We start from the raw sequence: 121896 nt of genomic DNA on the forward strand, positions 1-121896 counted from the left end.
GAGACCAGTAATTCCTATATTAAATAGGTTTCCCTGTGGTTATGTTTTCTTCACAGATTGTCTCTTATATAACAATTTGTATCAATCTTGTTGCAAACTGTATCATTCTGTTACATTAGTAACAGTCAAGGTGCATACACACAACGATTTTGTAACCAACGAGTATCTGTCAGATTCTTCCCTTGAAAAAGTGAACGATTTTTTGAGGTGTAATGAACGATTTGTACAACGATGAACGAAAAATGTTCCTTCCCTTAATGAAAATCGTTATGTTGGACGGTCTGAAATGGACGACAAACTACAAACGGGAGCGCACTTGAACGATTATAGTTCATCGTTATAACTCAGAAACTGAACGATTTTTTTTAACGATAACGACATCGTTAATGACATAGTTAAAAAAATCGTTACGTGTGTATGCACCTTTATCCTTTGTTTCTGTGGGATATCCACAAATGGTTACATTGATCAGCGAGTCCAATTGCTCCGTCTGAACGAATACTCCTGGAGGTGAATACTAGACTACCTCCGTGACCACACAGTTCTATTTTAACACAGTATTATCTCACCTAAGTAGGGGAGATAATACTGTGTTGCTATAATACTGTGTTGAAATATAACTGTGTGGTCACGGATTCATGGTCACGGATGGTGAGGTCCAGGAGGTTGATACTAATCTCTTGTGTTTCTGGTATTGAATGTATTTGCTTCATAATATTGTTGGTATATGAGATTGTTTCTTGTATATCGGGGTTTGTATGGAATATTTATTTATTTTCTGGGTTTTTTGAACGTGTGCTTTCCTTTGGGTATTTTGGTTTCTTAATTCGTTTTATACCAAATTTATCTCTTAATATTTTTGACTTTTTTGTATCAATCACCTCTTTTTCAATTCTGTCTAGTCGTGTTTTAGTAATTTTCTCTAGATTGAATTAGAACTGTATAAACAAGATCAAGAGTATGTCAGAGTCTAATTGTGTGATACATTTCCCTATTTTGTCCAATTCTGAATTTATTTCTGACAGTAACAGTTGCATAAGTTGTGTGGAACATTCAAATAAAATCCTATCCCACTTTTCAATGAATGTTATATTATCTGTATTATAGGTTGGTTTTTTGTGTAATTTAAGGCCCTTGGGTATGATGTTTTCTTTTACATACCACTCAAGGGTGTGCACTACCCACCAAAGTTTAGTCTCTTTGGCTAAAAGTTTATCAAAATCAGTGAATAACTTGCAGAAATTTGTATTGGTGGGTTTCAGAGGTATCTCACTATTGATTTCTTTAAATAATTTGATGGCCCTATCTGTTCTAGACGTTCTGGAGTCTAATAACCCCATGAAATTATTACTAATCTCCTGGTGCTGCTCACCTTGGAACAAAATGGATACAATACAACGAGTGGACGGTGGCGCTCTCAGGATAATGCTCTCACTAGCTACACCACTAGCAGCTTACTCTGAGGTGTTCCAACCTCCTAGGGTTAATAGTAACAATGGTGGGGGAAGGGTAAGCGCTCTGTGATGTAAACTGATGTACTGTTTGTCCCTTATTGTGTACAATACTGATATGGATGCCTGATAATAAATATTATGTTTGTTTGTGGAATTTTATGTGATGGCTGTATCCTAACCTATGAGTTAGTCCCAAAATCTCGATCCAACCGGTCAGCAATAGCTGTGGGCAGAATCTTCAATCAAAAATTATAGTCTGTGCAAAGTCAATGGTGACAAAAAATTGTTCAAAAGTCAGTTAAGAATTATCGGTATGTCTGCTTGGCAAAAGCTGTAGGCAGTGTTTTCAATATAATAGACTTGAAGTAGGATCCTAATCCTGTATGTCGCTCTCGTTACTCCTTATTTGTTGAGTGTATAGTGAGCACCTTCTCTCTCTTCTACTTCACCTCGGGTACCTCAAAACAATGAGTGCAGTATCAGGATATTGTGGACACTGGTGGTGCAGATATAGGTAAGTAGGATGGTACTTACCCTAGCAGCTTCTGCTGGTCCTCCTGGTAACCGGCTCCTTTCCCAGTAGGTGTGAGTGAGGTGGCATATGGTGCTATACACTAATAATGATGCTACTGATGGGAGTATGGATTAAAATCTGGATTTATTTAACAGATGGTCACATAGCCATCGATATAATCACGTATACAATAAAGTGTTAAAAGTCAATATTGGGTGATGGGTGCTGGTCCCAATGCGTTTCGTCCACAGTTTGGACTTTATCAAGGGCAAATGAGGTCGTCTGCATGTTCATCTGCTTTATACTCACTCAATTGTTCATTCGCGGTATTTCCCTGCCGCACTTCCAGGTTCGTCACTTCGTCCGCTCACGTGACTTTACCCGCTCACGTGACTTGTCACATGAGTTCCTCGTTGAATGTCTCTGTTACGCATGCGTCATGCTCGTATTGCGGCCACCTTTTGCAATAGTTTTGCAGGGCGGCAATGCCCTCTAGTGACTGAATAATCCTTGGGATACCATGAATGTAATTTCCCTATTACTTGGTCTTTGGTCTCTGATCCTGGAGGCGGCCATCTTGTGGAAGCTTTGGAACATATATTCCTGTTGCCATTTTGAGACCTCCTATATGCGGATGTTTTGTTCTCTGAATGTTTAATAATCTATAATCAACATATGCTAGATACAGCCAAAACACTTGGCTATACTTGTTTTGCATAAATATCAGTGTAAAAATGAACTCAAATCATGATGTGATCAATTATTAAAGGATAATGTACTATTATATAGGATATATTGTTGTTGTTAATGCTCATATACGGTGGTGAGTGTGGGTATAACTCTAATTGATGCACCTATCTATAGATCCCCAAAGTAGTGTGTACATCGAACCCAGTATATTATATTATAAAAGATGATACTTAATATAGGATGCGTCACATATAATATATCAGAAATTCTAATCAACCGTCATCTGATTCGGTAATATATTTATGCTCGGGCATCTTTGACAAAATCGACAAATCGATTAAATAAGTTTAATACATACCTAGATTTAAAGAGCTTCACAAGAAAATTAAGTCTTAAAAAGTATTTTTTGGATAAAAACACCAGTGCCATAAAAAATGCAGGAACATCTACAGATCTGCCCAGCTATTTTGTTGCTCATGGCGTGGCGTGAGTCGCGCCATGGACTTGCGGCGTGCAGGCCTCTGAGTCGCGCCATGGACTTGTGGAATACCGTGGTATTCTTCAATGAAGGATATGCTACGGCATGTAATACAGTGCTTAACCGCTGGGTGGCAAGTGCTCCACTTTTGTATTTGCATGTAATATAGTGCTTAACCGCTGGGTGGCGAGTGCTCCACTGTACTGAATGTCTTGTACAGAATGCCATACTGTTAAACTTACAGTAAATTGGGTGGATATCATATTCACAGCATTTTCATGTACGCACAACCCATACTGTATTTTTAATGTCGCATAATATACATATACAGTATATAGTACTGTACGTACTGTAACCTCTTATAACAGGATGCAAATCACTGCACATACTGTATTGTACATATGGTATGGTGCAGTAACTGAATAGTAGAGAAGTTGCCGGAGTTGTTGTCATGGTATAACCGATACTGTAGATTAATGAGATGTACGCACAGCTTTCACTGATATGGGATGCATTACAGTATGACAATTTTTAAAAAAATTTTTTATTAAAAAACAGCAGCGGGAGGAGTGCACAAGGATGAGGCCACTCTCTGTGGTTCACTGTAGCTGTCGTGTGGGCTAGTGGTTAGGTGATCACTTTGGTAGAATTATGGTCCGGGGTTCGATCCCTGGAAAAGAATATACCGTACCGTATACTGTATTTTTTTTTTGTCACTGTCTGCTCTGGACACTATAGTGAAACTTGTTTAAAAGGCTATAGTGTTGTTGTTTAAAAGGCTGCTTAAAAGTAAGACATTACAAACAGATTGATGAAAGTTTTGCACTATTGAAACACACAATGTCTGCGCTTTCGTCAATCGGATTTCATGCGCATGCCCAGTGGAGGGTTTACAATGGGATCTGTAGTGCCCAGAGAGGGCTCTGTATTTCACTGAATAGTGATTTCATACTGTGGCTGACAGGGCTCTGCTAGTGAATCTACTGTCTAGAATGTGAGACAGGGCTCTGCATCACAAACTGTGCACCCAAAAACAGCAAAACGCAAACATGCGACAACGCATATGCGGTCTCAGCCTTGTGCACTGTTGTTACGTCCCTTCGACTGTGTCTGAGAGTGGTTTCCGTCTGTGAGAGAGCGCTCTGTGTTCAAAGCTGACTGTGCGTTTGAAGCGCAAAATAGCGTTGCATCGCAAACTGATGATATTGGTGATGCTGCTTCAACCTTGCACACGAAGTATGGTAGTAGTGGGATCTGTATGAGAGAGAGCTCTCTGTATTACACGGTTGGCGCTATGGTGGCTGTCAGCCATCTGCGATGGATTAGAAATGGAGAGGGGTACAATGGGATCTGTGGTGCCAAGCCATATGCCATGTAGCGCTATGCTATCACTGAGCATGCGCAGTTGGCTGTATTACTACAGTCGGTACAGTATTGTACTCTATGCTGTTGCATTTCCATCTCTGGCGGGTGCATGCCCAGTAGGAGGGTTGCGATGGGATTTCTGGCGCATGACCAGTGGGCCGAGAGTCATACACGGTGCATCAGGTCCCTTCCCCCAAAGCAAGCAAAGAGCCTCACATTCCCATAATAAAGGAAGCTTTGTTAATCCATTTACTGTAAGCAGTCAGCTCTGCCCTAGTGTCCTGAAAAATGCTACGAATTGTCACCATTGCCAAGGACACCATCCCCCGTCTGCTAGGACAACTAGTGTGCCGCTATGAATGTGCCTGTACTGAATATTCAAAACTGATGGTTCCGTACAATTTAGCACCACAGAATAGTGATTTCATAACTGCAGAAACTGCTAGTGAATCTACTGTCTAGAATGTGAGACAGGGCTCTGCATCACACACTGTGCGCCCAAAAACCGCAAAACGCAAACATGCGACAACGCATATGCGGTCTCAGCCTTGTGCACTGTGGCTACATCCCTTCGACTGTGTCTGAGAGTGGTTTCCGTCTGTGAGAGAGCGCTCTGTGTTCAAAGCTGACTCTGCGTTTCAAGCGCAAAATAGCGTTGCATCGCAAACTGATGACATTGGTGATGCTGCTCCAACCTTGCACACTAAGTACGGTAGTAGTGGGATCTGTATGAGAGAGAGCTCTCTGTATTACACGGCGCTATGGTGGCTGTCAGCCATCTGCGATGGATTAGAAATGGAGGGGGGTACAATGGGATCTGTGGCGCCAAGCCATACGCCATGTAGCACTATGCTATCACAGTGCCGACAGTATTTACATTTGCGCAAACACAGTATGATTTCAACCGCACAGTCAGTGGATAATACAGAGCTTAATGATTTTCAAACTGGATTACACATTCTTCTACCGCTTTATTATACCATACATTCCTGATTCCATGTGGAAAACGCTGTAATACTGTATAGTGTACCGAATCACCGCTTCTGTCAAACAATCATCGGCCGGTGATACAGAACATTCCGTACGGTACATTGGAAATCACACGCATGCGCTATTTACTGTAGTTTAGGAAAAGTGACACCTGGTGGGCAAAATGTTGTATTACATGTAATGAAATCACACGCATGCGCTATGTAGTTTAGGAAAAGTGACATCTGGTGGGCAAAATGTTGTATTACACGTAATTACTTTTTTCACTACTAAACTTTGTGGCGTGACTCATGGCGTGGTGTGTGGCGCGCCATGCGTGGCGTGAGAGATAGCGCTGTGATGCCACGTTATAGCTGGGCACATCAGTATATATAAAAATATGGATCTAAAACCGAAATCAACCTTCAATCCAAGCTATATGAAAGGTAGTTTTGTAAATACATTTGAACAAGCGGTGTTGAAAGACATGAGGAAATTAGATCACAAAATAGGAATGACCCAACCCAAACTTACAAAAATAGAACAGTCCACTTTGAAAGAGCTACAGGATAAGAGTTTGGTCATTAAACCGGCTGACAAGGGTGGAGGAATAGTCATACAGGACAGAATAGACTATATTAAAGAATCATATAGAATACTTAATGATAAAGACACATACACTATGTTAAAAGGAGACCCCACAAAGGATTTTCAGAAAGAACTGAGAATCCTTATTGATAAGGGCATCACACAAGAAATACTAAATAAACAAGAGCGGACATTTCTGGACCCACCTTTTCCTGTAATCCCTGTCTTTTACCACCTACCCAAGGTACATAAAAGTATCAGAAACCCACCTGGAAGATCCATAACATCGGGCATTAATTCAATAACCTCACCACTATCAGAATACATAGCCCATTTCCTACAGAATGTCAAAAAACCAAAATCGTACTTGAAAGATACAACCCAGGTACTTAACATCTTAAAAGACATAAAATGGGAGGACAACTACTGGTTAGTAACAAGTGATGTTACATCACTGTATACCATGATTGATCACAGTCAAGGGCTGGAAAGTATCAACCACTTTCTACAAAAAGATCCAGAACTCAAAGAAGAACAGATGAACTTTATCCTGGATGGGAAAAAGTTCATCTTGACACATAATTACATGTGGTTTGAGGGGGAATTCTATCTGCAGTGGAGGGGTACCGCCATGGGAACCAAATTCGCTCCGAGCTATGTGAATCTCTTCATGAATCACTGGGAAGACAATAAAATCTGGTCGAATCCCGAGCTCGGAGTGAGTTTGGTTCTCTGGCAGAGATACATAGACAATGTGTTATTTATCTGGAGAGGGGAGGAAACATCATTACAAAACTTTTACAATACATCAACAATAACAATAAGAACTTGCAGTTCACTTCCAACTAGAGCAAAAAAGAGGTACAGTTCTTAGATTTAGATATTTTTATTGACAATTCCATGATCCTGACAAAAAAACATCATAAGACAGTTGATGTAAATAGCTACATTTTAGCTAGTAGTAATCATCACCCACAATGGGTTAAGGGTATACCAAAGGGTCAATTTACCAGACTTAGACGCAATTGCACGAATATGGAAGACTACGTCACACAAGGAGAAAACCTTAATCAATTTGAACAAAAAAGAAATATAATATGGGAGAGGTAGAGACAGCTTACAGTACATTGAAAGATACATCAAGAGATTCACTGTTAAAAGCCTCGACTAAACTATGCACCAAAAATAGGGAAAAAGTATATTTTATCACAGAGTACAGTGGAGCAGGCCCTAAGATCAAGACTATTCTACAAAAACACTGGCACATTCTCCAGATGGACGATAAACTAAACCAAATACTACCCAATAAACCAGATCTCGTGTTCAGGAAAGCTCCAGACCTGAGAAAAAAATTAACTCATAATCACTTGAAAGAAGCACAATAGAGGGACATCAGGTGTCGAAGGGATTCTTCCATTGTGGAAGATGTTCCAATTGCAGAAATTTAGGATTCAGAAGTACAAAACCCATCAATCATATTATATCCAAGACCACATTAAGGAAACATAACATAAAAGACACCATCACGTGTGATAGTGACCATGTGATCTACATGTTGGAGTTCCCTTGTGGGCTCCAATATGTGGGTCGCACCACAAGACCCTTAAAAACAAGAGTGACTGAACATCTCAGAAACATCAACAAAGGGTACCAAAACCATAGTGTATCAGAACACTTTAGGTTAGTCCATCAGAGTGACCCAAAAGGACTAAAATTCACAGGCATTGAAAAGATGCATTATAATTGGAGGGGGGAAAACAGGATAGAGAAGATAGATCATGCAGAAAACAGATGGATTTTTGAATTGCATACCCTACAACCAGAAGGTCTAAATATTGACCCATGACCATGGTAAATGATAAATATGCAAAGATGCCTGTGCGTAAGTATATTACCGAATCAGATGATGGTTGATTAGAATTTCTGATAATATAGGATGCGTCACATATAATATAAGTATCATCTTTTATAATATAATATACTGGATTCGATGTACACACTACTTTGGGGATCCAAAGATAGGTGCATCAATTAGTTATACCCACACTCACCACCGTATATGAGCATTAATAACAATATATTATATATAATAGTACATTATCCTTCAATAATTGATCACATCATGATTTGATTTCATTTTTACACTGATAATTATGCAAAACAAGTATAGCCAAGTGTTTTGGCTGTATCTAGCATATGTTGATTATAGATTATTAAACATTCGGAGAACAAAACATCCGCATATAGAGGGCTCAAAACGGCAACAGGAATATATATTCTAAAGCTTCCACAAGATGGCCGCCTCCAGGATCAGAGACCAAAGACCAAGTAATAGGGAAATTACATTCATGGTATCCCAAGGATTATTCAGTCACTAGAGGGAGTTGCCGCCCTGCAAAACTATTGCAAAAGGTGGCCGCAATACGAGCATGACGCATGCGCAACAGAGACATTCAACGAGGAACTCATGTGACAAGTCACGTAAGCCGGTAAAGTCACGTGAGCGGACGAAGTGACGAACCTGGAAGTGCGGCAGGGAAATACCACGAATGAACAATTGAGTGAGTATAAAACAGATGAACATGCAGACGACCTCATTTGCCCTTGATAAAGTCCAAACTGTGGACGAAACGCGTTGGGACCAGCACCCATCACCCAATATTGACTTTTAACACTTTATTGTATATGTGATTATATCGATGGCTATGTGACCATCTGTTAAATAAATCCAGATTTTAATCCATACTCCCATCAGTAGCATCATTATTAGTGTATAGCACCATATGCCACCTCACTCACACCTACTGGGAAAGGAGCCGGTTACCAGGAGGACCAGCAGAAGCTGCTAGGGTAAGTACCATCCTACTTACCTATATCTGCACCACCAGTGTCCACAATATCCTGATACTGCACTCATTGTTTTGAGGTACCCGAGGTGAAGTAGAAGAGAGAGAAGGTGCTCACTATACACTCAACAAATAAGGAGTAACGAGAGCGACATAGAGGATTAGGATCCTACTTCAAGTCTATTATATTGAAAACACTGCCTACAGCTTTTGCCAAGCAGACATACCGATAATTCTTAACTGACTTTTGAACAATTTTTTGTCACCATTGACTTTGCACATAGACTATAATTTTTGATTGAAGATTCTGCCCACCGCTATTGCTGACCGGTTGGATCGAGATTTTGGGACTAACTCATAGGTTAGGATACAGCCATCACATAAAATTCCACAAACAAACATAATATTTATTATCAGGCATCCATATCAGTATTGTACACAATAAGGGAGAAACAGTACATCAGTTTACATCACAGAGCGCTTACCCTTCCCCCACCATTGTTACTATTAACCCTAGGAGGTTGGAACACCTCATAGAGTAAGCTGCTAGTGAGAGCACTATCCTGAGAGCGCCCACCGTCCACTCATTATATAATATGAACAACCCTGCAAAACACGTACCTCGGTGTACTTCACAAACATGTAGACGCACAATGCTAACTAGCGTCTTTTCTTAATGTCCTTATACTTACACATTGCACACTTACATATAAAGGTTCCACAGCATTAAGGTTAATATTCAAGGTTTTATTCATTATTAATTATGTAATAAAGCGACTGTATTTAAGATCTCAAGTTTAGTACATGACAAGCAGACAGTGTTTGGTGCCCCCTCAGCCCAGTGCAAAGCCAGGGGGGGGCATGATCAGTGTGATCACTCCCCCGCACAGGCATAGGAGACTGCTGTGGCTGCTGCTCGGCAGCCACGAGCAGTCTCCAACTGCAGCTCAGTACATGCTGTGTGCTGGGCTGCTGTGAGGGGGGGGAAAGTGGCACCGGATCCGGGCCCCCACCGGGCCCCTCAGGAAGCCCGGGTAATCTGTACCCGCTTCCCCCCCCTCTCGGCGCCCCTGTGGATGACCACAGACCTCTTGATTGATGACTGTAGACTGGTGACCAGTGCGCGTGCGTATGAATCGGCCTGTACCTTGTATTATACTTGCTTTTGGCGCTCATTGTGTTAGATTAAAGCGTATAACTTTCTTTTTATTGCAATAAGAACTTTTGTGCTTTGGAACCACAATATAAGTCTGGAAAGCAATTATTTCTTATGCGATTTGTAGCGCTAAACAGCGACATTTTGGGTATATAGATTTAGTGGTATCGATAGATGGGGGCTCGCAGTTAATGGATATCACATCACCGGAAGTCGCACGATAGCGTACGGATCTCGATTCCGCAACAAAGAGTGGAAAGGCGCCATATGCAGGTAAGAACGCACTGTACTCAAAAACCCTGCTACCATTCAGTGTTGTGGAATCGATGTCCTTTATTGTGTGATTTTAAGGGGCACTTATTAGGAACCTGGGGACAAGAGAGAAAGGTTTGTTTCTTTTATTGTCTGTTCGCGCTTTGTATGTTAGTCACATTACTGTGTATGCGACTAGTCACACAATAGAGTAATTTTTTTTTTTTGTTAATTTCTTTATTGAAACACCCTAAAAACACATCATACACAATTGTCAGTTGTCATATAATAGCTGATCAGTAAATGGGATAAACAGTTACATCAATATTCATATTGTGTCTGTGAGTAATTGTATAACTGATAAATATAAACACAAATATTACAGTAAAACATATTAGTCTCTGTAATGTCCAGAGTCATCTGACTATAAAGTAATAATACTTATTGCACTTATATTGAGTGGTTTTTTTATTGGATCTCTATGTCGTTCCATGAACCCAAATTATAGAGGAGTACAGCCACGGGACTCGGGGGGGGGGGGGGGGGGGGGAGAGAGGAGGTTGAAGATGAAAAATATAGTCAGAGGAGGTGGAGGTCCTAGAGAATGAAGCCATGTGCTCTACTAATTCAATCGAATTGGAGGATCCCATGAGGTCACTCGGAGGCAATACCATGGGGTAAATTTCAATGAATCCTAGATTTTCTGTCTCTGCACTAAGGTCAGAGTATCACTATAGCTCTCCCAGGTTTGGAAAAAAAATTCAGCTTGCTTCTTCTCCAAAATGGTCTCAGTCCATATTGAATACATGGAAAAGCTTTTCTTTAAAAAGTCGCAATGTTGGTGGAGAAGTGTCAATCCATGTCTGAAGTACAGCCTTACGGGCCACCGCACTAATAATGAGAAGCCGTCTACAACCCCTCGCCACTCGCTGACCCTCCAGAAGTATACCAAATATAGACCACACATCAGTAAATGGTACATAATTCACCAGGTGTTCAAGGGCATATTTTCTCACTTTCAACCAAAAGGTTCTCAGAAGGGGACAAGACCAGAAGTAGTGGTATAAATTAGCAGTATCAGACCGACAGCGAGGGCAAGAGGCCGAGGAAGACATACCCGCCAAATATTGCCTATGTGGAGAGAAATATGCTTTGTGAAAAATATTTAAAAACATTTCCTGATATTGGATAGCCGGGAGTAAATTACGTGATAAGAGAAGAGTTTTTATAAGAATCTCGCATGACAAAGAGGGAATCACCTGCACCCACTTACTCATCCCAGTGTGTACCACCTCATGTTGCATTGGTTGACGTAGAAAAGAATAGTGAATTGATAATGCCTTTTTGGTTGCCGGTTCCGGGAGGAGCATGGTATTATTAAAAACGTCCCAATCTAAATCTGAAAAACATCTAATGACCGAAGTCACATAGTGTTTAGCCTGCACAAAACTGAGGGGATGATTATGAAATGAGTGAAAATTTTTTAATGCCTCCCGATAATTAAGTGTGCATTTTAATGGCATGTTGAGAAAGGATCCTATATTTTTTAACCCCTCTTTATGTAATTTGGTAAAGGGAAATGATGCTCTGCCCCCCTGAAATTCTGGGTTTCCTATAGAAATATTGGCTTATAAGAGTTCATCTGACCACGGTGTCGAAGGATATGCCACACTTTACGGGTGGACCATAGGAGAGGGTTATCCCATATATGATTTGGGATTTCTGCATCGTGCATATGTAAGAAACTTATCAAGTTACAGTCTTCGAAAAATTGGCCTTCTATTGAAGTATTTGCATAAAGATCTTGGTCATAAATCCAATCTCGAAGATACCTTAAAATCGCTGCATGGTTATAGTTTAAGATATGAGGAAAGTTGATCCCCCCTTTGGTTTGCTGTAGCTTGATTAACCCAATCCTTGGGCGTTTGGATTTCCATATAAATTTTCTAAAGAGAGAATTCAGCAGACGAAAGTCCTTTGGGTCAAAAGAAGGGGAATAGTCTGGAACATATATAACAGCCTTGGGAATGTTGCCATCTTAATAAGATTGGCTCTACCCATATAAGATAAGCAAAGATGTTTTCAACCCTCTAATTCCCTTGTTATCTGCACGATGGCTTTCGAGAAATTGAGTTTATACAGTTCAGCTTGAAATTTGGGGAGTTGAATCCCTAAGTAATCAATACTATTCCTAGCCCATCTCAATGGCAGATGAGAACCCCAATGAGGAACTAGTATATTTGGATGGATATAAAGGCCCACCGACTTTGACAAATTCACCTCATATCCCGATATCTTTCCAAAGTCTGAAAGTTGAGACAATATTTTCCGCAAGGAAAGCTCAAGCCTATCAATAAATAGTAGCAGATCGTCCGCGAAGGCAGATAATTTAATTTCTGCCGACCCCCACCTTTATCCCTCGGAATCCTGACCATGTCTGCAGGATACGAAACAAAGGGTCAATACACAGGTTGAACAGCAACGGGGAAAGGGGGCAACCCTGGCGGGTTCCTCTATGCATTCTAATTGGATCCCCCCGAAACCCATTAACCAACAGAGTGGTAGTGGGATGAGAGTAAAAATTCCGTATTAATTCTGTAAATAAAGAATCAAAGCCTCTTCTTTCCAGAACAGCAAATAGATGCGGCCAGGCAACTGAATCGAAAGCTTTGTGTGTCAAGGCTTAGCAACATGCTGCATGGCCTTTCTTGACCTGTAGCCGCCAAAACCGCCACCAAGGCCAAACGGATGGCTCTGACAGAATGTCTGACTTGAACAAATCCTGTTTGATGTGGGGTTAATAGATTGGGCAGTATGGTTTGCAACCTGTTAGGCATTATCTTGGCTAGCAGTTTATAATCCGAGTTCAAAAGTGAAATCGGACGATATGATTCCACTAATAATGGTTCTTTGCCTGGTTTTGGAATTAATGTCGTGTAAGCTTCTGTAAATGAAGGGAAGGCCGGCTTGTCATGCAAGATCCTATTAAATAATTCTACCAGAGTGAGTACTAAGTTATCTTTCAAAAGTTTATAATAAGAGCCTGAAAAGCCATCGGGTCTAGGTGATTTGTGTGGGAGGTCTGTTATAACGCTTCGCAATTCCTCCTCTGAGATATCCATTGACAACATCTCTCGTTCGTCCTGAGACAATACCGGGAGTTGGGCCGCAGATAAGTGTTGTTCCTGTATTTCCCCCTCTATGTCTATCGGTTGGTAAAGGTTTGTATAATAAGCGTGAAAATGAGTTAAAATCTCTTTGGTAGACAGATGTGTATTATTAGATAAAGGACCTCCTTGCCCTCGGTTTGGACATGAGAGCTAGGAGTTTGCCGGGTTTATTACCCCATTTGTAGTACATTTGCTTAGTGTAGTCTAAACGGTTCCTAGCCTGTACAGACAAAAATGACTCCAACAGTTTTTTATTTTGGAGATACTCCTCTAGGCTACTGGCAGACTGCTGCGTTTGGTATTGTCAGAATGTTGAAGCCACTGCAGCATGTAAATCCTGGTATTGTTTCCTCGATTCTCTCCTGAGTTTAGATACATACTGGATAACATGGCCTCGCATAACAGCCTCAGAGGCACTCCAGAACAGAACTATGTCCTGCCAATGTTCCACATTATCGTCCAGATAATTGGACCAGGATGTATTTAGAAACCTTCTAAACTCCTCTGATTTAGCCAAATGATCTGGAAATCGCCATAAACAATCCACAGAAGTTAAAGAATCATGCCACAAGTCTAAAGACACTGGGGCATGGTCCGAAATTAATATCTCATGTATCTCCGACCTCCGTACTCTTGACATCAGAGAGTTTGAAATAAAAAAAAATCTATCCAAGATAATGATTGATGAGCACGGGAAAGGTGAGTGTATGTACTTTCTGTACCATGCATCAGTCTCCATGGGTCAGAAAGCTGATGCATCATCTTAAGAGACTTTATATAGTACCATGAGGGCGTGTTAGGTCTATTTACTAATGGAGATTTATCTACATTGGGATTATCTACCGAGTTAAAATCGCCCGCTAAAATGAGTTTGCGCACCATCCTGTAGAAGCCATTTTGGAATAAGAATCCATTTTGTATGCCATGCATGCATGAAGGGTAGGTGCACAGGACAGGATGGAGTTAATTCATTAAAAAGACCCTGTTATAAGTGCACAGAAAAGCATATGCACATATATGGTAAGGTATGCGATTCAAATGTTTAAACAGAGCCATAGTCTCACTGCAGATAATGAATTCCATGTGTTAGACGGAATCTATAAATGTGGGCTGTTCTGTTGAATAAAGACAGAGATGGAGATGCTTGTGGTTACATATACACGTCCGTGTCTCTTTCTTTCACATGATCATATGTAGCCTTTAGCAAACAAGACTCTGAGGGTGACCAATAAAGAACTAATTCGCTGGCCATAGCTAGTGAGGAGAATTGACAACATGGAGGTCCCACCGAGATGCCCAGCAGTGTTGACTACCACAGGATGTAGCATGTGAGATCGTGCTCAGGGGACAGAGTTGCCAGGACACTTTCCCGGGTGAATAAACACAAATGTGCTGGTCTCCTGGTAGCTGTGTCTCCATTGCAGTTGAAGTTCTGTCCTGCTGGAATCAATCCAGGGTAATTATTGGTCACCCTAAAGGTGTTGTTATTTAAACATGTTATAATCTGTTATATGTTCAGTGAATGATAGGTGAATGTTTAAAGTCTTGTTTGTCTGTTTGTTATGTACCAAACCTGTCCTAATTGTGTTTTTAGAGTAACTTTGATTTAGCCACTGATTTAACTTTAGAAGAGAGCCCTGCACAGTAATTTGTTTATGAAATAGAAGAGTGCCATGAAATTCCATTAGATGTAGAAAGGTACATCAGAGAAGGATTGGATACATTTACAGAAATGTGTTTTCATGTATTAGTGTATGAAAGAACAGAAAGGGAGAGAGACCCTGTCAGGCAGTGTGTTCAGAAATAGGAGGAACGTTACATCCAGTCAATAGTGTTAATAACTGAGGCAGGAAAAGTCAGTGTGTGGATGTGCCTATAGATAAACATTTGATGATATTATTCTTGTGCACGAGAATAGTAACCTCTAATAAGAGGGGGGACCATTAGGTCTGATTTTAGTCATAAGGGACTTTGACTAAGCTAGACAAGGGAATGTTCTAGCAAAGCTTTATGGGAATCATAAAGCAGGATATTTGATGAATGTTTAAAAAAGCTGACATCCATAGACTGACTGGTTTAAACCTCACAAAATGAGATATGAGAAGCAGAAGCAGAGGTTAATAAATATAACCTAGATGACACACTGAAAGGTCTGATTGAGAAATGTAATAAACGTGAATAAGAATATAGAAATGACCCCCAGATGCCCACTTAATTATCACTGAAGAGGAATGTTGCATTTTATATAACTAGTGTTTTTTGTTTTTCTTTTCTTCTCAAAATGTATATTTAATTTGTATTGTGAAGGCATGCTGTGATAGAGGTGCTTTGCTGATGACAATGGAATGCAGGATGTCACAGAAAATGGCTGCCGTGCTGTAACTGAATGTCTGCTTGTGAATGAAATGGGCCCATGTGTATGTGATAAAAGAGAGTCGAGTGAACTTGAGAAAGTAGAGTTGGTTGGAACAATTGTGTTGATCAGATGTGACGTGTGTGAATGATTGTGCGTAGTGAAGGTGTACTAAGGAATTGTGGAGAAGTTGTGCAGGAATTGAAAGGGTTAATGTGTTAGTGCGAGTGAATTGCCATTTTTTCATGGGGACGCCCATAAATAAAAAATGTGCATTGCAAGATTGGAAAAAGGATTGATGTTGAATGCATTAGTAACAAAATGCTTTATTTGTTATTTTCTAGGAAAATGGATATTGTTTCTGTAACTTGTGAGATCAAGAGAATGCAGAGACATATTGTAATTCTAAAATAAACAGTAATTATTTTTGTTTGCTGCAGAAGGGATTAATAATAGTAAAAGTGATGTAAAATTTCCCTAACAAAATGTTTTATCAGTTCATGATTTCTTTTAAACTGTTGAATGATGTATGATTACAAATTAAAATGTTAATGGTTTTAGACAACCAACAAGAACATAATTTTACAAATCTAAGAATATAGGTAGAATAGGGGCTGTTGTTTAGATATGACTGGACTTAATTAATCAGAGCAGCCATAGGAATGCATATTGCCAATACAGTTGCGCAGGTCAAGTAAGCTTTAAATGTAAAGAAAAAAAAAAAAAATCCAATAATCCACTCCAGATGTTCCAAGTTCTGGAGTGTAAGGGAATGTGGTAATATACCCGTTATAGAAGAGAACTTATCCTCAGTTGTATAATATCATGAGAAACTGTTAAAATAGACACAGATTAAGGGATTGATAGGTACTTTCACCCTTGGAAATGTCAGGATGTTGAAACTAATTTTGTTTACAGGCATGTAACTAGAATTACACTGACACTACTTAAAACATGCCAGGACGTTTTTTGTATGCTTCTAACTGATTTGGTTAAGATACTCAGATCAATATTAAAGATTAGGATTAAGTAAGATAAACAGATACAATTTTTTTGGTTCAAAGCTCCAACCCAACCTAACCAAAAGGGTATGTCTGAACCCCAAGGTCGGGGAAGGGAAAAAGTCGTACAAAAAGTGCCTGTACTAAAGATATTTAAACAATTGAGAGGATTTTTAGGTCTTATTGTATTATACTTAAAAGGTGATAGACAGCAGGAATTTAAAAGTACTGTAACTAAGTTCTTGTGTTAACTCTGCTACATTACAGCAGTTAGTTAAGATTGAATCCAGATGTCACTTTGTTTCTCATGTATTCAAGAGGAGGGAGGAAATGTACTGTGGGGGATGATGCTGGCATATGAGAGAAGATCCAGCAGCACAGCATATGCAAATTGGAAGGGTCCGAGTCTGCACATCCCTAATGCAAATACTATATGTAATTCAGCTAGCAACCACAGGGGACTAGTGAGACACAGGAAGATGAAAAATATGATTACTTTTTTTTATTTTTCATCTTTCTTTAATGATGATTGTTTTGAATTAATGAAATCTTTTTCGATAAGTTATGTTATTGTAAATTATAGATAGATTATACATAGTTTGTATTAGATTTTTTGTTTGCTGCTTTTCAAATGCCGACAAATTTAGTTTTAAGTAAGGTCAAAAGCACATATCAGAGAACATACCCCAGAAGAGGAACTGCTCCAGCAAACCAAGTTGGCCAAACAGGCTACAGTAATATACCTACCTGATATTTTGATATTGGCGACCAGAAACAGCAGAAACATTGAACCTGATTTTGTTAAAAGTTGCAGTTACAGGTTCCTCAGAAGTATGACTTGGAAAGACTTGCACGACTTCGGGTGATGGATGGATGGTTGAGCACCACCTCTGTCTGCCACGTGCACTATTCTCAGTCTGAGCCCAAATACTTCATGGAAGCTCTCATAAGAGATGCTATGGTAAAACTAGCCAAGAAGCACTGGATAGCCCCAGACTTCAGTTGGGCTGCATAAGCCTATCCCTAATCGTAGCACAGCCCAGGAAAAGTGATCACAGTACTAGAAGAAGAATGAAAGGAGTACCTCACCGATGTTATTCCTTCCAGAAACGAAAGATTGATTTTATATAGTTGGTTAAGTGTTGGGTATGTTCTGTGCTCAGACCTGTTGTCAAATTGACTATGGTCTTGCAGGGTAGCAAACACAATAGAAACAATAGGAAAAAGGAAAATAAATGACAGAAGTAATTCGTACATGTGAGGTAATAGAGAGTGACAAAGGTACACATTTTTTTAAAGACATTTTTAGAATGTATCTTGGAGAATCTGAGAATAAATAGGACCCAAAGCAATGAGAGTGTAAAGACTGAATTATACAGTCAAATTGAACTATGAAAAGTTTGTTAGAATGTTTATTTTTTAATATGATTGTTAGTCAAGAACAGTCCCAGTGTGAAATGTAGGATGAGAGCTTATGGAAAACTATTTAGTACAGCTGTTAGAACAAGATGTGATTTCCTACAAGTGTATGAGCATAGTAACTTGATTCAATATGTGATGCATATATAATAGAAACTAACCAAAGTCCACCACCAGGTGTTCTCTTATGTTCTAGATCCCAATTCAATTGCAGCACCTACAAACTGCAACCAGGTGATTGGGTCATGATAAAGAAGCATCTAAGGAAAAGTCCTAGGACCCAGTGATAAGGTCCTTATCAAGTTCTCCTAACTACTCCAATGGCAGTAAAGGCGGCAGAAAAGAAAATTTGGATTCACCTCACACTGCAATATCATTACATAAGGGGAGTTGGAGTAATTTGAAGTTATGAATTGATATATGTTTCTAGGCTTTAAGCCAAACAAAGGCTTGTGAGGATGTACTGTATACTATGATTTGTTCTTATTATAGTTTTGTTTCTAGTTTTATCAATATCCAGACCTAGTGTAAAGAATGGTGACAATATAGAAGCTTTAGCCAGACTATGTAATACTGTTATAGATGAAATATTTGATGTGTTTGAAATAATTACTAATGAATTGAAATTCCAGGTGAAGGTTTTGGGACAGTTTAGGCTGATCCTTGAGTATCTCACAGCTACACAGGGAAGTATGTGTAAAATAGTGAGACCTGTTTGCTGTAATTATATAGCTGATAATTTATCTGACCCAATATATGTACACTTAGAGAAATTTAAGAAATTGAATGACCAGTTTAGGAAGATACATAATGATCCAGAGTATGGTATTGATAGTAATGGATAGTTTACACGGTTGAATATGTTAAGTTGGTTCAAGGGAACAGACGAATATTTTTCAAGTATTTTCATGTTAATAGCTAAAGGATTGAAATTAGTCATTTAGCTGATTGTCAGGATAGATATATGACTAATAAGGAAAATATTTACACTTGATTACTGTTCTAGGTTTAAAGCATCTAAAGAAATGTCAAAGACAACTATGATCCTGCTACATGGACATACCCAGAACTTTTGTGCAATTTGAAAGACAAGAGAACAATTGCTTTGCAGAGACTTATGTGAACAATGTATGGAAATAATTGAAGGCTTTTACAAGAATACGGATGAAAAGAAGATACAGGACTATAGGAACTGAGGGACTCATCACCTATGTGGTCTTGAATGGGCACTGCCCCATGCAGCTACCTCATTAGGAGGGATAACTTGTTGTGTGAAGTAGGGACCAGCTACGTAGGGGGTGGGCCATGGCTAGGTAAGCTAGAAAGACAATAGTATGTAAAATTTGAATTGAAAGGAGGGAATATGTAGAAGCCATTTTGGAATAAGAATCCATTTTGTATGACATGCATGCATGAAGGGTGGGTGCACAGGACAGGATGGAGTTAATTCATTGAAAAGACCCTGTTATAAGTGCACAGAAAAGCATATGTACATATATGGTAAGGTATGCGATTCCAATGTTTAAACAGAGCCATAGTCTCACTGCAGATAATGAATACCATGTGTTAGACGGAATCTATAAATGTGGGCTGTTCTGTTGAATAAAGACAGAGATGGAGATGCTTGTGGTTACATATACACGTTCGTGTCCGTGTCTCTCTCTTTCACATGATCATATGTAGCCTTTAGCAAACAAGACTCTGAGGGTGACCAATAAAGAACTAATTCGCTGGCCATAGCTAGTGAGGAGAATTGACAGTCCTATGTGTCCGTATCTGAGACAATTTAGCCAAAAACTGGTGTGGTGATATTTTGGGAGCATAGAGGTTGACTATCATGTAATTACGTCCTTCTATAGATAAGTTCACCAACAGATAGCGACCCTCTGGGTCTGTTATTTTATCTATGAGAGTGTACTTTAGATTTCTATTAAATATTATTGCCACACCTCTCGATTTAGATGTATATGATGCAGTAATGCATTCTCCTATCCACTTAGCCCGAAGTGTACCCTCCTCCTCCTGTTTCCAATGCGTTTCTTGTAATAATACAATATCTGGGTGTAGGCGGCGCAGGTGAGCCACAACCTTTTTACGTTTGACAGGTGTATTGAGGCCATCCACATTCCAAGATACCAAGTTAAAGTGTGGAGGGACAGTAGGTCCCACATCTCTATTTAGCTGATCAAACATGGATTGACATTGAAAAGATACGCATCCGCCGAGGACTGTTTATTTCCAAAACACAAAGACTGAGCATCAAAGGAAAGGGAAAAATGGCAACCCCCCCTGCCTCACATCCCGCCGCCTCACCCCCCCACCCAACGTGATGCACTCCTGCAAATCAGAAAATTTCTTGAAAAGCGGCTGTAGCCACAATGAAAAATAGAAATAAATAACATAAAATAGAAATATTGTTGCAATTACATTTAACAAGTAGACAAATAACTCTAAATCATGGTGTTCATTTTTTTCTTTTTTTGAAATACAATATGGTGGGGCAATACCACCAACTTCTTCTGAGGATCCCATCCTAAAGCAAGAGGGATGCTCCCTACAAACAGAAAACAGTTTCGCAAACAAGAAAAGGGCTCAGAGCCATATCAAAGTAAATACACGAAAGTAGAAAAAAATGACATAGCACAGGTCTAAGTGTCAAAAACACCCTATCAAGGTGTAAAGGTGATATCTAATTTATAAGCAGACAGTTTCAGTCATCTGGTCGTAGTGGAGAATCGGGAGGATCTCTAGACAAATGACTCTTAGCCAATTTAGGATCAGTAAAGTATAGGGGTCGCCCATTTTCCATGATCCTCAACTTAGCTGGGTACATCAATGCAAATATCCTGTTTCGGTCCACCAACATTTTACATACATCAGAAAATTCTAGTCTTTTTTGAGATACCATCATTGAAAAACTTGAATTTTTATGTTATCAACCATGAGGGATTGTGTGGTACGATAAGCCATGAGAAACTTTTCCTTCACCCTGAAATCTAGAAATTTGGCAATAACAGGCCGGGGTCTGGGATTACGCCCTGAATATTCTGGGCCTATTCTATGTGCCCTTTCGATTTGTGGAAGAGCTGCCTCATCTGCAATCCCCAACGCCTGAGGAATACGACTGCAGAGAAAATCCATCAACTGAGGGTTTTTAACAGTTTCTGGGATCCCTATGAACCTTAAGTTATTTCTTCTATCCCTATTTTCTACATCATCTAATTTAGCAGTTAGTGACTGTATAGTTTGTGATTGGCGGTCTATGGTTGCCTGTAATGCATGTACCGCATCTTCACAATCACTAGTACGTTGTTCTACTGTCACAATCCTAGCTGTGTTTGCATCTATCTTAGTTAGGGATGCGTCCAGTCGAGTATTGACATCCTCAAACCTCTTATCTAACAGAGGCATTAGCATGTTAATTGTAACCCTAGTATTGTCCTCTGATGAGGGAATTGAGATGGGTTGTAAGGTGCCTGCCACTTGATTCTCTGAGGGGCCATCTGCAGAGAATAATGGGGGAGATGGGGGAGACACAGGTGCATTAGATTTCTGACGGGTTCTACCCATGGTCGTCTCTGAAGATGAATTGGAATTATGTAGCGTTGATAACTTCTCTATGTATCTGTCCATGCCCTAAACTGGGCAAGCCTAGTGATATAGCTTTACTAAACCGTCTACTATTTATTACGAGTTGAGCAGTGAAATATTTTAAAATAACCTGCGTATGTCTAAATCGGCTCTATCACCCTTTAAATATCTGCAAACTACATTTTATAGATTTTGTGAATCCATACAGCTATTTCCTGGGGTATAGCCCCGGAATCCAATCAGCAAAATTAGCTTCCTATGTAGCAATACAGCTATGCTCAGAAGGTATATGCCCCAAAACCAATTGGCACAATATATCGTATAGAAGCCGTATGCCGTTATGTATTGTAATACAGAACACTCAGAGATTGTACAACTTGGGTTATTACTGAAAAGCAGATGTAATTGAAAAAGAGCCCCACTAGGTGGAGACAAAACCCAAGGTATGCAACCCACAACAGATTTTAAAAGAGCTTTACGTATCCACAGTATTTTACACTATCAGTGCTGGGAGAAAAATACTATAAAATAATCAAAGACTCCACTATCCCTCTGATGGAGAAAAATAAAGCAGTGTCCTTATGTAATGAGTTCTCAGCAGAACTGTTGCTTTATTAAATATTAGAACTGGACACGTAATTCAATCAGCCAACAAGGTATCTTCAGACAATCACTTGGGAAGGGATAAGCAAGGTATGAAACATGGGGAAGATTGGTTTCGGTATGGGCAGGAAGGGAAAGGAAGGGAGCACACACAAGGAGGGAAGGGAGAAAGTGTAGGATAAAAAGAAAATCGAAGGGTGTTAGTTAAAGTATAGGGACTACACAACGTTAGTACCTGGGGAGAAGCTGGAACACTCTGTATCACACCCACGGGAGACAAAGAAGACACTGGCCAGTATAGGAATCACAGTCACAGCCGACAAGTGTCCCTAGGAGTAGAAGACAAGTAGGCAGAAAGAGCAGTGTGAGTCTCCCCACTGTTCCGGACCACTCCCGCTTGACCACAACAGTTGTGGATACCGCACTTCCAGATAATGGGGGGAAGGTCAGCGTTCAGCAGACTTCACAGTAGGTGGTAAAGACCAGACTCCGGTATCAGCCGCACCTCCGACAGCCCGGCAGGATCTCCACCAATAATACAGTGCCAGCACACTTTGTCTCCAGGACCGCAGCACACCTCCCGGTAAGATCAGCACTTGCCGGACATCACTTCAATGGAGATGCGCCAAACTAAACAGCAGCCGCTCTCCTGAAAACCAGGTAAGTCTTTAGCCCCCTCGGCGCCGAAATCACACAGATGGCACCCGTGTTTCAAGGGCATCCGTGGGCCTTGGATACGATTAGTGTCCAGAGGATAGCACGCTGGAGGGGAAGATCAGGACACACTGGCAGCAACACTCCGGGTAGCCAGGCAGGACTCCAATCCCTCCACCGCCAACAACTCGTTTATGGCCCTTCGTGTTCCAAAGGCTGTACACCCTCCGACCACTCGCCGACCGGAATAGGAAATTTGGGGTCGCGGTAGACAGGAAAACTTTGTAGGGCTGGTAGCAAGTTTACCCTCCGTAGCCAGGGAAGGGGTATTCAATGCTAAGGTGTAGGGAGTGCTACTTCACCAGAACAGAGTCCCGATAGCAATGCCAAACCCCGCACACTCAGTTTCGCGCCCTAAAAAGAAAGCGGTCATGAAGGCCGTTTGAACTCTCGGCCTGATTCCGATGGTGAAAGATCCCACAGAGGAGATATTGGTATCAATCAACTCCTTTCTATCTGGGCAAAGGAATGTGCTAAATTAAATAGCCACCCCAGTCCCAAATTTCGATGATTGAGCCAGATTTCCTATACTCTGCTGGGAGAAGAACTAAAAGGAGGCCATGCTGGATGCCACGCCCACCGGAAGTCCCTAGCGTAATTTTTTTATTTTTTCATTTTGCTCTTTTGTGTATCAGTTGCATTATTGTGTATGCGACTGGTCGCACAATAGCGTACACGTGTATCCGGTAATACTGCCGTGGGTTTAAACAGTCATTTTAGATAAATAGCTTTGTTATATGCATAGCGTGGTTAACTGGTTAACCCCTTTAAATTGCAACTGCCAAATTTAAGTAAAAGCTTTTCTGCGCAGAAAACAAAAGGTACATGAAAGAGAATGTATGCTCGTGATGAATAGCTCACTGGCAGGACCTGGTGTAACTTGGTAGGTGTCTGACGAGGCAGGAAAACTACTGGGCCAGTGTATAGAGCAGATACATTGTGGTATTCAGGAGCTAACCGTAAGTTTTCCGTGCGTCGGGAATACGGAGGTTAGCTGTTGATCGGCTCCTCAGAGTAATCGCAACGTCCATTGATCAGTTAGGTTCTCTGGGCATTGCGATTGGATCGCATTGTTGGGTAGACCGTGATAGTGACGGGGTAGTGGAGAAAAATCACTGGAAAGGGTAAGCGTTATTGGAACAATTACATGCTACCAGGAGAGAGTAACTCAAAAAGGGGAGGAGTGCGTACACGTAGCTCACTGAAATTGTGTACAAGCAAGCGGTCGAAGCTTGAATAAATTTGCTGCAAACAGGGTAGATTGCAATAGGCAGGTATTTTGCTCTTCGTTGTGCAAGCTGAACGAAATGACTAGCGGGTCGGCAGGCATAACAGGAAGGAGTGCATATATGTAGCTCGTGAAATCGTGTACCAGTCAACATTTTCTTAGCGTAGTTGCCAATCGTTTTCCCAGATGGGTGCTAAGCAATCGCTAGTCATGGTCAACGATAAGCTGCTCATGAACGGACTGACAGGATCGGCAAGGCATATAATGTATACAAAGTATGGTGCGGTTGCAACTGCGTACTGTGATGTATGGGTTAAGATGACTGAGGTATGTGTGAAGCCTCTCCCTAAAATTGGCAGTTTCGATTTTGAGGTGCTAAATAATTTTTTTTGTATTCGTTTATTGAATATAAATGATAGCACAATAATTTGTACAAATGACGTATTGGACAATATTATTCAATAGCATATCAACAACAGTCAGGTAACGACATTTGTCACAGAATGTATGGATATTTAACAATCAAAAACCATTTATAATGTAAGTATGGTGGATTAGAAAAGGGACTAACAGAGAGTAGGATTAGAAAGGATTTATGTGAGAGGGAGGGGACAAACAAAAAAAAGGGGAGAGAAGTGTAAGAGAGTGAGCCACAAGTATACAGTGTATTTATATATAGTTATATGAGGAACGTCAGGCCGAAACTAACCAAGGCCTGGGAGAGGTGAGTTTTGAAAGGTATACCAGGGATTCCACATGGTATGAAATTTCCAAACAGCATTGTTTTGTAGACTGGTGATATATTCCATATTTGCTATAAACCAAATTCTGTTCAGTAGCTCCTGGCGGCTGGGAGTGTGTTGTACTTTTTGTACTCCAATTACGAGCGATTTGAAATTTGGCTGCACAGGAGATATGAAGGATCAGTTTATTTGTAGTGTTGGGGATGGAGTCGATCGGAGCACAAAGTAGAAGAGTAGCTGGGGTAGAAGAGATCGGAATGGTAACAATTTGGGAGAGTAGGGTACGGACCATGTTCCAGAATGGGACAATCAAGGGGCATGACCACCACATATGAAAATAAGTTCCGAGTTGACCGCACCCTCTCCAGCAGAGATTAGAGGTTCTGGGGTAGATCTGATAAAGATGTTGTGGCACTAAGTACCATCTGGTGTACACCTTGTATGAGCTCTCGCGGATGGCCACATTGAATGAGCATTTAGAAATGGTCAAGCGTATAGTGTCCCATGCTTCCTCCCCAAGAGAGAGGCCAAGATCCGATTACCAAGCCTGTTCATGTGTTTCAAGCGGAGGAGGCTTCAACGCCAGTATGAAGTGATAAAGGTGCGAGATAGCTCCTTTGTCATTAGGTCTATACATGCATAATCTCTCTATATGTGTGGGGTTAGGAGGGGAGCGAGTGGAGGGATTTGAGCTGGCAAAGTGGCGGATTTGTAAATATTGATAGTGGAGTTTATTGGGAATTTTATGTTTGTCTTGAATGTCTGAGAAAGATCTAGGTGAGGATATTTCAACTACATGGTGAAGCCTAGTGTTGCCTGCTGATATCCAGGGGCAAGCCACTGTTTGAGATAGACCAGGGGGGAATGCAGGGTTGTTCCAAATGGGGGTTAGAGGGGAAGGGTGTGGAGAGAGATCCAGTTTTTTATTAAGGGAGTCCCAGTTATTAAGTGTCAGTGCTATAGTGGGGAATAGAAGAGCAGATCTAGGTCTATGTTTACGGGGCATCCAGGGTAGATAAGAGACTGAGTGTACATCCACTAAGTTGCTCTCCAGATCAACCCATCTCTTAACATGGAAGGTTGAATGCCAGGCGGCCAACTGACTCAATCGGGTTGCATTATAGTAGCGGTGAAGTGAGAGTAACCCCAAGCCTCCATCCCAAGAACGCTTAGTGAGTATGTCTTGACGAAATCGGGGTTTTCGGTAGTTCCAGATGAATTTACAGAGTACGGTTTGAAGTGTGTTGAGGGTGTGGGAGGGAATAGGTATAATAGTTTGGGGAGAATGTTCATTTTCACGGCATTGATGCGGCCTAGCCATGAGAGAAAATGTGTTTGCCACTGTTGTAGGTCTCTCTGGATTGAGCTGATGAGGGGAGGGGAGTTGGCTTTATATAGAGATTCATAGGATTTAGTAATGAATACTCCTAGATATTTGAGGGAATCTTTTTTCCATATGAAATTAAAATTTGATTGCAATAACGACTTCATATTGCCGGGTAGATGTATAGGAAGAGCTTCGGATTTGGTATGATTAACTTTGTAACCAGACAGGGAGCCATACATAGAGAGTTCTCAAAACAGATTGGGGAGAGAGGTGAGTGGTTTTGTTAGCGTAAAAAGTATATCGTCTGCAAATAGAGACGGTATATTGAGAATGTTTAACCTTGACTCCAGTAATGTTGGGATTGGCCTGTACACGAGAAGGAAGTGGTTCAATACTAAGGGCAAATATGAGTGGCGATAGAGGGCATCCCTGTCTGGTTCCATTTGTTATTGAGAAGGAGTCAGAGAGCAGGCCTCCTGCTGAGACCGTAGCAGAGGGATTGGTGTAGAGGGCTTGGATGGCTTGTAAAAACTGTCCTCGGAATCCGAATTGGAGCAATGTTTGGAAAAGAAAAGGCCAGGAGACCCTGCCTTCTCCACGTCCAGATCAAGCACCAGAGAGGGGAGTTTGTGAGTATTGATATAGTGAACTAGATCGATTGTGCATCTAGTATTGTCCACTGCTTGTCTGGACAGGACAAAGCCCACCCGGTCTGGATGGATTAATGAGGGAAGGAGGGGGTTGAGCCTATTTGCAATTACCTTAGCAAAGAGCTTTAGGTCAGTATTGAGTAGTGAGATGGGACGGTAATTAGTCACTAAAAGGGGGTCCTTATTAGGTTTCGGGATGGCGGTTATGGTAGCTCTAGTCGTGTGTGGGTGGAATGAGGAGCCTTCTAAAATACACTTGAAAGCCACAGTAAGGTGAGGTATCAAGGAAGTTTGAAAAGTTTTATAATAGGACATTGGAAGTCCGTCGGGACCGGGTGCCTTTGAAGATTTTTGTGTTTTGAGAGCTGAAACAATTTCTTCTGCAGAGATAGGGTCATTTAGCGCGGAAGAGGTGGCAGTATCGATTCGGGGGAGATTACAGGAGGCCAAATAGTCCGCGGTTGAGGTGTCAGCGTTGATGTCATTTGTTGGGGGGAGATTGTAAAGGCGTTCGTAATAATTTTTAAATAAAGAATTGACGGTGGATGGACTATAGTGGCTGGTGCCGCGGTCGTCATTTAATGCTGGGATAGCGGTCCTGGCTTTCCGAGCTTTCAATCTATTGGCTAGTAGGGAATCAGCTTTGTTGCTCTTTTCGTAGAATTTTTGGTTGAGCCAGCGTAGGGCCTGCTCAGTCTTTTCAGCGTTGAGGGCATTAAGGGCCGTCCCGGAGGAAGTCAGTTGGGCGTATAGTGAATGGGAGGGAGTACATTTATGAGCGGTTTCAAGACATTGAACCTCTGTGGTCAGGGATATTTGGGACCTACGTTCTTTATTTCTAAAGGAAGCATAATTAATGATGTGCCCACGGATAACAGCTTTATGCGCTTCCCATACCAAAGGGGTGCAAGTAGGACCATTGGTTAAAGAAAAATAGTCCTCAAGGGCGGACTTCACCTTTTCCTGAAATTTTAGAATGGTAAGCAGAGTTTTATTTAAACGCCACGGGGGTCGTGAGGGTGGAACATCAAAAAAATCGAAGGACGCTTTGACGATAGAGTGGTCTGACCAAGCATTAGACAAAATAGAGGAGTCAACAAGGTGTTCGCTGGCTGATGTGCTACATAAAATAAGATCTATTCTCGAGTAGGACTGGTGGGGTATCGAGAAGAAAGTCAAATCCTTGGATGAGGGGTTGAGGGCCCGCCATGTATCAAATAGACCCGATTCACGGAGGTGATTGTTTAGGGAGCGAGTTTCTGGGCAGGGTCGTGTTTTGGTAGGGGTAGGACCTTTATCAAGCTCATGGCTAAGGACTGCATTGAAGTCTCCTCCGACAATGAGGCTGCCTATCCTATATTTGTTTATTTTAGAGAAAACGGAATTGAAGAATGATGATTGATCTGAGTTGGGAGCATATATATTAGCAATTGTGCATTCTAAACTGCCTAATTTGCCTGTCAAAATAATATACCTCCCGTCTGAGTCTGTATGTACTGTGTGTAAGGAGAAGGGGATTTTGCTATTAATCAGTATCGCTACTCCATTGTGTTTAGACCGACTAGAAGAGTAGTATGCGGTGGGGAAACTCTTAGTATGTAGTGAGGGATGTGACTGCGCTTTAAAGTGGGTTTCCTGGATCAGGATAATCCCAGCCTTGAGATCTCGGATAGTTTGGAAGAGCGATGAGCGCTTCTGAGGGGTGTTTAAGCCCTTGGAGTTAAGGGAGGCAAATTTAGCGACATTTGGATGGAATGCAATACTCAATGTATATAATAATGTAAGCGGGAAATTCCTGACTCGCTAAGAGGCAGAGGGAAAAAGAAAATAAAGACAGTGGGGGAATAGCAAAAGAAAAATAAAGAAAGGAGAAATGGAAAGGGGTGAAAAGTGCGGAAGACAAGGGGGAGACAACCGAGTGGGAATTCCCCGTGTCCAGCAGGGGAAAACACACTCGGAGAGTGGGACTAAGCAGTCCAGGGAGGTAGCAGGGAGGGGAATCCAAACTACCTTTAGGTAATTAATTAAGATAGATTAGAAAACAAATAATTGTATATACCGAAGAGTACTGAGTATGTATAGAGGAAAGAAGTGAGAGTGTCAGAGAGCCTTGGCCCTCCATTTGTGGTTGTGTAGTAGAGGTAAATGAAGACCTAGTAATGATTGAAGAGATGTCAATGTGAGTTGTCAAAGGGGGGGGGAGAAAGCATACAGTAGAAAAGCCCAGATAAGGGTATACTTATACTTATCAACTACAAATTACAAAGTCAATTATAACTGAATATATAACATACATAAACATTTCAAATATTTTCATCAGATATTCCTAGAAACACAAAAAGAATAGGATATTACTCGCGTGAAACCCACGTGCGATGTCCTGATGGGCAGAGCATTCCGGTAGCTCCGATGGAGTAATAAACTACTAAAGATACAGCTACATGAAATAAAGTAGACATATAGCCAAAACATACTACTATGAATCAGTAGAATAGGTGAAACAACTACAAATATCTTAACACATAGTAATATGGCTGAGAAAAAGGATATGAAATGGCCATCTTTGTAGAGACTCAGGGCCAGGATTAGGTTCCCATGGCGGAGGAGGGTAGTCTCTGCCATATAGTAGTATGTTTCTCAGAAGAGTGTCCAGTTATCGTGGGTAAACCCAAATGGGAAGAAGAAGCAGCATGTAACCTTAATCATATTATATGTCCTCTGAAGCGGTTGGAGGGGGGCCAGAGTCTTCCAGATGGGAAAGAAAGGTTTTGCCTTCTTTAGGGTCTCTGATGATAATTGTTTTACCGTTGAAGTCAACCATTAGTTTGAAGGGGAAACCCCATCAATAATGGATCCCCCGTGCTCTTAGTGCCATCGTTAGATCTTGAAGTTCTCTGCGTTTCAAAATTGTAATGGGGGCTAGATCTTGGAAGAATTGTAATTTGATGTTATCATAGAGAATATGGGGTTTTCCACGTGTCGGGGCCAAGACTTTTTCTTTGTCCTTAAAGCTTAGGAAGCTTATGACTACATCTCTTGGGGGTTCACCATCTCTTGGTTTAGGTCTGAGGGCTCGATGGGCTCTTTCAAGGGGCAGCTGATGAGGGCTTAAGTCAGGGAGAATGAAGGAGAACACGTTGTGGAGATAAGTCTCTAAGTTATCCGGAGACACCATTTCTGGGATGTTTCGTATACGGAGATTGTTTCGTCTTTCTCGATTCTCCAGATCCTCATTCTTGGTACGGAGATCAGCGAGATCCTGGACAATGTGATCAATGTCCCTATGAGTCTCATTTTGGAAGTTTTGAAGGGTGTCTTGGCGTGATTCTAATTTAGAGGTTCTTGTAGAAAGTGAGGATAGGTCTGATTTGATCGAGGAAACTGCTTTATCCAACTTGGACTCTAGAGATTCTTTAAAATCTGTAATAAGGGATCGCAGTGCCATAATGTCTTCTTTTGTGGATAGAGCTGAAGAAGGTGTATACTCTCCCTCTATATGGGGTGGACTGGGGGAAGGAGGGTCGGCAGCCGCCGAGGACTTGTCACCTTTAGGGAAATGTTGGGAGATATCACCACCCACACATTTTCTGGTATTAATATTTGACCTGTTCATAGTGGTGGTAAGGGGGTCAGTTGTCAGGGGTAAGTATGGTGACTGAAAGGACTCTGTGGGCCTAGTTGAGCAGTGACAGAGGACCCGAGATAGTGGACGTCTGCAAATATGCACAGAATGTAGTTGTGCAGCCTTTGTCTAGAAAAGAACCACAAGAGGGCACTGCCCCAACACTATCAGGGGGTCATTGCTTCAAATTGTATACACATTTATTTCAGTATCACAGAGCGGTTTATAGGCGGCAGTGAGGCTCTGCTGGAGTCGGATGTGCGAGCTCGCTTCAAAGCTACTTTTCAGCCCAGCCAGCGGTATCGGAGAATGAAAAAGTTTAGGGACCTCTATCAGGTGTGGTCTTCATAAGAAGGGGTACAGTCTGTGTGATGTAGAGTGTGGACAAATCAGAATCTGCACTTATCCACGTCTGCTTAGCTTACCTGCCAAGCCACGTCCCCTGTAAAATCACTTTTTATATAATCAGATGTTCAGTTTATTGTGAATGCACTCACCCTTCTGGTTAGTAGCAGGTAACCAAATGATGTAACCGGGGTGAGGGCGACCCTTGATGTTAGATCGCTGTGCAAGTTGATGTAGTTGGTAGACCGCAGACTGCAGAAGGGACTTCCAGTGTTATAAGGATTGTCAATCCAAAGTGGCTAGCACACAAGGGGAGAGAATTACAGTGGAGGAGAGGTCCAGCAGAGAAGGTGAGTCACCTGGGGGCCCACACACTGCAGAGCAGGGCAGAGGAGCTGATCCGGCAGGAGGGAGATAGCACAGCAGGGAGAAGGTGACCAGGAGATGCTGTGAGCAGACTAGCATGGTCTGAAATGCAGGTCAGTCTCCAGGGCCGTTTTCAAGATGGCGGCCACCTGCAATTCGCGGCTCTGGCCGCGGTTGCTTATAAGGGACCACCGGGCTATAAAACACCCCTCCCCATATCCCCACACCGCTAGGGGTGTCCAGGGAGAGGACTGGGAGGTAGCGCCGGCAATCAGAGCTGGCCGCGGCGCTGCCGACCTGCGGGGCTCCAAAATTGAGCCCCCGGCTTCTGGAGGAGGAGTAGGCCGCGATGCTGCTGGAGCCGGAAATCACTCCCAGAGCTCAGGTAGGAGTACAGCGGGGTGGCAGGAGGTCAGGAGGGATGAAGGGATCCGCTGGGACAGCCGGGGCAACAATAATGGGGTAGTTTGAAGTGGTTTTCTGGGGAGCTCCAGAAAAACACAGCCTCTCCACTTGCTAGTCAGGCCATGCCCCCCGGTGCTAAATAATTTAAGAGATAGAATATGTGTAGTCAAATCCCTGAAGACACGTGTAAAGTACAATGACTGTTTAAAATTGTGGCAGCACAAGAGAAACATGCGATGCAAAACAGCGTTGCGCACGCTACGCAAAAGAGTGTGTACGCGACACAAAAAAACATTGTGTGCGTGCCTCATGGGAATGCGCACACACAGCAAGGTAGCGCTTCCAATAGCAAAGGGAATAGTGCATGCGCACCACCACCGCCCTATGCGGTGGAAGGTGGAGGTACAGCTGATAATAAAATTTATAAAAATGTAACAAGTAATTTGTACCCTGTCCTGAGTAATTATAAGGAAGATGTGTGTATAGATGATGAACCTGTTGTAGTGTCAGCCATTTCACATGCAGTAAATCTGTTAGAAACAGCACTGAACTCAGAAAGGGAAGTGATCCAACCAGCTTTATCAGCAGAAGGGATCCCATCAGTTCTACCAGTAGAAATTGATGAAAGTAGTACAGTGCGTTGTAGTAACAGATTGAACCCCCAGAGTACTACGGTAAAAGTTCCCGTAGGTAATCCTAAAAACAGCAAAGTGGTAGGCGTCCATCCTGTCTGGACAATAACTATTCCCAATGGGAATCCGAACGGAGATGGTGTAGTTCCCACGAGGGAAGTAACTATGCATTGTCCATGGACGAGGGCAGAGTTACGTTCCATAATGTCAGATTTTCCCTGATCCTAGAAAAGAGTTAGCTAAGTGTCAGAAATGTGTAAAGGATTTGGGTAATGCCCACGAGCCAACTTACAAAGATTGGCGAGTGGTATTATGGGCATGTCTTCCATCCAATACCGATGTGAAAAAGTTTATCACGTCTTGTGTATTGGATGGAGATGTACCTTTAACTGACGAGGATAATCAGCAGAACATTACACGTATAGTCACACAATTAGCTGTATATTTTCCAGTGGTAGTGAACTGGAGTATAATTTTCACTATTAGACCGAAGGATAGTGAGTCTGCAGCAGAATATTTCACCCGAGCACTGCAGACAATTACTCAGTACACTGGGATTGAGGATATAAAAGATAACAACACCACAGGGAAGTAGCTATCACGGTACTTATGGATGGTCTCAAGGACAGCCTGAAGACCAGGGTTCAAACCTCTCAGCCTAACTGGAGAGGAATTACTGTAGACGCTCTCAGGGAATCAGCTATAGAACACGATAAAAACATCCTCTGGAAGAGAGAAACACAAAATGAAAAGCTAATGGCAGTGAGCATTCAATCTTTAGAGGGAATGTACACCCAGCAACAGGACACATATCAACATACCTTACCACAAAATCCATACCATACACAGCCACAAACTCTTCATGCACCCCAATCCACACAACAACCTTTTAACCTATCCGAATCACAAAGGTGTTTTAAATGTGGTCAATTAGGACACATAAGTAGGTCCTGTAATATAAAGAAGTGGGTACCGCCTAATCAGGGAACACCTAGATACCCACTGAGAGGACACCCCCATAATTCAGGAAACTTCCAGCAATCACCTGCTCACATAGTGGTAGTGAATGCTCTGTTAGAGAGTGACAGTCAGCGCTAGGGGGTAGGTCATACCTGTAGTCTACAGCCAGTCAGGTTAACTGAGAGTACTAGGGAAGAACCTACAATGACAGTTAATATGGCTAGTACTAAACATACTTTTCTTGTAGACACAGGGGCGACCAGATCCATGTTAAATTCTCCAACTAATTTACAGGTGACTAAAAAGACAGTACCAGCAATGGGTGTAATGGGTAAAGTGCAGCATTATCCTTTAACCAAATCTTCAGAAGTTACTATCGGGCCATTGCATACCAGGCATTCTTTTTTCCTGGCAGCTGTGGCTCCTACTAACCTGCTGGGAAGGGATTTGTCATGTAAAATGGGATGTGTCATTTATTGTACCCCTGATGGTATATTCCTAGATATCCCAGAGAGAGTTGTGAATGAGGTAAGGGATATATTGGACACTCCGCAAAGGTTAATGCTTCACTCTATCATTTTAGAGCAAAGTCCATCTCAGGTAAAAGAGATGTTATATCAAATACCGGGTTCCCTCTGGACCAAAGATGGACATGACACTGGATTGATGGCAAATGTATCTCCTGTAATGGTAAATTTAAAAAGTAATAGGCAAGCTCCAAAAATCCCTCAAAACCCGTTAAAACCAGGGGATTTTAGTCCATACAGCAAGTGTAGCCAACAGTCCCATCTTTCCAGTGAAGAAGGCTGGGGGGAGGGGTTATAGGTTAGTACAGGACCTTAGGGGTGTAAACAAAGTAGTTGAGAGTCAATTCCCCGTAGTGCCCAATCCAGCGGTCATCCTTATGCAAATTCCAACATCTGCAACCCATTTTACTGTCATTGACCTATGTTCTGCATTCTTTTCTGTCAGTACTTATTCGCATTCGCCTACAGAGGGGTACAATACACATGGACACGATTTCCCCAGGGCTTCATAGACAGCCCCAGTATTTTCTCGCCGGCCTTACATGACTGTTAGAAATCCTTTCAACCAGGCAGTGGAACTGTTCTAATCCAATATGTAGACAATTTATTGTTGTGCTCTGATTCATTTATGTCATGTTTAAATGATACTAAACTACTGTTGCTTCATCTCTCACAGACAGGACACAAGGTTGCTAAGGACAAATTACAGCCATGCCAGACTAAGCTTAATACTTGGGACACTGTCTAACCCAGGGCCTACGGCATTTGACAACTGACAGAATACAGGCCATACAGACCATGACACTGCCGCAGAACCAACAGCAAATCTGTACCTTCTTGGGCATGTGTGGATACTGCAGGACGTGGATCCCAGGTTTTTCTATTTTAGCCTTACCTTTGCAGGAATTGGTGTCATCCTCAAAACCCGACTGTGTCACACACACTGAGGAAACAGAGCAGGCTTTCCTTAACCTTAAGAACATTCTGATAAGAGCACCTGTATTGGGAATACCAGATTACGAAAAACCTTTTGATTTATATTGTACGGAGGCTGATGGCTGTGCAGCAGGTGTCCTGACACAAAAACATGGTGATGCTAGTAGACCTGTAGCATACTACAGTGCACAATTGGACACTGTGGCAAGATCACTCCCAACGTGTTTAAGAAGTGTAGTAGCAACCACTCTTTTGGTCAGTAAGAGTGAGGATGTAGTATTAGTCCATGATATGATTGTTTATACACCACATGCTGTATCTGCTTTGCTGAATTCTGCCCAAACCAGACATGTTTCCTCAGCTAGGTTCACGAAATGGGAACTAGCTCTAATGGCACCTTTAAATATTACCATTAAATGTTGCAGTACGTTAAACCCAGCAACATATTTACCATATGTGCCTCAGGATGCACAAAGGGTGGAGAGAGGTGAGTCACTGGTTGAAGATGAGTTTTGCAGATATACTGATACACATGATGTATGGAATATTTGAATCAGACCTTTACTGCAAGACCTGACATACGTGATACACCATTAGAAAATGTAGATGTGACGTTTTACATGGATGGGAGTTGTCATAGACAAACTGACACAGGAGAATTATGCACAGGTTATGCTGTTGTAGATGACGAGGATGTTGTAGAAGTTGAACCACTTGGTCCACCTCATTCAGCACAGGTAGCTGAACTGGTGGCATTAAGGAGAGCGTGTGAACTGGCAGAAGGTAAGTCAGCTAATATCTACACTGACTTTAGGTACACCTTTGGGATAGTTCACGATTTCGGGGCTCTTTGGCATCTTCTAAATTTTATGACGGCAGCAGGCACACCAGTTGCACACTCACACCACATAAAAGGACTCTTGTCAGTAATTCAGCTACCTAAAGAAGTAGCCGTCATCAAATAAAAAAGCCCACACATGTGAAGAAGACCCTGTGCCACTGGGCAATAGCAGGGCAGACTAAGCTGCCAAATGGGCAGCAGGGTTAAGAATTAATATGCCAGTTAATCAAATGATGGTTTTTCAGACAACTGATATGCAGAAATTAATTGAGATGCAAAATTTGTGTTCCATTCAGGAAAAGGCAGTCTGGAGATCAAAGGGATGTGGACAGGAGTCCTCCAGACTCTGGAGAGATGGACAAGGTAAGCCGGTGTCACCCAAGGCATACTACAAGCTTGGCTGAGGCAGCGCATGGTCTGACTCACCTGGGAAAGCAATGTATGCGCAAGTTGGTCAGGGCATATTGGTGTGCATCGGGCTTCTCTTCTCAAGCTAAAAAATGGGCAATGTCCTGCTTGACTTGCTTGAGGAAAAACAATACCAACCGAGCCATCCCACATACCTCCGACAGATGGACCTTTTCAGGTAATACAAATTGATTTCATTAAAAATTACCACCCTGCAGGAACCTTAAGTATGTATTAGTTTGTACCAAGGTATTTTCCAATTGGGTAGAGGCATATCCAGCTGCCACTAATACTGCTGTGTTTACTGCTAAAAAGATTGTTCAGGAATTTGTATGCAGATACGGTATCCCTAGAATTATTGAAAGTGATAGGGGTACTCATTTCACTGGTGATGTCTTCCAGAACATGTGTAAGTTAATGGGTATTAATAGTAGGCTTCACACCCCTTACCGACCGCAAGTCAGCGCCAAAGTGGAGAGGATGAACGGTACTATTAAAAACAAATTGAGTAAGATCATGGCAGAAACTGGACTAGGATGGCCAGAAGCCTTACTGCTAGTCCTTCATAGCATCAGGAAAACTCCTAGACCCCCTCTTAATTTGTCCCCTTTTGACATACTGTTTGGGAGACAACCTCATCTGATTGTAAGTCCACAGGAAGATTTGAAGAGTAACAACGAGGTTACTGTGAAGTATCTTATAACAATGAGTAAACAGTTGAAACAGCAGCAGTACAAAATTGAAATTGTTGTCACCTGATATGCCAGAAACAAACTGTCATGATGTTGAACCTGGAGAATTTGTTATGATCAGAAATTTCTTACATTCAGGTTGTCTGACAGATCGGTGGGAAGGTCTGTATCAAGTGTTGCTGACAAGTACGATATCCTTGAAACTGGCAGAGAGAGATACCTGGGTCCATTCCACTCACTGCAGAAAGGACAGCCAACCAGTGGAGATACAAGGCGGAGTTGAGGCAGATAACGCAGACCTGTCAATTGCAAGCTTGTTCCAGGAGAGTTAAAGACTGCAGTGAGATACCTGAGCTAGGGAAATTTGCAGCTCACTATTCCAGCAATGGAGTGGCGGGCTGGGGTTGCGTTCCTATTTTCTTCCAGAGTTCTCATTATCCTTGTTTGGTTCGGGGTGTCTTGTTTCTGTAACGGTGGACAGATGATGGAGGGTGAGGTCAATGGTGATACCGATGGAGTGGAGTCGAGAGAAGGAGCAGTACATTCACCAGGGCGGTATCTGACCAAACTCAGTACAGTGATTGGGAGATCTGTCATCATGGAAACTCGGAGTCAGTGTGGAGGTCTATTGTCTGAGGAATACTGTATGTGTGCAAACTGTGGATCCCTGGTTGATGAGAAGTGCATCCGGCGATGCCAGGCCAGGAGTAACCTGTATTTGGGCGAGCATCCTTTGGAGGATTACCATTCCTTAGTGGGTAAGGTCTTAGACCAGACTGAGTGTTGGGTTTGCACTCATGTGCCTCAGGGACAACATAATGTAGGTTTAGTACCACTCCCGTTAAATGTCTCTGAGGTTCTTGGATTACATAAGGAGAAAACGCTGGATGGGAAATTCGTTAAGTCCAAACCTCCAAATTTTAAACTCCACCCATACCAAGTAGATAGAACTTTCTTATTTTTAAACTTCACCAATTCCATTAAACCAATAAGTTGGCAAGTGACCGGGAACAATCAGACAATGACCTTCTCACACAGAGCTGATAATGGACCACTAGATGCTGAACTTGTACATGACATTACTAACAGTGGGAGATATTTCCGGTATAGGTATACTCGTAGTCCCATCAAGGAGATAGTTGGCAGAGTACCAGTAGGGTACTGTGCAGATATTATCCAACCAGAGACATGTATTAGCCAAATGGGAGAACCTGAGATAGGATCCTTTGTCAGAGATATGTGTTTATTGATAATGATGCATTCTATCCCTTATGTACTCCCAGACAATGTGTATTTTATATGTGGAAGGAAAGCGTACAAGTGGCTCACTCCGAGTTCTGAAGGTTTATGTTATCTGGGAAGGGTACTCCCAGAGGTAATGACCCTTACACATGGTGAAATGCTTGGTATTCATAAAAACACACCATCACCATATCTTCATACACAGTATGAACACAGAGACAAAAGAAACATGATACCTGGTGATGTACATACAGCTACACAGTTGATTAGCGAAACAACTGCCTTCCAAATTTTGATAGCATTAGATCCCACCAGGATCACTCGGGATACTTTAAATTTTAGATACATCCAAGACATTGCTAAATTAATAGATAATATCACCGAGTTGTATGATGACACGTTCAGGTACACTGGTAAGGAGCTACAGGCCTATAACAAAGAACTTGTGCAACATAGCCCAGCACCGCACACCCTGCACCCATAATAATACTTACCTCTCTGGAGTCCCACGTCGGCACGGGCGTCCGGCGCTATAAAACGACTGGAAAATGGCCGCGGCGGCCATTTTCACGTTGTTTGCGCATGCAAAGTACTGGGAAAATGGCCGCCGTGGCCATTTTCCCAGTTACCTGTGCATACACTATAGACTCTGGGAACACTCTAGTGACCATAACTCCGGCGCTGGCCGCGCACAGCTCAGTGCGCGGCCCCTCCTCTCTAGAAACGCCCCTGCCACTGTTCTGTCCCCTTTCCTGTCCTGTCACCTCTGTCCTGGTCCTGTCACCCCTGCACTCCCCTGTCACCTATCTGTGCTGGAATTAATGATGATCTGAAAGGGGAAAATTAATGATTATCTGTGGGGGGGGGCTTATTCTGTAATATGGGAATATGATCTGTGTGTGGGAGAAGGGGGCTATTATGTGCTAGGGCAGGAGGATGGTGCTGGGGAGATGCAGGGAGACAGGATGAAGGTGCTATGGAGACACAGAATGATGTACTGGGGAAACGCAGGATGATGGCATTGGGGACACCCAAGGCGATGGTGCTGGAGACAAACATAGAGGACGGGACTTCCGGTGGGCGGGGCATCTGAGATGGCCGCGTTTTAGCTCAGCTCCCTATCTGGCTTTTCTATTTAGGTGTATTGTGCCTCTCCAAGTGAAAATTTACTGACCATAAGTATCCCCCTGGACAGGGGAGAATACGGAGTCTAACTTGGTGACACTCGGTGGCCAGTTCGGAGCATACATTTGACCCCGGAGTCCAGCCACGAAATTTGACCTTCCTGGCGCGAAAGCACTCGGCGCCATCTTAATTTGGCATACAGCTCAGAACCAACTGTGGAGCTGTCCCGACGATCCCCACACCTGTCGGTGTTTACTGGTGGGAGACCACAATGCCGGGTTACGATTCTACATCGGCAAGAGATCAAACAGCCACGAGGACAGCCTCCCTAATCATCACTACCCTGAGAGCCGTTGGCACTTACCCATAGCCGTGGACCGGTGACCTCCCTGCTGGAAGTGATGTCCGTGATCTCCTGAAGAGGCGACATCGGCGGGGACATTCCTCCACTGACCACGGCGGAGGAGTCTAGAGGCAGCGCGACTTGTGTATGATACACCGCGACCTGATGCCCATCTTTGCCGGTGGCCTGAGAATCCCCACGTGGGTGGTGCACTAGACAACGTAGAGCTGTTCACAGCTCTCCGAGGCGTCCACCGATACCACTCTCTGCCTCACACCCTTGCCTTGGCTGGTACCCTGCTATCTGAGGCTCACTGCGGGTCCACCAGAACGTATGCCCTGGATGACTGAGAGGACAAAAATCCTCCGGCATTGAAGTGCGGAGCTACCATCCTGGACCTTGCCTTGGCAACCTGCCGGCTCTTCACTCTGCCTTGCTACCGCAATCGACAGGCCTGCCCCCCTGGCCTGGGCGTCCTAGGGTCCCTTGCTGTAATTGTGGAGCCAACGCAGCTGGGTGCTCCGGTGGACAGACTACCGACCCCGGTAGGTTATCTTGTTATACCCTGAGCTTGGAGTCACATTTGCGGGGTACACCTGGTGCCTCTCCCTGCCCCTACGAGGCTGTCCCCTTTTGACTACGACTGAGCCCTATTCCACTAGAGACCTCCGCAGCTCATCTCTGCAGCAACCGGGCGCTTTTGTTTAATTCCCTCTGCCCTTCTGACGCCAATTGAACCCCATCCCGCTAATTTTCGTCATTGTGGGTCATCCTTCCCTACGATTGCAGGATACCGCTGTTTGGCCCCCTTTAACCCTCTTAAAACGTTTGTGTCCTCTACGCGGATTTCTGTTGAGGTGGACCGCTTGTCTTTGAGTCTGCTGAGTGTTGTTGCCTGGTTCCCTCTGCTATCATTAAGGAGTGCAGGGACTGTAAACCTGTCGGATACCATTATCGGAAGTCCTGTGGATTAAGAAAGTTGCTGACAATCATTATCTCCCGAAGAAATTCTGGACAGTTGATTGTTTATTTAATACCACATTCTGTTATATGGGTGATCTAAATATTCTGCCCCTTTAAACTACAGTGATTTCGTGAGTATACTCACTAAATATCTGCATTTACTGTTATATTCTGCTGTCGCAGGGCTTATTGTATATTTTGTCACTACTATTCACAATTAACTCAATGTGTTAGGGAGGAATATTTTCTCTGATATATCTGCTGCCACCTACTGGCCACACTACAATTGACATACATTTTGAGTGTGGGTGGAATATATTGACTTGTATTACTGTGTTTGGTATATGGAGAAATATTTCTCTAAATCTGTGCCTCCATTACCGCAGAGAACCTCATCTCGCACAATGGTCAAGCCAAATAAAACTCCAGCGAAAGTAGGCACGTCTCCTTCCTCCCCCACACAGAACCCCCTGCTGATAATCCTGACACGAGGAAAGCCGACTCTGTAATCCTACACCCAGATTTAGCGATGGCCTTACTAAGTGCTATCATGCCTAAAATAGATGAAAAATTTGATACACTTAAACCTCTAATGGATGAGAAATTTCTTGATTTTCTTCCAAAAGTGGAGGAAAAGCTTGATCAAATTTCCCCTAAACTTGATAAAAGGCTAGACAAAATTCAAAACTCCTTAGATACAGTTTTGTCTAAGATATCGGAACATTCTAACAGATTAGACACTGTTGAGCAGAGGACAAGCGATGTGGAAGATCAATTGCATTCCATACAATAATCACACGATTCTTATGTTACTTCCCATAAATTGTTGTTAGAAAAGGTCGATGACCTAGAGAATCGGCATAGATGTAACAATTTGAGATTCATAGGCATACCAGAACAGGTCAAAGGATCTTCATTGATTGAATACCTGGGTAAAACTTTAATTACAAGTCTTGACCTCCAGGATGATATAGGAGTTCCTCAAATAGAGAGAGCACACAGATTGGGTCCAGAGAGAGAGACGGTCCGGGAAGGAGACCGAGGCCTGTGATTGTGAAGTTTCTAGACTATAGAGTTAAGGAAAAAAATTTATCAGTTTTTAAAAAACAGAGAGATTTAGTAATTGAGGACCAACGTATACTTATTTTTCAAGACTTCTCGGTTGTGGTTGCGCAAAAGCGCAAGGAGTTTTCCTCAGTTTGTAAGTTCCTAGTGGAACACAATAAGAGATTCGCATTACTATACCCAGCAAAACTGAAAGTCACTGACATTGGCCAAACGTTATTTTTTGATAACCCTGAGAGAGCGCGTACACATTTTTTTTCAAATCTCTCTTCCAGAAGCTCCCCTGGTCATTCCCAATCAGATTTTACTAATAACACTTAAGGATTGTTTGCTGCTTTGATGATTCCTCAATAAATACATTTTTTATGTATACTGTAAAAAGGTGGGATTTTACAGCTCATGGTAATGGGAATGAAACATCTCATTTCATGGGTTTGTTCATGCTATGCTATTGTTTGTTGTTTTTGTCTGGATTGTTTTTTGTTGATATTTGCTCACCGATGTCTGAGAAATACAATCAGACTAGGTACAGTCAGATATTAGTTAGGAAAAAATATGAAAAAGTATTGAAACACATTTTATGTTTGTATTATTATAAATACACAGTTGGGTTGAATGATCTAGGCCCGGGCTTTGATACCGTGATATATTCACAATTAATCCTCCCTGCTGGCTGGGACAGGGGGGATTCAGTTATTTTTACTTCATACTCTTTAAGCTTACACTTTGGTTTAGACGTTGGATGACTGCTCCCATAACTAACTTGACATCCTCTGACACTCAATCTGCTCAAAAAATCAAGATCACATCTTGGAATATAGGGGGTCTTAACACACCACTTAAGTGTAAAAAAATAGTTATGTCATTAAAGAAACTGAAGCCTGACATAACTTTCCTCCAGGAGACCCACTGGAAACAGGGCGACGAATCTATCTTGAAAGATAGATGGATTAGTAAATGTATATCGGTCTCATATCGCACAAAATCCAGAGGTGTAGCTATTTTACTTGCTAGACACCTACCATATACCATACTATTCTCTACCTCAGATCCAGAGGGATGATACATATTGTTGGACATTCAAATTTATGACACTAAATACACTTTGTTAAACCTCTATGCACCTAATAATGACCAACAAGCTTTCTTCCAATCCATAACACAACTTTTGCATAGTAGAACCAACTTCATTTTAATAATTGGAGGAGATATGAATACTGTAGCTAACCCAATGATAGATTAACTACCTACTCCAACAAATTCTTCTGCCACCCACTGGACACATATCCCACAACTCATGTATGACCATACTGTAGTGGATGTTTGGAGACTACACAATTGTACAGATAGATCATATACTTTTCACTCGGCGGTCCATGGATCCTTCTCACGCATAGACTACATTTTAATATCCACATCTCTTCTTCCAGACATAATATCTACCTCAATAGGGGACATCGCAGTATCTGATCACGCACCAGTATCAATAACTTGGCTGCAAAATCAAATAACTTTCGTCCCTTTCTCTGGCATTTCCCGTCGTATTTATACAATTCCGAACAATTCCGTAGATTCTTGGTGGCGAAATGGACAGATTTTATGGATACCAATATAGACCATTGGGACACTCCCATTTTATTCTGGGAAACATCAAAGGCGGTAATGCGTTGACACATCCTCTCTTACATTGCGAAGAGAAATAAAGATAACAAGGCACAATATATGACATTACAGGGAAACCTACAAACAGCACTGACAGCTTACATCTCCCAAACTACACCAGAAACACAATCGGCGTACCTAGAAGCGAAACAACTACTTGACAGTTTCGTATTAGCGCAGACACAAATAAAACTAGATCATACGAAACAAAAATACTTTAAGTGGGGCAACAAGACCGGCACATTACTGGCGAACATGACCAAAAATTTTAAAAAAAGACATCACATAACTGCCATTAGAGACATTCATTCACAGACATTATTTACTAAAAATACAGACATAACTAAAAAATTTCAGGAATATTTCAAAAATCTATATACTGCGAATTCTTATGATCCTGCTCTATTAACAAAAATATTGGATGAAGCAGCATTGCCATGCCTAACACCTTTACAACGTGAGGAACTAGAAAGTGATATTACCGAAACTGAAATCTCTGCTACAATATCCTCCATGCACCTTAATAAATCGCCAGGACCTGATGGTTATTCGATAGAATATTACAAAATATTACAACATGAAATGGTCCCAATGTTATGTGCTCTCTTTAAAACAATTAGAATTGATACCCCTTATTATCCAAACTTTAATCAAGCTTACACTTCTCTTTAATCCCAAAACCCAATAAGGACTTAACATTAATGTCATCATACCGCCCAATTACTTTATTGAATATTGATTTTAAAATATTATCTAAAATAATGGCAGATCGTCTTCAAACATTTTTCACAACTTTACTTACACCACATCAACTTGGCTTTACCAAAGGCAGACATTCAGTGAAAGGTATACGTACTGCAATAGCAGCGGTAATGGCAGCTAACTTACAACCCGAGACACCGTCCATGCTCCTGAGCCTTGATGCCACTAAGGCCTTTGATTTGGTATCTTGGCCCTATCTCTATGCAATCCTTGATAGACGAGGCTTTGGCCCGGTATTCCAATCTCTAATTAAATTTTTTTATACACAACCAACTACATCATTGCTTATCAATGGAATTATAGGGGAAGGAATAACGATGACCAGGGGCACTAGGCAGGGCTGCCCATTATCCCCTATACTCTTTAATTTGGCTCTAGATCCTATGTTAAGAATACTGCAAAATTGGTCACAAAATTGGTTTCTGAACCCCGGAGAATACTTAGCTCATTAATACGGCGAATTTCGGATATTGGATCAATATCTGATTTCGAGGTAAATTTTGAAAAGTCAAAGGCACTTTATTTAAAAAAGGGTTGTGCACGACCATCCTGGTTTCGAGAAACTCCAATTGAATGGACAACTAAATCTATTTCTTATTTGGGAATCCAATTGCCCAAATACCTCCAAAACTTATATGCAATTAATATGAAACATATCTTATATTCTATCAAACACGATGTTGAGAGATGGAAACATCTCAACATCTCTTATTTGGGTGGTGCCAACTTAATAAAGATGATCCTATTTCCTAGACTTCTCTACCCACTCCAATCTCTCCCTATCCTATTGACAAGAGGGACACGTTAGAGATAGAAAAGCTAATGAGAACATTCATATGGTAGGGCGGTAGAGCCAGAATTGGTATGGTGCGACTCCAACAACATAAATCAAATGGAGGCATAAACTTGCCAAACGTTACTTTGTATTGTCATGCTGCACTTCTCCGTTATTTAAGGGACTGGATCCATAACAAAAACCAATATGCCAACACTTCACTGGAAGCAGCCTTTTTGGGCAACATAAATATTATTTCTTTTATACATTTACATGATGAGGAAATATCATAGTCCATTCAGATTAATCTGCTTTTGATGACTACCAGAAAGTTATAGCATATTTTACGTCACAGATACACATTAAATCCATACTTTTTCCTACACCTTCCATTGGTACATAACCCAAATTTCCAACACGGTAATGCTGGACATCCCTTTACCTTATGGCATAGAGGAGGAATTACTTCTATACGGCATTTCACATATATTAATTTAAGAAAACCCTTAACGTTAACTCAAATTAGAGACAAATACCCAATAATTAGTTCCTCACCCTTATCATACTTTCAAGCACAACACTACATAGCCCAACTTTCTAGAAAGCTAGCCCCAAATGACTACGATAATGACCTTGGTACTCTACTCACTACAGAGAACTCTCAAAATAAAGCCATATCACAACACTACTCATTCTTACATAAACCTTTGGATTATAATACTCAACACACAGGGTTGGCACAATGGAAAAAATACTTTCCGTCTATCCATTGATCATATACTACGTTCATTTGAACAATCAATTAAGCTGGTGCCAGCAACTTCTTACACTGAACTCTTCCTGAACATATTACACAGGACCTATCTTACTCCCCATCGCAGATATGTAATGGGATTACTGGAGGATTCTGGGTGTCTTCGCTGTGGAGCACAAGATGCGGAGTTGATGCACTGTCTCTGGAGCTGCCCGATTATACGAGGATTTTGGGTTTTGATGGGAAACTATATCAATAGATATTTAGTAAATTGCCTTCCATTAACTCCTGAATGGGCAATGTTCGGTATTACACCTAAGGAAACTAAAATACCAAGAGGGGTTAAAAAATTATTAATTATTATCTCGGTAGTAGCAAAGAAATGCATTTTGCAGGTATGGTTACAGCCCACAGCACCTACATTAACAATGTTTCAAGGGAAACTTTTCCATATCTTTCGAATGGAATGGCTTGAAGCCACGATGCAGAAAGAGAAATTCCCGGAAATATTTTTTTCCACTTGGGAAAGTTACATCGAGACATTGTCCCAATCTTTGAAAGAACAATTAGAGAAATGTTTTAGGAACACACTTTGGTATGAAACGCGTACTTGTGCAAATGACCCTCCGATACTGTTTTAAAACATGTAATTGTCCCACTGGGAGTTATGAAGAGATGTCGGGAGCCCGGGCTCATACAACACGAAACTGTTGGTGTCATTTATATCTATATTTATATGGATTTACGAACTGTATTACAGAGATGTATTGATGAAGTTATGTACTGATTGAATACTACTTTGGTTATTAGATATTGATTTCTCTATGCATATCTTATAAATATACCATTGTTACCGATTCCAATCCTATCTGTGTAATTCTCTTGTGTATTGTTGTATGCAACTACTGTGTTTCAATAAAGAAATATTAAAAAAAAAAAAAAACAGAGGACGGTAAGACTGGGGGACAGTAATCTTCAGTAAGACAACAATTCTAATGAAACCATATTACTGATGCAAATGGAACCAAATGAGCAAATATATTTTATTAATATAAAATTGTTTGATATGGGAAACTGACATTTGTCCTGCCCCAAAACTTCTGTTGCTATCTGGTTCAACCTATGTTGCATGATGATGACATTAGCTTTATTACAACACAAACAGGCGGCTTCCAGGCGATGTGATCTCCTGCATGAATAGTAAATACCGACTCAAGACACTGTCTGTCCAGGGAGGACCAATTTCTTCAGAGGTTATAGGTAAGAAAATGCTCATTCACATGCTTATTCACTAGAGAGACAGACTGTGGGCATGGCTATCAGCTCCTGGAGCTGTGGGCATGCCCCCAGTATGACAAAAATTGGAGGAGTGGCTTGCAGGCATGGTATTTCACATTAGGCCACACACCCTGCCACAAGGCCGCACCCACTTTTCAGACACGCGCCTCTAGCGCGCACAAAGGGCCACTTTCAGAGTTTTTTCCAGGGCCACTTTAAATTCCCAATCCGCCCCTGGCTTGCCATATACATTATATGCCAGTATACAGTGTATCGGCCGTTTATGGCACAGAGACTACCATTTACAGTATATGCCACATTACCAAACCATACTATGGCCGGGATGTACTAAGGTTGCGGTGACCATTCCGCCAGTCACCACAACCTTACTAATCGCATATGTACGAACATATGCAATTAGTTTCGCTAAGGTCAGCACTTGCGATAAGAGCTGCCATATGTGAAGCAGCCAACGCCAGATGACGGGGTCCCCGTGGGACCCTGCCCCCTCCGAGCCCCGGGTGCTTCCTGCTGGTCACCTGTGAAGGAAGTCCCGGGTTCCTCCTCCTCCTCCCTGCACCCGGAAGATTAGAAGGAGGAGGCGGAGGACCCAGGAGGAATGCGGGCGGCGACCATGGAGAGCAGTTGAGTGGGAGCCAGCGCTGGGCGGCGAGGAGGCGGCGAAGCGTCGGGTGCAGTAAGAAGCCCATAGGCTTCTATAGGGTAACACCACGTTTTTGTGGTGTTACCCTCTGCACCGATAAAAGTGCATCCGGGGCTTAGTACATACGGAAATGCAGTAAAATCCCCATTTTCGGGGTTTTTACAGCATTTTTCCTTTAGTACATCCCGGCCTGTGATTTCATTGTGACATGGAATCTACCACTTCTTAGTATAACACAAGCTGCCATGCTAACTCACAAAAAACATGTAATAGCACACAACACAGGACATTGTCATTAATAAATGAAGAAAGAAAAAAAAAGGTTTTATTTTATAATAAGTGATGAAAAGGGGTTTTGTGATTGTTTGTGTGATTGATTTTTATTTGGTATATCAAAGGAGGGTCGTACTCCTGATTGAGTTGTTTGTTATGAAAAATAAGGTGATGTATCGGAAAAAAAATCAAGACCAGTGGGGTTTAACAGGGTCACATGATCAACTGGTTGAATGCCCAGCCATTTACCTTTTCACCACATCTGCAACATGCCATAGGAGTCTTTATGTCCTTGGTTCAGAAATAATCCCTCTTGCCCTTGAATTTGCAGGGTGAGATGATAATTGAAGAGGAGCAGAAATATGTGCCTGCTGAAAGTAGGCGTTGGGCAAAGTAAGGGCATTTCTTTCAAAGTACAGAATGCTAGTGTATTATCCTATGAGAAACAGAATCCAAAAGTATGGATGCATACTATGATGAGAGATATATGTGCGTTCTAGAGGGGAATTAAGATATTCTAGACCAGGGTTCCACAACCTTTTCTAATCTGAGGACCACATTGGGAGATCTCATTCATTGATGGGGCCACAATAAAACTTAACTTGCTTAAATATGTAAAATGCATACAAATTACTGGTAGAAAAAATAGCCTTGCAGCATTGTTAAAAGGTCCCTATGGAGAAAAAAGTATGTGCAATGGCACAAAGTAGGATGCACCACCACCTGGACAACCTTTGTAACAACACATTCCCCTTTCACAGTGTAGCAACACAGTCTGTCGGAGTAGAACTGGAGCTGTTAGCAAGAAAGTGATTAGTGGCAATCTCGTGATATAATGATTGCATTATTGCGACTCAGAGCTCTGCTGCCACTTCTCAGTTGCATGGCAACTAATTTAAGGCAGTTGCATGGCAACTAATTTGATTGTCTGCCAGGCTGCCTGTCAAAGGGATGTCTCTGTTGAATCCCACCATAATGAGTAATTTCCAACCCTCTCCCCAGTGTCAGGTGCAGAAAAAAAACTGATAAAGGAAACTTTTTTTGAGGAAGAGAAAAAAATAAGACCACCAGGGAGGAGGCCCTATTTGCGGATCCTACCAGAGTGTTGCATATAATGAGGACAAACTCCATTTGGTCCTCAGGTCGTCAGTTGTGCATGGCTGTTCTATACAAAATATTATCGCTTTAAGTCCTGTGGCAAAAATCACTGTTGGCAACATAATGTCCCAGTTAAGTGAGGTTTTATCTTGTGTCAAGTACATTATGTGGACCTAAATAGGAGTTTCAGAGAGAAGAGGAGAGGTATTTTAGGAAGAGCTTGCCACAGGCCACCATCTACCAATTATATTTTCTGCACCACAAAGCTGTGGGTGCAATGGTGCTGTGAAAGACAGAGGACCTGATTCAAAGGAGGATACAGGGGTCTATTTACTAAGCAGTGTTAGAAGTGAAAAGTGATAAGGTGCCAGCCAATCAGCTCCTAACTGCCATTTCACAGGCTGTGTTTGAAAAATGACAGTTGGGAGCTGATTGGCTGGTACCTTATCACTTTTCACTTCTCCTAACACTGCTTAGTAAATACCCCACAGAGTCTTCAGCCTGTGCATGTGTCAGAGTCCCACTGTGCATGTACCGTGATGGTCTAATAGAGTGGATTAGGTCGCAGAGCGATTGACAGACACTGACTACCTGGAGTAACGGGGGAGTGGCGACTAAAACGCAGGCATGTCACAACCATTTTGTGGGCGTGCTGTGGCCAGCGACTGCAAATTCGTATGCAGTGGTTAAGACTCCAGAACTTTACATGCAACACACATTCTGAGCAACCAGAGGGTACCTAAGAAGCCCGTTGGTACGACTGATGGTGTGCACCAACGGCAGACTTGGGACAGCGCTAGTAGGCGCCTCAATACAAATCCCTGTGGCATATTATTTTCACACAACCTCTGCATGCGGAATTACAGTCGCAACAGGATTTGCATCCCCCTTTGAATTAGGCCCAGTGTTCCAATGGATTGTGTAGTTAGAGACTGTACATAACTACTATTTATTCACAGACCATATGTTTATTACAGTATTTTCACCAGTGTGCTAGTGCACGATTTCACCTGCCTCATCTAGCTACATTTATTCATCTATAGCTAAATACAACTGTGGAAACTTTTGTCTACGCACATTAGTCAGTATGATAAGACTGAACTACAGAAAGCTGGTCGGCATGGACGTAACTAGCTATGGGCGACTGGTGCCCTCGCACAAAGGCTCTGTGGGCAGCACTGCTCAGCCAGGATTTCTGTGGATGCAACTTATTTAATCCCTCAGGTGAAAATGACTTTGCACAGGTGGAGTGGTGGATGAGTTTTGTGTTAAAAAAAAATATATATATATATATATATTAAAACGCAAAACTTATTCGCCACTTCACCTGTGCAAAGTAATTTTCACCTGAGGGGCTAAATGAGTACGAATACACACACACACATATATATATATATATATATATATATATATACATACATATATACACAGTCACACACACACACACACACAGTATCAGGGATGTAACTAGAACTTTTTGGGGCCCATAGCAACATTTTTTATTGGCCACCCTAACTTAGGTCTCACACAATGCCCACAGTAGTAGTTCCCCTAAAACACTAAATGCCCACTTGTAATGGTGCCCCTTATGCAATGCCCACTGTAATGATGCCCCTTACACAGTGCTCCCAGCAGTAATAATTCCGCTAACAGTAGTGCCCCCAGGTGTAATGCCCCCTGCAGTGCCCCCAGTAGTAAAGGCCCCTGTAGTGCCCCTAATAGTAAGGCCCCTGTAGTGCTCCCATATGATGCTCCCAGTAGTGCGGCCCCTGTAGTGCCCCCAATAGTAAGGCCCTGTAGTGCGGCCCCTGTAATGCCCCTGGTAGTGCCCCCAGTAGTGCGCCTCCAGTAATGCGGCCCCTGTAGTGCCCCCAGTAATGCGGCCCCTGTAATGCCCCCTGTAGTGACCCAGTAGTGCGGTCCCTGTAGTGCCCCCAATAGTGCAGCCCCTGTAATGCCCCCTTTAGTGTGGCCCCTGTACTGCCCCCTGTAGTGCTGCCCCTGTAGTGCCCCCAATAGTGCAGCCCCTGTAGTGCCCCCAGTACTGCGGCCCCTGTAGTGCACCCAGTAGTGCAGCCCCTGTAACGCCCATGTAGTGCTCCCAATAGTTCGACCCCTGTAGTGCCCCAGTAATGCAGCCCCTGCAATGCCTCCTGTAGTGCCCCCAGAAGTGCGGCCCCTGTAATGCCACCTGTAGTGCGGCCCATGTAGTGCGCACTTCACACACACATACATACATACATACATACAAACAAACACACATAAGAAAAACCAACACTTACCTTAAACCCCGCCCCAGTGCCTGCTGCCGTCCGTCCCCGGCGCCCGCTCCTCGGTACTATGGGTGTGACGTCTTGACATCACTCCCATAGTGCACTGCAGGACCCGGAAGACAGAGCTCAGGAGTGAGCTCCATCCTCCGGCTGGCGCCGGGGGGGGGAGTTGGCAAGGAACCTGGTGCCGCCGGGGGGGGAGGTAGAGAAGGACCCGGGTGCCTGCCGGTAACATAATCTCAGTGGGCACACGACATATGGGGGGGTGGAGGTGATCGGAGGGCCGGGCGCCCTCTAGTGGCTGGCGCCCTTAGGAAGCTGCCTAAGCTTGCCTAGTGGAAGCGCCGGCCTTGAGTATATGCAGCTGATCGGTTGCCTGAGGATGCCTGGTTAGCACTACAATTACCAGAGCAGCTGGTCATGCTCTCTTCTGCACGACGTAATGATGTCAAGTGCGCGACGTCATGCCGTTGCGTGCTCAGTGGGCGGGGCCATCAGAGGGCACAACTGTACCGTTATGGCTTTGCTGGTCGACCTAAGTATATCACCATATAAGTGTCTTGGAGGACTACACTTCCATGCAAATAGAGGTTATACAAGTTTTACAGAGCAAGGCAGAAACAAAATTTCGTTTATGAGCAAGATAAGAGAAATTAAATAAGGAACTCTAGAGGACTGACACAGACTGGCAAACGACTGCACGATTACAATTTAGTAATCGTGCAGACATTTGCCTGTCTTCTAGTGGATGTGTGCCTTTACTGTTCAACAATAGGAACATAACAACTGGGTAGCAGACTGTGATGGGCATCAAAGGCTGTACCATCGATGGCTGATAGGAAACCATCAATGGTTTTTTAATCGATGGTTGAGACCTGCGCATGCTCAGACCTCTGCCATCTTACCACCGTTGTCAATGTTTTGTCAAATTCGGGCGTCGGCATAGATGGTGCGGCATCAGAGCTGTACCATCCATGGCAAAAACACTTGCCATTGGCCATAGACCATTAATAGCAAAAATACTTGCCATCAGCCATAGAACATCGATGGTTGCAAACCTTCAATGGTCGATTGCCATCCTTAGTGGTAAGATAGCAGTTGCTTTTCGGGTTTGGCCCCATTAGTTTAAACCAGTGCTTCCCAAACTCATTCCTCATGGAGCATTAACAGTGCATGTTTTCCAGGTCTCCTCACAGAATCTGAACTGAAATAATTAGCTCCACCTGTGAATCTTTTGTGTCAGCCAGTAATGAAAACACCTGTTCACCAACTAGGAAAAATGGAAACCAAACCATGCACCGTTATACCGCTTTTATACCTAAATTCCGGGTCTGACCCGGAGGTTGGAACAGGGTTCCAAACTGGATCAGACCCGGAATTTAACCGATGCCGACCCAGGATATTCCCGAGCCGGCGCCGTTCACACCGGAGCCGGGTCTGCAGTGACCTGGCTCTTCCGGCGCGGAAATGGATGCTTGAAGATGACGTCATCTCCAAGCGCCACTGAATCCGGGCAATCGGCTGGCATGAGGAGCGCTCCAGGGCATCATGACCCGGATCGCGCCGTTTACACTGCAGGGTTTCATGGGTCATTCCCGTGTTAAACCCTGCACGTTACCTGTGTTGAATTGCCGGGTCACTCGACCCGGGAATCCAACCCTGTCCCCTTTTGCACCAAGGAGCTACCCGGGTTAACCCTGCAATAACCCAGGTTTTAGCTCTGGTGTAAAAGGGGTATTAGTGCTCCTGGGGAATGAGTTTGGGAAACACTGGTTTACACCATCTTCAGATTGCAACCCACTAGCATTATGTAGCCTTTGTAATATCCCTCAAACAAGCTGAAAGTCATTACATGGTAATCAGGACACACCAAGTGATTGGAGGTGAATAAAAGACCAGATGCAGCTGGTGCTAAATCCAATGCTTCTGGGAGAGTAAGGAAGTGATTGAAACATTTGAATAACGGCAAAGCTAGGAGCTTCATTTTTGGTATGTAATTAGTATTTGTCAAGTGATAAATTGGATTAAATGTAAGTTATTTGACAGTTATCTTTTAATATGAGATTGCAATATAGAATTGAATTTGGTTTCACATAGGTGCACTTGTATGATTCACAAGCCTGAAATATGTGAAATACATAACCTAACTTGAAACCATAAACTGTCTTTTGTTACCTGGGAGTCAGTGGATCAATACTCCTATACTCCATAGATGCTATCAGGCCATGGACACTGGTTGCTATGCCTTATATCTGCAGTAAGTGCAATGAGTAAAGTGGGTAGGAAGTGAGGTGCAAGGGAAGTAAAAATTGTCCGGTGAAAGTTTAATTTTAAAACTCGCAAAACTGACCAGGTTATATTTATAGAGATGTTTGTAAGGTGAGGGGTTTTTTGTTTGTTTTTTGTTTTGTGTAAGCTTTATAATAAGTATACTGTGTTTTGAATAAGCTAACACTAGATGGGCCAAATGGTTCTTATCTGCTGTCAAATCCTATGGGGTATATTTATCGAAGTGCTGATTTTCAGAAGTAAAGTTGTTGCCCAGAGCAACCAATCAGATTCTACTTATTTATCTAGCACCTTCTGGAAGATAATAGCTAGAATCTGGTTGCTATGAGCAATATTTCCACATACCCTGCACCCATAATATTACTTACCTCTCCAGAGTCCCATGTCGGCGTGGGGGTCCGGCGCTGTGAAACGCCTGGAAAATGACTGCAGTGGCCATTATCCCGTCGTATGCGCAGTACAGGGAAAATGGCCACCGTGGCTGTTTTCCCGGTGACCTGTGCATACACAATACTCTGGGCCCACTCTAGTGCCCAGAGTCTATCACCGGTGCTGGCCGTTCACAGAACAGTGCGCCGCTGGGCGGAGAGGAGGGGGGCCTATGTCAGACTGCGCACGGGCCCCCTCCTCTCTAGAAACTGCCCTGATTGCAGCATAGCATATGTGTGGGTGGTAGTGTAGTGCAGGCTGTTGCTTAATGTGGGGTTCATGTTCTGCATTGTGCACTGCAGCACTACACATGTGGATGTTATTGTGGGGTGTAAAATCTTATAGTACGGGGTGTAGTTTGTGCCATATCAGTAGTGTTTCAGTATAATGTAGAACATTTGTATCGTTGTGGCATAGTTCCTACTGACTTTGAAGTAGTGGTTATTCCTTGTACATGATTGCTTTGAACAAGAAGTTCTCAATTTATACCATATAATGTTAGTGACTTCATTCTGTGCTTTTCAGCTGTATATATGAGAAGTATACTTGGGTTGACTATTTTTGCTGCCAATAGAGAAGAGCCCAAACTCCCCTCTGAATATATCTAAACTGCAGAGAGTTGCAAAAGTACAGCAGGATGGCTGAGATACTTCAGTGCATTTCATAGAGATGTACATCAATGCATTGAGTTGCAATAGGGAATGTGCAAACCAATTTACGATATGAGCCTTTTGACAGCTGATTCTGTATATTTTAGGTAACTGTGGTGTGTATTTCCCTACAGCTTGTGAGCAGGGTCCTGTCTATTATCCAGTCTTCTTTTGTTCCCAATTGTAAAATAGACTATGCCTGCACTATATTGTGTATGCGGATGTAGTTATTAGACCACTGGACGAGATGCCGCTGGTCTAAATGCCGACTATTGAAGCCCGACACAGGACTTAAGATTAGGGGTGAGCGGGTTCGGATTTCTGAAATCCGAGCCCCCCTAATCCGAGTCCGATCCGAGTCAGGCTCGACTTTTCCCGCCTGACTCGGATCTGAAATCGAGGCAAAACGTCATCATCCCGCCTTCCGAGTCTCGCGGGTTTTGGATCCTATATAAGGTACCCGCGTCGGCGCCATTTTCTCACTCGGCTGTGGACAGTGAAGAGGGAGGGTGGGAGTTGGGGTAGGGTAGTGTAGTGTAGTGCTGCTGTTGTCCACTACTTCAAAGTCCATAGGGGCTGGCTGTGCTGCTGTTGTTAATAGGGGCTGTGTCCACTACTTCAAAGTCCATAGGGGCTGGCTGGACTGTTGTGCAGTCAGTTCTCCATAGGGGCTGTGTCCACTCCAAAGTCCTGTGCAGTGTCCCAGTCCTAAAGGGATGCTGTAGTGTTGTCCAGGGGGTGCTCTGTCCATCAGGGGTGCTCTCCCCAAGTGCTAAAAAAAATAATATATTTTCTGTGTTTGTGAATTGTGTGCGCAGTAGCCGCACGTGCATCAACAAAGGAGCAGCGCCAAGCGTGCGCCTGTGTCCCATAAGTAAAGAGCCGGCTGGCTCATTTCTTAAAGGCTGGTGTAACCCACAAAGTGCACTACTCTCCAGCAAAAATAAAAAAATATTTTCTGTGTTTAGCCGCACGTATATATCAAATCGATATAACATAAATGGAGGACCAAACTTTCTCCGATAAAAATAAAATAGAGAAAGATCAAGAACCACTTCCTCCTAGTGCTGAAGCTGCTGCCACTAGTCATGACATAGACGATAACATGCCATCAACGTCGTCTGCCAAGGCTGATGCCCAATGTCATAGTAGAGGGCACATACAATCCCAAATGACAAAGTTCAGGAAAATGACCTTGAAAAAAACATTTAAATCATCTGAAGAGAAACGTAAACTTGCCAATATGCCATTTACGACACGGAGTGGCAAGGAACGGCTAAGGTCGATCCCTAGTATGTTCATGACTAGTGGTTCAGCTTCACATGACGATGGAAGCCCTCCTCCCACTAAAAAAATCAAAAAAAGAGTTAAGCTGGCAAAAACACAGCGAAGAACTGTGCTTTCTAAGAAGATATCACAAATCCCCAAGGTGAGTCCAAGTGTGGTGGTGGTTGCGATGCCTGACCTTCCCAGCACTGGACGGGAAGAGGTGGCTCTTTCCACCATTTGCACGCCCCCTCCAAGTGCTGAAAGGAGCACCCACAGTCCACTTGCTGATATGCAAATTGAAGAGGTCACTGTTGAAGTACAACAGGATGAGGATACTGGTGTAGCTGGCGCTGAGGAGGAAGTTGGCGAGGAGGATTCTGATGGTGATGTGGTTTGTTTAAATCAGGCTCCGGGGGAGACAGTTGTTGTCCGTGGGATGAAAAAGCCCATCACTGTCATGCCTGGGCAGAAGACCAAACATTCCACCTCTTTGGTCTGACAATATTTTTATCCAAATCCGGACAACAACTGTCTTGCCATATGTACCATATGTAAAGGTGGAATAAGTAGGGGTAGGGACGTCAACCACCTAGGAACATCCTCCCTTATACGGCACCTGCAGCGCGTTCATAAAAAGTTACTGTCAAGTTCAGAAACTTTGGCTAAGACCGTAAGCAGTCCAGGGACACCTAAATCCCGTTGTCCTGTTGTATCCAAGCGCCTGCAAACCACACCGTCAACTCCCTCCTCATCAATTTCCTCCTTAGTCAGGATCGGAAGTAGTCCTGCAGGCCATGTCACTGGCATGACTGACTCTCCTATCCGGGATTCCTCAGGAGGATCCTGCATTGCTACGCCTACTGCTGCTGCCGCTGCTGCTGTTGCTGCTGCTGGGAGTCGTTCATCATCCCAGAGAGGAAGTAGGAACACCACTACTGTTACTAAACAATTGACCCTCCAACAGTCCTTAGCGAAGAGGATGAAGTACGACAGCAGTCATCCTGAAGCAAAACGTATAACTGAGGCCTTGACTGCTATGTTGGTGTTAGACGTGCGTCCGGTATCCGCCATTAGTGCAGTGGGATTTAGACAATTGCTGGAGGTAGTGTGTCCCCGGTTCCAAATCCCGTCTAGATTCCACTTCACTAGGCAGGCGATACCGAGACTGTACAGAAACGTCAGAAAAAGTGTCCTGAAAAATGCCGTTGTACACAATGTCCGCTTAACCACGGACAAGTGGAACAGGGCAGACTAAGGACTATATGACTGTGACAGCCCACTGGGTAGATGTATCACCTTACGCAGCAACAGCAGCAGCGTCACCAGTAGCAGCATCTCAGAAACGCCAGCTTGTTACAAGGCAGGCTACGCTGTGTATCACCGGTTTCAGTAAGAGGCACACCGCCGACAACCTCTTAGAGAAACTGAGGGAAATCATCGCCCAGTGGCTTACCCCACTTAGACTCTCCTGGGGATTTGTGATATCTGACAACGCCACCAATATTGTGCGGGCATTACATCTGGGCAAATTCCAGCACGTACCATGTTTTGCTCACACAATAAACTTGGTGGTGCAGAATTTTCTGAAAAGCGACAGGGGCGTGCAGTAGACGCTTTGGGTGGCCCGAAAAATTTCTGGCCACTTTCGCCATTCAGCGACTGCGTGCTGAAGACTGGAGCGCCAGCAAACACTCTTGAACCTGCCCCGCCATCACCTGAAGCAAGAGGTTGTGACGCGGTGGAACTCAACCCTCTATATGCTTCAGAGGATGGAGGAGCAGCAAAAGGCCATACAAGCCTATACATCCACCTATGACATAGGCAAAGGAGGGGGTATGCACCTGACTCAAGCGCAGTGGAGAATGATTTCCGTGTTGTGCAAGGTTCTCCAGCCCTTTGAACTTGCCACACGTGAAGTCAGTTCAGACACTGCCAGCTTGAGTCAGGTCATTCCCCTCATCAGGCTTTTGCAGAAGCAGCTGGAGAAAGTGAAGGAGGAGTTAAGACGGAGCGATTCCGCTCTGCATGTGGGACTTGTGGATGAAGCCCTTCATTCGCTTTGCCAGGATTCCAGGGTGCTCAATCTGTTGAAATCAGACCACTACATTTTGGCCATCGTGCTCGATCCTAGGTTTAAAGTCTATGTGGTGTCTCTTTCCGGCCGACACAAGCCTGCAGAGGTGCAAAGACCTGCTGGTGAACACAGTCAGCTGAAGCGGAACGTGACACGTCAACGGCTCCTTCTTCATTTTCTCCCGCAACTGGGGCTGCCAGGAAAAAACTTGGGGATCCTAAGCAACCCGCTGGCGGTGATGCAGGGCAGGCAGGACCAAGTTTGGACATCTGGTCCGGACTGAAGGACCTGGCAACAATTTCTGACATGTCTACTGTCACTGCATATGATACTGTCACCATTGACAGAATGGTGGAGGATTACATCGGTGACAGCATCCAAGTAGGCATGTCAGACAGTCCATACCTGTACTGGCAGGAAAAAGAGGCAATTTGGAGGCCCCTGTACAAACTGGCTCTATTTTACCTGAGTTGCCCCCCCTCCAGTGTGTACTCCGAAAGAGTGTTTAGTGCAGCCGGGAACCTTGTCAGCGAAAGGCGTAGGAGGTTGCTTCCACAGAATGTGGAGAAAATGATGTTCATCAAAATGAATTATCAGCTCTTCCAGGGAGACCAGCCTCCAGAAGGTACAGAGGGACCTGTGGTGGTGGATTCAAGTGGGGACGAGTTAATACTTTGTGAGGATGTACACACTGAAGAGGGTGAGGAATCGGTGGATGAGGATGACATCTTGCCTCCGTAGAGCCAGTTTGTGCAGGGACACATTAATTGCCAGCTTGTTTTGTGGGGGCCCAAACGAACCAATCATTTCAGCCACAGTTGTGTGGCAGACCCTGGCGCTGAAATGATTGGTTTGTTAAAGTGTGCATGTCCTGTTTATACAACATAAGGGTGGGTGGGAGGGCCCAAGGACAATTCCATCTTGCACCTCTTTTTTTTTTCTTTGCATTATGTACAGTTTGGGGCCTAGTTTTTCAAACTGCCATCCTGTCTGCCACTGCAGTTTCACGCCTAGATGGGTCACGTGTTTGTGCCGCCAACTCGTGTCGCTTAGCATAGTCATCCAGCTACCTCGGTGCAACCTTTTGGACATAAAAACACTATTGTGAGGTGTTCAGAATAGACTTGAAATGAGTGGAAATTAAGGTTATTGAGGTTAATAATAGCATAGGAGCAGAAAAACCTACAAATTCTGTGATTTTAGCTGTTTTTATGCTTTTTTTTTTTCAAAAAAATACAGATCCAAAACACAAAACCCAGAACCCAAAACACGGAAGGGTGGTTTTGGCAAAACCAATCCAGATCCAAAACACGAAGAAAGATCCAGATCCAAAACCGAAACACGAAAAGTGGCCGGTGCACACCCCTACTTAAGATAGACGTTGAAATCCAGATCCCTATCTCTTAATCCTGACGCCAGAATCCTGACACACCATCCTGAATGAGGCAAGTCCGGCAGTAGCGCACGTGGGGTTCTGAGTACCCAGAACCCCCCCCCGGACAGACTGGAGTGCAGGCAATCTGTTCTTAAGCCCCACCCCCTCACCACAATATTGCCACGATTCGCGGGTCAATATGGAGCAGGCGGAGAGAGAAATAGATTTTAGGAACCTCTGGGGAGACTTGGGGTTAAGCACCACCAAGGGAGGGTTAGGGGGGAGAGGGGAGGGTTAGGTTACTTACCAGCCTGGCTTTTCGCTGGGCTGAGGGGCTCACAGCACCCATCCTCCCCAGCGCCAAAAAAAGATGATTTATTTTTTATTATCCTAAGGGGGTGTGGCCACTACTCCACACAATTAGGCCATGCTGCCCTTCTTCCCCAGGCCAGCACTGCTCTCTATACTCCTGAATATATATGTTGGTAACCAGATAAATGTGATGCAGTCATTGTAGCACTGTGTAATTTCTCCATGTTAAAGCAATGTAAACCAGAATATCTTTGATTAAATATAACTTTATTAAGTCTTTAATTTCACTACCCAGTGCAGTTCTTTCTTTCTTTCATTAATTGGTAGTGGATTGTGGAACTGTTCACGAGAACAGTGTACCTGGACAAACCATATTTTAATGCAAGGGATGCAAATATATTTATTTTTACATGCAGAGTAAGTACTGAATGCTTTTCCATGTACCCCACAAATGCTGCTGCTATTAAATTAGAGTTTGAACACTGTCCTCTCAAATATAAATCTTTCTGCACACTTTAAATATGCTCCACCTGCAGTGCAACATGGTATTTCCTAGACTTTCCTACTCTCCCGCAAAGGCTGGGAGGTTCCCAAATCTCAGGTGGTGATTCCAGCCACCTGTAAGAGTTGTGAAGTTTCCTAGAGCTGCCTGCATCTGCCCGGTGCTGCCCACTTCCAGTGTGAAGTGGGCAGTCTGGACAGTGGCTGATGCAATTCATTGTGAATTGTCATTGTAGCACTGCTTTACAATGCCAGTAATCTCTGCAGTGTATAGAGAGGACGCTGTTGTGCTCCCAGCACTGTCCACCTATTCTGCACCACCCAATATGCTGTGCTGACCTAATTGTCCCCTCCTGGAGGCGGCAGCCAGATAGTTGGCAAATATGGTTTTGCAAAGATGCAAAGTTTACTACTTTTTGCTTCACTCCCTCTCACTCCCCTGCAGTTCTTGAGTGCAGAAAGTGTCTTAAGGTGGGTACACACTACATGATATGCTCCCTGAGTGATATCGTGTAGTGTTGTCCCCGGCAGGCTGTGCTCAATGTTGTTCATGTCATTGAGCACAGCCGCTGAACGATATCATTAACGATATCGTTCAGCGCCGGGCTCTCTTCCCCCATTCCCTGACATGCAGCAACCTGACGAGATCATCAGATTGGCCTGCATGTCAGCCCGATTAACGATGATGAACGACTCGCGGGAACGCGCGTCGTTGTCGTCCATCTTTTTGGGGTTAAAAATGGACGGTAAAGTGGACGACATAACGATATCGTTATCGTTCAGTCGTCCACTTTACCGCCCAGTGTGTACGCACCTTTAGTCTTTTCAGGCAATCTGGCACCCCAACTCAAGGTCAAGTAATGTTGGTTTTTCCACATCTTCTGCGCATGTTCATCCAGGAGAATGGACTCTGCACAAGGAAGATTTATCAATTTGGACTACCTTCAATGTATTCGATCAAGGGTGGGCAAAATCTCTCCCTTAGGCCATGTGCTGCCCATCAGCCAATTGCCATTGCCTATTAGACCGGCTCAGACTAAACAGACTGTTGTTTTCTTATAGGGACTGACTATCCCTTTATCACCAGCTGCTTTGTGACAGCGCGTCCATCCCCCCCTCTTTCATTGGACATATGTGCTCTTTGACCGTGTCTATTGCAGCACAACTTCGCCCTCTATCTATGCACTGCGTGGATTACCGGAAAGGAACTAGGTATCTTTAATTGGTTGAGGAGGCATCTATATTAGCCAATCAGAATGTGGCTGCAGTTGCAGCTCCACCTCACACCAGTACAGGAAACTGCGGAGCTGTAGGAAGTCACTGTGCACTAAAGGAAGAGGGGACTCCTGAGAGTTATAGCAACATGGTAGTTGAGCAGGGGACTGCATTGTGTAATTGCCTTGCAATACACTGTTGTCTCAGGACCTGATTCAGACCCGCTCACGAGCACTTAGCTGGGCAGTGCGCACGCACTGCGCGAGCCCCAGAGCGAGAAATCACTCACTTCGGCACTCTCATCCAAAAGGGGAGGCTGATTATGTTGATCGACAGCTCGCCCCATTTGGAAGGTGGGTCAGGGGGGGGGTGGCTAACAGACTGAGGCGTTCCCAAAGGAACGCCTGCCGTTTGTGGGAGGCACCACTGACATCACAGGTGATGTCAGTGGTGAGCTTCCGGCTCTATTTAGAGTCGGAAGCTCACTGGGGCTTGCGGGAACGAGACCCTACCACAAGGGTCTCGTCGCAAGCCCCAATGGTCGTGATGATCGCGACAATCACCTGGCAGCTCGCAAAAGCTGTGGGTGGTCACCCACCGCTTTGAGAGCGGCCAGGAGGCCGAAACTTAAAAAAAAAATGCCCTGATTCAGAGCGAGCGCTCCGGCTCTGAATCGGGGCCTCAGTTTGTACTGAATACAGCCTAAACCAAATTGCAGGAAGATCACTAAATTAAGTTAGGAAGCCTGAACCGAACCCCACCCCTTCCCTATCTTGTGCAACTCCTTATTGAGCCATCAATATGAGGTATCTTATAGATGTTAGGATTCCTAATTGTATAAAATAATGGGGAAAAAAATCTTTTTTTTTTTTTTTTTTTAATTTCAATATTGATGAAAATGGTTATTTCACATAATACATTCAACCCAAAACTTTTACACTAAAATACACAAACAATTGTTAAAATAAATATTACAATTGTATTGATGGGTTATTCTAACCACACAATTTTTTTGTGCCCCAAGGGGATTAAATAATTGCGCACCACTACATTAGATGGTACCAACTCTAATATCTGTTCTACCATCACCCATATTCCAGGGAGAAAAACCACTGCTCTTGCATTGTCATGGAACTTCAACCTGGAGTATGTATTCAGTCTTTCCTGCTCACTAAACGTGCCCTATGGAATATTGTGAAAACAGATGAGGTTAAGGCAGTCCTTCTATTTTTGGCATTGTAATTCGTGGCTTGCAGTAGCTCTGTAAGGGCTCTATTTACTACAATCCGCATATTGAATGCAGATTGTAGTGTGATATTACCGAGTGAATTCGCATTGCGAATTCAGGCAATATCACAGGGATTTACTATAAATCCCTTGCAGGGACAGAGCTTGCGATAAAGCTCTGTCCCTGCGGATCCCACCCGCACTCTAGTCGCGGTATTTTCAGAAAAAATACCGCGACTAAGAGCCCGCGCATGCGCCGACCCACCGTCGCTGCTTCCCACCGACTCTAAGCCCCCCCCCCCCCCCCCTCCCTTCATTACACTTACCTGCATCCTCCTGGCCTCTGGTGATCTTCTCCGGGCTTCCCAATCAGGTGATCTCCCATACTGCACTGGGGCCCGATCACCTGATGACCGGGCAGCAGTGCACTGTGGGAGACCAGCTGACTGGAGAGGCGCCATCACCGGTCCCTGGATTCAGGTAAGTAAAAAAAAAAAATGTTTAATTTTTTTCTTTTTTTTTTTTTTTACAGCAATCAGCTTGCGGTCTATTTAGACCACACAGCTGATTGCTGGTACCGGCTCCCGCCTCTGCTCTCCCCGTTAGAGCAGAGTGGGAGCCCGGTAACCGGGGGAGACCCTGGATAGCGCCACCTCCAGGTGGCGTTATTATCACAGGGCTTCCCCCGGTATTTTTTTACAATTTATTTTTAGTAACTATGGTCGGAAAACACATTTCCCATTACAATTATTTGAAATGCGATCTGCTTTACTAAAAATAAGTGATAATTAGGGGTTGGAGTAGAATTTCACTAATTCTACTCCAATTGCCCTATAGTAACTACAGGTGAAACTAAAATGTGAAAAGGGTGTGAAAACACCCTTTCACTTTATTTTAGTAAAAATAATGTTAATAAATAGAGCCCTAAATGTTCTTGGAACTGCCAGTGTGGTCAGATATTATTTACGAAGGACTGTTTCTTCATATAAATATGGACACCCTCAATCATGGCGTGGTGATTGAGCGGTCATTGCTTAAATTCAGGGTAACTGATGTGCTTCTTCAATCCAAGAAACTCAGAATATTTTGGATAGGGGCAGGGGCGTAACTAGATATGTGGACCACATAGCATCTGTTTTGTGAGGTTCCATATGTGCTGCCAAATTATAAAATCTATATAACAAGTGTCTCACATTTAAAATGTTTCTGGTAGCAATCATGTCAGCAGATGAATAGAAGGAATTACCTGAACTATGGTGTACGTAGCGCTTTTTTTTTTTTTTTTTTTTTTTGTAATGAATAACTATATAGACAAAATGGAGTCAAGAACTAATTCTACTTTCCTACCTGAGGCAGTTTCCACTATTTCTATCAAGAGATCATAATCTGTCTTTACCCACAGCCAAATAACAAGGAAAAATGGATGCATGCCCCAGCTCTTTCAGGACTACTTCTATTTACCTCCCAAAAAGGCTGTGCTTCATCCAAACATACTCATGAGATTGATCAAGGATGTCATTGCACAGATTTATAAATAGAACACTAATGTCGGGTACACACCAGACGATAGGCCGTCCAAATCGGATGACCTATCTGGTACATTGTCTAGTGTGTACCCTCAGCGTCACTGACTATGCGCACCCGTCGGACCTGCGTGCAGGTTTGACAGGCGACTTAGTTAGCGAGGGCAATGCTGACAAATGCAGCATGGCCCCCGCTGCCAGAATCTGCAAGTGTGTATGCACTTGCCAATGCTGGGTCCCGTCGCTTACGAGGTTGGTACATGCTAACCATAGTCTAGTATGTATCCTCAAGAGTCTTGGTTCACAAGGGCATGTTCTACACATTTGAGGAGTGCTCTGGCACTGCCTCCATCCTTGCTGCAGACATTTAACTTATCCGGTGGTCTCTAGAACCAGCAAGAGGTTCGACCTCTCATGTTCTACTTCGCATGCATAGCATCTCCGTGTCTTTCCTGGCATTCCTCATGGACAGACACAACCATGAGGCTCCATCTGTTTGTATAGAGCAGGGGTGGCCAAACTCTGTCCTCGAGAGCTACCAACAGTTCACGTTTTCCAGGTCACCCAGCAAGTGCCCAAGTGTAGTCATTACTCACTGACACATTTTGAAAGATCCACAGGTGGAACTAATTATTTCACTTGTGATTCTGTGAGGAGACCTGGAAAATGTGAACTGTTGGTAGCTCTCGAGGACAGAGTTTGGCCACCCCTGGTGTAGAGAGCCTGTAAAGCTGCTGCAAGTGCACTACTCCAGGGGCGCCGAGAGTGGGGGGGAGCGGGTACTAATTGTCCAGGATTGCTAGAGGGGCCTTGTGCCGCCCCACCCCCTCCCTCATATCACAGCAGCCCAGCATACACTATGTGCTGAGCTGCAGTGGGAGACTGCTCGTGGCTGCTGAGCATCAGCCGCAGCAGTGTCCTATGCATGTGGTGGGAGGTGATCACACAGCTCAAAATGCCCCCCCTCCCCGAGGCACAAACTATATAATTTTTTATTATTTTTTTACATTTGTTTAGCCTAAGGGGATGTGGCCATGCCTTCCATCATTAGGCCACACACCCTTGTGGCTCTTGTCGCCCCTGACTACACCACCACTGGCATAGTGGGAATACATAGTTTTAACTTCGTTTGGTGTTTTTACCACCCAGATGTCCGGTGCATTACAATGCCCAGCAATACCCATAAGCAGGGCCGCCATCAGGGGCGGACTGCCGGGCCTCGAGTCCCGGGCCCGGAGAGACCAGAGACAGAGGGGGGCCCGGCTGGCTGCGGTGCTGCACCGGCAGCCATAGAGTCAGGAGCGGAACTAACGCCGCTGCCCGCCAACCTGGTCCCGGCTCCCCATTACTTAAATGGTTTGAGCCAGAGTGGGCCCGCTTTGGCCGCTCCGGCTCCTACAAGACAGACACCCAGCCCGGCCCCTTGTTATGACACAGCGCACGTGACGTCATCACGTCACGTGTGCTGTCATAACAAGGGGCTGGGCTGCTGGAAGGGATCGAGAGGAGCCGAAGAGGAAGTTGCAAATAAGGTAAGTAATGGAGCATACACACGGTCAGATTTGTCAGATGAACGACTGAACGATTTTTGACTGCATTAAAATGAATGGAATCGTCCAAGTCTGACTGCAAACCCATCAGATGTCAGATATCGTTATCTGACAAACGGGAACGCGTATCGTTGATCGTCCATCGTTCAGGCATGTCAGATATGAACGATTTTCCTTCAGATATGAACGACTGAACGATTTTTAAATCGTTATCGTTCATATCTGAAGGAAAAATCTGACCGTGTGTATGCACCATAAGTTGTGGTTTGGGGGAGAGAAAGAGGCTGCCACACATGCAGGGGGTTATAGGGGCTGGCACACATGCTGGGGGGGGGAGAGGCTGACACGCTGAGGCTGGGACATGCTGGGGATGGAGGGAAAGTGACAGAGACGCTGGGGGTGGGACACACGCTGGGGCTGGGGGGGGAAGAGGCAGAGACATGCTGGAGATGGAATGGGAATGAGGCTGATGGGCTACCCTGTCCTCCCCTCTCTGCACTGAGCCTCCCCAGCTAGTTCAGCCAGCCTTCCCTGTCCCTCTCTTAGTCTAGACAGCATTCCCTGCCATGCCCCACTCCCCAGTGCAAACAGCCCCCCTGGCCCTGTGCGTCTCCCCCTAGTCCTGCCAGCCGTCATTGTCCTGCCCCCCCTCTCAGCCCTGAGCCTATCACCCCCCCACCACCCCAGTCCAGTCAGACTTTCCTGTTTTAGTTTTTTTTTTATGTGGGTCTAGCTTTTTCAACATTTTATATGGTTACGGCTTAGTTATATATATAAATCCATCCCCTCCCTCTCCCCGGGGGGGGGGGGGCGGGCCAGGCCGGACCTGTGTACTTTGTCAGTACCGGGCCCCACAATTTCTGATGGCAGCCCTGCCCATAAGCTCCTGGCTGCTTCTACAATGGTGTTATATCCTTAGGTTTATTGAATTGTAGCATAAAATACAAAGAACTGCTTAAGCTGTACCACATGTGGATGAACTGCCACCAGTACCAACTGCACAAATACATCTAACATCACATATACTGTACTCTGGCCAAGTGTATTTCAACCGTGTTGATTATCTGTCTGGATAATAAATCTCTAGTATCATTCCGTTGCACTCCACATTGCTAGACTACTCTGCCAACAGGTTATGGGACCAGGAAGCAGTCCTGCAGCCTTAGGTTATTATAGTTCCCATACACAGCCTCTGCTAACACTTCAAAGGCAGTGGCAACCTCCTGAGCATGTAATGTTCAGGCCTCAATGGACTATGGGCCTGATTCAGTAAGGATTGTGTACGCAGCTGTGAATTCGCATGGAACACAGCAGTGAAAGTATGCTAATGCCTGAGGATGCTCTGGGCATTGCTAATCGCCTGCGTCTGATGTGGCATACTTACCGACTTCTGGGGAGGAGATGCAGGTGGGAGGTGTTGGGGGCAAGGCCTGACTATCAGTGGCATTAAGCCCTGCCCCCTTGCGGTAAAGTGCCGCAAATCCTGCACATTTGAATAGGGGGCAGGGATAAATTACATGATTATCATAGAATCGCATCATTAAGTCCCGCCCCCATGCATGGACCTACCGATCTGCAAATTAATTCTGCCCACTTCACAAGGAAGTGGGTAGAATGCAGGAGAAGTGCCCACCTTCCTGGGGGTGCAGGGATTACACACAAAAATTGCGAGCCTCCTGTAGGTCTTGGGAGGGTAGGCAAGTATGCGGTGCAGGCCACACCCCTCCATATGAAGTCAGAACTGCTCCTGCATATACATCCGTACCAGACTCTCATCAGCCCGTCATGCTAAATTTACACCAGGGCCGGGATGCACTAAACGGAAAATGCGGTAAAACCCCGGTTTAACGCATTTTCCGTATGCATCAATCAGCTGGCCGCCGGGCTCCGATGTGGAGGGTACCGCCAGCTTCTACCACATTGCGCTGATATGAGGGATCCAATCAGATCCCTCCCCAGCATGCCCCGCGTCACTCTGCGCATGCACAGATGGACTCCCAGGTCATAAACCCGGAAGTCCACAAGGCGGCAGGGATCGCAAAGGACAGCTCTTATCGGAAGAGCTGTCCTTTGCTGTGCATATGTGATCTGTACAATTGCGGTATCCGGCAGTAAGTTTTGCACTCTGTTAGTGCATCTTGCCCCAGGTCTGACCAGCCACAAATACTGCAAGTCTCATCAAACGCAACGAGTTCTCATGTGGTGTACGCAGTCACAGTGGCTAATTTACGCACACCCATGCAACTGCGTTCAAACTAACACATCTGTGTTTTTCTAACCACTGACTTGAACTGCTTGCGTAATTGCAAGAGCGATACTTACTGAATCGGGCTGTAAGGTTGTTAATATTTGCTTGAAACACTCCATATCCCTTTGGGAGTGTTCATCCCATTCCTGAGGAAAAGAAGGTTTGGGAAGACACCAGGGAAAGGAGATGCACTATGGGCCTGATTCAGAGTTGTACGCTATCCCATTGATCAAGTAATTGAGCATTTATTGGTGGTATACGTTATGGTTGCAATGAGGATTCCTTTGTAAGTGATAAAATGCAAACATGTGGGAGGTAATGGGAAGTGACTGCTAAAACAGAAGCATGTTTTCAGCTGTCTACAATTAAGTACAGCGATAACAACGGGGCTCCGATGTCTCGGTTGCAGCGGCCTTTTTGAGCGACCACTCACTCAAGGAGTCGGTTTGTGTCCTGTCACAGCCAGGGTTTCTCGGCATGGTGGTCGGCGGGTGTTACCTGTGAGGATGCTGTGGCAGGGGGCGTCTGGCGGGGAGCATTGGCTGTGCGTGGACCTGTTTGGGCATATTGTCACTCTGTGCTGGGTAGGCCTGATGGTGCTTCCGTTCTGCTCTGGCATGGGCAGGGGCTGGCTGGCAACTTTCAGCCTGGGGGGCAAATGCATGCAGGCGGCCCTGGCAGAGGAGTAGCGTGTAGCCAGGGTGCCCGAAGAATGCGCGTGCTACAGCGCCCCCCTCAAGTGTTCCAGGGAGGAGGCGGGTCCATATGGGATTAATGTAATTTAAAAATAAAGATTAGGGACAGCCCAATCATGGTGCCCATATGCAGTGCCCCAGAAAAGGACCCCCTTATGCAGGCCTCCAGTAGTGATCCCCCTATGCAGTGCCCCTTGTGCCCCCAGTAGTAAGCCCTTTATATAGTGCCCCAGTAGTGGTACCCCCTATGCAGTGCTCCTTATATAGTGCCCCCAGTAGCAGTCCACACCCCATGCAGTGCCCCCAATAATGGTATTGCCCTTTATATAGATCCCCCAGCAGTGGTGCCCCTAGTAGTTGTCCCCTCCCCTAGTAGTAGTAGTCCCCCCATTGTAGTGCCCCAGTAGTAGTCCCCCCTTGCAGAAGTAGTTCCCTCAGTTGTAGTCCGCCCCACCCCCCCTTGAAGTGCCCCTAGTTATAATCCCCTTGTAGTGCCGCCCCCCCTGTAGTGCCCCCAGTAGTGGTTCCCCCCCTTGTGGTGCCCCCAGTAGTGGACTTTTTCTTTTGCCATTTCCATGTCTATTAAACCACTCATTAAAAGTTCCACACTTTAATTTAAATCTGCTTCTGTGTCTGCTCCTATCACCACCCTGGGTCCACAACAAAACCAGAACCTCACATGTCCTATGCTGTGTTTTATGCAGTTGCAGACAGCTGCAATGGCTCTGGTGGATATCTCTGTAAATGTCTTGGTGGCTGTTCAATTAGCTTATTGTAAATACTCAGTTACAAAAATTGCCAGGAGAAGTGTCAGAGCAGGAGCCGGAGAAGGGACCAGGGAGCAACTGAGCGAGCCTGAGGAGGACCTGCCTAGCTGAAAGCAGGTAAGTGTAACCCGCTATACGCCACCTCAGAGTGGTGTATAGTAACACCATCAAATTCCAAAAATACATGATTTTCAGAATTTGAATAGCCTAATTTCTACATCCTCATACTAATGTATGGGGAGTGTGGAAATCAATGCAGATGGAATTAACCAGGAGATATCTATGATATCGCCTGCGTTGTGTTAATGAATACTAAATAAAAATGGTAATTAAGGAAAATGTCCTTTAAAACTGTTATTTTAGTGTTGATGAATAGGCCCCCTCTATCTGTCCTTTTGGGTAATTGGTCTGTGATAATCCTGTGTGATGTTTGCATTACAGTAGTCTCTTTGCAAGGAGGGTATTTTTGCCTGCCAGATGCCCATCGAGTTAGGGCAACCCAGAGGATTATTTGGTGGGCCAGTGTGACTAGGCAGGGATTAATTGGAACAGAGCAGGCTTGTGCAGACTCAACAGGTTGGTAAACATATTTAATACTTAATGGTGCATACACAGTCAGATAAAGACTATATTAACGATATTGTTTGACCGTTTAGATCGTCCTTTTTTTAGCCCCCCCCCTCCAACGACCATCGATGCCCAGGCACGGATGGTCGATATGACCATCGCCCGTGAATGCAGGCCAACCTGGTCGATATCAACCAGGTTAGCCTGTTTGCTGTAGAGACCCGCTCGTTCTAGTAGTTTGGAGGTTGGTGCATGTTCGATATCGAACATGCAGGACGATCAGAAGATATCTGATCGTTGTCTGATCGTCCCGTGTGTACGGGCCATAATACAGAACTCTGCATGGAGTCTGCGAGCAACAGGTTCCTTTTCAAAATGTTCTCTAACTCAATGCATATTTATTTTTTGCCATCTAGAAATGAGAATCCACCTATTCATTCTTGGAGTAACTGTCCTAGGGATCTCCAGAAAAGCTTTGTCAGATGACTCCCACATTCCTGAAAAAGCTAGTAAGTGATGTTTTAACTACTGTTTGTGCTTTAATATTTTTACTTTTCAGCATTAGACCTGTTGTGTGGCTTTTTTTTTTTTTCTCTCAAGAATAGAACATAATCTAGAAAGTAAGACTGCTCCCCTAACTGTGTCCACTAAAACTCTGTCCTCAGGACCCCACACAGGTCACATTTTCCAGGTCACCCAGCAGGTACACAGGTATTCATTACTCACTGACCCATTTTAAAAGATTCACAGGTGGAGCTAATTATTTCACTTGTGATCCTGTGAGGAGACCTGGAAAACATGCACGGTTTGGGGTCCTGAGGACTGAGTGAGAACCTGTGCTCTAGGGATTTGTAATACAAAGTTCCCTTTTTTAGTTTAGCTTGAGACTGTTGCTGCAACAAGTGAATAGAAATGGAGAGCCAATCTACACGTTATTATGCCAACATAAACCTACCCTCCAAAATGACCCGTTACGTTAGGTACAAAATGCTCTGCTCCTGGACTTCCCACCTAAAGCTGCCCATACATCTAAAGATTCTGTCCAACCAGTCAACTAGCTGATTGGTTGGAATGAATATCTGCTCCCAAATGCTGGAAAATGGACAAACTGTTGTTTGAACAAATAGTTTAGATCAGTGGTTCTCAAACTTTGTCCTGCACAGGTGTACTTATTACTCCCTGACACATTTTAAAGATCCACAGGTAGAGCTAATAACTTAATTACTTAATAACTTGTGATTATGTGAGGAGACCTGGAAAACATGCACCGCTTGGGGTCCTGAGGACCGAGTTTGAGAACCTGTGGTTTAGATCAAACATTTAACAAACTTGTCTGAACGATCATGTTCATCTGCTTTCTGGCATTTAGGAGCAAATTGCTGATCATCATTTACTCCCATACGTTACCAGATTTTCATTCCAACCAATCAACAAGCTGGCTGGTTGGATGTAAGTTGGTCTAGTGTGTGGCCATCTTAAAGATTATCTGTCCAACCAGCCAACTAGTTGACTGGTTGGAATGAAAATCTGGTTAACGTATGGGAGTAACTGATCAGCAATTTGCTCCTAAATGCCAGAAAACATGAAAATGATCGTTCAGACACATTTGTTAAATGTTTGATCCAAACAATTTGTTCAGTGTTTGTCCATTTTCCGGCGTTTGGGAGCACATTGCAGATTGTAATTTGCTTTCATTCCTTACCAGATTTTCATTCCAACCAATCAACTAGTTGGCTGGACAGAATCTTTAGATGTGTGGCCAGCTTAAGTTAATGATTGCAGACACCTGTGTTGAGCTAGTTATTTCATGAGACTGGTGTTTCAACACAGGTGGCTTCAATCCTAAATTAAGAAGGTTCAGGAGCAGAGCACTTTGTACTTAATGGAATGGGTCATGTTGGAGGGTCTGCATAAATGTGCAAGCAAATCCTTTATTAAAAATCTACATTTTCTTATAAAGTAAAGTATTAAGAATGTAATATTACATTGAAAGAGAAACCAACATTTTTTTTTACAAGAATAAAGAGGACCTATGTATGGAACAAATTCTGATCCTAAACACTACTAATCACCAAGAAATCCTAGTCCTACAGAAACTCATTAAAACAAATGTTTACTTTTATATTTTTTTAAACATTGTAACTATGGAATACAACCAATAACTGACAGTGACTACTGTGTATACATTTCATGGTTTGTTCTATATGCATCCAGTACAAAAAGTGAAATCAAATTGTCACAATAAATGGGTTAAACAAACAATTCTGCATTTAAACAGGCTTTAATGATCAGCTAATTAAAGATGGTCGTCTAAATATATAGCACAACTGATGTTTAGTCGCTGGTGTAATCCTACTGTCAAGATTGCACCAAAATTCTGATCTCTCAATACTAATTTACTAATTCTCCTTTCATCCTCCTTTTAATATCTGAAGGTACAGTATTTGAGATGCAGAATATTTAAAAGTTGCTATACATCTGATTTCTGTTTCCAATTTGAAATGTCTCATTTACAATTACCAAAGTAAAACAGTAGTTAGTCCATCTTATACATACATACATACATACTCACTCATACACACACTAGCTGGATTCTAGCCTGTTTAAAACAAGAGCTTGCAAACAGCCATTCTGATGTAACCAGTTTATCTTGCAGGTGAAAATTTAGCTTTGACTGCATATGTGTATCCAAGCTCGGAGGTGATTGAAGGATCAGCCTGGAAAACCATTGATGGCAGCAGAATGACCTGTTTTGAGACAGAGTATGAGATGCCAAGTTGGCTGGCTTTGGACCTGAAACAGAACTACAGAATTCGCACTGTTGTAATTACCAGCCAAAATTACCCACAACGCTTGGATGGAGCAGAAGTCAGAGTTGGAAAATCTCTGGATGGAACTGAAAAGTAAGTGGCAGCATCGGGATATGCCATACTCTAGACCTAGCATTAGAAACTCTAAGGGGCATATGTATCAAGCTGTTTGGTACATAAAATTATGCAGAAACTGCTGTTCCCGCATAATTGTATGTATTGCTCTTGTATAATAAAAGCGCAATGCAAGAGATTTCACAGAAATCTCTGAAGTGCTAATTGGCAGATCAATGCAGACTACAATCTGACTTCTATGTACTAAACTCCAAAAAGCAAAGCTTTTCGAAGTTTAGCCCTGGTAGTTTACACCATCTTCAGATGTAAACTGCTTTCACCCTATGGGGGCTCCAGGGGCAGGAGAGAGGTCTTTCGATCTCTCCCCTGCAGCCTCCGGAAGCTGACACTGTGTTCATGAGCAGTGTCTGCTTCCCCTTCTGTGAAAGACCTCCACAATTTGCTGGGGATATAACTTGTGGGGACAGTGGCTAATGCATCTGCTGTCCCTGCGAGTTCCCCTTTGTACATTGGGTATATTTTAATTTAAAATGAGAAAAAAATCCCCTGCGAATTGGACCGATAATAATCGTGGCAGTACAGCGATTGTTACCTAGACCCTTAAAACATTTTAGCAATTGGAACTGTATTCTTAGACCTATGTTGTATCGGCTTTTTACACTGAATGTTTACTTTTTTGCTGCCTTATTTTTGCACATTTTCCCTAATCTTAATCCTGGTGATCTTGAATTGTATAGTGGTGAATAGCTGATTACATTGTCCATGTGTGCAGAAGTTTTGTACTAAAGATTCCTCAAATTGCACAACTGGGCCAAAATGAAGGCAGCTGAGACTGCAACTTGGTTGGTTTTGCTGCTCAGATTGTAAACCAAATAAAAGTTGAAAACTGTCCCTAGGGGAATTCAGTATTTCCTATTATCCGTAGGGGGGAAAAAAACAAACTTGGTCTTTAAATACCATGATGGGTTCCAGTAAATCCCACTTAACAAAATAGGTCTTGTAGAAACTGGCTAAGCCTTTTACACAGTCCTATACGTAAGAAATAGGGGTGTGCACCGGCCACTTTTCGTGTTTTGTGTTTTGGTTTTGGATCTGGATTGGTTTTGCCAAAACCACCCTTCCGTGTTTTGGGTTCTGGGTTTTGTGTTTTGGTTTGGATCTGTATTTTTTTTGAAAAAAAGCATAAAAACAGCTAAAATCACAGAATTTGTAGGTTTTTCTGCTCCTATGCTATTAACCTCAATAACCTTAATTTCCACTCATTTCCAGTCTATTCTGAACACCTCACAATAGTGTTATGTCCAAAAGGTTGCACCGAGGTAGCTGGATGACTATGCTAAGCGACACGAGTGGGCGGCACAAACACGTGACCCATCTAGGCGTGATACTGCAGTGGCAGACAGGATGGCAGTTTGAAAAACTAGGCCAGAAACTGTACATAATGCAAAGAAAAAAAAGAGGTGCAAGATGGAATTGTCCTTGGGCCCTCCCACCCACCCTTATGTTGTATAAACAGGACATGCACACTTTAACAAACCAATCATTTCAGCGCCAGGATCTGCCACACAACTGTGGCTGAAATGATTGGTTCGTTTGAGCCCCCACAAAACAAGCTGGCAATTAATGTGTCCCTGCACAAACTGGCTCTACGGAGGCAAGATGTCATCGTCATCCTCATCCTCCTCATCCACCGATTCCTCAACCTCTTCAGTGTGTACATCCTCATCCTCACAAAGTATTAACTCGTCCCCACTTGAATCCACCACCACAGATCCCTCTGTACGTTCTGGAGGCTGGTCTCCCTGGAAGAGCTGATAATTCATTTTGATGAACATAATCTTCTCCACATTCTGTGGATGCAACCTCCTAGCCTTTCGCTGACAAGGTTCCCGGCTGCACTAAACACTCTTTCGGACTACACACTGGAGGGGGGGCAACTCAGGTAAAATAGAGCCAGTTTGTACAGGGGCCTCCAAATTGCCTCTTTTTCCTGCCAGTACAGGTATGGACTGTCTGACATGCCTACTTGGATGCTGTCACCGATGTAATCCTCCACCATTCTGTCAATAGTGACAGTATCATATGCAGTGACAGTAGACATGTCAGAAATTGTTGCCAGGTCCTTCAGTCTGGACCAGATGTCCAAACTTGGTCCTGCCTGCCCTGCATCACCGCCAGCGGGTTGCTTAGGATACCTAAGTTTTTCCTGGCAGCCCCAGTTGCGGGAGAAAATGAAGAAGGAGCTGTTGACGTGTCACGTTCCGCTTCAGCTGACAGTGTATTCACCAGCAGGTCTTTGCACCTCTGCAGGCTTGTGTCGGCCGGAAAGAGACACCACATAGGCTTTAAACCTAGGATCGAGCACGGTGGCCAAAATGTAGTGGTCTGATTTCAACAAATTGAGCACCCTGGAATCCTGGCAAAGCGAATGAAGGGCTTCATCCACAAGTCCCACATGCCGAGCGGAATCGCTCCGTCTTAGCTCCTCCTTCACTTTCTCCAGCTGCTTCTGCAAAAGCCTGATGAGGGGAATGACCTGACTCAAGCTGGCAGTGTCTGAACTGACTTCACGTGTGGCAAGTTCGAAGGGCTGGAGAACCTTGCACAACACGGAAATCATTCTCCACTGCGCTTGAGTCAGGTGCATACCCCCTCCTTTGCCTATGTCATAGGTGGATGTATAGGCTTGAATGGCCTTTTGCTGCTCCTCCATCCTCTGAAGCATATAGAGGGTTGAGTTCCACCGCGTCACAACCTCTTGCTTCAGGTGATGGCGGGGCAGGTTCAAGAGTGTTTGCTGGCACTCCAGTCTTCAGCACGCAGTCGCTGAATGGCGAAAGTGGCCTGAATTTTTTCGGGCCACCCAAAGCGTTTCCTGCACGCCCCTGTCGCTTTTCAGAAAATTCTGCACCACCAAGTTTATTGTGTGAGCAAAACATGGTACGTGCTGGAATTTGCCCAGATGTAATGCCCGCACAATATTGGTGGCGTTGTCAGATATCACAAATCCCCAGGAGAGTCTAAGTGGGGTAAGCCACTGGGCGATGATTTCCCTCAGTTTCTCTAAGAGGTTGTCGGCGGTGTGCCTCTTACTGAAACCGGTGATACACAGCGTAGCCTGCCTTGGAACGAGCTGGCATTTCTGAGATGCTGCTACTGGTGACGCTGCTGCTGTTGCTGCGTAAGGTGATACATCTACCCAGTGGGCTGTCAGTCATATAGTCCTTAGTCTGCCCTGTTCCACTTGTCCACATGTCCGTGGTTAAGTGGACATTGGGTACAACGGCATTTTTCAGGACACTGAGGACACTTTTTCTGACGTTTCTGTACAGTCTCGGTATCGCCTGCCTAGTGAAGTGGAATCTAGACGGGATTTGGAACCGGGGACACACTACCTCCAGCAATTGTCTAAATCCCACTGCACTAATGGCGGATACCGGACGCACGTCTAACACCAACATAGCAGTCAAGGCCTCAGTTATACGTTTTGCTTCAGGATGACTGCTGTCGTACTTCATCCTCTTCGCTAAGGACTGTTGGAGGGTCAATTGTTTAGTAAAAGTAGTGGTGTTCCTACTTCCTCTCTGGGATGATGAACGACTCCCAGCAGCAGCAACAGCAGCAGCAGAAGTAGGCGTAGCAATGCAGGATCCTCCGGAGGAATCCGGGATAGGAGAGTCAGTCATGCCAGTGACATGGCCTGCAGGACTACTTCCGATCCTGACTAAGGAGGAAATTGACGAGGAGGGAGTTGACGGTGTGGTTTGCAGGCGCTTGGATACAACAGGACAACTGGATTTAGGTGTCCCTGGACTGCTTACGGTCTTCGCCAAAGTTTCTGAACTTGACAGTAACTTATTATGAACTCGCTGCAGGTGCCGTATAAGGGAGGATGTTCCTAGGTGGTTAACGTCCCTACCCCTACTTATTCCACCTTTACATAAGGTACATATGGCAAGACAGTTGTTGTCCGGATTTGGATAGAAATATTGCCAGACCAAAGAGGTGGAATGTTTGGTCTTCTGCCCAGGCATGACCGTGATGGGCTTTTTCATCCCACGGACAACTGTCTCCCCTGGAGCCTGATTTAAACAAACCACATCACCATCAGAATCCTCCTCACCGACTTCCTCCTCAGCGCCAGCTACACCAGTATCCTCATCCTGTTGTACTTCAACAGTGACCTCTTCAATTTGCATATCAGCAAGTGGACTGTGGGTGCTCCTTTCAGCACTTGCAGGGGGCGTGCAAATGGTGGAAAGAGCCACCTCTTCCCGTCCAGTGCTGGGAAGGTCAGGCATCGCAACCACCACCACACTTGGACTCTCCTTGGGGATTTGTGATATCTTCTTAGAAAGCACAGTTCTTCGCTGTGCTTTTGCCAGCTTAACTCTTTTTTTTGATTTTTTTAGTGGGAGGAGGGCTTCCATCGTCATGTGAAGCTGAACCACTAGTCATGAACATACTAGGGATTGACCTTAGCCGTTCCTTGCCACTCCGTGTCGTAAATGGCATATTGGCAAGTTTACATTTCTCTTCAGATGATTTAAATGTTTTTTTCAAGGTCATTTTCCTGAACTTTGTCATTTGGGATTGTATGTGCCCTCTATTATGACATTGGGCATCGCCCTTGGCAGACGACGTTGATGGCATGTTATCGTCTATGTCATGACTAGTGGCAGCAGCTTCAGCACTAGGAGGAAGTGGTTCTTGATCTTTCTCTATTTTATTTTTATCGGAGAAAGTTTGGTCCTCCATTTATGTTATATCGATTTGATATATACGTGCGACTAAACACAGAAAATATTTTTTTATTTTTGCTGGAGAGTAGTGCACTTTGTGGGTTACACCAGCCTTTAAGAAATGAGCCAGCCGGCTCTTTACTTATGGGACACAGGCGCACGCTTGGCGCTGCTCCTTTGTTGATGCACGTGCGGCTACTGCGCACACAATTCACAAACACAGAAAATATATTATTTTTTTAGCACTTGGGGGGAGCACCCCTGATGGACAGAGCACCCCCTGGACAACACTACAGCATCCCTTTAGGACTGGGACACTGCACAGGACTTTGGAGTGGACACAGCCCCTATGGAGAACTGACTGCACAACACAGTCCAGCCAGCCCCTATGGACTTTGAAGGAATGGACACAGCCCCTATTAACAACAGCAGCACAGCACAACACAGCCAGCCCCTATGGACTTTGAAGTAGTGGACAACAGCAGCACTACACTACACTACACTACACAGCCCAGCCAGCCCTAACTCCCACCCTCCCTCTTCACTGTCCACAGCCGAGTGAGAAAATGGCGCCGACGCGGGTACCTTATATAGGATCCAAAACCCGCGAGACTCGGAAGGCGGGATGATGACGTTTTGCCTCGATTTCAGATCCGAGTCAGGCGGGAAAAGTCGAGCCTAACTCTGATCGGACTCGGATCGGGGGGGTTCGGATTTCAGAAATCCGAGCCCGCTCACCCCTAGTAAGAAACCTTCTTTTTTTTTTTTTTTTTTTTTTTTTTTCTCCTCAACTTCGAAGAAACTGAAGCTTTAGGGTCTAGCCACTCTACTACATTGGAGACTGAAGAAAGAAACTCTGGAAGAGGGTTGTCTCTTGTAGCTGCATACTGGGGGGGAGGGGGGAAATCTGGACTTGGGCAATTATCTTACAACTGATTATTCACTGTACAATTCATCGGATTTCATATGGGGCAGGTCTTTACCAACTGTGTGGAACGGGGTATAAATACTGCTGGCTCCAAATTTTAAAAAAAATTTGGAGCCAGCAGTATCCCTTAGGAAGTCAGATCTGCATCCAGGGCTCTTAAAAGTAGAATCTAAAATATTAGATGCCAGCATTAATTGTTGGGAGCACTTGCTGCTGGGATTTGTCCAGGACTGCTATAAAGATAATTGATGGATATTGTCATTCATTCTCCCTCCTGTGTAGGTGTCGAACAATCAGGATGTCCAACAACCCGACTATTAAGATTTGCTGCCATGGCATAGAAGGACGCTATGTTACAATAATTATGAAAGAGCGAAAAGAGTATCTCCCATTGTGTGAGGTGGAGGTCTATGCTGTGACGGCTAATGACCAAATAAGATGTGATGACTAAGCTGAGGATCTGTATTCTGGAAAATACAACTATATTTACATTTTTATTTTTTTTTTTAAATATTCCCCAAATGTATTCAACTGTTTCACTCCTTTCCTATTGCTGGACAGAATAGACAGCTTATGTGGTCTATGGATAATTGTACTACTGCAAGTATCAGTTTGTTGTCCAGTATTCTATCACCAGGATTACGTCCAATAAATATTAAGCAATACATTTCTTTATTTTGTAAATCATTTCTACCTCTGCAAATTGCTGATGTATGGGGACCTTAACTCCTTAGCACAACTTTACATGCAATCAATTGCTGATGTATGGGGGCCTTTAGTACCAGCAGTGGCTCCTACCCTCTTGCATGAAAGGGGCTGCCACTACTGGTCCAGCCGGCTGAGCCCTGGAACATGCGCAATGGATCTGGCAGATGGCGCATGCACACAAGCAGCAGTGCCACAGCACATGCGCATAACACTGGCTTCTAGGGAGTGCATCGGCTGCAGCCACCCTAGAAGACGTTGTAGGGCTGCCCAAAAAGGCAGAGCTGCAGCTTCCTCCTGAAGCTGCTCTCTGCTATTCGCAGCCTGGCAGTCCCAGGGGGAGGAAACTCCTCCCTCTGGGGCTGTCTGTCCTGTGTGAATGACAGCTAGCGCTTCAAATGGGAAACCACTGCCAGTCAGTGTAGCCAGTGCAGTCATGGACTGCAATTGGCTCACTGAAGTGGTGGATTTTACTGGGTGAGCTGCAACCCCTAGGTAATATACACCACTGGTCTAGAGCAGTGGTTCTCAAACTCTATCCTCAGGACCCCACACAGTTCACGATTTGCCAGTCACGCAGTGGGAACACAGCTGTAATCGTTACTCAGACACATTTTTAAGGTCCACAGGTGGAGCTGATCATTTCCCTTGTGATTCTGTGAGGAGACCTGGAAAACATGTACTGTTTGGGGTCCTGAGCACTGAGTTTGAGAACCTGTGGTCTACAACACAGGTCATATTACAGCATCTATGAATGACTATCGCGCTATACTAATCCCTCATTCTTGCATTAAATATAAATCAAACATAAGGTTGCATTCAAATTCCTCACTCTTCAGCATACAGCACAGTCTTTGTTAACTTAAACCTCCATACATTAGTCTCTAACCTAATACGCCAAAGGGAAATTAAATTTAGCTGAAAGGGATGGCCCAAGACCATCGGGCTTGCGACTGAGACCTTGCGGTAGGGTCTCCCTGCCGCAAGCCCTGGAGTGATTTTGGCTCTCAGAGCCAAAATCACTCCCACCACTAGTGATGTCAGTGGGGCCGGCTTCAGACGGTAGGCGTTCCCATGGGAATGCCTCTGTCTGGCAGGCACGCTCACCAAAGGGGGTGTGCTGTCAATCAACATCGACAGCACGCCCCCTTTGGTGCGAGACCCGGAGCTCCCTCTGTCGTGCGCATGCACAGTGGGGCAACATCGACCCGCTTGCGAGCGGGTCTGAATTACCCCCTTAGGGCCTGATTCAGACCTGTTTGCTAAACTATGAACACACACACTATGGGCGATTATCGCGCATGCATCAAAGTATGCACCAGTCACTGCGGCCAGGAATCGTGCACTTGTAGTACAGACTGGATGCTACTTTGAGTGACAGCGCCGTTTGTGGGTGGTAACGGGAAGGTGCTTGTGAACGGGGGAATGGGGCTGCGCATGCAGGAGTGTCTGGCCGTCCAAACAGTTTTATGGGTATACATAACTGGCAAAGAAGCGTCATTGTACCAGTCACTTGGTTGTATTTCAGTCTGCAGTGCTTGCAGTGGGGTAGGGTCTAACCTCAAGCACTGCATGCAGCACCGATGGCTCTCGATGTCACTGATTAATCACACACTACCTGGAGATGACGTGTGCTATGAAAGAAAGGTGGGAGTCTTTATACTCCGGCGTGCGCTCACTGCTGTTGCTCTATAAGGCATAGAGGGCGTCCATTCACCAGACCGCACGATCGCAGCATTTGCATACCCAGCCCCTTCTAGCTGTGTGAGAGCACAGCTTAGCGTACGGGTCTGAATGAGCTCCTTAGTCCCAAAGTACCTGACATCAATCCTCACCAAATATTGACTTATACAATAACTGTCTATTCAAAGAACTTGAACAGGACTTACCTGAGCAGTCTCTTCAGAATCCAGCACAGCAAACTGAGCCTACATGCCAGGAAGCCTACAAGCACTTCCTGCCTCCTGCCAGAACAATTTACTGTTCAACACCTGTGGTTTCATTGTCTTTCTTTCCAAAATGAAACACTCTAAAGCCGGCTACACACCAGACAACGTCATCCAGTGTATCTGCTATGTTGCTGACTATGTGCGCTCCTGTGTGTCGTCGGTGACATTGTCCGTCTGACCTGCAAGTGATATGGGCAGTGAGGGCTATGCTGCTGAATTCAGCATGGCTCCTGCTGTCACTCCCGGCATCAGCAAGTGTGTACGTACTTGCTGAGGCCGGCACCCCGCTGGGTCCAGTCGCTAATGAGGTCTGTACACATCGTCTAGTGCAGTGTTGGCTAACCTTGACACTCCAGCTGTTGTGGAACTATATATCGCAGCATGCCCTGCCAGTTTTAGCATGCCCTAATAGCAAAACTGTAGCAATGCATGCTGGGTTATGTAGTTCCATAACAGCTGGAGTGTCAAGGTTAGCCAACACTGGTCTAGTGTGTACTGCCCTTTAAAGTGATGATAGTCACTAATGTTCAACTGATAAAACAGCCTAATCTGAATATTCAACAGGTTTTTTTTTTTTTCCCACTTACACTATTATCCAGTTAAATGTTTATGCATTAAAAATTATTTGGCCTATTCTAAACATTTTTTTTTTCCCTTCTAGTCTGTATGTTTCACCCTACATCTCTATGTAGAACTATTTTGTCTCAATAGGGGCCGTTTTCTAAGATCAATATACCACTCTTGTGTGTGCGGTCATGCTGATATATGCATGTCTTGGGTGGTTGAACGCACGAGGCCTTTAACCTCATGTGTCACTATGCACACCAAGGCGTGCTTCTATCAGAGTGTGAACGCACACCCAAGAGTGGTATGTTTATTACACATACCCCACTTTTTTTTTTTAGGTGTCCTTAAACTACCAGCACAGATCAGGTCTGTCAATATATCCTATAATTTTATTTTTTAAATGTGGGGCAATAATCCAAAATGTTTTTAATATAGATATTAGTCAATTATCAATAAAGACCAAAGAGTGTAATGTGTGGCTTGGGAGACATCCAGAGAGGCAGCAGTTCTGCTGAGTTCTATGTCTAGCCGTACTTGCTACCTTCTTTGTTGTCTGCAGGAATGGTGGGCCACTCTCTATAACATAACCCAGTGCCACTAGTCGAGTACCCACCCAGGTGGACTGATAGTCCAACACCCCTGTGTGCAATACTGCCGCCCACCATCCATTGCATGCTGATACATCAGACCACGACTACAGCCCTCTTAGTGGCATCAGTGGTTTGCCCTCTCTTTCCTGGCATACTTGGGCCTCCAAGGGCTGCCCACATAGTATACTTGCAGACAAGGCCATTGCAGCTGGCCTTTTGCTGATGTCTTCCTCATCAGGCACAATCTGGATTGCTGGAGACCTCGTTCTACTGTTTACATGACAGGACACAAGCTGACCTGCTCCTGACAGGCTAGTTGTCCCCTGGTGTTGCACTGCAGGTCACCAGTTTGCCCATTTTTCTTTTCTAGTTGACTGTGCCAGATCGCCAAGCTGCCTTATTTCTGAAAGTACTACTTGGCACTCCATGATATTTTTTTTTCAATTGAGTATTCTTTTATTGGTTTTCATAAACCTATACATACCATGATATGAGTTTACACTGCCTCATTTGAGTACGTGATCTATCCCTACCTACTCTCCTCTGTGCAATCGATACTGGATTATGGTCAGCTACTTCACCTAAACCATCCTTTGCCTGCAAAAGTTTCCTGCCACACTCTGTTTCCATGTCAGAAATCTCAACATTGGCTATTCCTTCAGCCCACAAAGTCAGGGTGTGCGTAATAAAGGATACCATGGCCACTGATTTTGCAGAATCCATAAAGTTCTCAGGGATCACCTACATTCCACTCATCATCTGGTGACCGTGGAAAAAATTTAAATTGGTGAATGTGAGAAAGACCTGTTTGACCTTAAACAGCAAGTTGCTGCTTTACAAAAAAACTCAGTTGTTTAACTCAATGACTTAAGGTACATACACAAGTAAAGATTTTCTGTCCAACCATCCAACTAGTTGGTGATTGGTTGGAATGAAAATCTGGTAAGGTACGAAAGCAAATGACAATCAGCTATTTGCTCCCAAGTGACGGAAAAAGGACAAAAACTGTTTGAACAAATTGTTTAGATCAAACATTTAACAAACTTGTCTTAACTTGTCATGTTTTCTGGCGTTTAGGAGCAAATTGCTGATCATCAGTTACTCTCATACCTTACCAGATTTTCATTCCAACCAATTAACTAGTTGGATGGTTGGACAGAATCTTTACATGTGTATGCACCCTTGGTGCCTAATTCAGTAAGGATTGCAATTGCAGCTGTGAAAATATGCTAATGCCTGCCACAGCTCAGCCAGCATAGAGACTACCACAGCTGCTTTCTCATATGCCTAATACCTCGCACTCCTGCATATACATTGGTACCATCGTCGAAGCACATCGGCCTGTCATGCACAATTACAGCAGGTCTGACAAGTTGCAGAAACTGTAGTAGTTGATTTTAATCCCACACCAGTGATACTATGTACAGTATGAAATATATATATATGTGTGATCTCACTTCAATGGGTTGTATATACGTAAATAACCCAGCTATCAATCAGCCTGATATACTCAACAATTTGTCTAGCTGGGGTGTCTAATATAGTGCACTTATTTTAATTCACGCAATCCTCATCTTTATATAGAATAGTAAATATGTTAAAACTATAACCTTTCTTTATTAATTTCTTATTTAAAAAAAAAAAAAAAATGAATTCCATTACTTAGGTGAAATATTTAAAATTTACATACATCACAAAAATAGTACAAAGAAATTGGTGTATAAAGAAAATAAATAAATTACAGATTAGTTTTTTAAAACTGTATTTCTATACTGCTGGTTGATTTATTTCTCTTGTATAACTTGGCTACCAATATTAGTTTATAAGTTACTGCAGTTTATACTGCCTGTCATGTGCAGGCTGTGGGCCTGATTCTGACCCGCTCGCAAGCGGGTCAATGGTGCCCAAGTGCGCGTGCGCACGACGGAGGCGGCTCAATCGTGCGCATACACGAGACCCGAATAACGACGGCCAAGCCGTCGTGAAGGGTCTCGCACCAAAGGGGGTGTGCTGTCGATGGTGACTGACAGCACGCCCCCTTTGGTGGGCGTGGCTGCCCAGACTGAGGCGTTCCCATGGGAACGTCTACCGTCTGAGTCCGGCCCCACTGACATCACTAGTGATGTCAGTGGGAGTGCTTTTGGCTCTGATAGAGCCAAAAGCACTCCTGGGCTTGCGGCAGCGAGACCCTACCGCAGGGTCTCGTCGCAAGCCCGATGGTCGCGATCATCGTGACCATCATCATGGCTGCTCGCTATAGCTGTGGGTGGTCACCCACAGCTATGCGAGTGGAGCAGGGACGGCCCTGATTCAGAGCGAGCGGCTCTGAATCAGGGCCTGTGTTCCATTTTTCACTGATCATGAGACCAGTAATTCCTATATTAAATAGGTTTCCCTGTGGTTATGTTTTCTTCACAGATTGATACAAATTGTTATATAAGAGACAATCTTGTTGCAAACTGTATCATTCTGTTACATTAGTAACAGTCAAGGTGCATACACACATAACGATTTTGTAACCGAGTATCTGTCAGATTTTTCCCTTGAAAAAGTGAACGATTTTTTGAGGTGTAATGAACGATTTGTACAACGATGAACGAAAAATGTTCCTTCCCTTAATGAAAATCGTTATGTTGGATGGTCTGAAATGGACGATAAACTACAAACGGGTGCGCGCTTGATCGATTATCGTTCATCGTTATAACTCAGAAACTGAACGATTTTTTTGAACGATAACGACATCGTTAATAACAAATCGTTCAAAAAATCGTTAAGTGTGTATGCACCTTTATGCTTTGTTTCTGTGGGATATCCACAAATGGTTACATTGATCAGCGAGTCCAATTGCTCCGTCTGAACGAATACTCCTGGAGGTGAATACTAGACTACCTCCGTGACCACACAGTTATATTTCAACACAGTATTATCTCCCCTAAGTAGGGGAGATAATACTGTGTTGATATAATACTGTGTTGAAATATAACTGTGTGGTCACGGATTCATTGTATCATATGTGAAACATTCACATATGAACTAATGATCAGTAACTGTTCGCTTTGCACATATCTGGTTAACGGTATATTAAGTGAATGTTCTGACATACTCACCCAAGCTCCAGCCTGATTTATTGCTAAGACCATCTGTGGTCACTAATAGACTGCAGTGGTGAGGCACCATGGGATTAGTGTGTGGCCAAATTAGAGTTTGCATTTCATGATCAGGCCAATGGGGTCATTCCTATTAGGTTCGAGGGGGTTGGTTGCTGTTGCAATGGCATAGAAATGCCAGCAATGGCACCATAACTTTCCCCAGACTCACAGATAGCAAACAAAAATCATAGCAAACAAAAATCAGTGAGTCCAGAAGTCCTGCTAGTCAGGGCCAGATTAAGGTTTGTGGGGGCCCCATCAATAAAATAAGAGCTGTCCTTTGCAATGGCTTCGGTCAGAGGGACTTCCGAGTTTAACACCCAGAAGTCCCTCTGGTGTCCTTCTGCGCATGCGCAGAAGGCCGCAATGGGGTGATGGTAGGTATCCGATCAGATCCCTCCCAAGGGGGAGCGTCCCAATAAAAAAAACCATAGGCTTCTATGGGTAACGCCACCTGAAGATGGCGTTACCCACTGGGAAGAAGCACTGGAATGCATCGTATTCCGGTACTTTGTACATATGGGAAATGCGGTAAACCCCCCGAAACCTTCCTTTTCGGGGGGTTTACCGCATTTTTTCCTGTTAGTACATGCTGCTCATAGAGAGGGAGAGAGAGTGAGAAAGAGGGAGAGAACAAGATAGAGACTCATGAGAGAGTTATGGAGCATACACACGGTCAGATTTGTCAGATGAACGATTTGAACGATTTGTCCAACGATTTGAACTATGAACGATTTTTGACTGCATTAAAATGAATGGAATCGTCCAAATCTGACTGCAAACACATCAGATGTCAGATATCGTTATCCGACCATCGGGAACGCTCATCGTTCATACATGTCAGATTTTCCTTCAGATATGAACGATTGAACGATTTTTTTAAATCGTTATCGTTCAGATCTGAAGAAAAATCTGACCGTGTGTATGCATCACTAGAGAGAGAGGGTCGGGGGGAGAGGGAGAGACAGAGGGCCTGATACAGTAAGATATTGCACGCAATTGATCATCTTGGTGAAACCATGCTGCACTGCAGGTGGGGCAGATGTGACATGTGCAGAGGCATAGATATGGGAGGGAGGTGTCCAAACTGATATCTAAATCGCAGTATAAAATAAAGCTGTGCAGTATTTGTGGGCTACATGCAAAAGCAGCCAGTATTTACCCTACATGCAAAATAAAATGTATGTATTTGCACCCCTTGCATTGCAATATGGTTTGTCCTGGTTCACAGTTACTTGCTATATCTTACTCTATTCCCAAAGCTGAATCAGGTCCAGAGAGCGTGCACACACTTCCCGACCTCTATGTACAGCATCAGGAACAGGGCAGGATTCTAATTGGGACAGACACTTCACGGCATTAGGCCCCGCCCCCTGCGAATACACCTGCGAATTGTGGCATTATATCAGCGAGGGGGCAGGGCTTCCCTCGTCAGTGATCAAGTGTGCTGTCACTGCAGTGCTGTCTGCTGCTGTCCGGGAGTCGGAATGTTTGCCAATGTGTGGGGGCCCCTGGACGACAGCCCCGCCTATAATCCGGCCCTGCCGCTAGTCGACTTGCAGCTAATAGGATCAAGCTCTTAATGCAGGTCTGGCCAATCTGTGGTTCTCCAGCTTTTGTGAAACTACAAGTCTCAGCATGCTTTACCAGCTGAATGGTGGGAGGGTATGCTGGGACTTGTAGTTTCACAACAGCTGAAGAGCCACAAATTGGCCAGGCCTGCCTTAATGTATGGTCATCTTGAGTGAGACTGTAATCTAGATTTACCAGAGGAAGCTTCTCCCCTTGTCACAGTTTCTCAAATCTATACGGTAATGTTTCATGGGATCAGATTTTTATTTTTTTTTTGTACATTTTGGGTTCTATAGTGTATATAAAAGTGTAGCCTTAATTTTTAAACATTACATTAAGGAGGCGGGGCATCCAGCATGGCCGCATTTTAGACAAGCTCCCTGATGTAGGCAAAAAATCTGAAGGCATCTTCCTACTACCAACGGATTTAAGATTTGCCAAAACCATCCTGAAAACCCCCTTCATCTGGGGAATCTGGAGATACCTATATCGACTGGGAGAGATTATTTTCTACCAGAGTCTGGCCATCAAACTAGATGGACTGTATGAACGCCATGAGCTCATGTGGCGCGATTTGCCTCTGAAAGCTGTAGGCCTTATACAGAAGGCTAAACACGACTGACTTTTATTACCGAATTACTACTTACCTGTTGGTGGATTACAGTGAACCCGGAGTTGTTGAAATAGCGCGGAGGTTACAGAAACTACCCGGCACTAAGGTGCGCACGTGGCGCGCAGCGGTGCTGGAGAGATGAGATGAACACAAGATTCATCTGGAACTGCCGTGGGATCAGAGGCTGAACGCTGGGACTGACGGTGCAGAGTGCATGGACATTGGCTTGGGAGAATTCGCCTGCCGTGTACTCCGGAGCTGATCGGTGCTCCTCCGAAGTACTGCAGCAAAGCATTGGCTAGACGCTGCATCTATCTCTGTCACTTGGGGAGTTTTACATCTCCGGACACGGACCACGTGGATCGGAAACCCTCTCTGCTGCCTAGAATACCGGCGCTCAATACATATCAGTGTTTTCCCTGCTGTATCTAAGAAGAGCGGAGATCTGGTAAGAGACGGCGGCTTGATTGGGAGATCTAGAACGGGATACGGCTGCTGGTAACGTCCCTACCTGACGCTGCCTATTGAGGTCTTGATCGTTGCTTCTCCGAGACGCCGCAGCATAGCACAGGCTGGACGCTATATCTTTTCTTGCTGCCTTGAGAGTTTGATACCTCCGGTCACGCGCTGAGTTGATTGAAAGTCCTTCTTGGTACCTGTGCTCCCGGTGCCCAGCGCATGTTAGCACTCTCCCGGCTGGATACAAGAAGGGGAGGGGGAGCGGCGGAGGTCCGGTAGCAAACAGTAGCTCTTCAAGGGGATATGTGTCTGGATACAGGTACTGGTAGCGTTCTTATCTGAAATCACCTACTTAAGGTTTGGGCGGTGAGTGGACACTTACCCTTGGCTGACTTGTCATCTCGAACACGGAATCCTTGTGATATCTATGAATAGAAAGATAAACTAAACTGGTTCTGAATAGTCCTGTTGGCGTGCATTGCGATATTTTGGGGTTCACTGCAAAGTTGGATTGAACACTAGGGCTGCTGTTATACACGCAGGCTATACTTCTGAAATATATATAGAGTCGCCTATAATAACTTACATGCTAAGAATTGTTAAGGCGGCTGCCTATAACCCAGGCCTTGATACTAATCTATTGTATTGCATCATACAATTATTAATATTATTGCTAGAGTCAATCAACATCTGTTAAAATTGTCCCCCTGCATTTTTGTGTGTGCTCCCCTCTTTTCACTTGTTCCTTTTCCTCTGCCCCTGAACTACTGTACTATGGATGCATAGAGGTCAAGGTAAATAAGCTCTATAGGAGGGGTATTGCTAATTAGCTTAGGGTTAACTCACATTTTCTCTCAAATTGCATTATGTATAGCTAGAGTAATACCGAACTTTCTCAGGAATTAACTACCATATTAATCTGACTTGTATATTGGTATAACTCTGACATCATATATAGCTCATATGAGTAGTATTGCTGCCATCTAGTGGCTGAAACGTTAATATATTATATTGACTTTAGTTACCTAAGATATCATGGAGCTTTCGTAGGCTTACGCATACTGTATAGAGGAATGCATCTCATAAGGTCTTTTCAGGAAACCAAAGCATGAATTGGGAATGCAATGCAAATGTTTTCTTGGGTAATATGATACCAACATAGTGGGGATTTATACCTATTTACTCCTGTACCCTAGTCAACCTCATACTATTTCAGTACTGCTTAGGAATATTTTGACTCTTACAATTTCATTTTTTGACCACTAACTTTCCATCTAGAGTGGAATTCTCTGTCGAATTTTTCTTTGATAGGTGATGGACAGATACGTCCGTAAGCCCACTCCGACTATATCTTCCACAGGGTCAAACTCCAAAATGGGCAAGGTAAATAAATCGGCTAAGAATGCTCCTCCTTCTCCATCACATAGTGATACAGCTGAATTGGAGTCTGAGGGAGCTACATCATTAGGCCACCACTCTCAGAATCCCTCGTCAATTATAGAAACAGCTCAGGAAATTTCGAAAATACTGATGCCTTTGATAGATAAAAAATTAGATTCTCTTCAGTCATCATTTGACGCAGCACTTGCAAAGATTGATTCTAACACCTCCAGACTTAGTACTTTAGAACAACGAGTTAGCGACATGGAGGATCAGTCTCATGAATTGCAACAAACAGTGAGCACACAATCAGAAAGTGTACAGTTGCTCATGGTCAAAATTGATGACATGGAGAATAGACTTAGGCGCAGTAACTTAAGGTTCATTGGGATACCTGAACAAATAAGTGGCCAAGCCTTGATGCAACTTGTAGTTCATAAAATACCTGAAGCCTTAAATTTATCTGAGAGCCCAATCCTGCCTCATGTAGAAAGAGTGCATAGAATAGGACCAGATAGACCAGGGCCTAATGCCAGATCCAGACCAGTAATAGCAAAGTATCTAGACTATAGAATGAAAGAGAGGATTCTTATTGGATACCGAAAAACATCCACATTGATGATAGATGGCTATAAGGTACTAATATTCCAAGACTTTTCAGCAGCAGTTACACAGAAAAGAAGGGAATTCACTGAGGTTTGCAAATTATTGTATGAGCGTAACACTAAATTTGCATTACTATACCCAGCCAAATTGAGAGTGGAAGATGGAGATCAAACGTTATATTTCACTGACCCTAAGACAGCCAAGACTCATTTTGGTATCGACGTGAACCGAGAAAGATCACCACGTAGATGAAAAAATTGACAGTACTGATACAGTTCAGAGTATAGTTCTAATTCAGTAATCAATATGGATATTTACAGGAGTAGATTGTTGTCATTTCTATACTTGATGGAAATTTGCAAGATGATAATTGCTACTTAAAATGTTGTGTTTTATTCACATGAAGAGGCATTCCTCATTTCAATGAGTAGAATATGTTACAAAGTTCTGGTGTACATCACAAGTTACAGGTGATGAACACCACATGGAAATATAGTTGGGAAAATAAAAGAAAAAGGAGGAAACGCTGCACAAAATTGTATAATGCCTTTGATTTCAGTTGGTTTATTTTTTTTTACGTTCTTTATTGTTTTGTTTTTGTTGGATTCTCTCTCGTCCTCTCCCTCCCATCCTGGGGGATACTGGGATTAAGGGGTTTCATTGCATCAAAAATGACGGTCTCTGTTGGCTGGGGCAGAGTTCCGTACATTGCTTTGATAATGTTCATTACATTTTTTATCCCACAACAGGGTATTGGATAAGATATGTCCCTAAACATGAGCACTGGGAATTCTGGGATACATGATGGTAAGTTGAAATTTTTATCATGGAATGTGGGGGGTTTAAATTCCACAATTAAGCGAAAAAGAGTAATTACTCACCTAAAAAAATTTAAAGCAGATATTATGTTTTTACAAGAAACACATTGGGCAGAGGGTGACTTCTCTACTTTGAAAGCATCCTGGATAGGGGAGTGCGTAAAAGCTGGTTGCGGCAGAAGAGTCAGAGGGGTTGCTATACTATTTCAGAGAAATTTACAGTATACTATCATAAACACCATAGCTGACCCCAATGGTAGGTTTCTAATTACAGATGTGGAAATTTGGGGCTCCCGATATTCTCTAGTAAACTTATATGCACCGAATGTTTCACCTCAAGATTTTATCGGACAGATAATGGGTATTTTGGCACAGCGCACTAATTACTCCTTAATAGTTGCAGGAGATTTCAACTCGGTAGAAAATCCATCAATAGATAGACAACCGACCCCACAATCATCTAATTCGGCAGTATGGAGACAATTTCAGTCTCTTAAAGCAAACCATCATATTACAGATGTCTGGAGATTATTAAACCCCACAGATAAATCATACACCTTTTACTCTGCTGTACATAGATCTTGGTCAAGAATTGACTTATTTCTTGTGTCGGACAGCATAGTGTCTAAAATAAAAGATTCCGGGATACATTCAATTTTAATCTCTGATCACGCACCCATTACCATAACATTGACTATACCACAATCAACGGGTGGCCTAAGACACTGGCGATTTCCGTCCTATTTATACAAATCAACTAATTTTAAGGAATATTTACTTACACAGTGGATGAACTATCAGGATGACAACTTAGAAGCGTGGGATACACCAACCATTTTTTGGGGCGCATCTAAAGCTGTAATGCGAGGACGGATTATCGATTTTGTTTCTAAACAACGCAAGGCACAGACAACTGAATATAGATCAATGTCAGAGGCCCTCACTTTAGCTTTACAGAATTATATTGCAGATCCTACTGAGCTAACTAGAGGAACATATGTTCAGGCAAAGCAAATATTAGACACACACCTCCTGTCTCAAGCCAAAAAAGATGTACTATATACTAAGCATAAGTTTTACAGATGGGGGAACTAAGCAGGGAAGTTGCTTGCCAACATGTCCAAATCATGGCGGAAAAGGAATTATATCACAGCCATTAGGGATCCACACACTAACACCTTACTTACTACCAACGATGATATTGTACAGAAATTCGAGGAATACTATAGGGAATTATATAGAGATCTTTCCTTCAATCAGCTCCAACATGATACTTTAATTACTGAGGATTTATTGCCTCCACTAACTATAGAACAACAAGAGGCACTTTCAGGAGAAGTGACATTAACTGAAGTGTTGTCTGTCATATCAGAACTAAAACTAGGGAAGTCGTCTGGACCAGACGGATTCTCAAATGAATACTACAAACTATTGCAGCAACAGGTGGCTCCGATCCTTAAGGAGTTGTTTAATGATATGATAGATAACAAATCCCCATTTCAATACTTCACAAATACTACTACAGTGTTGATTCCCAAACCACAAAGAGACACACAAAAACTAGACTCGTACAGACCGATTAATCTATTAAATACGGATGCCAAATTATTGGCCAAAATCATGGCGAATCGTTTGCAAACTATTTTACCTGATATATTAACTCCCCATCAACTGGGATTTGTGAAGGGGCGACATTCGGTTCGTGGGGTCAGAGCGGCAATAGCAGCAGTGGCGGCAACGTCAGGAATATCCTCAAGTTCCACTAACACTCTGTTGAGTCTTGATACGTCAAGGGCATTTGACACAGTGTTATGGCCTCACTTATTTAAAATATTACAAATGCGTGGATTTGGGTCAACATTTATTGATTTAATTAAATATTTATATTTATCCCCCATGACGACACTTTTAATAAATGGTCATATTAGCACCCCAATAGAGATGTTCAGGGGTACAAGACAGGGGTGCCCCCTTTCACCCCTTCTATTTGATTTGTCCAAAGACCCGTTAATAAGAATATTAGAAAAAGATAGTATTTTTAGGGGGATTAATATAGGCTCCACAACGATAAAACTAACAGCATTCGCGGACGATATAATGCTCTACATCGCTAATCCTCATGAAAGTATGATCCACATATTTGAAGTGTTGAAAAGTTTCGAAGAAATTTCAGGATTTGCAGTTAATATAAGTAAATCGGAAGCGCTCTATCTTGGTACGCGTAACACAATACCACACTTACCAGAAAACATATCACTTAGATGGGCTAGTGACAGAATCACGTATTTGGGTATTATACTTCCTAAAAATTTAGCAAATTTATATTCCTTTAACTACAAACCCATTATAAAAAAAATCTCGGACGAGCTAGAGGGATGGAGGGACCTCTGCTTATCATATATGGGACGTGCATGTCTAATTAAAATGATCTCATTCCCGAGACTGATGTACTTGCTTCAGGCCTTGCCTTTATTTGTTACAGCAAAAGATTTGCAACTCCTGAATAAGATTTTTCGATCTTTTGTTTGGAATGGTAAGCGACCTAAGATAAGCCTCTTGAAATTACAACAATCTAAATTAAATGGGGGAATAGGCTTTCCAGATATCAAGATATATAATAAAGCAGTTATGTTTCGGTATCTGTCCGATTGGATAAACGAAACAGAAAACTATGCCAACACGTCACTTGAACGAGAGTTTCTTGAACAAAGGGACCTAATTACATTTCTGCATCTTCACGATCAGGAGCTTTCTGCCTCTGTGAGGGATAACCCATTGTTGTGGAATACAAAACGATTATGGCATCAATTGAGACATGAGGCAGGTCTAAATTCACATAAATCATTATTTCTTCCGTTGGTAAGAACTCCCGATTTTCAAAATGGACAGGCAACATACCCATTTACACTATGGCAAGTAGGAAGTATACAGAGAATAGGATGTTTGGTAGATAGAGAAGCACATAGGACTCTGACATATTGTGAAGCCTTGGAAAAATATAACACTTTATCAGGATACCCTGTAGCCTTCCTACAGGCAAAACATTATGTTAATTCTGTGATACAGGTGTTTGCAGAGGGAGATTGGAACAATCCAATAGATAGCCTTCTTTCCAAACCACCAATTTTGAGGACAGCCATTTCTAACTATTATTTGTGTTTTAAAACAACCATGGATCATGCATCCAATACTGGGGGACTGTCACAGTGGATTCAGAAATTTCCTACGTACACAATAGAAGATTTAATGGCTGCCCTTAACTACTCTTGTAAAACTCTAACTTCACCAATATATGTGGAGATGTTCTTAAACGTTTTCCACAGAGCTTATTTATCACCGCACAGAAGTTACTTAATGGGGCGCACAACTTCTCATTGCTGCTATAGGTGTGGGGAAAGCAATGCCGATTTATATCACTGTTTTTGGTCGTGCCCTTTGGTTAGAGGATTCTGGTTACAAATAAAAAGATATGCGGAATCATCAATACTCAATTATGTCCCCTTCATGGCAGAGTGGGCAATCTTTGGCATTATTCCCACAGATATGAGGGCGAGTAAGGGGAGTAGGAGACTGCTCTTAGCAATTAGTGCGGCAGCACGTAAGACGATATTACAAGAGTGGATCTCGTCCACTGCCCCATCTTTTGCATTATTTAAGATAAAATTATTTAATGTTTTTCGAAAGGATTGGGTAGAGGTAATATTAGAAAAAGAAATCAAAGTGGAGAAATTTTTCAACACATTGGAATCATTTATATCTACTCTGTCCCTGGAAATGCGACGACAAATTTATAATAGTGTGAAGGATACCTCATGGTACACACTTCAAACCATTGAAAACAACCCTCCAATAGATGTCACTTAGGTCGGTCACTAAACATACTGAATATGGAGGGAATATGGATTCTCCTGGTTTTGGTTGGGGGGGGGACGGGAGAGAGTTTCTTTCTATTTATTTATTTTTCTTTATTTTCTTTAGTTAATGTTCATTATCGACTGTATTCATATGCATATTAAGAATTTCTTATGTTATATGAAAAATTGTGATGTGACTAGATTGAATAATACAATATACTATTATGAAGTCTGTATTATGTAACATCTGACAGAACAATACGGTTATAAGGTTTATATGATCTCAAAAATCTATGAACATAATGACAATACTATATAATTGTGTTACATTTCTGAAGTTTTTAAGTGTTTTGTATTGATATGATTGAAATTCTTGAATGTGAAATTGTGCAGTGTTTCAATAAAAATAATTTTGAAAAAAAAAAAACATTACATTAAGGGGGCGATATATTAAACCTTCAAAAGAGTGGAGAAGTGGAATAGAGAAGTTGCCCATAGCAACCAATCAGCTGCTAGCTATCATTTTATAAAATGGACTTCATAAATGCTACCTCAAAGCTGATAGGTTGCTATGGGTTATTTCTCCACTTGTCCACTCTTTTGAAGGTTTGAAACATTTTCCCATGAATGTGTAGCATTTGTTTAAACCTAATCGTAACTAGAGTTTGTTCACATGAATTTTAGAATTGTTAAGTGCAGGAGCAGAATATACACTATGAAAACCCTAAGTTTGGAATGTGTTTAATATTAAAGGTGCATACACACACGATTTTTTGAACGATTATCGATAAATGATATCGATTATCGTTGAAATAATCGTTCACTTTCTAAGTTAAAATAAAATTGTAGTTCAATCAGACTGACCAACTCAACGATTTTCATTAAGGGAAGATGTAAAAATCATTTGTAGTTCAAAAAAATCGTTCATTACATTTAATAAATGAACGATTTTAGTAAACTATTTTTGTTCATTTTTCCCTTGAAAAAATAAACGAAAATCATTTACTAAAATCGTTCATTTACAAAATCGCTGTGTGTGTATGCAGCTTAAGTGATTGTCTGTTATTTAGGGGCCTAAATGACAGCTAAATCCTAATAATTGAAATATAAGTATTTATGCACCCTGCTTTTTAACAAACTTGCAATGGAAAGTTAAAATAGAAGTAGACTATAAAATGAATTATCTTAACCCTCATCCAGTATAAGAAGAATTGAAAATGTCTGTTTGGTAGCGGTATAAGTCTTCCCATGTTTGTCAAAAGGGACCTTCTCTACCAACCAAGCTAACACCTGTAGAAAGTGCTGACACACAAATTAAAAGGTCCAGGTCGAAAAAAATATTAGGCAAGCGATAGTGCTAAAGCAGAAAGGCCATGTGTGTGAATCCCTTCCCTGGTGAAAAAACAGCCTATAGGCTACAATGCATGATGAGACCTAAAGCTGGTGTTGGCTCACTAGTTCCAACTAGGTTTTTCAGAGCTTGGACATCAAATTCAGCCATTGATGGTCTGTGCGCATGCGCAGAAGGATTCTAAGCTTTACACATTAGCTTAGCTGAAGATACCACTTTTGGGTGTCTGCAGCTGTACAGAAGCAGCTAGCCATTGGAAAGCTGCATCTGATTGCTGGCAACCATCACATACTTGCAATTTGATGGAAAAAGTACTTCCATCGAATTGGGAACATCGATGGTTACTTTCCATCGTCTTCCAATGTCCATCCCTACAGTGAACTAACATTGTTAGATGGGCTTTAGAAAAACTGATCGGAAGACGGTCGCAAAGGCCATGGATGTGGTGTTTGGAACAAAACAAAAATGGAGTATTAAGCAGAGCAAAGCATCTTGTGCCTTTTATAGTTGTTTTCTTTACCCCATTAGTGCTTAGTCAATACTGTACCCTAAAGACTATTTGAATTCTCTCATTGATCATGATGCTATGGGGTTTACTCACTTAAATTGAGGTTCTGTCAATGGCGGGTATTCATCAAAGCTTGGAGAGTGATAAAATTAAGAGAGATAATGTACCCAACCAATCAGCTCCTTACTGTCACTTTACAGGCTGTGTTTGAAAAAATCAGTTAGGAGCTGATTGGTTGGTACTAAGTAACTCTGAAAATGTTACCTCTCTCAAGCTTTCATAAATACCCCCCACTTACTGCAGTGGTACTAAACACATTATCACAGCAATTAAAGTAATAACGTATTGTGATTCGAAGAGCAAATCTGGTCCCACAAGCCCATACTGATAATGTATTGCTCTAGTGTAAGGCGTTAATAGTTTAGTGACCATGTAAATGTATACTGCGTAGAATTGGGAGCGCTGCATGTGCAGTAATTAGTTTTTGTGTGCTCATCGTACCTTTACTTCGCAAGTGGACATTGTACAGGGAGTTAGTTAAGCATAACACTATCCTCATAACTTCCTACTACATAAGTTGGCTTCCAAAAATAATAGGACGGCATAAGAAATTCATGACTTCTTGGCGGCAACCAGTTTTGCTAATTGGTTAAGCAGTTACATAAATGGTGAGTTTCTGCATACAGCGCATGCGCTCATGCAAATTTACATATATCTGCATATGGCAGTCTTATTCTATGTCGGATGGACCTTGGCTGGGGCTTTAGTTCCGTAAAATATACCCTTTTGGGTGGGAACTGGGTGACACGAAGCTACGATCACATTGAATTACCCTGACTTGTGGGAGTGTCATGGATGTTTATCCAAAGCTCTGTGGGATTCTGAATCCTGCATACAGGGAAGAGATGCTTGTTTCTGTCGGATCTCTTGCATCTGGAAAAGGGCTGGATGAAGTGCCTATACTAATGGTGATGGTTCTGGTGGGTGGCGTAAAATCAATTGGCGGTACAGGTTTTCGCCTTCAAACACATAGACCCCCGCATTAGCCCTACGGAATCGGTTGTGTATAGATCCCCTTCAGTACTTGTACCTGGAAGAGACGTGCGGTGAGGGCGGAAGTGTAGTTCCTTGCCCATAGAGTCCACCAAAAGAAGAAACTTTTTCGCACGCCACACTTTGGGCTTTGTGGCTCAGTTCGCTCACCACAGGTTTATATTCCCCCTCTATGTCCGCGTGGTTGGTAAGGAATGACGTTGGACAGTAACTGATTACATCAGGGTACATTTACGGTGTGGGGGTGGGGGGGAACAGGGCTGCAACTAGGGGGGGCACGTGACCAGAGTGCCGGTTTTGAAGGGGTTTTGGGGAGAGGCTGCCGGGAGGCTAGGCTGCTGCTCTGTCTTGTGGGTTTGGAGCCGCATCCTGGCCTTGAGAGGCACAGAGACACCGTCAAACTAATGTGGTGGTCGCAAGCAAATCACTGCTCGCAGACTGGCAGCCAGTCAGCAGAGGTTCGCGAGTGGTGCCACATTACAATGATTTTTTGGGGGAGGGGGCGCGCCATATTATGGCCTTGCCCCGGGTGACAAAAATCCTAGTTTCAACTCTGGTAGGGGGGACTCCCATTACCATAAGGTAGTTGCCTAGTCCGCTTATAACCAGCAGAATTTGCCTTTTTTTCCGAGGCGCTTGTTTTTTCTTTCAAGCTGCTTGATTTCAATTCAGAGTTGGCCGGCCGGGCTGCCTGCCCTGCTGCAGCTTCTACTACAGTACAGTATAGTTGCCAGCAGTCTGACATTGAAGTGAATCAAAACGAGGTTTGAAACGCAAGCGGAAGTTAAACAGTGGGAGCTTCTGACCAATTGCAGAAGGGTGTCGGACTGTGGCTGTGCGCGTTGCTATGTGAGAGGCAGGCGAGCGCTTCAACATCATGCTGCAGCAGTAGCGCCTCATTATTAAATACCTGGAAAGGATCGCACTGTGGGTACAGCGGGCACAGGCTACGGGGTACCGGGCAGAGGACGGCATACACAAACTGGTAAGAAGAGGGCGTCTGCCCGCCTATAGGTGCAGCCATCACTGTGATGCGATGATCAGAGGCGAGATCGCTCATTGACGAAGGACCCTGAACAACGATTGCATGGAGCAACAGTTCTCTCATGTGGACTTGTATGGATTAAGCTTAATACACTATGCAGACCAATGCTATTCAGTGGCCCAAGCGATTCAGCAGCCACGCATATTAACACCATAGTTGATTATTTGACATTTTATCGCATAGGGTTTAGCCCAAGCATTAGTAATATTCCACGTTGCTGGTGGAACAGCATGGGATAGCTCATAACAGTGGCACATTGCGACCACATTGCTTATTTTATCTCGCTCCCCTGCATGGTGTGCAGTAAAAGTAACAATGGACCTGATTAAGAGTTGTACGGTGCTATTGCCATCACAGCTGCGATCCTGTATGCAGCTACTGTGCCACTAAAATATGCAAATGTCACAGTTGCCGGGGTATGTACTGAGATGCCCACTGACGTCTTTGAAAATCCAAGCATCTGTGTACAAAGACACAGCTTTGGTCACAGATCATTCAGTGTTAGCAGTCCTGAGTAACTATTTGGTCGCTCAGAATGGCCACAGGAACTGAGACGCCAGAGCCATGTTTAGTGTGTACAGAATCGCGGATGCAGTACGTGACATGCCCCCGAAACAGTTACAACACATTGCTTATTTAGCCAACGCTCTCTGTTACCACACGCAAACGCTCTGACTGTGAATCACACAGCAAATAAATTATCACTGCGGGCGACTACGGTAATTTACTTTGACGCATGCACAGATGGCCGATAATTGCTCAACTGCGAAAACATTGGCATAGCGTACAACTCAGAATCAGGCCAAAAGTCACATTGCTGTTATCTGTGATGTGCCCAGCCACCTCACATCAGATATTTGCATTTCCCCAAAAATAGTACCCATGTGCATCCTCTATTTACATTTTTTTTTGTACTGTACTGGTACCACATAAACTACCTCTTATGGTGCATACACATGGTCAGACTTGCTAGATGAACGATTTTACCAACGATTTCATGAACGATGAATGATTCCTGACAGCATTTAAATGAATGAAATCGTCCAAATCTGACTGCAAACACATTCAATGTCAGATATCGTTACCTGACATGTGGGCACGCGCATCGTTGGTCGATGTATGCCCTACATGTCAAAGATATTAACTTTTTACAATCGTTATCGTTGATATCTGATAAGAAATCTGACCGTGTGTATGCAGCATAAGAGGACTATCCAGTTAGGTTCGGAGTTAAGCTCCAGTTTAACACCTAAATCTCTTTAATTACTCTGCATGTCCCCTGCATGGTAAACACTCGGGTAACAGCGGTAACCCATACATTCTGTTTAAAATGCTGTGTACTAAATCCCAGAGGAAGCTCCTGAGGCTGTGAGAAAAAGTGCACCCTCTGGGGTTTAATATGTGGTGATGGTGGACCTGATTGAATAGGTCTGAGCAGACAATAACATGGTAAACCCTGCGGCTAATTGGATATTCCCCTTAGGGGTCGATTCAGTTAGCCATGAGCCCCAAAATGTGCCTTTGCAGCAGTGTTGAAATGCCAGCAAAAGCACATCAACTATTATGCAGCAATCTCACCCTGAAGACGCAGATTTTTTGTATGCAGCTGTGTATACACAGCTATACACACCTATACACAGCTATACAATGATCAAACTGATCAGCTGATTTCGGTATATGTGTACCCAGCTTAGCATGTACATTACAGCCTGTGGCCAGTTTTTTGTTCAAGCCGCGGTAACCACTGATTTTTACTTCCGATATGCTAACAAGGCTCCTCATTTCACAGATATATGATGTATCACCATTAGAATCAGACCCCATTTTACTCCACCAAAATAAATCATCACTATTCTGCCTGCCATAAATGTGTTTTTAACCGTCCACCCACCCTGCCTGCTTCTTACAAACAGCCTGTGCATTCAAGCTGACTGCTTGTCTTGCAGAAAATGCCAGCATTTTATCTCTTTATTATCATCTTTCATAATGATATGACATATTATGCAGTGCTGTATACGTTTGGGTTGGGTACAGGATGCCGGCGCTCAGAATCCTGACCAGGTGGAAATGCTGATACCTGCAGGTTAAGCTGGGTACACACTAGGTCGACGGGCGGCTGACCTATCTGACGAAAGGTAAGTGTATACATGCTTACCAATTCATCTGCTCGATGTGCCGGGATTGACAGCTCAAATGGGCGGGCATTTAAATCGCCTGCCCAGTTGAGCTGTCAATCACCGCCGGATCCCGCAGGATGTGTATAGGCAAACAGCGAATTTTCCGTACACTCCAGCAAATGACCAATATGTCTTTAAGATATATCGTCCATCTGCTGTGCTGCACTGCAGATCGGATATGTCTCTGAACGACGTTCACAGTCATATCCGCTGCACACAGCCGGCGATGCATTATAGCTATATCGCCCATTCAATGGAATGGGTGCTATATCTATCAGTGTGTGCCCAGCTTAAGAATCCTATCACTACCCCTAAACCTACCCCCCCTCCCCCGCAGCCTAAACCTAACCCTTCCTGTAGTGCCTGACTCTCATACTGTCAGGATGCTGGCGCGGAGATTCTGAATTGTTTTGGGATTGTGGCACCGGCATTGTGAGCACCAGCATCCCGACAGTTAGGATGTCAACTATGTTGTGTCAGAGACCTGGATGGTTTATGAACAGCAGAATTCTGTGGATACACTAGAGGTGGGAGATGTATCTAACCTGCTACAGAGTGGGCAAGTTGCCCTCTTGGTGGAAGAACTGTGGTACTGCCCAAATCTAGTGCTTATTAGTGCACTTGAAATATAGATTTATGGGGATGTGGTCATGATTCCGATACTCAGACTGCCAGCGCCAGAATCCTAACACCTGTCAGAATCCCGGCGACGACAATCTGACCGCTGGAATCCCGAAGGTAAATAGCAGGGTTAGTTGTCAGCTTTAGGCACTAGGGGGAGGGTTATGGTTAGGCACTAATGAGGGAGGGTTAGGGTAAGGAGAGGGGGAAGGTTAGGATACCGAACGACAGGTGTTGGGATGCCGGCATTGGGATTCTGACCACCGGCATCTCGTGCCCAACCCGATTTATGTATTTATTTATTTTTATCTTTGCACTTCAACAAATCCTCTGCGTTATACCACGCCTTGTCACTCCAATTTATAGCATGTGGGATATCACCGATCAAAGTATACATTTGGTTGCATTAGATTTTGTTTTATTTTTTTTTTCTCTTTTCAGGGTTGTCTATTTAATCCTTTAAAAAAAAAAAAAGTCCTAAAAGAAAAGCTAAATCTTCCCAAAGCAAAATAGCAACTACTACAATGAAGCAAAGAATAAGTTATAGTTTGAAAAAATAAAAGGAATTATCTATGCATATTGAAAACGTCCCATTTTTGGCTTTGTGTTTTTTTTTAAGATTTCAACATTCTGTTTTTCTTTAACAGGACAGAACATGCTGGCCAGAAATGGGATGAGAAGTTCAGCCCTGGCCCGGGCACAGGCCCATCTTGCTGGACAGAGAGTTCCTATAAAGCCAAAAGACACTGCAGATGAATTACAGGTGAGTTATTACATTGATTAGCACTTAGGGCCTGATTCAGACCCACTCGCGAGCGGCTGTCCGCTCGCAAGTGGGTCGATGTTATGGACTGAGCATGCGCACGACGGAGGGAGCTCCGTCGTGCGCATGCGCCAGACGCGACGAGCGAAGGAAAGTCCTTCGCTCGTTGTGTCCGATCAAAGAGGGCGTACTGTCAATGTTGATTGACAGCACGCCCCCTTTGGTGGGCGTGCCGGGGGCGCGCCTCCCTGACGGGGGCGTTCCCACGGGAACGCCTCCCGTCAGAAGCTGGCCCACTGACATCACTAGTGATGTCAGTGGGAGTGATTTTGGCTCTGACAGAGCCAAAATCACTCCGGAGCTTGCGGTTGAAAACCTCAACCGCAGGCTCCGGCTCGCAAATTCAATGGTCGCGATGGTCTCGACCATCGCGACCATCACAATGCACGCTCGTATAGCCTGTGGGTGGTGACCCACAGCTATACGAGCGTCCAGGAGGACGCTCCATGAAAATGGAGGCCGGCCCTCATTCAGAGCGTGCGCTCTGCTCAGAGCGTACGGCTCTGAATGAGGGCCTTACTCCTTTATTGGCTTCTGTTTGAAAATCCTCTTAAGCTGGCCACACATCTAAAGATTATCTGTCCAACCAGCCAACTAGTTGATTGGTTGGAATGAAAATCTGGTAACTGACAATCAGCAATTTGCTCCCAAACGCTGGAAAATTGACAAAAACTGTTGTTTGAACAAATAGTTTAGATCAAACATTTAACAAACTTGTCTGAACGACCATTTCATCTGTTTTCTGGCATTTAGGAGCAAATTGCTGATCATCAGTTACTCCCATACGTTACCAGATTTTCACTCCAACCAATTAACAAGTTGGCTGGTTGGATGTAAGTTGGTGTAGTGTGTGGCCAGCTTTAGTGTTTTTATTTTAAGTTGCTATATGTTTACTTATCATTAGAAAATGTAGCATTCTGTTTTCACTCTGCATTTCAGTTTGCATAAAGTATTTGCGTGTAGGACTGTTTTTAAAAAAATAAGTGAATTCCTGTATCTGGTAACATAACAATTATGCATTATTGATAAGCATTTAAGGATATTTCCAATCTCCTACAAATCTAAGCAAATGTGTTTAAACCTTTTAGTCTCCTGTTACTTGGTACACCTATAGGAACAATAAAAAAAAAAATGTTAATAAGGTTTATCAATAATGCTCTGCACTATTTATGACAATAAAAACACAGAGCTGAAGGTTACAGAGAGGCTGAGGGATCCTCAATTATATGAAGTGAGCAACTTCCAATTACAGTAGTAACCATTACATAATATTAAGTTTAAATTACAATTATGAAATTATGTTAAAGGCCATGTGTATTATTTGTGTGGGAAATGTATTAATCTAATCTGTATCTATTAATGGGAGCCTTAGCTGCACTAAGCAGGTTTATATTTGTATTTGGGAGGAGGAAGCTAAGCCTTGTGCTGTAGAGCCTTCCAGTGATCTGGGAGATGAAGAGGTAAAACTGAAATTCCTGGTGGTAATGGACGGACAGCCAGGCATGCATATGAATCATTGCATGCCCGGCTGTCCGTCCATTACCTTCAGGAATGGAGGTCACTGGCGCCGGGTGCAGTGGGCATCAGTGACCTCCAGCCCGGCGCCGCAGGGAGGCTCTAAGCTGGACGCCCGCTGAGATGTTATTACCAGCGGGCACCCGGTTCCTTCCCTGCAGCGCCGCGTTAGCCGGAGGCTAGAGTTCTCTTCTGAACTCCAGATTCCAGCTCTCTCCATGCGCACTATGGGAGAGACTTCTCTCCCATAGTTCCGAGGAGCAGTCGGGCGGACAGGACGGCGGCGGCGGATGCAGAAGCGGGGATTAAGGTAAGTTTTTTTTTTTTTTTTTTTTTTTTTTTTGTACCAGCGGCATTACAGGGGCATAACTATGGGGGTACTGCTACAGGGGCATAACTATGGGGGTACTGCTACAGGGGCATAACTATGGGGGCACTGCAACAGAGGCATAACTATGAGGGCACTACTACAGGGGCATAACTATGGGGGCACTACTACAGGGGCATGACTATGAGGGCACTGCTACAGGAGCATAACTATAGGGGCATAACTATGAGGGCACTACAGGGGCGTAACTATGGGGCCATAACTATGAGGTCACTGCTAGAGGGGCATAACTATGAGGGCACTACTACAGGGGCATAACGATGGGGTCACTGCTACAGGGGCATTATATGGGGGCACTACTATAGGATTTCCTTCCTTTCAAATGAAGGGTGTAACGTCGGCGTATCTAAATATATTTTGGGGTAAAAGGTAAAAAATGTTCCCTGACCCCTGGTATAGATGGTCTAGTGGGTGGGTCTACCATGTGTTTACAGTAGTGCTAAAATAAGTGGGTGAGTCTACCATGTGTGTACAGTAGTGCTAAAATAAGTGGGTGGGTCTACCATGTGTGTACAGTAGTGCTAAAATAAGTGGGTGGGTCTACCATGTGTGTACAGTAGTGCTAAAATAAGTGGGTGAGTCTACCATGTGTGTACAGTAGTGCTAAAATAAGTGGGTGGGTCTACCATGTGTGTACAGTAGTGCTAAAATAAGTGGGTGAGTCTACCATGTGTGTACAGTAGTGCTAAAATAAGTGGGTGGGTCTACCATGTGTGTACAGTAGTGCTAAAATAAGTGGGTGAGTCTACCATGTGTGTACAGTAGTGATAAAATAAGTGGGTGAGTCTACCATGTGTGTACAGTAGTGCTAAAATAAGTGGGTGAGTCTACCATGTGTGTACAGTAGTGATAAAATAAGTGGGTGAGTCTACCATGTGTGTACAGTAGTGATAAAATAAGTGGGTGAGTCTACCATGTGTGTACAGTAGTGATAAAATAAGTGGGTGAGTCTACCATGTGTGTACAGTAGTGATAAAATAAGTGGGTGAGTCTACCATGTGTGTACAGTAGTGCTTGTTTTGGTGGAACATATCCAGCAAACATTAGGACTGTTGGGGGACATTGTTTTGTTCGGCTGATATTCAGTGGTTTATCAAACTTTTAATTTATTTTCTTCTGTTTTTATTTCATTGTTTTGTGAATACTAGCTTAACTCTCTTTCCCAGACTCCCGTGCAATATAAGGGAGAAAGTAGTAGTAGTAGTAGTTCATCCAGCAGTTGCCCAGCTGTAGTAATAATGGCCTCTCATTAGCCAGTCATAGCAAAGCTGTACTATTATTTCCCACCACAATATGGCTGAACTCTGTAAGTCTGATTTTATATATATATATATAAACATGGCAGAAAGATCAGCGGCACTCAGGAAGCTTCATATGAGTGAAGAAAAAGGTGTCTTTATTTCGACGTTTCGGGGCAACGTGACCCTGTCTTCAGGAACGCACACAATCCGAAACGTCGAAATAAAGACACCTTTTTCTTCACTCATATGAAGCTTCCTGAGTGCCGCTGATCTTTCTGCCATGTTTGTATAGAGGGGAGTGATCTCCACCTCCAGAGGGCACCTGGAGCAAGGTATATACCCATATTTGGGTCAGCAGAGTGCCGAGCTACTTGTACATTATATATATATATATATATATATATATATATATAATTTATTAATTATCCATTTAGCACTATAATATCATGAGCTGGTTTGGTTTAGAAGTAGTTCCATTTTTCTTATTTGGCACTCCATGAGAAAGCATAGCAGCATCATCATCATCATCGTCATCATCTTGTTTGCTGTTCTTTTTCTAAACTGGTGTCAGGATATGTATAAGTATAGGTTGCATTACTATAGGTTTTCATATGGAAAAATAAATGTGGACATTGTGACTGTTATATGGGAAACTAAATTCTAAATGAAACCCAAACCTAGTAAGTAAATTCAGTGAAATATTTGATCTTTTTGTTTCCCATGATTTGAGAGAAAAATATTTAGGTTTATAATAAAATGTAAATAATGCACATTCATACTGTTAGAATTTTTTTTTTCTTAGGAATACATGCGTACCCTTAACAAGAAGACAAGTGCTTTAAGAAACTCTCAGCCATCATTTGCTGACCTGAGTGACCTGTCAGTTGAAGAACAAGAGAGTGAGAATTACAAAGCCACCTCTGCTCCTCAGCATTCAGCTGAAACAAAGAGTCGGTTTCTGAAGAAAAAGAGTCCATCTTGTGTGAATCCAAAGGCTAATACTGCCAGTGCCAATGAGATGACAAAACCTGCCCATATGCAGCCTGTCCAATCAAAGATGCCAACCAGTGCAGCTCTGAAGAGACTGGCAGAGATTGAGAACAGACATCGGTTAAGGTAAATTTGGGATTGTTTTGTTTATGGCTTTTACTTCTGTTATTTCTTTTTGTTAGTTATTTTAACGTTAAGTGTTTGTGCAATATTTTTTTCTAGATGTATTTGTAAACATATAGTAAAAAAATTCCTTCTGCTACTATTGTATATATTTGTATCCAACTTCATTTACATGATGTCCTGTCATTACTTGTCTTTTGTAGAAAATTGGAAATGGACATCTCTGAGAATGACTCTGACCTGAGAACTTCTGAAGAAAGACCTTTCTCCAACAGGTCAAGTAGTGACTTTAGTGTGCGAGACAACAGGTTCTTAAAGAAAAAAGTGTACATAAAGGAACCAGTGCCCAGGGAGCAGGGCATTAAGCATGCTGTCCGGAGCAAAGCCGATAGCAATAGAGGAACTATGGAGAGTGAAGAAGAAGAAATGCTTCATCTTGTTGGCAGCTCATTGGAGTTGTCAGAAAATAGTGATAGGTGGTGGAAGAAGCCGGTGAGCTTGTATTTTACATTCTGAGATTTTTGAACTGTCTAAGAAAAGTCAATGTTTAGTGTATGTGCAACCAAAGGAAATTTTTAGAAACCTATTACATTGCTGCACTTTTTAGAATATAATGTTTCTCTTTCCATGGGGACACTGGGCTTCACTTTGTATAGAGTAGGGTTGTAGGATCTTGGGCACTTTCAAATTGCCTCCAAAAACTTGAGCGCCTCTTGATACAACGGAAGTCTGTCTTGAAACTGTGTGTTTGTCAAGGGGTGCCCCAGACAGACAGCCACTGTTTTTACAATTTTCTATAATTTGTGCCTCCTCTTCTGCCGGCGCACACACAGCTGCAGTATGCCTGGAGCGGGCAATGGGGGTACCTGCTCCTAACCTCCATGCTGCCAAACTCGGGTAAGTTCAACATTAGGTATGTCATGGTCTCCCTCCTCCCCACTTGTTAGCCGGTGGTACTTCATTGGTCTGTATTGCCAACCTAGACATTTTCTCCAGTCTTGCTGAACACATAACATTGTGTTTTGACCCTAAGGAAAACTTTTCAGTGGGGTATTCCAGTCCCATATGAGTCGCAGAGATTTGGCTTCTTGGTCTAGTATCTGGATAGTTCTTTTGATCGTTTCTGATTGGGGTTTCCACAAGGTTCCTGATGGAATGCTTCAGATCAACAGATTAGATTAGGATGAGTTTATGGTTTCAAGGATGTACAATCAGTAAGGGACCATAGTATTTCTAAAATTTACTGTTCAGGTCCATTTCTTCCAGATTTTGGCTTCCCCTCTTGGCCAGGCTACAACACCGAGGAGGTTCACAATAGTCAGGGCAATGCTGGCCACGTTTCTCTGTTGATGATTATGCATTACTTAGATGATCGGCTGAGCAAGTAGGGATTTCCAGCTTTTCTGCAATCTCCATTCAGAGTGTGTTTTTAAATGTTGGTGTGTGAAGGGCTTAAGAATGGTGGTAAGGCTTGCTAGTCCATGTGCAGGTGTTCTAGACTAAGCTGTTTTCATTATGGAGCATATGTGATAGATGTGCTGGAAATCAGAAAGGCCATTAAGCTGGGGTACACACTGCAACAATCCTCCGGATTGGCGGAGCAATACGATGCAGCAGATCAAATGGGACGATGCAACCACAATTCATCAAATGATGAAGCAGTGTGGTGTAAGGTACCATGATTGCAAGGCAAATTGTGTAGTGTGTATCCAGCTTCAGGCTTAAGTCAGACGCTGCCACTGCTGTGGCTTCCCTAAATCAGCAAGGCTATACCAAGGGTGCCATGATTATGAGTCAGATCAGAAGGATCTAGAGATGGGTGACTCTTTAGTGTTTAGTGACAAGGAAACCGAATCCTCAGTAATTAAAAGTTTCATCCCGGGGAGTGATTTCTTTACTCAAAGTTTTCTTGACATATGAAGTCAACCGGAATCAAGATTTTGGTATCTCAGTTGAACCAAGTTGAAATATATTCTAAGACATTTTAGGTAGATGTCAGTCTGGTCCCTTGGCACTTCCATTGCAAATATCAGTTCACACAGCATTTTTAAATAATCACTTCTCCATCTGAATTTTTCTTGGCTGGCTTTAAAGCTGGTGCTGTTGAAGCCATGATCATTGCAACTATATCTTTCATTCTTTATGGTTCACACCTTGTTTGGGCTTGGAAGCCTTTTCTGGCAAAGTATTCCACAGGGTTGAAAGATTAATATCTCTGTATGTTTTCTACTTTTTACTTTTAGCTGAACCAGACTGCTGTTTTACAATGGTGGTTTGGAAGGTGGTTAAGTCTCAGCTCTTTAGCAATTCAGTTATCTGTCCTCTCTGAGGTGCAGACCTTGCTTTTGGGAGTGATCCATATGATGCTCCCATACATCCTCCTCTCTAAACTGGTGCTCACTGCATTATGGCACTACCCTTTCTACCTATTGTATTTGGTGGACTTAAGCAAACTTTCAGGTAAGGAATTTTATCAGTGAGCATTCTCCATGGCAGGGAGAGTTTGGAGCCAGTGGATTCGTCTGGTAGGTCTCCATTTGTCAAATCCCTTGAAGTCTTCTTTTTTTTTCTTAAAACATTACCTTCCTTTCTGCTTGCTGTGGTCTTCCATGGGGTCTACATAGTAGAAGTTTTGTTTTGCTAGATAGAATACCAAGAGGTCATCCATCTAGTTAACAAAGCCATTTGGCCTGCTTCCCCAGTGCACATTACCTGATTGGTTGCTTTGGTAATTAGTCAGCTGTAAATGGGGTGAGGATGGGCGATTTCTGAATAGGTGAGGGCAGCTTGGTTGGTGCCTCTTAGCTGGGGTGACATGGGGTCTCGACTGCACGGCTGTGCATAGGGTCTTTGGTTTAAAGCTAATGTAGATTTGGGTCCCATAGTGTCATTTTGACCATATGGTTCTGTGCAACGCCACATCTGAATGTACCCTTCATTAGAGGCTGCTTTTGAGAGACCTCAAGCGTTACCAGGCTCCCCCATGGATGAAAAAAACCTTCCATTGACCTCATCCCTCATGGATAAGAATGAAAAATGTTGATTTTTTTTTTTTTTTTCTTTGTACAGCTTGTTAAATCCTTTTCTTTATGTCCAATTTGGGACACTGGATGCTCTCCCTTTAATATATATTGTTTCCTCTTCCTTAGTACTCATAGTCTTGTCCTCAGGGGTTTCTGACAAAAATGCTAAAGTTTAAAGACGGGCATATAGAAGGGTAGGAAATATGAATTTCTGGAGATAATTTGAACATACCCCCATTTGACTGAGAGAAAATAATTCAACAGAAGTACAAAATTCTAATTTTTTTCCAGCTCTTCACCAGCTATATAGTGTTTTCCCAGTTGTAATAGATACCTATATTTATATTTTATTTTCATCACTTTTGTGTAAAATAGAATGTTTATTAATCAGGGATATATAATAAATCCCTATCCTATAGCACCTCCATAGTACAAAGTACTGATTCATAGTTACTGTTTTAATTTGTGTTTAAGAGAGATTTTTACTTCAGCATAATTTTAGTTTCTGAACGTTCATGGTTTTGCATTTTGTGCGCTTATATTGCTGATATATAGGTTTAAAATAAGTGTTACAAACTTTAGTGAAATTTTACTTTTTTCCAAGTATTTTAAATTGTATTTTGTTGAAATACTTAATCAGTGAGGTTGAATTATGAAAATTATTTATTTTATTTACACTAGGAACCACCTAGAACACCATCACCTCCCAGCAAATCTACTCCTCGCAGAAAACTGCGTCATAGCCCCTCAGCTCCAGGATTCTTCTCTCCGCGTCGCCCCCCTTCCCGCTTACCTTCCAGAACCCCCTCCCCTCCTAGTCACGGAACTCCTAGATTTCAGAGGAGAACACTCTCTTTAACTCGATTTGGTTCTCGATCTCCTTCACCCTCTGTAAGAAGCTCGTTGAGCAACGCTTCTCCCAGGTTAAGGTTCGGGAGACGCAGTCGAACATCTATGTCCCAGAGGAGTGACCTCAAATCTCTCGATGAGCTGTTCTCAAGAGCAGAAGATATGAGCAGTGCAAGTTCCAATGGTAATTTTTTGTTCTCATATATTATGTGCTACAAATATATTTGGATTTATATATTTCATGTATTAAATGTTAAAGTAGTTTCAAATGATTTATATTGGAGAAGAAAACAAAACTTTTAAAGTAGCTGTGTGTTTGGATTTCTATTCTGTCCTATTGGGAGACACAGGCAGATGAGGAACTACCCAAAGTCTCTACAATTAAATTTACCTTTTATATAAACTGTTTTATTGAGTCTTACCCTGTTTTTCCATTGCAGGTCATTGTAAGTAATAGGCATTTCTCGCACCCACTCTCATTTATTATTTCCCTTTATTACTTGATGTTTTTTAACACTAATAAAACCCCATGTAAACCGCCCATTGTTTCTAGCGTTGCCCATTTTCTAGCTTTGCAGTGCCTTCTGGTTTTTTTTATTTACCCAATGCATTTATCATAGGTAACCGCATCAGGGACGCCTGTGGTGAGCTCCAAATGCTTGAAAAAAAACAAACGATCTTTAGTACAAGAAATTAACCAAATGTTACAATGATATATGGTAATAAGTAAATTACAAACTTAATGCAAGTTTTACGTTTACTAGTCTGCAGCAGAAACCATAATTATTTTGTTAAGAGAAATATGATGAAAAAAGGAGACCATTTAGTTGTTCTTTCCATAAAGTTCCGCCAAATTTTGTCAAAACCTATTTCTTCGTCCAGGGCCATAAACAGGATGGGAAGGGTGCATACTTACCTACTTTCTGGGAATGTTTGGGAGACTCGCATTCCCAGAAAAGTAGATGACCTCTCCCACATCCCACCCACTTCCTATTGAAAAGGGCAGGAAGGGTAGCTTAATGCTGTGAGCCACCGGCACACCAGGAGGGGGCGTGGCCAATATTACTCTTGCAGGCACTGAATCTAGATGGCTGGGATAGTTCATAGATGCTGGATAAGAGAATGGAATAATAGTTAGACTGTTACTTTTTTTTTTTTTTTAAAGCTAACTTCATATTTATTTCCTTCGACTTCCCAAACTCCCTCACTGTCTCCCAGAAACAAACTAATTGCTATTTTATCCACCTGTCATTTATCATCGATTCCAACACTTGCCCAATTGCCATAAATCCATTCACACTCTATATGTTATTTGAAAACACTGGGGGGATCCAGTTAGCGCGGCAAACTGCTATTCAATTAAATAACATTTTCCCCATGCAGTCAATGGGGTACCCCATGCGTGAAACCGTCGGTGGTGCTTTTTTTTCACTGATCTTTTCTCTGAGCTCCTGAAGCTACGACAAAAAGTCCTCCTCGGGCGGATGACGCTTGGGGCTTGCCACGCTAATTAAAGTGCCAGCCACAGGTAATTAGCCGCTGAATAAATCTGCAACTATTTGGATTCCCCCAATATCTTTTGTTATTTACAGACTGTTATCTCACACCACTTGATATACTCGCACCTGTTAGGTGATCAACTAGCTCGCTGTAAATTTCCGCTGCTTATTTAAACTCCACCTTTAGTATTTCAATAAAGGATACAGTATAAAAAAGTGCTATCATATCAGCAGTAGATTATAAATTTCGTATGCAGAACTCCCTTATAGGCTATAGAGCATGTGAATGGAGAAATAGCCCACATCTGGTAGCATTGCCCTGCTGCGAGAGTTCTAGGGGAGGATATTTAATACAGCTTTGGATCTGTTTAATGAACGTGTTCTCTTATGATATGAATAGGCGTCCTCCCAAAATTTCTTCTTAACTCCCTGAACATACTATTGACCCAGATACTGCAAGTGTATGTAGCTTGTCATTGGCTTTTAACAGCAGAAAACAACGTCCTGTTGCTGTGCTGGGTAGTTGTTTTAATAGAGTTGATTTTTAAGCTAAAAGTTAGTTCCTAAGGTGACACCTCTGCTACGTTCCTGTCCCAGATAGGCAGACGCGAAATGCCGACACACTCGGCACTAGACCCCATCTCACATAGAATGTAGCAAAGACATTTACACCAGGGAGAGGAGAATATCTACCGACTGAACATTTACACACACATGGGGGAGCTCAAATTTAGGTGTAATTCAATTGCAGGTGACATTACATACAGAAGGTAGCCCAAAATGACTTCATTCATTGCGCACCCTAATTGGGCAAAATGTGTCGAGTTGAGGTTCGTCGTAAGCTGCTGTAGTCAGCCTTAACGCCATTCTGACAGCACGTCGCGTGTATCACTGCAAGATCACCTGGAATTGTATATCCCCCATAATGGATCACATTATTACCTAGCAGAAGCAGATATTTATTTGTTCCTCATTTTGGAATTGAGCACCTGCACTCCAAGTAAGATTTAGTACCTGCACTCCAAATATACTATACTTTTATTGGGATATTTCATCCTTACTCTGGGCCTAGCATCTATTCATTGTGCCGTACTTTTGATCGTTCTAGTTCTTCTGGTAATTCTCATTGTGTACTTTTCCCTCTAGACTTTAAGCTGAATATCTTAAGTTTGGATGAACTGGCACTCCCGGCAGATACAGACGTCCTGGAAGTAAAGGTGGAAGCTTGTTTTTCTGTAATTTTAAGTGACACTTTTGTCTATAAATATGCAAATAGAATTGACAAAAAAATGCTTATTTGTGTTAAATAATTTAACAGGTGATATTATTACAGTTAATGATTTCAGATGATTGGAGTGGTGTTATTTAGTAGATGTGTTAAAGTAGTGGCTTTATGATCAACAGTATTGCTTCAATCTCCCCACCAGCGGACTGCTAATCGCAAAGCTAAGCACTCTGACACCCAAGACCAGGTACTCTTACACAAGAAAGGTAAAAGGTTGCCCACAAAGTCGAAATCCACATCAGAAGAGGATTCTGCTTCAGAAATACAGTCAGAGACCAACAAGGGCTCAGAAACGACAGAGCATCGCCATGAAGACCGTTCCTCAGAGTCCTATTTACAAGGGCAACCTGAAGAAACCGACATTCAGTCTGTTTATTCTGAGGATTTTGAAGATTCTGTGCTCTCTGAGCAGAGTTCAAAGTCTAATTCCAGTTCTTACTCTAAATCCTTATCCTCAAAAGATTACCGCTCTTCCTCCAGCCTCTCCAAAACTCAACTCACTAAGCCGAGAGAGAGCAAAAAATGGTCTGGAAACGCGCAGTGTGTGAACGTAAAGGAAATTGCTGTGCAGACCAGTGATGCTGGATTCATGTATCACTGGCCACAAGGTAATAATAATAACCATGTATGTGCAACATGTAATCACAGTACCCCTGATACTAAATGCACTACAGGTTGAGTCTCCCATATCCAAAATGCTTGGGACCAGGGGTATTTTGGATAACGGAATATTCCGTATTTTGCAATAATTGCATATCATAATGAAATATCTTGGGAATGGGACCCCAATATACACACAGAATGCATTTATGTGTTATATACAGCTTATACACACAGCCTGCAGCTCATTTTATACAATATTTTCAATAATTTTGTGGCTCAAGCAAAGTTTGTGTACATACATGAAATAAATTTGTTTCATTTACAACCTATACACACAGCCTGAAGGTAATTTTATACCATATTTTTAATAATTTGTGCCTTAGACAAAGTTTGTGTACATTGAACCATCAAAAATCAAAGGTTTTATTATCTCAGTCATGCTAAAAATATTCCGTATTTCGGAATATTCCGTATTTCGAAATATTTGGATATGGGAGACTCAACCTGTATATCTCCCGTGTTCCTTTTCTTTTATATAAAGTAGTGTATGATTCACTTGAGGTTGATTTAATGGAAGATGAAAAATTAAGTATATATTAATCCTGTAGTGTTTGAGTACTTTGCGTTTCAATACTACTTCTTTGTGTCACAGAACACACTACCACCCCCATCATCATGGAGCCAGTGTCGATGGTCAGTCACGTTGTGAGCCATGAGCTGATTGAAGGTAATCTATTCATTCTTTTTAGTGATGTAATTGTAAATAAATTTTACACAGTCTTTCTATATAATATTGTGTGACTGTTTTATATTGCTTAATGGTATACTATGAATGTATGTACTTATATAGCAGATGAAGGGTTTTCCGAATTGTGCACTAGAGCATTGCAAATTCTAGTTACTGAGCTGCAATCGTGCAATCAGGACCAATCCCAAATTTTAGATGAGATTATAACCTTGATTAGGTGCTACTACTTTGTGTCACATATTCTCTTATGTACATTATTTTTGTATTCATCATTTTCTATATTTCTTTTTTCTCATTACGGTAGCTCTGACCACATACAGTCCAATGGCTCTGGCGCTGAATGACATGTTAAAGCAGCAGCTTCTCCTCACTCAGACATTTGCAGACATGGCTAGACAGTTCCACCTCTCCACTCTTCAGTCTCTAGAGAGTGATCTGTATAAATATACCACGCTGGAGGAGACTAGGGAGGTCTGTAGTCTTTATATTTTTTCACAAAGTCTTCAGTTTTTAAAGACAAAATGTGTATATTTATAAAGTGAACAGAGATATCGTCCAACCAATCAGCTCCTAACATGTCACAGGCTGTGTTTGAAAAAATTACAGGAGCTGATTGGTTGGGACGTTTTAAAGGGCTGTTGTTGCTTTGTTAGTACTTGTTTGGGTAGTTCTTGCTGCTAACCAAGTATATTTTCTAACAAAAGTCTTATGGAGGAATAAATACTAGAACCCTGAACCAACAGGAACTATGTAATAAGAATCAAAGAGAAAACATAACCACTAAACAGGGAGGGAGCGCATTGTTCTCCAGCTGGATTTTGAGGAAGAGATTTTATGGTGAGTCCAAAAATCTAATTTCCTCTTGCATCTATGCTGCGTGACTGACAATGACTTTGGAACTACACAAAGTAAGCCTTACAAGGGGAGCCGCCGTCTGGCAATCCACATGTAAAACTCTGTGCCTAAAGAGCTAGCATCACCAGAACCAAAGGCATGGAATCGGTAAAACTTGGTAAACGTGTGCACAGAGAACCAGGTCACAGCTGTTCAACGGGGGCTCCATGGTGAAGCACCAAGAGGCTGTGGCTGCACAAGTAGAATGAACCCGAAGATAAAGTGTAACAGGCTTATTTGCGGAAAGAAAGCAGGGTGTATGGCAGTGGTAATCCAGTTGACAATAGAAGCCTTGGAGGCTATCCAACAACTCTTAGAGGTCTCAATCTAACTAGAAGGGAATACGTCAGTGGGTCCTGGGGACCCCTCACTTTACAAAAATTAGCTTCACTGTTTCTGGGTCCTATCAGATATTATGGGGGGTGAGGGAAGGCAGCATTTGGGATAGTTCTGTGGGCAGGTAGCAGTTGGGGTAGAGGGGGTTAAGGGCAAGCAACAGTTTGGGTAGAGCTGAGGGGAGTAGGGCAGACCATGCCGGTGGGTGGGTAGGGAGGAGATAAGTGCAGACAGCAGTTGCGACAGGGTGCTGCGGGGCACAGAGGGGGCTAGGGGCAGGCAGTGATGGGGGTAGGAAGGGGGCATGGGTAGATAGCAGTTGGCGCAGTACTGAGGGGCAAGGAGGGAGTTAGCGGCTTTCACTAGCATTGCACAGAAGGGTCCCACCACACCCTGGAAGCCCCAGGTAAGACATTGGGCACGGGTTAACACAGGATGTGGCACCGGAAAGCTGCTACTCACAATCCTGATGCAATCCGTGATGCTCTGGTCGGACATTGCGGCTCAGGGCGAGGGTCTGACATGAAGAGGATCGGGCACAGGAGGAGAAGGAGGGGGGGGGGGGATCACCTAGCTGCAGACCTGAGCACTGTGTAGTCTAGTAAACCCAGCGTTTAACCTTTGTTGTTAATGTAAACCATGAATGCATATTTAAAAAATAAATGTTCACTGCACGATTTGTATTATTGCTACCCAGCGCTAATGTGTACTGATTTTTGTCAATGCTTATGTCGTGGAATAAAGGCACTACAACCTAGCATATAAAATAATGAGATAATTTATTGGTATTAAAACTTATCAAGATCAGCTTGTGTAAACCAAATTGTTAAGCTGCGTACACACTTGCCGATATTTTGAAAGTGTGAACGATAACGATCGGTCAGTGTGTATGCGGTAAATGACCAATGAAGGAGCTCCCGCTGGTCGTTTACGATATCCCCAGTCGGCTGTACATGCAGCCCAAACTGGGGATATTGTGAGCAATGCCATACTCACAATTGTGAGCAATGCCTCCCCCGACGTCCTCGCCAGGCCCGCTAAAGACTATATCACAGCATACACACATCGTCTAGTGTGTATGCGGCTTTAAGATTTGAACGTAAGTATAAATATTCATACTGAGATATAGTTGTTGAATTAGAGTGAAATATATGTAGGCCGGCTCTTGCGTAGGAATCTATCATGTGAGCGAATACCAACACATACACAGGAACCCAGGAGGAAAATACACCGTACAAAGGGAAGGGGGTGTGTGTTTGGTATGTGTAGCTTACATTAGTGTACAGTGAGGGAACAGGATGGGGCAGTATACAACCGCAGAGGCTGCAGTGGGAGTTCTGTTACCCCTTGGTACTTACCACGTCCATGCTGGGCTGTTAGTTTCCATGTACCGGGTGTGCAGCGTCTTCTATGTTGCAGCTTGCTCGCGGCTGCTGGTTCTCCCTAAACTCTGTGTCCTGGCTGGTAGAGGACGGCCAGGGGGTGTCAGCAGACCAGAACGTGGAGGCCCGGGACATAGTCACACTGTCAGCCAGTGCAGCACAGGGTTGGCTGAAAATGGCGGCTCAGCTCCACCTCAGAGATCCGTGAGGAGAGAGAGCCTGGTGGCGGAGGTCTCATGCACCAATAGGATGATGAGACGCTGCCGTCTCGTTCATTTGTTGACGCTGTGGGATGTCACTGGGCAGGCAGCTGCGGCGCGTCCTGCAGGACCCAAAAACTGGGTCCATTAGTGCCTGTAGCATGTATTTTGTAATATTATACACAAATAGCAAAAAGAGCTAACACCTAGGCGCTTAGCAAATAGTTCTAAATAGTCAGAGGTATATACATCCCTTTCCAAGTGGAATCTTTTTCTTCTTGTCCTCTACTTTTCTCTTAGCCGAGAGGGAATTTGATGTTAGATAACCTCCTCCTCAAGGTAAGTTGACATGTGGAAAAATATATCCATGTGTAAATACTCAAATATATTCTAATCACAGTTCATAAAGCAGAGAAACCCTCATGGCACAACGGCGTACCCCACTCACAGCAGAACACGGTGTATACTCCTCAAAAGGTTTCTTTATAAGGTACCATCACCCGGATATTTCAGAAAAATAGACACACAGAAGAATATCCTGCGTACCATAACTCACAGAACAAATAAGGACATATATTGTAATCACTGTCAATTCGTCGAAGAGTATCCGAACGGTTAACGTAGGTCCACACAGTCCGGACCACATCCAAGAGCCCCAAAGAAGGTGAACTAGAAGATGTCAGGCCCTGGGAAGGCCAGAAGACCAATAACCTGGTTGAGATGGAACTTCGACACCACTTTTGGAAGGAAAGGGTAGTTTTTTGGACTAAGCCTTCTATCAGGATGAAAGATGACTAAGGGAGGCTTACAGGGCCGAAAACTCTGAAATACGGCGAGCAAATGCAGTGGCCAGTAGAAAGACCACTTGCAAGATAAGGTACTGCAACTCCACCATTTTAAAGACTCGAAAGGGGGCATCCAACGCAAAATTCTAGCCCCACAGGAGGACATGAGTGACGTACGGATGTTGATTTCTAAGTACTCCCTGCAGGAACGTCTGGACATCCAGAAAAATCGCCAACCATTTCTGAAAAAGGACTGTCTGTGGGAAACCTTGAGTGAGGACATGTGAAAGCTCTGAGACAAACCAGCTAGAAGGAAAGCTACGAGGCAGAGTAATCTATAAGTCACAGCAGAGAGACTGCGGTGCTAGCACCAGGAAATGTAAGGTTTCCAGACCCGATGGTAAATTTGTGACATCACCGGTTTACAAGCTTGAATCGTGGCCTGGACCACCGGATTAGAAAACCCATGAGCCCTTAGGATCCGGGTCTCAAGAACCAGGCCATCAAAGCCAGATGAGGCAAATCTAATCTGGGTGCTAGCAGGGCCCCTGTCGCAGCAGATGCAGTCGTAGAGGAAGACGGAAAGGCGGCTCAGCTAACGTGCCCTGAGGAAGAGCGTACCACTGTCAACTAGGCCAATCTGGAGCATCGAGAATGATTCGTAGACTTTCCTGCCAAAAACATTGAAGCACTCTCTGGATAGCATGCATAGTGGTGGAAACAGGTACACCAACTGAAAGGACCAAGGTGCCATCCTGGCGTCCACAAAAAGAGCCTGATGATCTCTTGAGCGAACTCCCTACACTGGGATCTTTTTGTTTAAGCGGGAGACCGTGAGATCCACATTTGGCAAATCCAACTGGTCCATAATCGATTGAAACATCTCCTGGTGCAGTTCCTATTCCCATGAATGGACAGAGTGGTGGCTGAGGAAGTCTGCTTTCCAGTTGTCTATCCCTGGAATGTAGATGGCCGAAATGGCAGGGACCCACTTTTTCCACCCAACAAAGAATTTGGACGCCTCCTTTAAAGCCCTGGCCACAATTGTCACTTGTTCGACTATATTACTATATACTATATTGCCCTGTAGGACGTGTTGAGCTTGTATCAGGGTGTTCTGAACCACTCACAACTCTAGGATGTTGATAGCGAGGGAGGATTTGGCTTCGGGTTAAAGACCCTGAAGATGTAGATCCACTGCTCCCCAGCCCGTCAGACTGTCATCCGTTGTGGTTAACACAAAACTGAAAATGAGGATCCTTTAGAGATTTGGGGCGAAAAGCCACCACAGAAGAGACTGGTGGGACAGTCGAAATAGCAGTCTGTCCAGAGAAGATCTGGTCCCGGACCAATGGTTCAAGCTCTGCCATTGTAGAGGCCAAGCATGAAATCGGGAGAGTGGCAAAGCTTTGAAGGAAGCCACCTTCTTGCCCAGGAGTTGCATACACCAAAGTATAGAGACCTGAATTAACTGCAGAAGTGACCTCATCAAGGACTGGAGATCCCAAATCATTTGTGACGGGAGGAACACTTTTTGACTGAGAGTGTCGAACAAAAGGCCCAAGAATATCATCTCCCACGAAAGGGGTTTTGACTTGGGATAATTTATAATCCAGCCGTGAGACTCCAGTGTCCACCGCTACCTGAAGATACTGACAGAGCATGATCTTAGAGGGAGCCTTGAGAAGAAGGTTGTCTAAATAAGGAATAATTGTAATTCCTATATACAGCAACAAGGAGAAAATATCGGCCATGTCCTTTGAAGATTCGGGAGCTAATGACAGACTGAATAGGAGAGCCTGGAATTGAAAATTTAAGTCTACCACAGCAGACAGGAGAACTGGATGATAGACCTGCCAAATGGGGATATGGAGATACGCATCCTTTATGTCTATTGACACCAGATAATCCCCACCATTTATAGCTCCAATAATAGTGCAGGAACTCCATGGTCAGGCTTTGGCTGTTCCCCAGAACCCAGAGCTCCAGTCGGTGCGGACTATGGAGGGAGAGCCACGGACGCTCAGACAATGAAGCAGTGGCTCTCCTTGGAGCTGGGTACAGAGGGAGAGGAGCACACACCTGCTCACCTAACTAGCTGTCCCCCTTTGGCAGGCACAGGGACTGAGACACATGTAAAAATATGAAAAAGTCTACCTAACTAAAAGTGTGCCAAACTCCTTAGGCACTAAAGAGAAACTGAAGTCTGGTGAAGGTGGGAGGGGATAGCTTGAGAGCAAATCCTACTACTTGATTGTTTTTTTTTAATTGCATTTTGTATTTTAGAAAATATTTGTAACGAGGAATCTTAAAAAAAAACAAAAACAAAATCCTTTAGTAACTTTAATTTTTTTTCCTATGTCTGCAGTACATTAAACAGCAAAAGGCTCTGAAATGGAATCTGAGGAGAGAAGTGAGCCAATTGCATTCTTTACCAGCAGCCTGGGAACAAGAACACGTTAAAGCAAACTAATTCAACTCTACTCATTAAGTGCATAAATGAAAACAATATGGTTATCTGATCTTATTCTATTTCTAGTTTCTGCTTTAAAAGTAGGACAAATTAATTAAAATATGTATATATTTTTTTATAAAGATGGTCTATATAAAACATTGGTTTTTAAAAGGAATGCCAGAAAATCATGTGTAATACAGTACATAAAACCTCTCTATATTTCTTCAGTGTGAATACTAAATATTGCATTCCCCCTCATCCCTGTCTTTTCATACTTTACCTAGGTGAATGCTGTTGAAATCGGCTATGGGCACACCACTTATAGTTTTACGATGAGTTGTTCTGGCAAAATTCTTTTTTTTTTTTTTACGATCATATAACGTTTACAGGATGAAAAGTGGATGATTAAAATCACCAGCTTTTGGCAATACTTACTGTAAGATGTGCCAAGTGACCTACTGTCCAGTAGGGCATTTATAACACAGGGTTATCAGTGAAAAATATCATGTGACTAGAGTAATTATACACAACACAATAATGTAATTAAAAGTAAAAAGCAAAAATGTAATACTACACACACAGTATGTTGACTTTAAGGGTGAGCATTCTGTTGGACGACACATTCAAATTAGATTTTTATTTTTTAAATAAGATACGAGTGTAGAAGAGGAGCATTATATACATAGCTAAGTTGGAGTATTAATTATAATAACTTACTAAGAGTAAAATTTTAAATATTACTGTTTAAACGATTTAAACTTAATTTCTTCATGCTCCTTAGGGGATACAGGAGCTACGCTGGGGTATCGGCTGGCAGGTAGAGTCTGGACACTAAATGGTTATCACACTTCGGCAGGCCTATGCTCCTCCTCCCCTATACCCCAGCCAGGCAAGTTATAAAGGCCCCCATACAAGGTGCGATTAAAGCAGCCGATCGGACGGATTGGTACGATTTGGCTGCTGTATCGCACAGTGTATGGGCGTTATGTCGGACTGAGCGTGCACCCTTGGGGGGGTCATACATTGCACCCCCTGATCATACTGCAGGTTCAGTTGATCAGGAGATGCGATGTGCGATCCCTTGCACCGCTATGCAGGAGGAGAAGGGGGGAGCCAGCAAATCGGGCAGTCAGCCACCCGATTGCACCGTGTGTGGGAACCTCCCAATATGTCGGACGTCGGATCCCCCATCGCATCGCACGGTGCCTATCGCACTGTGTATGGCCGGCATAAGATTGGTGCCGTAGTGCGGGCACCGTTACACAGGGGCTGCTGAAGCAGCCTAATACATTTTTGTTACTTTTCTTTATCATTTTGTTTTATGAGTAGGCAGCGCAGAGCGTCCTACAGGACGCCTGCGCTGTTGCTCCCT

General features: G+C 43.4%; 2 protein-coding genes across 4 annotated transcripts; both read left to right on the plus strand.

Moving 5' to 3' along the window:
• The first annotated feature begins 52996 nt into the window (after window positions 1-52996).
• LOC148479042 (uncharacterized) lies at window positions 52997-120814 on the plus strand. Of its 3 annotated transcripts, none has more exons than XM_088455007.1 (10): window positions 52997-53111; window positions 102033-102148; window positions 106155-106468; window positions 106669-106957; window positions 110170-110521; window positions 112983-113053; window positions 113264-113729; window positions 114377-114451; window positions 114777-114943; window positions 120438-120814. In XM_088455007.1, the coding sequence occupies exons 2-10, from the start codon at window positions 102041-102043 to the stop codon at window positions 120540-120542; spliced, it is 1947 nt and encodes a 648-aa protein (XP_088311133.1). In that variant the 5' UTR covers window positions 52997-53111; window positions 102033-102040; the 3' UTR covers window positions 120543-120814. The 3 variants fall into 3 exon arrangements, with proteins under 3 accessions (XP_088311133.1, XP_088311132.1, XP_088311134.1); XM_088455006.1 differs by lacking the exon at window positions 52997-53111 and adding an exon at window positions 98345-98527 and having other exon boundaries at window positions 120438-120812; XM_088455008.1 differs by lacking the exon at window positions 52997-53111 and adding an exon at window positions 98589-98658.
• LOC148479043 (pentraxin fusion protein-like) lies at window positions 70232-79035 on the plus strand. Its single transcript, XM_088455016.1, has 3 exons — window positions 70232-70322; window positions 72470-72716; window positions 78651-79035. The coding sequence occupies exons 1-3, from the start codon at window positions 70232-70234 to the stop codon at window positions 78817-78819; spliced, it is 507 nt and encodes a 168-aa protein (XP_088311142.1). The 3' UTR covers window positions 78820-79035.
• Window positions 120815-121896: the final 1082 nt, after the last annotated feature.

The sequence above is a fragment of the Taudactylus pleione genome, unplaced genomic scaffold (assembly GCF_031769625.1).
Source record: "Taudactylus pleione unplaced genomic scaffold, aTauple2 ptg000641l, whole genome shotgun sequence".
In the NCBI taxonomy this organism is placed as follows: domain Eukaryota; kingdom Metazoa; phylum Chordata; class Amphibia; order Anura; family Myobatrachidae; genus Taudactylus; species Taudactylus pleione.

Bases quoted from the DNA above. Each gene is read 5' to 3' on its own strand.
- LOC148479043 (XM_088455016.1), top strand. From the start codon at position 70,232: ATGAGAATCCACCTATTCATTCTTGGAGTAACTGTCCTAGGGATCTCC. The intron at 70,323-72,469 runs GTAAGTGATGTT...TTTATCTTGCAG, and splicing joins CCACATTCCTGAAAAAGCTA to GTGAAAATTTAGCTTTGACT. The intron at 72,717-78,650 runs GTAAGTGGCAGC...CCTCCTGTGTAG, and splicing joins TCTCTGGATGGAACTGAAAA to GTGTCGAACAATCAGGATGT.
- LOC148479042 (XM_088455007.1), top strand. From the start codon at position 102,041: ATGCTGGCCAGAAATGGGATGAGAAGTTCAGCCCTGGCCCGGGCACAG. The intron at 106,469-106,668 runs GTAAATTTGGGA...TGTCTTTTGTAG, and splicing joins GAGAACAGACATCGGTTAAG to AAAATTGGAAATGGACATCT. The intron at 113,054-113,263 runs GTGGAAGCTTGT...TCTCCCCACCAG, and splicing joins CAGACGTCCTGGAAGTAAAG to CGGACTGCTAATCGCAAAGC.